Source organism: Haliotis rubra, unplaced genomic scaffold (genome assembly GCF_003918875.1).
Source record: "Haliotis rubra isolate DU_JTF1 unplaced genomic scaffold, ASM391887v1 Scf149, whole genome shotgun sequence".
Taxonomy (NCBI): domain Eukaryota; kingdom Metazoa; phylum Mollusca; class Gastropoda; order Lepetellida; family Haliotidae; genus Haliotis; species Haliotis rubra.
The window spans coordinates 822,871-967,049 of record NW_025765436.1 but is presented as its reverse complement, the minus strand read 5'-3'; the positions used below and the strand labels follow the sequence as shown (position 1 = coordinate 967,049).

Here is a 144,179-nt window from a genome sequence, read left to right as displayed (position 1 = left end):
TAGTTATATTTAGATCTGTGCGTCCTCAGACACACTACATGAAATCACTTTTACTTTTGATGTAGCTGCTTAAAGCTTAGGTACCGGTGTTAAATGGCACATATGACTGATTAATTGCCTCGACATTCATAGTTCAACAAGAATAATGTCCATTTGGAAACATGAAATAACTAAGTATAAGTGACATGCGATATCCACGTATAACGCCCGAGGAAGAAATCTGCCCAAACCATGCATGCATCAGTACTATAGAACTAGGGCTTGACTGTAAAACCTGAAGGCCTGTCCTACACCACCACAACAATCCGTGCTTGGTCAGCAGATATATGTCTTAGAGTGAGTGAGTGAGTATGATTTTACGCCGCGTTTAGCAATATTCCAGCAATATCACGGCGGGGGACACCAGAAATGGGCTTCACGCATTGTGCCCATGTGGGGATTCGAACCCGGGTCTTCGGCGTGACGAGCGGGCGCTTTAACCACCAGGCTACCCCACCGCCCCTATATGTCTTATAGATCACCATGATGCAATATATGAAACGCTTCTTTCTTCATATTCACACAGACTATTTGAGACAAGAGGAATTAATATTATGTAGATTCCCCAAAACTTGAATTGTTAAGAACCTCTTCGAGTGATTTAAAAACATTTGATTTTTCAACTTTGTATATGCCCCTTTCCCACGCGACACACGCCAGGAAACATCCCTTTTTCTTGAACAATGGGGTATTTGTTCCATACGTATAGCTGCATAGGTTCACGACAAATTGTCCAAAATGAAAGCATATGTCATCTGAAGTTTACTGAGACAAAAAAAAAGATATTTTATATGTTGGAAATCCTAATTGATAACACCGATTTTATATAAGGGTATGGTATTTATGACATCCCACTGTGGTATTAAGCATCCCACTGAGTACCATTTCTGCCCCCATCCCATCCATCCCCAACTCACCCCTTCTGTCTGAACTGTGTGCATATGAACCGGGATTTCTTCTAAAATCGGTTAAAATAGAACAATATAATTTGGCCAAGACGTGTAACCTCAGCTTGAAGGTTTTTGTTGATCTGATATCAGAGGTCAAAAAAGTCACTGATCTCCCCTCCTGAACTAGTTATAAGAGACCAATGAAGCTGACTCATCTGTTTCATAAAGAAATTCGAGTGACAGAAATGTCTACATGACAGTTTGACAAGAGGGATGACTTTGACTTTCAATACATTCTTTTAATATTAAACTCTTCCTTTATGTCGAGCAGAGACCATATACCGATATATATGTATATATCGGTATATGGTCTCTGTGTCGAGTAATACTTCGACAGGCACGGATTTTGGTGTCAGCATTTCACAACATTTGAGATACCACCGAGAAAGCTCTCTCTAAGAGCGTCATGCAGATCTCGTCCAAATGTTGTCCGAGTTAGGTTGAGACGTGAAGGAAATTTCAATATTTGCCGAATAAGTAACAAAAATAATATCGGATCCAATTCCTTACATTGAACTGTATCATAATTTCCCGCGGTTTATTGTCAGATTTGCCTTTCCGTGTGTTTGTATCGGACGCCATCGAGGGGTCAGGATACGCTGAACGTTTCGCGAACCTCTGATATCACCACTATTTGATAGTAACTCAAACAAATGTTTATACATATTGTCAGAATCGTCAGAGTGTTAATGGTTATGGAAATGTTGTGTCTTTTCTCGCCTTTTTTCAACAAGAGACTTAATCCAGGATTACTTGACACTACATTACGACGTGTGCTGCTATTTGCGACCAAAACACGAAACACGAACACGAACACTGAGAGAATACGTGGAATAACATCACCAACTAAAATGTCTTCAACAAGGACACATTTCATCAATATCCCTTCTGTGGAATCTGTTAAATCAATGTAACGTCTTATTCAAACTGCCCACACAGTATTTGTCCAACCATCTTTACCGTATATTCCATCAACTCAGTTTTTGTTTTGTTAAATATGTCAGGATAAATACGTTACACTGAGTTTATATATTGTGCAAATCTAAACATAACCTAATAAAGCTGAATTTGACAAAATAAAGAAGGCCAGTATGAATTAATAATCACGTGTTCACGCTGAAAAGCACCGAATTTACGACTGGTCGTTATAGCCCAGATGACATCAAAACATCTCAGATACCTCTTTGATTAAACAAGAGAAAAAACACACCATCAGAGGTAAAGGATATTTTAACATTTGTAGGATGTATTTTGGTCCTTTCTTCCATCATTGAAATTCATGTAACCCCTGAACATTTCACACATGCAATCAAAGGATGAAACTCCCGGCCTTGTCCGTACCCAACATCTTGACCATCAAACAATCGGTAGCCCTGCGCTGACAACTAGTTTCTTTAGTAAACAACACTGCATGGAGTATATGCTATCAAGTCTTAGCCTGTCCAGTGCAGCTGTTACCTAGCAACAATGGTGTAGAGCGCAAGCTGCAGGTCCCTACCCTCCGGTCGGCCATTTCGCTATATCACGAAGGTTATGCCGGGTTACGGAGGGAGGGAGAGCGAGGGGGCGAAACTATTTTCGGTTGACCTACATATCGCATGGGCAAGCGCCGCGGGCCATTCAGCGTTTGCGGGCTATCTGCGCCAGAACACAAAGACGTTGTTGTGCATAGCGCGAGCGTGAGTCAGGTGCACGCTGGTCAGAGGGAAGGGGTTGTAGGGAGGGGCGTGAGGGGGGATATTTTTAAATGTGGGTTTTATTCGCTGGGATGTAGTTGACCTGTCATAGGATACTTTGACAACCAGAACTAAATTTGTACGGACGAACGCTTTTCGGTATTCGCATATTTAACTGAAACTGACCCGCCTGAAATGAGGTCTGGTCAGGCCATTGTAACGGAAGGGGTGAGAGGTTGGTTGACCTATATAGTGTTATTGTTATAAACACATGGGTGCAATGTATATGCAAGGGAATGTCAAGATGCAAAATTTAACTTTATTCCTCAGAGTAAACAGTTCACTTTGTAAAGTTATCAACACATTTGAGGGACGAAAGAGTCAGAAAAATAACAGGATTTGTTTTCGATGAATCTCTCCAATGAGTGAAAAGTAAGTTTAACAAAATATCTCCGGTTTGTAAAATGTCACAAAATTACAATTTTTTATGTTCTGTGACTTCAACCTATGTCTCCTTCTCTCTTTCATTCCAATGTCCGAACCTCTATATTTTATCAATGTTAACTAGACCATAGCCAAAATATACATTTAAAAAGAAAATTTCTGTTGAAATATTGTCATGAATGTTTTGCATTTATTACCGTTCAGTGATTATATCCAAGATCAAGCTCTAATCAGATTCAGTTAGAACTCGGTAAGCACGAAGGCTATCTTACAACGTGTATTCTAGGTCACAGATGGCTAACTGCAATTTACAAAGCAACGTGTATATTTGACCTACGCACGAGGCAGCGAGCGAACACACCCATATCTTCCACATGCTGTGTGTATGTGTTAATCAATATGAGAGATAACGAATCACTGCCCTAAATACAACGTTAGTTTTGCATTTGATCACGTGTCTATGAGCTACGATCTGCGCCCGTACTTTAAAACTCTCGTATACGCGGTTCCGAATGACCAAACGTTTCTTTAAAAAACTGGTGCTGTGACACCAGATTGCCGAAAGGTCACCTCGAGACTGCATTTTGCCCTCGTGGGTCAGAGTCACGATAAACAAATGATAAGATTAAATGATGGCTGCGCTAGTGGGTATATTCTGTCGGAAGAAGTTAATACCGTATCCACACATTAATTTGCCATTTACGTCACGGTTTAAGTTTAAGAAATCCGTAGCATTGAAATTCACATATTTATGACAGTGCTAACCTGTGACTTCAGTGCACGTCTATCTAAAGGTAATATCTGTCGCAGGAAGATAGCACAATAAACGTAAAGGACAAGCATTTATAATTACTTATGTGTCAGTTAACACCTTGTCGGTGTTCAGAAAATATACCCCGGAACAAATATTTGTTTATTTCAATAAACACGAAGCAGGTGTTTTGTTTGAATGCAAGGAATTTAATTATACAAGTAGTAGTACTTATAACATAAATTGTCTTGCAAAATACCTATTTTTTGCAATGATAAAACGAAATAAATTTCTCTCAGTCTTTGTACCACAAATGTATAATTGTGCAGTTACCATGGTGTTGTACGGTGCTCTAATGATTTGATATTTCTGTACACCTGATGTATAATGGGCCAGTGGCCCCTTTACTGAATAAATCTCTCTCTCTGTCTCTCTCTGTCTCTCTCTCTCGCACAGGAGTAGTAATTTCTTCAGTTGGTAAAAATAGGTCTAAAATCGACTCACCACACTGTCAGTTAGGAGTCATTGCTAAACTTAAACATCTCCGTCGCGGCATGCTAATAAAGTATGCCTAGGAATGCAAATCCAAAAGAAAGAATGATTGTACGTACGCTTTGTTAAATTCTGAACGCGTGGCTTTACGTATTTACGACTCTGTCTCACAGTCCCCGAATCATACTATTTTTCCTACAGCCTAGCCCTTCCTGCAATGCTAAAGCCCTAAATGAAGCAAGTCTAGATTTCCTCAGGTTCAGGATCTCTGGTCTCCCTGGGGCTCCTTTTCAATTTAAATGGTTTTATTTGTTACAATCAAAATTATATATATTCAGAAACTAAGCGTTAGTCTACGTATTTACATTCGACCCGTGTTTGAGGCAAGTCTTTGAACTTAACCAAACGCGCCTTTTTATGCCGAATACTTAGTCTCCAGATCGAGTGATTTTTCCTCGTCATCGCTATTAGGCATCCTTATCCCGAATTCCTGTCGTGTAACTCGATTGTATAGTATTAGTATAATGCATTTAAAAGTCTAACTCTAAAATTCAAGTCATTGGATAGCAATGGATGACAGGATATATTTCAAAGACTGGACTCAAGAGATAAGGGAGAAAATATTTTTTTTAAATCCTTTTTTGATCCAGGAAGTCTGAGCAGGGGCTTGACGTATAAAGTATAGACACGTTATCACATCACTGCCACATAGCCTAGGGCGGTCAGACAGGCGTGGTGATGTCAAATAAGGAAATGGTTAGAGTGACAGTCCCATCCACAGTCATGAAGCAGCGCAGATGCCTTTTTCCGCATCCGCCTTTGTGGTTTCGTTGCACACCGACTGACCTGCACACTCCTTGCTGTGATTGATGTAAATAATTTCCGTAGAGGGGTTAACAGAATTACACATGTTTCGTTTATATTTTAACTGAGCAGTTTATATACGTTGATAGTGTGTGATGTTAGAGGATTTGAAATTTTTATGTGAAGAAAAGGCAATGAATTGCAAGGGTTGTAAGAGTTATGCCCCCTTAATGACCATCCGTCATTTGCAAAACCCCAAGCTTTTATCTGATAGAGCAACCATTGCACTCTCACATCGTCGTCAACTGTTTTATCCCAATGTAATTCTCAGTTCTTAAAATTAAGAAACTTGAGTTTAATCCTTGAAGGATTAAGTTAATATATTGTCAACATTACTTATTTCAAGGACAACCTGTGGGTTTAGTTGGTATAGGATTAAACACATTATCCTCACAGTGATGTATTTCATGGCATAAGACATTGTTAAACTGAAGACCTACACCTCTGACTTGATTTTCAGTTGAAAATATCTTAAGTTTGTGATTTATCCAATATTGAAATGTAAAGCTTGTTGTTTGTTTAGTGTTTAACGCCGCAATAGTTCAGCTGTATGACGGCGGACTGAAATGTAAAGGGGCGTGGTCAGTGCTTAAAGAATATTTTCTCATGACTATGTTTTCAAAATATCATTTCTTTTAAAACTTATAAAATTAAAGAAAATCTAATAGTACTTCTGATAGCTACCTTAGACATATTGTGTTTAAAAATAGGTGAACTTGCAGCATTTTAAACATGGCGGGGGTCACGTGATTCGGTTTCCACCAACTATAAACTCCATAATTGACTGAAATTTGCAATGTTAAATATTTTCCAATTGATTGGTTTCAACTTCTGTGAAATCTTATTGACCAACAACACTTAATACTCATAACCACATTTTGCGTTATTTCTGGTGTTTTGTGAAAGCTAAAAGCGGCGAACGTAAAATATTATCAATGTTTTGTTTATAAAAGTCCGTTTTCAAATATATACTCTGAAAAAAGGATACGCAAAAGTAGGAAATAGCTGAGAGAAGTTTGCTGACATATCACCCAGAATGAAAACCAAATATGAACTTCACGTCTGCATGCAATAACGCAACCACGTGGTGCGGGGCGGCCGCTATCTCCCATTCCTGAGAGCAGACTTCGTACACGTCCAGGCAGTGTAACAACACAAAGTTACAAAGATGAAATTCTTCGGCCACGCGTTCTTCCCATTACGCAACAAGCAAACTTCATTTTTCAGCATCACCTTAACCGGCAAGACTGACAGCGGACTTTTTGAGGAACCACATCCAAGTACTACCATGACCTTCATATGTCTCCGGATCCAATCCTCATCGAACATTTATGGGATTCTCTTTATGAATGTCTGTGATCACATCAGCAAGAGCTAAAGAACCCTCAACATTGAGTGGGTGAAGATTCCCAGGGCCAAAATACGTCATCTGATTGGTTCCATGCGGCGACAGGTGCTTGTAACGCCAAAAACCACCCTGGCAGCATACATTGTCCTGAAACCAACTTGGTGTGTTGACCTCGTCAGATCCCTTTCCTTTTATATAGTGCTAAGATCCCGCCGTCAGTGACAACGTATACCCTGATTCCTATATTTTGCGTTACAAGCCCCTGTGCATGTGGCGACGAGGCCAGGCAGTTCTGGACTCTCATGGGGGTTATACAAGATATTGAAAACAGATGACCTTCACCTTGACATTCAATTGTTTATGTGTGTCATGATGAACCTTGGTAATTTATGATGGTTTGTGACAGGTTTGGACAATCTATTATGAACTGTTTACTAAATATATCACACATTTAGGTAACATATGAAAACCACTTTACGTTTCTTCTTTTGCAGAGTACATTTTGCCCGATTCCCTAAATTAGTGCACCAATTAGAGCGTTCAACGATACGGGTGATCCAGTCGTCTAAGCTGCGCAATTTGCCAGAAACCTATGATAGTGGGTTGGAATCCCGGGTCGCGCGATAATGATTCCATGCTTGTCAGCATCAGTGAGTGAGTAAAGTTTTACACCGCTTTTAGCAATACTCCAGGAATATCACGGCAGAGGACACCAGAAATGGGCTTCACACATTATACCCATGTGGGGAATTGAACCCGGATCTTCAGCGTGACTAGCGAACGCTTAAACCACTAGGCTACCCTACCGCCCCTTGTCACCATCAGTGCCCCGCTCATGTATTTTATTAAGGAGGCTTGTCTCCCACATTAAGCTGAGACTGGTGAGATGTTTACAACATAAAACACAGTTCACAGCAACAAAACACAACATTATTAAAACACAAATCACTCACACACCCACTCTGTTCGCTAATGCATTTGACAAAGATGATCTTGAATGCTACCCGTTATATGTATCGCAACACCAATGTAGGCCTAGTGTTTTTGGGTTGCTTTATGGTAATATGTTAAAAATTGTCTAGAGCACGGATTACACTTATCTTTATGTTACAGCTCTTGTTACACTCACAATAGGCAATAGGAAGATGGCAATCCTAGCTGATTCCATTTAAAGTGAATGGAATTCGACCGTCGATCACTTTAAACAGAATCCAGTCGATGTCTTGCTCATGTTTCCGTGTAGTATGTTAGTTCCAGGACATTGGAGCTTTCAATAGGATGGTCCCTATTGATGGATGCTGTCACGCTAGCTAATCTAAGGCGGATATGCAGACAGGCATGCGGCGCACAACAAGCAACACATGGAAAAAACTAATTGATTCTTTCAACCACGCAGTTCGTTGTCACAAAACGTCGATAAAAGATTATTACATTTCATTTTGCGTCATTTTTTTGTATTACATCAATACCTTTTTAAAGAATAGTCTATAAAAATCACCTCTGAAATCCATTCTGGTTCCTGTGCAATTCGTATATACTGATAGGCAAAAGAAACTACACATCCTTTTTTGATGATTTGTATAAATGAACCAAACATGATATGGTTATTCGTTTGTACTCTTTTCAATATGGGTATCACACTAGTATCATAGACCTTGGTTTGCAGTGTTTTGATAACGTTCCTGATGTTTTAGTAAAATGCAAGTTCATGAATGACGATCATGATACATTGTTCCTGAATTCTTTTCATGCTGGGGCGGTGGGGTAGCCTAGTGGTTAAAGCGTTCGCTCGTCACGCCGAAGCATCGGGTTCGATTCCCTTCATGGGTACAATATATGAAGCCCATTTCTGGTGTCCCCGCCGTGATATTGCTGGAATGTTGCTAAAAGCGGCGTAAACTCACTCACTCACTTACTCTTTTCATGCAAGGGATAAATGCATTCAACGATTAACATTCATTTATGTCAAATTCTTTATTATGTGCTCCATTAAAAACAGACTCCGAAACGGGTCGTGTGATACGGCTGGTTAATTACGAATTACAGCGTTCACCCAGTAACCTCACCTGTGTACAGACGTTTAAGTAACGCATCTGCTGCGGTCAATTTTACCCTGTATGAAACCAGACGACGAGTTTTTGATGACGAGTCCACAATTGTGGGAAGTATGTGTGGCAGCTGAATGTGAAATATATGTGACGTAACGCGCGACAAATAATAGGCATATTTCTCTTTGTAAACAGTATCCTTACAAACTGATCTTAGCTCTTCCACTGACATACGTACCCATGAAGGTGAGGTGAGGTGAGGTGAGGTGAAATTAACGTCGTGCTTGAGAATATTTCGCTCATATGACGACGGGCATGCGTGTGTATGTGTATGTGCGTCTGCGTGTACTAGCCCAGACTTAAGCTGGTTTTATAGTGCTAGCCCACTGAGATACCATGCCGCAGTGAAGCATGAATACCCCACTCAGACACAGTATACTGACTCCGAGCCGACCAGTCCTTGTTGTACCCATTAATACCGAGCGCCAGGCAGGTACAAGTACCATATTTTAACAGGGATCGAACCCGCGACCTTCCACTCTACGGGCGGACGCTCTAACCACTACACCACGGAGGCGGTCACGTACCCAGGTTAGTATTGGTCTTAAGAGGTGACTAACGGGATCGGGTGGTCAGGCTAGCTGACCTGGTCGACACGTGTCATCGTATCCCATGTGCGTAGATCGATGCTCATACTGTTAATTGTCTGGTCCAGACTCGATTATTTACAGACCGCCGCCATATAGCTGGAATATTGCTGAGTGCGGCATTACACAACAAACATTGACGTACGTCTTGGTAAAAGTATAGGCGTTACGGCGGCCATCACTGCCTATGCAAGTCTAGAATATGTGGCCTGTCTGGATTGCCATAGTTTATGAAAACGAAAACACCTTGTGGAATCTATGGACGTTTTTGTAAAATATGTTCATTTCAGAAATAATATATATGTAAGTTTAAGTTTAAGACTTGCCGAAACATTGTAAACTTGCGATGGATTCATTTCACAGTATTTTTCTAGTCGACAGGTGTTCGTGTTACATATCGCTCGACGAGATTTGGTTTTAATCCGGTATCTGATTCACTACCGTATAAAACAAAAACCAACAGCACTGGTTTGATTCAACGAAATCGTCCAACTTTATGCAGATTAATATATGTTGATATAACGTTATATAAACACAGACACACAGATATATATAATGTGCATGTAACTGCATATTTAATATCAGAGCATTTATACAAAGACAAGTAATTTCAAAGAGATTTAAGAATATATCGTTACTAAAGCCTTTTCATATAACAGACAACCCTTCAGACTTGCAAAACATAGTAACACTAAGCTAAACTCGGATAGGAAACGGGTTGAATGTAATCCATTATCCAAAGAATACCAGCTTAAAGCTATATCTACCATTAACGTAACTGACATTTTTTGTCTCAAGCTATAGGAGCAAATAGTAAAATACAGTAAAATGTTTCTGAATGTCCAAGAATGAGGAAATTGTTCCGCTGAGATTGACAATATTGGCACGATGCCGTGTATTTGTAAATACAGTTAAACACTGTTGTCTCGAAGGCTGATGTGTCTCAAATTAAAATTTTGCCCCTTCGCATTCCTACTTTAGTTATCATTTTGCAGTTGTGTCGAAACTCGGATAATTCGAAGTATTTACGTAGGTTCTTCAACTTCGACACAACGGGGTTTGACTAGTATCGGAACGAAATCGGTAGTGTTGATTTTAATTTGTCTTTTCATTGCTATGTTCAAAGATTTGTTCTTTGGTATTTGACCCTGTTTGTCAGATTAGGTTGGTTATTAACGTAACTAAGGCCAAGCTTTGTGATACACAACGCCTATACGCACATACAAGACACAATGATGGTATTGTCAAGTGGCTGAAGAGAATATCAGTGCCCCATTAGCTGCAGAGATAACACATGCAGGGATAACTCGTGGTACAGCTTCATGGCTGTTGCTAGGACACCAAACACTTCCGAAGTTGTAGGTACAGGTGTCACCAAGATGGACCAGTACACAGAAAGATCTTTGCAAAAACACGATCGCAACGTTTACATGGACTTCTTGCAGTCTCTGTGTAAAGGTCGGTTCTTGGAAGAGGGCCCTGCGTGTGTCCCACCTTGACTAACGCTTAGTCTCTGAATATATGCATTTTTGATAGAACTAGCTAACTCAGTTTAAACTGAAAATGAGCCCCACTGCAAAGGAGGAACATCTAGACTTGCTTCATAAAGGGCTTTAGCATTGAGGAAAGGGATGGGCGGAAGGGAACATCATTTGGTTCAGGGACAGTGCGAGTTGTGTTTCACCCAACTATTTCCAGACTTTGATAGCACTCACCGAGGCTGGTAAGCTTGGTGGGTGTGACTCCAACCCTCTGTTCTAAAATAATTTAGGTGTGCATTTCGGTAAACTACATTTTCAATTTGGTACTAATTTACTAGATTAATACACAAGATTCAAGAATCTAAATAATCAGCAGTCAACCAAAACTGTTGTTTATACGGCCAAAGATTCACGTGTCTTGTAACGAATTCCGTTAAGAAGGATACAGTCCGAACAGACCGATTAGTTTTGCATGTGTTGCTGTTAGGCCTCACTGGAGTCAAACGTAGTACTGCGAGCTTGGTTCTATGTGATCATGTGCATTCAGAATTGCACCCTTAAACATAATGTGTACATCGTAGTCACGCTTTTCTGCATATATTGAAACGTATTGTAGGGTGAACTTCAGTTGAAAACTATTGGAGGGTGAACTTTAGTTGAAAACTATTGGAGGGCGAACGTCAGTTGAAAACTATTGGAGGGTGAACTTTAGTTGAAAACTATTGCAGGATGAACATCAGTTGAAAACTATTGGAGGGTGAACGTTAGTTTAAAACTATTGTAGGGTGAACATCAGTTGAAAACTATTGTAGGGTGAACTTTAGTTGAAAACTATTGTAGGGCGAACGTCAGTTGAAAACTATTGTAGAGTGAACTTTAGTTGAAAACTATTGGAGGGCGAACGTTAGTTGAAAATTATTGTAGGGTGAACATCAGTTGAAAACTATTGGGGTTGAACGTCAGTTGAAAACTGTTGGAGGGCGAACGTCAGTTGAAAACTATTGGAGGGTGAACGTCAGTTGAAAACTATTGGAGGTTGAACGACAGTTGAAAACTATTGGAGGGTGAACTTCAGTTGAAAACTGTTGGAGGGTGAACTTTAGTTGAAAACTATTGGAGGGTGAACTTTAGTTGAGAACTATTGGAGGGTGAACGTCAGTTTAAAACTATTGGAGGGTGAACGTCAGTTTAAAACTATTGTAGGGTGAACATCAGTTGAAAACTATTGTAGGGTGAACTTTAGTTGAAAATTATTGTAGGGTGAACATCAGTTGAAAACTATTGTAGGGTGAACTTTAGTTGAAAACTATTGTAGGGCGAACGTCAGTTAAAAACTATTGTAGGGTGAACTTTAGTTGAAAACTCTTGGAGGGCGAACGTCAGTTGAAAATTATTGGAGGGTGAACGTCAGTTGAAAACTATTGGAGGGTGAACATCAGTTGAAAACTATTGGAGGTTGAACGTCAGTTTAAAACTATTGTAGGGTGAACATCAGTTGAAAACAATTGTAGGGTGAACTTTAGTTGAAAACTATTGGAGAGCGAACGTCAGTTGAAAACTATTGGGGGTTGAACGTCAGTTGAAAACTATTGGAGGGCCAACGTCAGTTGAAAACTATTGGAGGGCGAACGTCAGTTGAAAGCTATTGGAGGGCTACCGTTCACACCATTGGAGACTTTCGTTGTGAATGCACTAGGCCAATCTCAATCTTTCATTTATCTGACTTTGTTTTAGGTAAACTGTCATCACGAAACATGCCCTGCGGTCTTGGTTCGTTCACAACGTCGTCACCGGCAATGGCAGAATATCACTTCTCTGCTTGGTTTCACGTTGTGTGCGTCATAAATATACATACAAAGTCAGCTATATACTGGGCGTGTTGACAGTATGGGATATAGGATCAGGATAATCTGTGAAGTCCGATTAGTAAGGACCGGACAGGAAGTCGGTGATAGCGGTGACTGCGCATGACAGCACATATATATGTATATATTAAAGGCACGTGACACATGGAGGGCGAGGTTATTGGTTCTCGATGATGTACTCGGAGAACTCTGAAAAATATAAATGAACATATTGAATATACATGGTGGTATGAACATACAGAACATATTTGGCTTGTGTTTCTCATGATATGAAAGAACACCAGTCACCGGTAGGTATGTTCAGTCTGTCACATTTCGAGGAGGCAGTGGTATAACTGGAATGTTGCTGAATGTTGCTGAGTGCGAGATTCGCAACTTACGAAAGGACCGACCAGCTCACGATCAACCCTAAGTACACGTTGCGCACATACTCTTATGATTCATGGGAATTCAGAAATGTTTTCATCGGTTCTATAAACAACTTTCCATAATATTATGATCTCCCACATCGAGGTCATCATTTATGCTTGTCCGATTTCATGGCGACGCTGAATGCTGCCAGTCCTAACGTTGCGAGACCAAACCAATATTTGCCAATATTGATACGCATTGATCTTGTTAACGAGTGCAGTGGGGCGTACATGTGAATGAATACAATATTAAGAGCTTAGAGCATTACTGCGCAGTAATACAGAGGCTCGAATTATACACTGGGAGGAATTAGGTGACAAACAGTTTAATAATAGCTGTGAAGTTGAAATATGGGCCTCATAAATTGGTTGAAATACCCTGGCAAGATCGGCATTTCCGTTTGTATGCATAAACAAAACGGCGAGTATTATTTCGTTGCCCCACATTAGGAAATCGTTTAATTGTGAATAAATTCTCTTTCACGGTTGTACCCTACATCAGCATGGATATTGAATATTTATAACTAATCAATTTTGGAAAACTGGCTCCTATACACGGGCCGCGGTTTACACCACAGGAAAACCCATATCTTCTGTGACGTCATATCTGGTATGTGATTGGTTGGATATAATAGCTTTATCAGTATCTTCTATGTTACCATTTAGAGGTTCTGAACATATATTGGTGATGTGGAATATAAGCGTGATTTTATAAAACAATAAAGGTTTCGAATCAGGGCCCCGATCCGGTCTAAGTAAACTTAGTCTCAGTATTAATCGTTACACTACTGTAACGAATACTACTGAGCATAAGTATACAGTGACTGGGCCGCGATCCATAAAACGTTCGAAGCGTTACGACATTCGCAAGCCTATGATAAGCTATAGAGTTACGACAGGTCGTAACGTTACGAGCGTTTTGTTGATCGGGACCATGAATTGTAATTAGTCACTAATAAGTGGGACTTGCAATGGTTTGAACACTGCGAAACAAAAATAAATCACTATTCAATGATTCCGGGGCCTAGAAACGTTCCAATTTCTAACTACTTGTCTCCGACTTATGACAGGATGAGGTGGTAATAGTTGTTATCTTGATTTGTTATCCCTACTGATGCAGTTAAACTCTTATTTTACCTGGTCACCACAGTTTGACTTGGTTTGTTATTTTACGCCGCACTCAGCAATATTCCAACTATATGGCGGCGGTCTGTAAATTATCGAGTCTGGACCATACAATCCAGTGATCTACATCATGAGCATCAATCTACGCAACTGGGATACGATGACGTGTATCAACCAAGCCAGCGAGCCTGACCACCCGATCCCGTTAGTCGCCTCTTACGACAAGCATGGGTTACTGAAAAACAATTCTAAACGGACCTTCACGGGTCGGTAGGGGTGAGGACATTGAGTACTGTCTAGGGTACGTACCTTTCAGGGAGAGGAAGCCGTCACCATCTTTGTCTGCGGTTCTGATGATGTCGTCTAATTCGGCATCCGTGAGCGGCCTCTCAGAAATGCTCTTCATTCCCTCTCGCAGCTCCCGTCGACAGATGAAGCCGTCCTTGTTTGTGTCGAAACACTGCACCACACACAGATAAAAAGTGTCAGCCAGGTATGACGAATCACGGGTCTTACATTCAGCGTCGAGCAGTTACACAGACAGACAAAACATTCAACCAGCTCCGGATGTATCGAAAACTAATTATATAATAGCCTTTACATTCAGCGTCGTCTCGAAACACCGAAACAAAACAGTCAGCCATCCCCGGTTGTATCGAACATTCAGGTCGTCTCGAAACACCGACTAACAATTCAACAATGTCCCTATTACTAGCCTGTCATTAAAGTGTGGTAGATTGTTACAGTAATATTTTCGCGAAGAATACATCTTCATAATCCGGTGTTCGAGACATCAAATAAACTTATTGATACTTTTGTTTGCATTCTTCCAACGTTCTAGTGAGTGAGTGAGTGAGTTTAATTTTACGCCGCACTCAGCAATATTCCAGCTATATGGCTGCGGTCTGTAAATAACCCTGTCTGGACCAGACAATCCAGTGATCAACAGCATGAGCATCGATCTACGCAATTGGGATACGATGACATGTGTCAACCAAGTCAGGAAGCCTGACCACCCGATCCCATATTAGTCGCCTCTTACGACAAGCATGTGCTACTGAAGATCAATTCTAACCCAGATCTTCACGGGTTCCAACGTTCTCGCATTGAGAGATGTTCGTTGGTCATAGTACATCGTCAGTGTTCTTGAAAACCTCGTGGGGATTTGGCATTTTGTAGCAGGTCTAAAGAAACGGATGTAGGTCGTAATCGGAGACTCCATGCATCCAGGGTCAGGTTTGCAGGTATCGTTATTGTGCCTCTTCGGGCGTTGCTCATGATATCAGTCACCGGTTTGTCTGGTCCAGACTAATATATTGCATGTCACATTCATATAGCCCGAATATTGTGGAAAGAGTCAAGTTTACTGTCAGGCGCGTAGCAAGCCAATTTTTTCGTGTAAGCCCGATAGGTTGCACAACTGTACATTTAGATAGTATTGAGAGCTTGCCCAACCTTTTTTAGCAATAATCATATGTAAGCCCAGGTTGTTTTTTTCCGTAATGGAAGCTACGCCCCTGACTTTCGCTTAAAGATCTTACTTTTCATAAAACTGAAAATGCAGTGCGCATGCTTCATATGGCAACACAGTAGACTATTGTTTATAACGAACACACTCGTAACGAACTGACGGATAACACGAACTGTGTTAGGCCCGGAAACTGGTTCTATATTACAGTCACAATGCTTATAACGAACTACGGTTATAACGAACTGACGGATAACACGAATTGTTTTAGGCTCGGCAACTGGTTCTATATTACAGTCACAATGCTTATAACGGACTACGGCTATAACGAACTGATGGATAACACGAACTGTTTTAGGCCCGGCAACTGGTTCTATATTACAGTCACAATGCTTAAAACGAAATACGGTTATAACGAACTGAACTACGCGTCCCCTTTGGTCCCTGATAACCGTAGTTTAATGTACTGGTTTGTGTATCGAGTATTGTTTAATCCTGATGAGTAGGTTGTCATGGATACGTTGTCAAAATAGCAAGCCGGAAAATGTCAAAGAATGGTAATGTTTCTCAACGGCACCCGAGGGCCATGTCGCAGATGAAGTCGCCCTGGCAAGACGTCGATGAGACGAGTGCAGTGTGCGGAATTTACGCTGGTCCTGTGGTTCCTGGCTAGTAAAAATTCATATAAATGATAAGTTTGCAGTGGTCCTGGTGGCCAGTGAATTTTGTATCTACGAATGTTATTTTGGATCAGTGAAATACAGACATGACCACTAATTATTGTCTACTCACCGGTCCTGTGGTCAAGGTGGAAATTTTGAAACGTTTCTTTCCCTGCGAGTGTAGTCTATTATACATGTCATCCTTATGTGGTCCATCCTCGATAATCTCCAGGGTATACGTTACGATCACTCTCCACTATATAATCTCCAGGGTATACGTTACGATCACTCTCCACCCCTAGATATAATCTCCAGGGTATACGTTACGATCACTCTCCACTATATAATCTCCAAGGTATGAGTTACGATCACTCTCCACTATATAGTGGAGAGTGATCGTAACGTATACCCTGGAGATTATCGAGGATGTATGTGGTCATACTTGTGCGAAATGAACTGAACCAACAGAAGTTACCACAGTTCTGGAAACCACCATGGACTTTGATACAGTTTACTAGGTTTTAGACAATATGACGTGGGCCAATGTCCGAAATAAAACACTGACCTTGCAACTACAGATATGATTGAATGTGGCTGCCAAGTCAAGAGCCATTGCTGTTACTCACAACTGTGAGAGCGAAACAAGACTTTCATTTAACATATGTTATATGTGGTATTACACTTTCTTAGTAAAGTACAGATTCTAGTACTTTTGTTGGGTTCAGTCCCATCCGGGATTCGAACCCACACCCTCAGAGTCAGGCACCTAATCGCCTGCACAAAAAGTCAGCCACCTAACCCGTTCAGCCACCGCGGGGATTCACCAAGACTTTCATTGTTTGATAAAGCTACCATAATTGCCTTACTTATTCTGGAGTATTTACATCAACAATCAAAAGTATATATTTGCCTATAGTTTATTATATTCATTATCATAAAATGCATTTATTCATGTTTAAAGCGAACTGGTTTAACGATGTCGCCAATAGCCTATTAACCAGAGTAACGCACCGCTGGGGTTCAGCGGAATGAGGAAACTTTGAAACTTTGGTCAACCTAAGTATGACTTAAATAAGTTAATATGTTGTAACACAGGGTTAACTGTGGTCATACCTTGGTGACCGGGGATTCACCAAAGTCGTCCAGCTTTGGAAGTCGAACGCGAATGTTGTCATGGCGATCGTTAACACAATCAGCTATCATTCTCTATGCGTTATCGATAAAGCTGTTTCCTGCATTTAGACGTCAGAACTACACACTAAACCTGATTATTATTCCAGGTCTGAATCGTTTAATATGACAATAAAATACAGAGCACGGGATGATGGAAACGATGATAAGTACTGAGGGTATATTGACCAAAGTTTGCCCCAGGTACCAAAGGTATGTACTAAACCGTTGTACTCCTCTCTCACTCTCACTCACTCTCTCTCACTCTCACTCACTCTCTCTCTCTAACTCTCTCTCTCTCTCTCTCTCTCTCTCTCTCTCTCTCACACACGTACGTTTTGTGCAGGTCGGCCAACAGAATGCAATATTTAAAATTTCTAATACACGGTGTCTCTCTCCCTCCACTCCCTCCCCTCTCTCTCTCTCTCTCTCTCACACACACACACACACACAGGTTTGTCTGGTCCAGACTAATATATTGCATGTCACATTCATATAGCCCGAATATTGTGGAAAGAGTCAAGTTTACTGTCAGGCGCGTAGCAAGCCAATTTTTCGTGTAAGCCCGATAGGTTGCACAACTGTACATTTAGATAGTATTGAGAGCTTGCCCAACCTTTTTTAGCAATAATATATGTAAGCCCAGGTTGTTTTTCCGTAATGGAAGCTACGCCCCTGACTTTCGCTAAAGATCTTACTTTTCATAAAACTGAAAATGCAGTGCGCATGCTTCATGGCAACACAGTAGACTATTGTTTATAACGAACACACTCGTAACGAACTGACGGATAACACGAACTGTGTTAGGCCCGGCAACTGGTTCTATATTACCGTCACAATGCTTATAACGAATGCGGTTATAACGAACTGACGGATAACACGAATTGTTTTAGGCTCGGCAACTGGTTCTATATTACAGTCACAATGCTTATAACGGACTACGGCTATAACGAACTGATGGATAACACGAACTGTTTTAGGCCCGGCAACTGGTTCTATATTACAGTCACAATGCTTAAAACGAAATACGGTTATAACGAACTGAACTACGCGTCCCCTTTGGTCCCTGATAACCGTAGTTTAATGTACTGGTTTGTGTATCGAGTATTGTTTAATCCTGATGAGTAGGTTGTCATGGATACGTTGTCAAAATAGCAAGCCGGAAAATGTCAAAGAATGGTAATGTTTCTCAACGGCACCCGAGGGCCATGTCGCAGATGAAGTCGCCCTGGCAAGACGTCGATGAGACGAGTGCAGTGTGCGGAATTTACGCTGGTCCTGTGGTTCCTGGCTAGTAAAAAATTCATATAAATGATAAGTTTGCAGTGGTCCTGGTGGCCAGTGAATTTTTGTATCTACGAATGTTATTTTGGATCAGTGAAATACAGACATGACCACTAATTATTGTCTACTCACCGGTCCTGTGGTCAAGGTGGAAATTTTGAAACGTTTCTTTCCCTGCGAGTGTAGTCTATTATACATGTCTTATGTGGTCCATTATGTGGTATACGTTACATCTCCACTATATAGTGGAGAGTGATCTATACTGGATATAATCTCCAGGGTATACGTTACGATCACTCTCCACCCCTGGATATAATCTCCAGGGTATACGTTACGATCACTCTCCACTATATATCTCCAGTGGAGAGATCACTCTCCACTATAGTCTGTAACATATACCCTGGAGATTATCGAGGATGTATGTGGTCATACTTGTGCGAAATGGACTGAACCAACAGAAGTTACCACAGTTCTGGAAACCACCATGGACTTTGATACAGTTTACTAGGTTTTAGACAATATGACGTGGGCCAATGTCGAAATAAAACACTGACCTTGCAACTACAGATATGATTGAATGTGGCTGCCAAGTCAAGAGCCATTGCTGTTACTCACAACGAGAGCGAAACAAGACTTTCATTTAACATATGTTATATGTGGTATTCACTTTCTTAGTAAAGTACAGATTCTAGTACTTTTGTTGGGTTCAGTCCCATCCGGGATTCGAACCCACACCCTGAGTCAGGCACCTAATCGCCTGCACAAAAGTCAGCCACCTAACCCGTTCAGCCACCGCGGGATTCACCAAGACTTTCATTGTTTGATAAAGCTACCATAATTGCCTTACTTATTCTGGAGTATTTACATCAACAATCAAAAGTATATATTTGCCTATAGTTTATTATATTCATTATCATAAAATGCATTTATTCATGTTTAAAGCGAACTGGTTTAACGATGTCGCCAATAGCCTATTAACCAGAGTAACGCACCGCTGGGGTTCAGCGGAATGAGGAAACTTTGAAACTTTGGTCAACCTAAGTATGACTTAAATAAGTTAATATGTTGTAACACAGGGTTAACTGTGGTCATACCTTGGTGACCGGGGATTCACCAAAGTCGTCCAGCTTTGGAAGTCGAACGCGAATATTGTCATGGCGATCGTTAACACAATCAGCTATCATTCTCTATGCGTTATCGATAAAGCTGTTTCCTGCATTTAGACGTCAGAACTACACACTAAACCTGATTATTATTCCAGGTCTGAATCGTTTAATATGACAATAAAATACAGAGCACGGGATGATGGAAACGATGATAAGTACTGAGGGTATATTGACCAAAGTTTGCCCCAGGTACCAAAGGTATGTACTAAACCGTTGTACTCCTCTCTCTCTCTCACTCTCTCTCTCACTCACTCTCTCTCTCTCTCTCTCTAACACTCTCTCTCTCTCTCTCTCTCTCTCTCACACACGTACGTTTTGTGCAGGTTGCAGGTCGGCCAACAGAATGCATGTTTATTTGACGCATTTAAAATTTCTAATACACGGTGTCTCTCTCTCCTCCACTCTCTCTCACACACTGGAACACTCACACACACACACACACACACACACACACACTCAAAAATTAGAAGACTACCTGCGTCACTATAACCTCGTTTCCTCATCTTATTTTCATCTTACACAGAATGTTTATCTGACGCATGTGTTAATGTGCTAATAAAATACCCTGCTCTATCGGAGCTGGAACAGGTTGTGGCAACAAATGATAGCTACTCCTGCTTTGTGAGTGTAATCAATCACATAAATTATGCGACTGCGCATTCGAATGTACTTTCAACTCCCTGGGGAGAGTCTGGCAGTAAGCATGTTTCCTATGCGTCAGTCGCCTAATGTCGTGGCTGTGACACACCAAGTCCCCATATATCTTTGTATCTGTGAATAGATCTGTCCAACCGTCGTGACGCCGTTTGCAATGGCTTTAACTCCCAGCGTTCTAAATAAGTTTTAATTTGGTAATTTACGAGAACGTAAATCAAAACCAGAATTGATCACATCGACTCTCATATCGACCCTGCATGTTTTGAAAGGCTACATTAAAACCAGGTCTCATAGACACGTAACTAAACTAACTTAAAATGGCTCTTTGACGACGTTATCCGTGCGCAGTAATGCTCACATGCTGGGAACTGTCTACTTACTTTGAAGGTCTCTCTGATCTCACACTCCCATGCTTTATTTTCTTTGTACTTCATCGCCATCATTTCTGCAAACTCTTCGAATTCAATCGACCCGCTATCTGCAATACAATTTACAATCACTCTGTTAGTCTGAAGAAAATGTAATAAATGTTGCTATATAAAAAATGTCACGAGTTCGACATAAAACAAGTTGAGTAATGAGCGAAAAGCCGCTTTGGCAAGTGTTTCAGTTATATCAGTAGCCATGCAAGGAGTGAGTGAGTATGGTCTTATGCCGCGTTTAGTAATATTCAAGCCATATGACGACGTCGAGACACCAGAAGAACATTTTACACACAAGAAACAATGGGAACAACTGAAGTGATGGAGGTCGTAGACATTCAGCGCCTTGATGAAACCCACAAGCAAAGAGATGGTCTAGACATATAGTCATTAAAATAAACTTTGAGGTAACAAACCGAAACATGAGTCTCATTAACCAATTCAGACAATGACCTACTTTTCAGCCGATCCGAATTTTCTCGTGTGAACGTGAAAAGAGACACTACAAACAACTATGGTTACACTGGATTCCACTTCCTTGTTTCACAAGAAAATTATATTTACAAATTATTTTAATTTTTGAACTTTTGAAATTTTATGTCGAGGTTTAGGCAGCATGACATTGGCGTTAACTAAGACATCACAGACTGGCCCTGTTTGTCGTACAATGATTCACAATTCATCTGGCTTACTGGTTACACCTGTTATGTGTTCTTTGCGCTTATCAAATGTATTTGTGTAGCGTACAATGTGATTGATATCATATCAAGTCCGTACCAAACCGCCAAATTCTTCTAGCGGCCGAGCCTCGTTTTGAGATTTCCACTATTTCCAGATTTCCGTTTGTCAGAGCACGCTGCACGACGTGTTTGCAAGGATTAGAAGGAGACTAGCGTTGCAATATAAATGTGCTTAGATGTATCAAATAATACTGAATAATATATATAGATCCAGTTGAATGATTTGGTCTCAATATTCTGGACTGGTTATTGGACTAAGTCGCGCAATAGGACGGAACCCAGTCACCAGGAAACGAGAATGTTGTGTAATCAATGTTTTGACTTGATAAAAATAATTAAAAAAGAGAATCCTCCAGGAAATGGATGATTGCTCTGTTAAATATATTCTTTTATGTCAGTAAGAGGAGCTAGAGTGTGGTACTGACAAACCTTGGTCACGGCGGACCGGGATTCGAACCCACCATCGTAAGTCTCAGGCTGGCATAAGCGACCCGCGTCGCATTAGACGATAGACTAATTATGCCTACGGTAATGCTCAAAACAAATTATACCACACCTCGAGATTTGGTAGATACGCTCTTGTAGAATCGTCGCATATATACAATTAACAGTTTTACTCACGAGCAAGGAAAGGAATGAAGCACAACTGAAACAATGTGTGAGTGAATGAGCTTCAATTTTAGCGATGTCCCTAATAACTCACAGCGATGACCGAACTGGATTCTCACATTGGACCTACCTTGACGTCTTAGTTAGTGAGTGAGTGAGTGAGTGAGTTGGGTTTTAGCAATATTCCACCTATATCACGGCGGGGGACACCGAAAAATGGGCTTCACACATTGTACTCATGTGGGGAATCTTACTTGGGTCTTCAGCGCGACGAGCGAACACTTTAACCACTAGGCTACCCCACCGCCCATTTGACGTCTTAATCACGACGAGTAATCGTCTTAACCTCTCGTCTTCTATCGCTTTGGTAAACTAGCAGTACCCAGGAGTACCCAAAGACTGATACACTGATAAAATGCAATACCTCAAGCCCACAAATAACAACACTTGAAATATACCCTACTGTTAAAAAACAACACCAGCATATTCGATGAAGAAAAGCAACAACAACAATGCCATGTTCCACAAATCATCGTTATCTATAGCTAAAAATAGCTATCTATAAATATGAAATAATAGACAGCAAACAAATTCTAATACGAAAGAGTATTAACTCGAATTAATGACACTCTTGTGTGCAAAGAGCTGGCAAAATGGCAACAATTTACTCAGACCGCTGACAACGTGGATTGGGAAACGGTCTCGAGTGTAAATATTTTGCACTAATGGTCAAATAATTGCTTCTATCGTGGGACAACCATTCATGACACATCCTGGGAATATTGACCAAAAAACAACAACTGTGAAAGGAAAGCTGCCCAAGGCATATCCGATGAACCGTAATTCCTTCATGAAACACCGATACACGCTTGCCCCGATTTAAGGCCTAAATGCCGTCGGGGGTAGAGGGTGGAGAGTCTGCAAGACATATACAGCACGAACGTTTACTCGATGAAATGTGGTAGTCAAACAATGCTACTTTGTTCTAGAATACTGCAGTGCGTAGTACGTACTATAGTCCTTAGTAGCAAGTATCAATGGAACCTATACCGTTTGAACATGAATAATATTGACACTGAGAAACAGGCGTGGTCAATACGTACTTGAGTGCACACACACTTGAGCCAGCCAAGGCAAGGATATTATTCGTATAGATTAGGGATTCTACGCGAATGAATACGATGTTTCACTGTTAAAGCTTGACGATCAAGCATTGGCATGTTTATTTTATTTTTTAAGGTCGTATAAGTGCAAGGAATTTTTGTTTTGTATGAATACATTATTGTGCATATTAAAATCAATATATGTTCAACATATGATCAGTTCGGTTTCACTGTTCCTACATGAGGAAGCAAGTATGGTTTTAGGCCGGTTTTAGCAGTATCAAGTTGATCTTCATGATATCTTATACGATTTATTAAGATCTGTGGGTGGAACCGAAGACATTTGAAAGTGGTATGTTTGTCATATCTGGCCTCAGTCGAAATTCTAATAGATTCTGGATCAGCTGTTGGTCATACTGGTGAGGTGTTTACTCAACTGATCTCCCCTTGTAAGAACAGAGAAAGTGAGGTGTCACACGTTTACAAACCGTCCCTGAGAGGCGTATGGTACTTTCGTCAGCTGTATCTCAGAGCAGATCATTTCTGACCAACTCATGTTATTCTGGGACAAGCCGACTTGCATTTGGTCAAACCTACCCGCTCTTGTTTCAAAGTAACATGTAACCGACCAATCAAACATCGACATACAGGTAAGGAAGAGGAGAAAAGCTAGATTAGGAAACTCACATAACGCCGAATGTGTAACCGTTACTTTTCATGGGCATTACGACATTCTTTACATCAAAAATATTTTGCGTGTCAGTCAGTTTTTCGATATTGAATTTCTCGTAAGCTCTATCATAATGAATGAACCTGGCCGCCATGTTGTTGATATTGCCTACACGGCACAGTTTGACGCTGAGGACCAGATTCGTAACATTACGTCGACGAGACAGATCCTACGACGACTTCGCACTGCGTTTATCTGTTATGCATCACAATACAAAATTACTTTATGAACCTCGAGAGAAGTAAATAATAAATACGATGTGTGCATTGCGTACGCCCAGTGAATAAAAGAACGCCATGAATACCCGAAGCGCCTTTGTTTATAAGATGCACTTGGCGCCTAATGTTTAGACGCATAATCTATCAGTTAGGATCGGTAGACAGCACCTTCAGAAACACTTATGTTCTGGGAAGAGATCTATTATGAGCTCATTATGCTTTCACGGTGAACCCAATGGTATGGAGCGCCCTCGACCGAACCCGATGGCCTGTATTCAATAAGCTGTTTGTGTTAATTCACTGAGGATACATGCATACAGTATAGTTAGTCAACTGCGAACAACGCACCTTGTGGTTAACAGTGTCTTTTGGCTGATCTATTGAATGCATGTTGTCTTTTCACTAGAAGACTGCCATTATATTTAACTGATGGCATCTCGTGGGCGGAAGGTCATAGTTATACACAGACATGCTCCGCTGACAATCTCCGAGTACATGCTGAGCCGACACATGGTGGTCAATATGCAGTCGCAGCGCAATGCAGCAGCTCGAAGACGTACTGGATTAATAGAAACTCGAAAGAAATGATGGTAGGTCGGAGGGCTACAGGGTTAATAGAAGTTCGAAAGTCTACATGACTGGTGGTATGTTGAAGACCTACAGGATTGATGGTAGGTCGAAGGTCTACAGGATTGGTAGGTGGAAGGTCTACAGGATTGATGATAGGTCAAAGGTCTACAGGACTGACAGTAGGTCGAAGGTCTACAGGATTGGTAGGTGGAAGGTCTACTGGATTGGTAGGTGAAAGGACTACTGGATTGGTAGGTGGAAGGTCTACAGGATTGGTAGATCAAAGGTCTACAGGACTGACAGTAGGTCGAGGTCTACAGGGTTGGTAGGTCTAAGGTCTACAGGACTGAAGTTAGGTCTAAGGCCTACAGGACTCACAGTAGGTCAGTGGTCTACAGGACTGACTGCAGGTCGAAGGTCTACAGGACTGACAGTAGGTCGAAGGCCTACAGGACTGACAGTAGGTCTAAGGTCTAAATGATTGATGGTAGGTGCGAGAGTGAGTGAGTTGTTTTTTACACAGCTTTCAGCAATATTACAGCAATATCACGACGGGGGACACCAGAAATGGGCTTCACACATTGTACCAATGTGGAGAAACGAACCTGGGCCTAGTAGGTCTAAGGTCTATAGGACTGACAGTAGGTTGAGGGTCTGCAGGACTAGGTTGAAAGCCTAAAAGACGAATAGGTCGAAGCCCTACAAGACTGAAATAAGCTGTGATCGATAGAACCGCGACAGCCTACAGGATGTACAGAGGGTCGGAGCCTACAGAAGTGATGGCAGGTTGAAAGCCTACAGAACGACGTCCTGGGAAAGATCATTCCATATCGTTGGAACGATTTGGCGGAGTTCCTGCAGCGCTTTTGTAAAGATTCGGATGACGTCGTAAACGTCACTCCATTTAATTCCGGACGTGTTCGATGGGTGACAAATCAGGGAATCTTGCAGGCCAGTGAAGGAAACGTGGCTCATCGGTGAAGAGAACTCCACTCTCCACTCACGTGCTCATCATCGCAAGAGTTATCTGCTCCACTTAAGACGTCGATCGATGTTCTGGCGTCAGAATTGGGCAGATTGATAATAGGTCTAAGGTCTATAGGACTGACAGTAGCTGAAAGACTAGGTTGAACGCCTAAAAGCTGAGCGTCTTACACTGTAAGGGATAACAATGAAGGCGGCCGGCCGGCACACAAAACATTTATTCATGACGACTAAACAGGACTGAAGTCAAGACGAGACTGATGAACACATGCAGCACGGACGACCCGCTAACAATACTCAGACCTGACTGGCTCACCGTCTCACGTGTGTGATGCACGGGTATCGCAATACTTAAAGGGACCAGCTTTTGTTAGACTGCACTGAGTGGAAATGATAAGCGTCTGGTGCAATGAACGTTGCCGGCCATTTTTCTCGAAAATGTCATGCTTCTTGCAAAATGCGTTTCTTTTACCATTTTAACACATTTTTTCTCTTGTTCAAACCCCAAAATCCATCCACAAGATTACCAATGAAAAGTTGACGGAGGCCTATAGAAAATCTGGATTGATGTCGTGGTCAACGACCTACGCCATCGAAGGCCGATGACACGCAATCAACCAAATGATACACAGGACCACCAGGCCGACTCTTATATACAAAAGTTCATTCAGGGCCTAAATTCTAACCTGTAATTTTTCCTCTCTTTTTATCGTGGCGTAACAGATAGCTTTATAGGTTTAAAATACAGCATGTACGAATTGTTGTTGAGATGAGATGTAATAAATAACACACAACCCTCAAATACGAAAAGACAAAGTATGCGTATGTAAAGTGTACGTACTGTCGAGGTCGGCTTTGGCTATCATGTCCCTGATTTCCTGGTCGGTGGAGCGGGTCTTGCTCTTGGCCACCACTTCCTTGAATTCCTCGTGAGAGATGCTGCCACTTTTGTCACGGTCCATCAAACGGAACGTAGTATGGAAATCTGAAAATATAAAAATGTTTAGTAAGTGCTGGGGTCTTAATCACATCACTGAAAAACGCCTGCCTAAGCAGTAACCTGAACTCAGATAAACAGTAACCTGAACTGAGTTATAAGAACCTCAACTCATTCAAACAGTTACAGGAATCTCAACAGATAAACAGTAACTAACCTTAACACAGATAAAGTAACAGTAACCTCAACACAGATAAACAGTAAAGTAAACCTCAACACAGATAAACACAGATAAACAGATTAACAGTAACCTTAACACAGATAAACAGTAACCTCAACACAGAGAAACAGTAACAGTAACCTCAACACAGATAAACAGTAACAGTAACCTCAACACAGATAAACAGTAACAGTAACCTCAACACAGATAAACAGTAACAGTAACCTCAACACAGATAAACAGTAACCTCAACACAGATGAAACAGTAACAGTAACCTCAACACAGATAAATAAACAGATAAGTAACCTCAACACAGATAAACAGTAGAGAAACAGTAACAGTAACCTCAACACAGTAACCTCAACACAGATAAACAGTAACCTCAACACAGATAAACAGTAACAGTAATAACACAGTAACAGTAACCTCAACACAGATAAACAGTAACCTCAACACAGATCAGTAACCTCAACACAGATAAACAGACCTCAACACAGATAAACAGTAACCTCAACACAGATAAACAGCAGTAGCCTCAACACTCAACACAGATAACAGTAACCTCAACACAGATAAAACAGTAAAACAGTAACTCAACACACAGATAAACAGTAACAGTCAAACCTCAACACAGATAAACAGCAACAGTAAACCTCAACACAGATAAACACAGATAACAGTAACCTCAACACAGATAAACAGTAACAGTAACCTAAACAACACAGATAAACAGTACAGTAACACTCAGTAAACACAGATAAAGATAAACAGTAACCTCAACACACAGATAAACAGATAAACAGTAACCTCTCAACACAGATAAACACAGTAACCTCAACACAGATAAACAGTACAGTAACCTCAACACAGATAAACAGTAACAGTAACCTCAACACAGATAAACAGTAACCTCAACACAGATAAAAGTAACCTCAACACAGATAAACAGTAACCTCAACACAGATAAACAGTAACAGTAACCTCAACACAGATAAACAGCAACAGTAACCTCAGTAGTCTCAGTTTCACATCAATGAAGTGTTGCCTGGGAATCATCAAAGTCCCCATGCCAACATCAGTGTCAAGAGATTCAGACGATGGAACATGTTTGCTGTCACTGAACTACAACAACTGCGGAGTAAATGCGTTAAGCAATAAAGTGACATTAAATTCAAACCATAGCCAATTAAATTAAAATATTCATCAGCTAAGACTATGATTAACAATGTGGTCGTTAAAACGAAGCACTTGCGCAGTCGACAATATTCTGCATAGCCAATTAAATTAAAATATTCATCAGCTCTTTAACCTGATCGTTAAAAGCGAAGCACTGTCGAAGATTATATTGACTTGGCAAGATATCCGCCAGTATACGGCGCAATAGTTACAGTACAGAGAAGTGGAGTCTTGTGCTACAATCAGACTGGTTCCTGATGTTCGTGGTGAGTATTGATGCCAAAGAAACAAACGTTTCAAGCAAGGTCATTCTCTTTGACTGCCATTCTCCTTGTGGATACTGAATCAGCCTTCCGTGAAAGGTCAACAAGGTGATCATGGGTTACCACACTCTATATGATTGGAACCTGAAGGATGAATCGTTCATGACCAACAAAGGTCAACAAAGTGAGAATGTGGTTGGACATTTTGTGGAATTAAACCTGGCTGTATTACACTGACATCATATATGGCTGGTTTGGATTGTAATCGTACCTAGCTGTCTTGGACTGACACCATACTTGGCTGCTTTGGGTTGACGTCGATGGCATTGCATCAACGCTCACAGACAGGGCATGTTGATCTTCAACCTACTGTCGTAAAGGGGCGGTGAGATAGCCCAACGGTTATAGCGTTCGCTCGTCACGCCGAAGGCCCGGGTTCGACTCCCCACATGGGTACATGTGTGAAGCCAATTTCTGGTGGCCCCCCGTCGTGATATTGCTGGAATATTGCTAAAAGTGGCGTAAAACCCAACTCACTCACTCACTACTGTCGTAAAACACCGCAATACACTTCTCGCAGTCATGTCATTTATATGTTTCTTGCTTCGAATCCCATTTGCGTTTCGATTATGATTCTTGGTCTGCCAACATCTATCCAGTCACGATTTAAACAATCGACAAAACAAATAACCTTTCCGTTGCTTCTATGCACTTCAATTTCCTCTTCAGAGCCGCTTGATACAAAAACGGATCTTTAATTATTGACGTACTTTTAAAAGTTCAATACATTTACTTTCAGGGACGTTTTTATTTTACAGTGTTTTTCAAAGAACTTGTCGTAGACAAGTAGCATATTGAGGCAGGATCTCAGCTGGGTTTCTAAACTGTAGCATCAGAAAGTAAACACACACGCATGTGCTCCTACTGTGCAGTATTAATGCAAGATGCTGGAGCAGAATGTTCATTCGCATAAACATTGTCATTCTGTGCAAATATTCACAGTTAACCATTAGTCGATAATGGCTGTCTGTCACATTGCGTCCTGTAGTTCGAGGTTTAATCGATAGAAGACAAGTTGATGTTTGCTCATCAAACGTTCGTGGAGACACATTACGTTTTCGTGGCGCGAGGGACTGATTTGTTGCCATAGCACACTGAAAACTCAAACACTGTGGGACAATACAACATGTTCTCAGTTAAATATAGTTTCAGCGATGCGCTGCCACGTAAAGGCTGCCTTTTTCTAATGATTTAAATATCTGATGATTCTGATCATTTATTTATTTCTATTTATTGATGAAAAACATGGAACCAATCCAACTACAACAGCTTGACGGACTTTTAGCCACGAGATACGTAACGGAAAATAGTTTATGGGTACCCAACAGTTTTGGAATTATATCTCTGTAAGACATGTTATTCTTGCTTCATGCAACGTGACTACCACAAATGTTCTCTTTGCCACGTATTTCTTGCTTGCGTTACTCTGGAAACCTGTGTTACTGCTGAAGGTAGTGAGTGAGTGAGTGAGTGAGTCTAGTTTTACGCCGCTTTTAGCAATATTCCACCAATATCACGGCGGGGGCCACCAGGAATGGGCTTCACACATTGTAGCCATGTGGGGAATCGAACCCGCATCTTCGGCGTGACGAGCGAACACTTTAACCACTAGCGAACACTACTGCATAAGGTAAACTGAAAAGTAGTTATGTGATAAAGTGTGAAATACACGTTGGAGATCAACATAGTATTTCTTTACAAAATGCAGCATGAAAACCCATGTTTTTGTGAGTTGTGATATGTAGATATGGATACGGATATTGAGATATGAAATATCCCTGTTTTATCGATATCAAAATATAGTATGACCAGAAATTATTGAGAATTTTAGGAATATGTTTAATTGGATTTCTAGTATAAACAACCTTGACCAGCTATCAAGTGCTTGGTTTCATTCAAAAGAGACAACTCCGTTAATCCCTTTTCATTAGTTTGTGAAGAGTTATCCCCCTCTGTTTACTTGCTAGCAGACGACATTTTCAGTGATCCTCAGTATGGATGATTTAGAGAAGAGGAAGTTGATTTTAGAGTATTATAACAAGGACATCAGATCGCTAAAGTGATTTCAAGTAGAAAAGGCATCCCTTTGTCCACAGTTTATCGTGTTTTGAAAAATATTGCAAATGGATATGGCATTGAGCACCAGGTAGGCGCAGGTAGGCCCAGATAATTGACTGTCGGTGACAGGAGGCGACTTGGTATTCTTGTTTCTAAAAACAAACGAAGGAGTTTAGAAAACTTAAGGCTGGATATGATTGATAGAGGAACTGGGGCTGTCTGTGAGGAGACAATTAGAACTGAGCTGCATGCAATGGGTTGGCAGAAAAGTCGAGGAATTCCGTCACCGATCATGAAACCTGAACAAAAGGAGCGAAAGTTGAACTGATGCTTACAGCATAGAAATTTTAACTGGGACAATGTGATTTTCTCAGATGAAAGTTCTGTGTGGCTGTTTCCTAATACACTGAAATTCTGGACCAATCAAACTGAAAAACATTTGTATCAGCGCCCAAAGTACAGTCCGAAACGTAACGTGTGGGGTGGCATATCTGTGTTGGAGGCAACGCCCCTCTGTGTATTTGAAGGGAATATGAACAGTGAGCGGTACACAGATATTCTCGATGGACATTTACTTCCATCTGCTCACGTGTTCTATGGAAGTTTTTGGATTTTCCAGCAAGACAACGACCCAAAACATCGTTCAAAGCATTCACAGGCCTGGTTTCGGACCCAAAATATGACATTATTAGATTGGCCAAGCTATAGCCCCGACCTAAATAGAAAATGTTTGGGGATTTATGAAGGAAAGTGTCAATAAGATAAATCTGACAAATATTGCTGAAATGAAAGAAGAGGTGGTCCGATATTGGGATAGCATTGACCACGACTTTCTAACTTCTTTGATCAGTAGTATGCCCCGCCGCATTGAAGCCTGCCTTGCTGCCCATAATGACTTGACAAAATACTAACTGTTCACCTGTAATACGTGAGTCATGAGTGAAAAAAAATAAATTACAATCTTTAAATTCTTAATAATTTCTGGTTGTACTGTCGATATAGGGTATTTATCCATGGATCTCATGAAATTTCAGATGGGATCCGAAGGGTCTTTGGAAATACAACTGTCTTTCAAACCCTCCTTCTTCAAACTCATATCTTGGGATGTTTGTACCATCCGCCCGCAGTGGTACCTCGGAATAGTGGTTTTTGTTATTTACAATTCAAAAGTAGCAATGGATCATTTCAACGAAGAAATTGTCACGACAGATTTTTAGATAAGAAATCAGTAACGATTACGAATATATCGAGTTGATAACGCGGGATGCACCCCAGTCTTTCATCTGTGACAGTTAATCCTCTGACCCTCTAAGGTTACACCATATACACCCAGTGACAAGAATAAAATGACGAAACATGTAGAGTCAGCAACGCTGGGGTTTTATCGAAAACAATTAATTGTCGCTGAAAATGCTCAAAAGACTTTTGGTCTATTAGAATTTAAACTCACTTTAGAGTTTACGAAAAATAAATTCCTAGTTTTCGCAATGCAGCTAGAAAATATCAGGCCCTCCACCATCACCCAATAACAGCAAATGGTTCGTCCCCATAACCTCGACAATGGTGTGGCGTCCATTTCTTAACCAATCAGCTTTGAGAACTGCAAACATGCTAATATCGTAAATATCACATCCCACCCTTCAGGGCTTACGGATATATGAATCACTGCCACTTACAACAATAATCTACCTAATAATAGAATACATACATTGTTACAGAGCATGGTATATAACCAAATAACAATTGGGTAATTAACTGCTGCAGTGAACATATACATTAATTGGCGGATATAGAAATAGCTTTATGTCGAAAGAATGAAGTAAATAATGTCAGGCTTTGATCCAGTAGTATTGTACAATTGTGCTCATCAACTTTAACATTTCAAGCTTATTGGTATTCAGTCATGCAAGAAGTTTGACTGACATCTCGTGGCAGCCTGTTGACAAAGGACATACACAAGACTACACACGAAATGTGCTTATTATTACGTGCAAATTCTACCATGACCTCAGTACTTGCAAAATATCCTTCTTCCGACACGCTTCATATATTTCTCGTGTGAGTAAATGCTGTGCAAACGCCGCAGTCATCTTATATTTAGCTACTTACATCTATAAATACATGATCCATGACCAGACTAAACTATGGTTAACAACTTGAGCAATGATCCATCAACCAGGGTATTCGTCAACCATCAGTATTAAATAGCTGAAAGTTTATTGAACAATATTCAAGTTATACCACGGTGTGTCGACTTGAAGTTGGAGGAAGGCCTAGAAGGAAGTAGATCTTAAACAGGTCTTCGTCAACCATCAGTATTAATAGCTGTAGTTTTTAACAATATTCCAGTTATACCACGGTGTGTCGACTTGAAGTTGGAGGAAGGCCTAGAAGGAAGCAGATCTTAAACAGGTCTTCGTCAACCATCAGTATTAATAGCTGTAGTTTATTGAACAATATTCCAGTTATACCTCGGTGTGTCGACTTGAAGTTGGAGGAAGGCCTAGAAGGAAGCAGATCTTAAAAGTGTACCACTTTGGTGAAATCCATGCTCACGACCAGACAAACATGCCAACATGAGCAATGGTCCAGGAGCACGCCATCGACAGTCACGCCATAGCGTCTGATTCCCGCACTCGTGAAGGTCCGGGTTTTAATTGGTCTTCAGCAACCCATGCTTGTAGTAAGAGGCAACTAACGGGATCGGGTGGTCAGACTTGGTTGACACATTTCATCGTATTCCATTTGCGTAAATCGATGCTCATGCTGATCACTGGATTGTCTGGCCCAAACTTGGTTATTTACAGATTGGTGCCATATAGCTGGAATATTGCTGAGTTCGGCGTTAAACAACCAACCAACCCAAGTCGCCATTCACCACCAGTAATGAGGCTCTGGGGACTCGTTTTAACTCATTTCCCCGTGGGTATATTTGGTATGTCAAAGAGGCGAAATCCTGGAAGTGTTTTGTTTTATTTTGTAATTGGATTACAAGTAAAGCACATAGCTTTCAAAATGCTAAAAGTTTAAAATTCTAATATTGATTGAGACTGTCAACTCTGCAGGCCGAGAGGGGCATACTCTGAACATGTCACTTCATATATCAAACACGTCTTCAGAGTGAATCGTGGCGTTTTAGACGACATCACCACTCAAATCCCACAGTACCGATAATCCCTTCATGACTTATCAGTTCCTTCATGATTTATCAGTTCCTTCATGATTTGTCGATTTGTCAGTTCTGTTTCAGTCTGTTTCCAGACACATTATTACCAAAGTAAGGTAATAACGAGTCTGTGTCATTGTAAATACAATGAAATTTGTAAAGTCGCTTGCGGGGCGGTGGGGTAGCCTAGTGGTAAAAGCGTTGGCTCGTCACGCCGAAGACCCGGGTTCGAATTCCCACATGGGTACAATGTGTGAAGCCCATTTCTGGTGTCCCCCGCCGTGATGTTGCTGGAATATTGCTAAAAGCGGCGTAAAGCCAAATTCTGTCAGTCAGTCAGTCAGTGTAACGTCGCTTGCACGGCATTTCCGCTTCATCGATGTGACAGCTAAATATAGATACAAGCAACATAAAACAACACAAACATTAATCGGACGGTACCTTATCACTTTGATGAAGTGTACAAACAGCCACACGGGATTCAAACCAACGTTCATGAATATGCATTTGTCGCAAGGGCACAAGTCTAAATTGCCGCGCCTGTACAACTTGGTTTCCTGTGTTGCTTTGAAAAATAACGTGTGGATTGTTTACCGTTACAAATGCAATTAATAATTAACACATTGATCTCTAATAGTCTGCTTCACAGAAACACAGTTAACGTCATCCCACAGTAGCGTTTGAAACATGCACCGCACAACCTAAACCGTTTGAAACACACACCACGGATGTAAACCGTTTGAAATCGACACCAGTGGGCCGAAAACTTCACGGGATAGAAAACATAACATCATTGTCCTTAATAATATGCACATACAATCTCATGTAAATTTATATCACCACCTGCAATGAATTCAGATGCACCTTTAACGTCGGCCTTTATCGGTACACAGTTCACATTTGATAGAAACTTTGATAAATATATGAAAATATGCGTTATTTCTAGCCAGTTTCAATTCCAAACTATTATCTGGGAATGCTAGATTTAAGCCTATGGTTATCAGTTTCATGTTTGTCAGAGTTCAACGATGCAAGCTCTTGTTTAACAGTACAGATCAAGCATGCCTTTTTCTGATCGCTAAAATTTGCGTCGTGATCGAGGGACAGTTTCATTTGATCAGTTGAGTGTGTTATGCAACTACGATGAAATCAATGGTTTTACCGTGTGGTGTTTACAAAGAACAATTGGATTCCAGAACCAACAGAAGCTGTCATGCCTGTCACGACATGAAGTGTCGTGATAGTGTTGTTGTAAGGCGTTGGGGAAACGCAGTACTCCACATGATACATACACATTAATGTAACATGAGTCTGTTAAAGAGGGTTTATAGACGTCAATATGACGTCGATTATCTGCAAATCTGCAAAATAATAGCACATCACTGCTTCACACGAAACACAAGCAATCCATCAAAAAACAACATGAAGAGTATGTCCACACCACACGAAACATGTCCACACCACACGAAACATGTCCACACCACACGAAACATGTCCACAGTACACGTAACATATGTCCACACCACACGAAACATGTCCACACAACACGACACATGTCCACAGTACACGTAACATGTATACATGTCCACACCACACGAAACATGTCCACAGTACACGAAACATGTCGCATATGTCCACAGTACACGAAACATGTCCACAGTACACGCAACATATGTCCACACCACACGAAACATGTCCACACCACACGAAACATGTCCACACCACACGAAACATGTCCACAGTACACGTAACATATGTCCACACCACACGAAACATGTCCACACCACACGAAACATGTCCACACCACACGAAACATGTCCACAGTACACGTAACATATGTCCACAGTACACGCAACATGTCTACACATGCAACATATGTCCACACCACACGAAACATGTCCACATGTCCACACCACACGAAACATGTCCACACACACACGAACATGTCCACACCACACGAAATATGTCCACACCCACGAAACGAAACATGTCCACACGTACACACGTACAACATGTCCACACCACGAAACATGTCCACACCACGCAAACATGTCCACACCACACGAAACATGTCCACAGTACACGTAACATATGTCCACGGTACGCAACATGTCCACAGTACACGTAACACATGTCCACACCACACGAAACATGTCCACACATGTCCCACACCACACGAACATGTCCACAGGTACACCACATATGTCCACACCACACGAAACATGTCCCACCACACGAAACATGTCCACACACACGAAACATATCCATGTCCACAGTACACGAAACATGTCACACACACGTAACATATGTCCACACCACACGAACACGTAATATCCACACCACACGAAACATGTCCACACCACACGAAACATGTCCACATATGTCCACACAACGCAAACATGTCCACGGTACGCGAAACATGTCCACACCACACGAAACATGTCCACACGAAATATGTCCACACCACACGAAATATGTCCACACCACACGAAACATGTCCCACGAAACATGTCCACACGAAACGTAACACATGTACACGTAACATATGTCCACCACACCACACGATGTCCACACATGTCCACACACGAAACATGTCCACACCACACGAAACATGTCCACACCACACGAAACATGTCCACAGTACACGTAACATATGTCCACAGTACACGCAACATGTCTACACATGCAACATATGTCCACACCACACGAAACATGTCCACACCACACGAAACATGTCCACACCACACGAACATGTCCACTTCACACGAAACATGTCCACACCAACGTCCACACCATTCACGAAACATGTCCACATGTCCACACGTAACATGTCCACAGTACACGTAACATATGTCCACAGTACACGCAACATGTCTACACATGCAACATATGTCCACACCACACGCAGCATATGTCCACACTACACGCAGCACATCGCCACACCACGCAAAGCACGTCCTGTCTTGCTCCGTTCACTAAACCAAAGCTTCACACAAGTTCATTGCGGCGAAGGATAATTCTCGCTCACTGGGCAGTTTTACACGTCTTTTTTCAAGACACATTATTTACATTTTGCCCAGGCATGTTTAAACTACGAGCTTCTTCCTTGGAAATATGTAAACTATTGATTGAAAACAAATAAGTAGAAGCGGAAAGTGTTCCATCATGGCTGAAGCAGGTCTACATGTCAACACTCACTCTCATGTTGGACGAACACTTCTACAGGTGGGGGTGGGGGTGGGGGGTATGTGTTTTGCCTCAGGGTCTCAAAACAAGTATCTTAATTACTAACTGAACCAATGCTGATGTTGGCAGGGACAGGAATGAGAATTTCAGCTGTTAAATTGGACATCTTTATACATTGTACTCCTGGAAAAGGCAGCACGGGTTCGTAATCTATAAACTTTAATCCGTGATATGACTCAGATCGAGTCACACAGGGTCATGTTTTCATCAATATCTGGACAAATGTGAGTGAGTGAGTGGGTGAGTGAGTTTTACGCCGATTTTAGTAATATTCCAGCAATATCACGGCGGGGACACAAGACATGGGCTTTACACATTTTACCCATGTCAGGAATCGAACCTTGGTCTTCGGCGTGACGAGCGAACGATTTAACCAATAGGCTGGTTAAACCGCCCCCTCTCGCCCCCTCTGGACAAATGGAACCTGAACTCTGATAGTGAGGTCAATATGCAAGCGATGCAGTTGACCAATGTAATTTTCAAATTGATACTAAGTAAGATGAGAAGGGCGTGAACGGAGCTTTAAACTGTAGTCAATGTAGCTATATGACGGCAAGGAAATGACACATTTGAGAACGGAAGGTCGCAGGTCTTCACCACCTTGACCACGATAGGCCAAGCATATTAATCGGACCAACACTGGGATTCAAACAAACGACAAGTGTGTCCAGACGGTTCACGGAAATAGTTTCTGTGAATACGCCATTTGGCTTTATCTACGGGTAATACGTCGATGGTCTTTTGTTGACCGTTAGTAAGTCAATGGTTTGCCTACGGTTGATACGCCGCCATCTGTTTGTCGACTGTCGTTTGATTATGGTGAATAGGTTGATGGCGGATTTTCTATGGTGAATATGTCGATGGCCGTTTGTCTGTGGTGCATACGTCGATGGTCGTTTTGTCTGTGGTGCATACGTCGATGCTCGTTTGTCTGCGGTGCATACGTCAATGGTCGTTTGTCTAAGGTGAATTCGTCGATCGTCGTTTGATTGTGATGAATACGCCGATGGTCGTTTCTCTGACCGTATGTCAACGATGAATATAGGGATGGCCATATGTCAACGGTGAATATGTCGATGACTGTATGTCCACACTGAGAACGTCGATGCTGGAATGTCTACGGTACATGCTTCCGTCCTCCGTGACAACGTCGCAACAACCATCCGCTGGTCTCATAATACGTAAGCCACTGTGAGACTGAAGCATGTGTGAAACTGATAAGCTGGCGTTCATGTGTAGCTATTCCAGGTATTTACTATCGAACCACGTGTGAATTCACATTTCCGACACTGCTGTTGCAATGTTTGCCATGGAGAACGTGAAGCCATGCACGTCATAAAAAAAGGTCACATCGCTTTTAAAATGGAAAACCATTTTCAAATGGTTTCCAATACAAACTGAAAAACTAATTAAGATTAAGAAAATTAATGTTACAGTACTTTTTGTAAATACAGGAAAATGTTTTTTGATACTGAGAAGTACCAATAGCTTGCTTACAAGAATTTGTCAGAATTTGCTGCTTCAATATATACGTCATATATACATTATTATGATTGATTGATATAAACATTAGTAAGGATGATGTAAGCTACAAGCAGGGGGACGCCTGACAACAGCACAGTACCTAGGCCCGGTTAATTCCACAATGATAGATTTGCGCTAAGATCCCATACTTTAGAATTAGCTTAAAACAGTAGCACTAAGATTGCCTTCTACAACGGGGTACTGGATGACAGGTGGAAAAAGGCTGGACATAAAGATGGATAAAACATGAGCAATGGACATAACTGCATATATGGTCTAACTGGAAACAAACTCTACTGAGCTGCCGGACAAACGGAAGTACACGTCCATGTTTGATGGTGGTTCAAGATGAAACAAGAAAGAAATGGCTATTTGATTGTGATGCATTTGATGGAACATAAAATGTACAGTATTTCAGTGACTGTTTTCAGCCTAGTAACTTTTGGATAGCTTTTGTAATCTTACGGCAGTGTATGAAATAAGGCCCCGACCGCCCGAGACGGGTTAGATTTCAGACGTACGGTCTAGATTTTCAGCTAGCCAGCCCGATGGTCTGGTAAGAAATTTAAATGTTATATACATCTGAGTCACGTCTTGGTGTCTGGTCTGGTTAAATCCATTTTGGACTGGTAACATTTTGAAGTTACCAGCCCTGATGTCTGGCTGGGGTTTTGGCTTATTTCATACACTGGTAACTTACGGTCAAATCCATTTTAAGAGTATACTTTTTCGCCCTCTAGTGTATTACAGTTTACCGTTTTGACCAATGATACTTGTTTCATATGTGCATTTATCTTCCACGATGGGTTTCTACATGCTTGTTGTTGTGTTGCTTGTGCTTTTGAAAACAATATGTACCCTCGGGTTTAACTTCGCATACAACAAATATATTATTTATCGCTCAGTGAGATACATGTTTAAACATTTAGTAAGTTAAGCAGTATTCATGTACATGACTTGACGTGACTCATACTGAGAAATAGTTGAGTATAACAATCCTTGTCTTGACGCATGACTTGTTTTTCGAGACGAATCAATCTATATTCTTTGTGTCGTATATAAAATCCATTTAAAATCATCCCGCTTCCTGGTATTGGAACGTTACAATCGAAACACAGTGAGTAATAATTCGATCGCCGCTGAAAGGGTTTCAGTTGTCAACAAATAAATTGATTGTGGGGTATACGTTTCACGACATGTATTTCTTAAATGTACGGACAAGCCCTGGTGGAGGTAGGCCAGGGTACAACACAAATGTTCTCTTTAACCACGCCCCACGGTGTACTTAACTGGTGACAAGAAGCTCTTGAAAGGCATTTGCACGAACATGAATACATGACATCATTCACCTGATGAAGAAGCAAGAATTAGCTCTGAAACGTCATGTAAAAAGTATAAAGAAGTTGGTGTCCATACACAAGTGTCCTGTATTCAAGGTGACAATGCTTATCTAATTTAGCAACTAATTCCCCACAAGACAGTGCAAGTTAAATGAACATGGACAAGAAAACAGCGTGTGTAAACTTGCATTCTAAGCTCAGCTTCGTGGGATATATATACCACACATGTGCCTGTACACTGACTTCATATTTGATTTTGTACGTACTCACATACTGAAAAGGCATACAAGCTTTTGATTACGTCATGATTAAATAAACCGAGCAATTTTATCTCATTTTGGAGGCCATTTTGCCCAGTTTTACAAAAACTGAGGAATGTTTTGAACGTGTGTCAACATAGTGAACAGTCCGACAAACAAAATGTGTCCAACACGAAACATAATATACATAACCACACATAAGAATCTCTAGAAATGAAAGCGTTTGGTCAAGTGTCTATAAAGAATTCCAAGTTTATTAAGTTTATGACTTTAAATATATGACAGCACCCACAAAAAATATGCCGTGTCATCATAAGACTCTTTAAGAACTATAACAGAGTGAGAAGTATTGACACGAGGCAGGAGACTGGTGTAAGAGCAATTGGTCAGTATGGAGAACTTACCTTCAAGAACCTTTTGGTCGATACCCAGTCTTTGCCTGAGTTCGCGCTCTCTTTTTTTGTCCTTGGATTTTTTCCCTAAAAGACTCATATTTGTTTCTAAGAGAGTACACCCTCCGCTGTTGACTGTCACAGAGTTATAAAGCTCATTGCCAGGTAAAAGCTACAATCACGTGACTATGGCCGATTCCCCAGGACGCCGTTACTATAGCGACGCTGTTCGGGAACGTCCCACGTGAAAGAGATCGATAGATGCCGAGAAAGTTTTCGTGTTTCTGTTGTTATTCTCGAGTCTAAGTACTTCCTGTACCTAACCTACTGAGGTGTCGAGCTAAGTACCCTATAGATATGCTGGCGATGACAATACTCGATCGAGGCGCTCCACGTCGCCTTCAGCACGGGAAGAACCGTCACAGGATATTGATTGATTTTTCGAAGTGATCGTGTGATCCTGGTTAACACACCGATGTAGTCGCGAAAAAAGAAACTAGCTTGCTGATTGTTGTCAAAGAGCCTTGGAATCGATCGTCACAGAAGTAACAAGTTTCCCAAGTCGTAAACATGTCATCGTGAGCAGGCGGCGATGTCACCAGCTAGCCTGCCTTTCAGAGTCTATAGGGTTCTTGAGTTGGTCATGAAGGGGGTATATCGATTCGGACTATAAGCGGTTCCGGGACAGCCTATGCTGAGGTTACTAGGGATATTATTCTGTAATGGAAACAATATAAGAAATACTCCGATAAATGTTACAAAACAGAACAAACATTTGACAAAAAATTGTATAAGACATTATAAATAATAATCTTGAAAATTAAAAATTGCTTTAAAGATTATCATTCCTATTGTCTCTGCTTTCAAGCAACGAGTCGTTCGTGTGTCTGGGTGATGGAACATATTCCACGGTAATCAAGAAACAACTCATCGTGACATCAGGTGAAGTGAGGTGGAAGCGGTCTAATGTCATGTTGAAGATTATTTCACTTATGCACCGAAATTATTTCTTGAAATCGTTTGCAATGACGACAAGCGTTTGGAGTTTGGTCCATGCTGTGCCTCACGAAGACCCTGCATCAGACCCTCATACTTTCAAGGTAACATGCTAAATCCCACGTGACATCACTCGTGTTTCAATAGGCGAGCTTTGTGTGAGTCGTATTCTTATGAACCATTCACGAAATATTCTAGGAATAGGTATTAAAGCGAGGTAGTGAGTGAGTGAGTTTAGTTTTACACCGCACTCAGCAATATTCCAGCTATATTGCGGCGGTTAGTAAATAATGGAGTCTGGACCAGACAATCCAGTGATCAACAGCATGAGCATCGATCTACGCAATTGGGAACCGACGACATGTGTCAACCAAGTCTGCGAGCCTGACCACCCGATCCCGTTAGTCGCCTCTTACGACAAGCATAGTCGCCTCTTGTGGCAAGCATGGGTTGCTGAAGACCTATTCTAACCCGGATCTTCACGGGTCACTCAATCTGTTGGTGAGCTTACATAATGTTTCTATTAAAAGTAACCCCGTGGACTTAAGATACATTAAATTACTCCGTTTTCACACCTACTGAATAAATAACGAATATTGGTTATTCTCAAACATAATAACATACTCCTCTCACTTCGCTTTGATACTGACCCGTGAAGATCCGGGTTAGAATTGGTCTTCAGCAACACATGCTTGTCGTAAGAGGCGACTAACGGGATCGGGTGGTCAGGCTCGCTGACTTGGTTGACACATGTCATCGGTTCCCAATTGCGCAGATCGATGCTCATGCTGTTGATCGCTGGATTGTCTGGTCCAGACTCGATTATTTACAGACCGCCGCCATATAGCTGGAATATTGCTGAGTGCGGCGTAAAACTCAACTCACTCGCCAACAGATTTAGTAGCACATTAAGCGCTGTTAGAGATTTTTACATTTACATAGCCCCCACCCCACCTCTGCCATTGTAAAAGTTAGAATGTACATTACAGACACTTCATGTTGGCATCGTAGGTAGTACCATTGCTCTAGGTCATTTTCCCGTTCAGTAGAGAAAATCAGGAAGTACTTTCTTCTTCGAGATGGTGCAATTCAAGTAGAAATTCTATCACATAAGCCATTCAATCTTCCACAAAGTGCTCTTGAAATTCCTGCACTTTTAATATTTAATGGTTGAGAAGTGGACATTAACACATTGGCCACGTTACTAATCAGCTGCGTAGCTGTACTGGCGTTGTTTGCTCGTTATTTCTGTTGTCTAGCTGTCTTTTGAAATTTAAATGTGTGTTCGACACTCAAAATTTAAAAAGAAAAATCATTTCTAATTTAAAAGTGTCATTTTGTCATACAATTTTTAGTACGCTCATATCAGTTATTTTTCAGCCTATTGTTTTTTAAGCCTTGGGGTTAAAATCGGCTGAAAGGTCCATTATATACTAGGCACATAAAGAAACTGTGCATACAAAAATTAAAAACCTAAATTTATCAAACCTGTGTAGACACATAAGGATTTAAACTCAGAGATTAGTGACATGTATCCAACATGCATGCACGTGCCACGTTCCGTGACGTCAGTGGGTTCGTCCTTGAGACGTGCAATACGTTGTTGCACGTGCATTCCGGGAAAGAGAAACAGACCAAATGAATGCCACACAATACTGTCACTTTGGAAAGCTCAACCCCTGCCCTTGCGATCGTTCAAAAAAACATTAAACGGCTATTGAAACGCATAGCATGCCAAGGCTCACGTCTGCACAACGTCATGAGGCCATTGGGATGGTCCGTGGGGGAATGTCTCAACGACAAGTGGCTGCACATTTCCACTGCCACCGGAACACCATTTCTGCACTGGTCAGACGCTACCAGAACACAAATGACGTCATCGATCGGCCACGTTCTGGACGTCCACGTGTAACAACGCCAAGACAGGACATATGGATAAGGGTGACCCATCTTCGCCACAGGTTTCAGACTGCAGTGATGACTGCCCGAACCATCCCAGGACTTCGCCGTATCTACCCCAACACAGTTCGACAACGTTTACGTCATCACGGGATCAGACCACGACGTCCCGCCATACGGCCTATCCTGACACAACGTCATCGACAAGCTCGCCGAATGTGGTGCCAAAGTCATGTCCGCAGACCCTTGTTTTGGTGGAGAAATGTTGAGTCCAGTTCCCATAGTGATGGACGTCAACGTGCCCATAGGCGCGTGGGAGAACGTTATGCACAGGCCTGTGTCTTGGAGAGGAATCGCTTTGGTGGTGGTTCCGTGATGATTTGGGGCGGAATAACAGCACGCCAAAGAACTCCTTTGGTGATTGTTCAGGGCAACTTAACTGGTGTGGGCTACAGGGATCAGATTCTTCGACCTGTGGCAATTCCTTTTCTGCAACGTCATGGCCCTGGGTTAACATTCCAACAGGACAATGCCCGCCCTCATACGGCAAGGGTTGCTATGGATTTCTTGCAACACCACAACGTTGACTTACTGCCTTGGCCTGCAAATTCACCGGATCTCTCCCCGTTAGAGCATGTTTGGGACGAGATGGATCGACGTCTACGCCGTCTTCCTCATCCGCCAGATAACGTCCTTGACCTTGCAACAGAAGTTGACAGAATCTGGCGTGACATCCCACAAGCCTTCCTTGCACGTTTGATAGGCTCTATGCGTCGTCGATGCACTGCTGTTCTCAATGCCGATGGTGGACATACCCGTTATTGAGCTTGTGACATGGTCGTTTGAGCCCTGTCCCGCTTGTGGACTCGTGACGTCATTGTGATTGACTTTTCAAATGAAATTCTCCCGACTTGTTATGGTCTCATGATCCCTCCATTAAAGTTTATATGTACCTTTGACATTGTTATCGTACTTATCAACTGGGATCATATTTTGACAATGCACAGTTTCTTTATGTGGCTAGTATACTTGGGGAAATTCAGAATTAAGAACATGACTTTCAAACGTGCAGTTCCGGCTAGTATATCGGAGTGTGTGAAAGAGTTAAGTTTTAAGCCGCTTTTAGCAATATTCCAGCAATATCACGGCGGGGGACACCAGAAATAGGCTTCACACATTGTACCCATGTGGGGAATCGAACCCGGGCTACCCCATCGCCCCTATTATATTACAAAGATTCTGTAACACCCGAAAGGAGCGTCGTGACAGAAACGACAACAGAATCCTGGCACATACAAAGGACGCAACCGCACCTGGGACGTTATGCCGCATCTAAGACAAGTCAGCCATCCATGCCAGGCCTTGAAGTACATTCTGACAATTCTGGAGTCAGTGATATTAGAACCAGTTTCATAGATTACATAACAAAAATATCTTCAGCAATAAAACCCTCGAACCTCAGTCTTCAGCAAAGATTTTATACATTCACCTTTATTATTCTGAAATTGAATTTGACACCGCTTGTTCACGTGGTATAGAGGACAACAATGAAACATGATGTTCACGGATACTACACCCGTGGGAATCAAACCCAGTTTACGCCTAGCAAGCAAACACTAAACAACCAGGTACCCTTCAGTCTAATAGGTATTGACATATCACCAGCTTTTGTCTTCCAGCAACAATGCGCTAATTTGTTTTTAACGGTATATCTTGTGATGAACATTAACAGCGACGCTCGTTAACTCACCGTGGAACAACACATACTGATGTTCTACACATGTTTCAATACAAAGTGTAATGGAAAGGCAACATGAAATATTTATCATGCTCATGGTCAACCTATCATCACGAGGACATCGTTTGTTGACTGTATTGCTATGTGCGTATGAAGTGGAACACTTTTTTCATCATGCATGAAGTCCTATCTTTGAGGTAGTCAGGTGTTGGCTTCAGTTCACAAGGATAGATTTAGAGCTCTTTGTATTTGGATCAAATTGGTAGTTAAATATATATCATTAATGGTAAATATCGATAAAACATACGCATGAAAGTACGGGTCTATAATGACAAATCCGCCGCACAGATGGCAGGATTAGAACGGTTCCTGATCGTTAAACGCTGGCGAAGTTTATCGGAAGTATTTTTTCCAAGGGTCGATGCATGGGCCCACGTGAGTGTAGGTCAAAAGATAGTGTGGACATTGTCCACTCCCTTGGTAAGGCCTGAGGCAGGAAAATGGTTTTCACGGGGCTTCGTTCTACTCAGAAATGTGCGTAAATAGGTTCAACTTTCAGAATGGGCGCAGAAAAACATGTAAACTAATGTACAAAAGAAAGTACACACCTGGTGTTTTGGAATTGTCTTTCCCAACAGAAAAGGGTAAATATTTGGAAAAGTCTTTTGATAGTGACTTTTAAAATATCGTAAAAATCGTGATTGTGTTGAATCGCACGTATACAGCCAACAGTATGAAACACAGTCGACCGAAATTGTTCGACGTATGCCTGAAACATGTATACCGCCAATTAAAATGCCAACATATCAGCTGAGGAGCGAGAACAAGTCTTTGGAATGTGGAAGAAAGGGCCTTCGAACAGCCATATTGACAGAACGTTCGGCTGTAGAAGGCTAGAAGCCAGACCATCATTGGACCAGGGAGACTATATAAGGAGACTATGTTGTAGAGTATCCCTGATTAGACTAATGAAAATGACCAAACATCTGATAGTCCCAGAACTGGAAGACGCAGCGCATTCTCCATCTGCGCAACCGGATGCTCACAGTGACGCTATCAGCATCAACTGCGTTGGTCACCGCATGAGCAGGAACACAGCGATGAGACGCCTGAATGCTGTGAGCATCCGGACCTGTCGAAGATGTCGGGGCGTGTCATGAACCCGTCCACATCGACTGAATCGTCTACGAAGGCTAGGAACGTCAGGCGCTGTAAACGTTGCATTAGATAAAGATATCTGTGGTGTTTAGGCAGCACGTACACAATGTTGTACTTGTAAGTCACAATCAAACACTTCTCAAAACATTTGCGACCGCGTCGTTGGTTTTTGGAAACAAATCCCAAAGCACCAGGTGTGGACTTTCTTTTGTACGTCAGCATAGGCCTATAGTGTGTTCCGAGGGGTGCACAGTAATATTCATTGTACCAAACTGTTCACAAACAAAGAACAGGTCATGTAAGTAAGGTAATTATTTCACCGTGTTTACTTTTCGTGATCTTTCAGAGAAAGTTTCGCGCCAGTTGTCATCCCCGCCTAATGGTATACATCAGTGAACAAGAAGCTTGCAATGGCATATTCAGGTAACGTGACAATCGATCGCCCGTTATTTCATAATGAATTCGTAACATAATATCAATATCTGTATTTTGAATTTGTGAATTAATCGTTGAAGGGCCACTCGGCGTAAAGAAATTGGCAGCCCCAGAAGTCTTTATTCAAGTCGTTCAAACACTACATTCTCTTTCCGCTAATTCAAATTTTATTATGCATATTAGCATAACAGTGTGTGGCTACCATTACTACCTGAAGGTAGTTTTTCATTTTGGAATGCAGTATGTGTAGTACCGAACAGGAAGTGGACATTATACATTTGCCACTTTGAAATGATTTTTTCTCGTCCGTGTTTAACGGAAACGATGTGGGCTAATTTCATATAAAGGGCTATATATAGGCAGAACAATCATTGAAAGGTTGTGGAATATTTGGGGAACAGAATTGGTTCAGTAGAACTCGTTTAGTAGAACAGTATTACAAATATATAATTAAATGCCAGTTAGAATTGAAGAATTAACGCAGGTTTTAGATATTTTTATTTTATTTTTATATAAAACTCATGAACACGGCAACGTGTGATGGGAGAGTGGGCCGTCTCTTGTAAGTGGTTGTTGACTTCATGGCATTTATCATTATGCAATGGCAACTTAATATACTTGATATTGAAGCGTCACTGAAGAATGTGGACGTGGCGATTTGTGGATCAAATCAGACTTATCTCAGAAACACACTTACAAATAAGATATGTATAAGATAAATAATAATAAAATCCCATAAAGTCAGAATAATGCTATATTTCACTTAGACTTGAAACGGATTCATTATTCAATTTATTCTTTAGTGTTTGGGAGACAGACTACATCAAAACCGACATACTTTTATATGCGCCTCATCCTCCGTTTGACCAACGGTGAGTGAGTCGGTTATAACAGTGCCTTGAACATTATTTCAGTTCTATCACGACGTGTCAGTCTATTACGGGAGGAAATCCCGATGATATGCAGGTCTAGGGCGGCTGCTACAATGTTGAAACGAGCAGGAATATTTTGCTGACAAACCTAAAATCATAATCGGGAAAAACCGGGATTCGAAACTACGATCATACGTTCCTGTCGTGCCCAAAGGACGCCACTCTGCGCAGTAAATATCTGCGCATTAGACGATGACAATGCATGGCGAGTTGTAATTACAATACACTACGTTTATAACGAACTCAAACCGACCACTAATTTCAGTTCGTGACACGCATTCGACCAAAAACTTCGTCATATCCGTTGGTTCGTTATAAACAGTTTACTGTATATATAAAAGACACAGTATCTAGAATAATCTATTTTCAGCTCATTTTTACTCATCTGGCACGGACTAGTGTCGAAGAAACATATACTTTTATTATTGTAGACTTTGAGTAGTTCAAATATGTTAGTAATGATACTGCGTCATTCGGAATTCATTCGGAACGTCTGTGGAGCAACAAAACATGCTGTTTGTTACCTGCTTGCCTGAACATGGCTGAAGAGCCGTCGTTTCTGTTTCCTCTGATATCCGGCGATTCGATACAACATCACCAATAATTGATCGAGTCAGATCGATGGGGCTTATTGTTGTAAGACATACGACACGAAAGAATATGTTCCACACAACTCCTATTATGATAGATTCCTAGGGCACGTCGAAGCGGCATTGAATCCTTGTCCGGCGAACTGTTATTGATGGCTACCCTTAAACATATCCAGTAAACAAAGCCTAACGACTATCGACACGTCACAAATACTTGTCTTTCCAAGGAGTGCTTATTCAGAAAAAAAGTAACAAAGAGAAATTTGTGCATAGTTGTGATAAATAAATGATTATGCTATTAAGCCCTGCTATTTTACGTGATTCTATAAGCGGCATCAAATGTGAAGAAAATTCGTGCAAGGATCGATGAAGAAACAGTTGTTCTTGTGTTGGGGCTTATGCATAACTGGAACTATGAGTTGAGCTGTTTCAGAGACAGGCTTTTGCAATATGTATCACAACTGGAATGGTAGTTTTCTGATTAAAAATGACCACGTTATAGCGCCACACAATACAATCCAATACGAATTGTTATCGGTATCAAACCTCGCGTTATTAACCCCTAAACCGCGAAGCGAGAATCAACACGTTTAAAATACATTGCATTTTCAAGCTTTTGACTATTACAGGTCACCTGTATTTAATTTATGAGCACTGGCTTGCCAAACCAGGGCATACGAAACGATTGAGCAAAATATAATGATAATCGAAGATCAAAACGAGGAAATGTAATACAGTGACTGCATATAAATAATATCATCAATGAAGAATGAATACATCCATCACAAAACTAAAATGAATACACGTCGTAATGTCAACTTTGTAAGCGGAAATACTAAGCCATGTAGTAATCCTTCCTTAATATATAACCGCCTCCGTGGTGTAGTGGTTAGAGCGTCCACTCGGAGAGCGGAAGGTCGCGGGTTCGATCCCCGACCGCGTCGTACCAAAAAACGTTAAAATATGGTACTTGTTGGTCCCTGCCCATTCTCTTCCCACAGAGGTTACTTGTCATATCTTCCTACGTTAACCTCTGTTCTAATACGGCCCTTTCATGGTGTGAGCGTTCAAGACTCGTGACTGGAGGCAATCAGATTTAGTTGTGCAATCAGCGACGTTGTTTCAAAAGTGATCATTCGCAAGCCCTCGGTAATTTCCGTAAACTTCGAGAAAACTAAACCTCTTCCCCTGCGCGATGCGCAAACGTTTCTTCTAGACAGAACTCAGTCATGTTATGGCGGATCAGTGGCGTCTCCATCGCCCTCGTTGACAACGGACAAGCTAGCCATTAAACGTCTTGTGTGTAACATCAACACAAGTCCCCGGCAGATGGGGGATATTTGCCGCTAGGGGATTTTACGAGAACCGGGAAATATGGCCGTATTAGAACAGAGGTTACGTAGGAAGATATGACAAGTAACCTCTGTGGGAAGAGAATGGTCCCTGCCTGGCGCTCGGCATTAATGGGTACAACAAGGACTGGTCGGCTCGGAGTCAGTATACTGTGTCTGAGTGGGGTATTCATGTTTCACTGCGGCATGGTATCTCAGTGGGCTAGCACTATAAAACCAGCTTAAGTCTGGGCTAGTACAAGCAGCCGCACATACACATACACACGCATGCACGTCGTCATATGAGCGAAATATTCTCAAGCACGACGTTAAACCCAATTTCATCTCACCTCCTTAATATATATATAGTACTAACAATTTCAACCTTTGGACACGAGACGAGTTATGGATAACATTAATGCCACAAAATGAACAGTATCAATGCAAAGGGTGTTATGACTTTTGATACTGCATTTAGCAATTTCCGTACAACTCCACGGCCGACATATAGTGACCTGTTGGGAATCGAACCCGGGCCTTTTGGGTTAGCACTATAGCAAGTAGAAGTATGTTACCTCATACTCAGAGACTAAGTTGGGTTACGTCCCCTACATAAACAGGATGTCGCCAGAGTGAGGCTTGGTTGGTCAGGATGTGCGACTAGCCCGGGTGGCTTGGATGGACAACCCCAAGAGCCAAATGTAGAAGAAGCTTGGATAAAACCGACCAAACGGGTATGGTGCTTACAAACCAAGATCCTAATCGGAGGAAGTCTGGGATTCAAACCCGTGATCAGCGGATCCTGCATGGGACCCATTCCTAACAAACCTCTTGAGATTCCATTATTCTGGTATGCTACTAGCTTTATTGTTAGGTTAGAAATTATTGCTTAGAAATGAATACATTTCTGTGTGGAAATCTATGGACCTCTCGCGTCAGGTGGACATGGGCGGATTCTTGGGGGAAATCGGATATCAGATTTCTAAAACGAGTCCGCTTCATTTATTATTATCTGAAATTACGATCTTATCAAAAGAACTCAAAACCCACCCTCGAAAGTGTTGATGCCATGAAACGTAGTATGTATTAAATATCCACAATGATATAACAGTGCAGCTCTATTACTTTGCATTTGGAATTCATCAATATTACATTCGTTTTCCGGATACGGAAATCAGATATGCGTATCACAATGCAGCCTGGTTCTTCGGGTATGCTGCGCTGACGCGACAGTGTAGTGCCAACTCAGCATACCCAGCGAACCGGCTGGGTCACAGTGTTTCGGTGACTCCTTTGATAATTTGGAGTTCTCGACGTTTGGTGGCTAATTAGAATCTTCACCTAACGGGACCTCCAGTGCAGGTGACCACATATATTCACGCAGCATTGTACCATCTCATGGACATATCAAGGAAACCATACTGAACTCAAAGTTAATATTTTATGACAGTTCCTGTAAGGCAGCACATTGGTAATTTGCAAAAATCCAGCCCTTGGCGATCGACAAATTCTCAGCAAATGGCGACGTTATTGATTCTGAACTTCACAGGAAGTTGACTGCTCTGAATTTGAAGGGCTCTTTTAAAAATCAATCTGTATGGCAAAATCGTGGATCAGGTATCGGTTTGTCATGAATAAATTCTAAAGAAACAACGCTGCCCAAACAGGCTTTTTTTCTCCCCAGCCTGTCTTATCAGCCTCCCGCTTCTTTATGCTAGCAACGATTTTCCCGTGGTTAATATGTATTGATAAAACCTACATCCTCACAAGATCGACTCTCCTCTGAAGTTTCGAAGAACATGGCTGTTTATATGGCCCCCAGCTGATAAGCTGACGTGTATCGATGCTGCATCGATCGAGTTCCCTATTGGCGTGCCATGGAGGTACGCTCATCGAAACAAGTTACCACTAATCTCAACACTTGGGCTTTCTTTAAGCATGTATTAACAGGAATCCGACCCAGCAACGATATTTACTGTTACTCCAGTTATTAATATTGGGGATTTTCTTTTCATAAATGCTTCTTACAATTTTCAGAGTATTTATATTTTTTACAGCCGTTAAGTGGTCGCAAATTGTCGTCACATTTATCAAGTAGTTTATCATCTACTACTTGGACTATAAGGTATAATCGGGTAATTGTAAAACACTACCACAGAGACGGAGGTGGATTTGACTTCCATGTGTGAGACTGGATCTTTCCGTGAGGTCCCTGGGTACAGCCGTGACAATGGTGGTAGAATAAATAACCCAGTGCAAACATTGGGTTTAAATCAATAAGTTCAAAGAATACACATACGACAGATCGATCGGACAAGAAGAAATGTAAAAGTGAAAACAGTGGTCGATGTCACCACAATCGATGACCAAATGCCAAGACTTTCATTTATTCTTATACTTTGAGTGACACCTCGTATTATCGATATTTAAAAAGTTTGTGTCTGAAATGAAAATGTTTACCTATTAGGTCTATAAAATCCTAATTCTTCATTTTCCGGAAATTTAAATGGAAGAAATTCTGGCATCTAAATCCATCCAAATTATGATGGACTCTCATGAGTTCTTTGAACGTGTTGCATTCACGGTCTGTATGTGGGAGGAGAAGGAGAATTACAGAGAACTTTCAGATATGAGTGACTTAGTGTGTGCAAAGGTGTGGCGAAATGTGGCTCAGCGCCATGTTCAAGATTATTGCACTTCAACATCATGCTTAAATACGTGAAGGTCAGGGTTAGAATTGGTCTTCAGCAACTCACGCTGGTCGTAGGAGGCGACAAACGGGATCGGGTCGTCAGGCTCTCTGACTTCATTGATGCATTTCATCGTATCCCAGTTGCGTAGATCGACGCTCGTGCTGTTTATCCCTGGATTGTCTGGTTGAGACTCGATTATTTACAGACCGCCGCCACAAGCTGGAACATTGATGAGTGTGGCGTTAAATAATAAACAAGCAAGCAAAACAAAACAGCATGCTTAAAATTGTAGTATGGATGCTTTTGCTTATGGTGGTGTTACCCTCTGAGATACCCGCGATACCAAGCCATAGTTTAACATGAATAGTCCACTGAGACACAGTACTTTGACTGCAAGCCCACCATGCCCTGCTTTAATTTATCCCTTTGTGCCACTCGTCAGGCAGACAACAAGTACCGTTTCTTAACGTCTTTTGGTGTGACGTGGCCTCGCGTTAACGCAGCTTGAAATATATGCAGGCAGTGTTGCTTCTTTAAACAGAGGATTATCGACCTCAGAACCTCTTTTAAAAGGAAAAAATATATAGGTAATATGAATATTGAAATATTGATTTTAACTTGCATACCGATGTCGCATCATCGTAAACAGCACGATCATATTGTCATATGTCACATGTGTTCATCGCTCTGAATCTAGGATCAATACACATCAATAACTAAGGTGTTATCTGTATCTACACGTAAGGTCTGGGTTTAGCAAAACACATGTGTTGTGTACGGAGTTGTGCTTTGTATCAGTTGAGTGCTAATTGCCCTTTGTATAAAATGGAGGCAAAAGGAGGAATATAAGGGATATGTAGTGGAAAATATCGGAACAACAATCCTCCTTTATGACCACAAGATGTAAGTAAGTCTGGGTCTTGGGTATAGACAACCAAGTGATCCACAACGTGAGCAACGTTCCACGCCGTCGGAGTGGGCGACGCAGTGCACCAAGTCACCGACTGTGGAGCATATAATCTATAACCCGTATATCCTGGTGACAACTACGTTCGAAAACAATATACGCCAGTTTTGAAGTGCATAACTGGCGTATATTGTTTTCGAAGGTTGAGCAAAAGCCTTCTCTTTGGGCAAAATTTAAATTACGGTTCTTCCTGAATTAATACAATTCCATAAAACTCTTGTGAGCGTCTAATCACCATGGGCAGTTGAAGTAGATCTTCGCCTCGTGACCACGAAGCTACGTCCAGTCCGAATAATGAGAGTGGACACTCACTTATTATTACCAAACAGAATTTTGTATAAGAGTAGACGGGCTCGGTAAAATACCAGTATTTGAAAGGGTTGTTTTTGTTTTTCGTACTCAGCAACATTCCATTTATACGGCTGGTAATTAATTGAGTCGTGACCAGATAATGTAGTGAACATCGACCTAAGCAATTAGCATAGGAAATTAGAATGATACAGGGCGACTCTTCTCCACGCTATTGGTGCGCATCCTAACCCTCGTGGCTTGTGTCATGTGTGGCGTGTAAAATTGTAGCTTCATAGTTAGAGCGCTGGTTCATTTTGGGATTTAGTGTCATCGTGTTAGTAGTACCGAAAGCTATGGACCCGTGAAGGTCCGGGTTAGAATGTACCTTCAGTAACCCATGCTTGTCGTAAGAGACGACCAACGGGATCGGGTGGTCAGGCTCGCTGGCTTGGTTGACACATGTCATCGGTTCCCAATTGCGCAGATCGATGCTCATGCTGTTGATCACTGGATTGTCTGGTCCAGACTCGATTATTACAGACCGCGGCGTAAAACTATACTCAGTCAGCCAGTCGAAATCTATGGAAGCATATAAGGGACGCTGTCGCGTTATCGCACTAACTAAAACGGCAAAAGTGTCAAAATTAACCAAAGCGGGACAACGCGACAATGTCCCTTTTAGGATTCCATAGAAAACAATAGTTGTTTTTTATTCAACTGCGTGAATCTAAGGACGAGATATGGCATTTGGGGCGTATGGGAACACTGCATGTATTAAGAAGGATAAACAGTTATAAAGGTGATTGTAGAGTTTTGCAGAATGGTTCTCATATCTAAACAAGAGCACATCTGTCACCACAACCTCGGGCCCGGCGTCTGCCATATGAACATGTCTGATAGTTGTCATACTGCTGTAAGACTGATATTACCAGCGGCTCACCGCAGGGACTGTTATAAAGTCTAAGCCTGGCCCCCTTTAAAAATATCAACAGGTATGCAACACATAGCGTTTACAGGTACGTGTTAACCCACGTAAAAGATGAAGCATATCACTAGCATAACACTGGTTATATTTCATGTGTGATGTGTTTACGATGATGCTCCGGCGCACTGATGACTAACATAACATCACTGCCACAGGCTAATTTGCACATCACGTGACCGGACTTTTCTCTTGTTTGTAAACAAACGCGCATAGTCATAATAAGAAGAGACTGGCCTTACGCAAGCTTTTCGGCGCGCTCTTTACAATGTTTTACAGTGTTACATATATATTCTTCCACAACTGCGACAGTAACATTTATGACAGTACATATTTAGATACAAACTGGTTGCATCGCGTGCTGTCGGCTTAGATGACAGCACGTGGAGCCGTACAACCTACGTAAACAAAGGATCGCTACGCAAATCGAAATAGTGTTACATGTTTTAGGAATTTTCTCAGTGAAACTAAGCCATTCTATCAAAGATGTTTAATTAGATGTTTAGGCTCGTCAAAGATAAAAGAGTTAAGAAATATGTACATTATATTGACTGGACGGTGCAAGATGTGACGAATCGTCACATTTTTCTGGCCTGTGGCAGAGATACTATGCTGGCTTGCCGCATGGAGCTCTGGGTAGGAGAAGTGAATGAGTTTAGTTTTACGCCGCTTTTAGCAATATTCCAGTAATATCACGGCGGGGGACACCAGAAATGGGCTTCACACATTGTGCCCGTGTCGGGAATCGAACCCGGGTCGCCGGCGTTAGGATTGTTAATAAGTGGCTCATTAACATTGTATTGCCTCAACATGTATGGATCGTGAAACAGATTTTAATAATAAATAAGCCAATCTCATATGTGAAGTTGAACTGTTATGTTCCGGTTTTGTTATACTTCGTTTCTCTGTTTTATTGTTTTAATTTTTCATATTTTTGTATCAAAATGACGTTTGGCAAATATATCGATGTTACTTTGTAGGTCATATCTTTAGGATTTTACAGTTATTTTTAGTACAATTGCCAAAATATATCGAGGATTTTAATGGGGAATTTACAACGTGAACAGTTAGAATTGCAAACTAATATTTTCCTCACGAGGAGTGGCATACTGCAGTCATTCTGGAGAATTCGATCTTAACTCTTAAACAACAGTAAAGAGCAATATAAATAAGTAACTCAGAAACAATTACTTAGTAAACAAACAAAATAAGTTGTGTGCCTACTATTATTCATCATAGTAACGCTGGGCGGGGCTTAAGTCAGCCAATGAAAAAATATGAATTCAGTGACATCGTGACAGTCATGCCGTGTCAACCAATCAGCACTGAGTTCCTATGACGTCACGCCATTGTCGCAAGCCCAGCTCATTTCCATTGCGACTCGCCAGCTGATCGGACGCCTTTACGTGGCGGGATTTTCAAAATGAGTAATCACGACATGGATCAAAACCCGGAGCCAGAACATAAGCCTAGGGTACTACATGAAACTGCCTTTCAAAGATTCACCATTGGCTCAAAGTAAGTGACAGCTGTTCTTATAAAATGTGATTAGCTTAGTAAGCCTTACAAGTATGCTTTGTCTTAGCGTTATTGAAATGCCATTGAACTTTAAAAAATGATATTATTGTGGTGCAGCGAAACAACACTATCGTACTCAGTGTTTTATGGCTGCCTATGTTGTTTCCCAGTTCAATGAATACAATGACCCAGTTCCTGGAAGCTCGCAGACAAATGGAGGCGCAAGTTTCCACTATCATGTCTGAGTTTGCCGATGGATGGACGAAGACACTGAACAAGACCGTCGGTAAGGTGGACAATGGCGAAACATGATCATTTTTTTTAGATAAATGTTCCTTTTACCTTGTGTTTGTTTTATTTTATGTACCCCATATTGCTATTTGTCTTGCTGGAGATACGTGTAGGGTAGGATCGCATATTGTTTAAATTTACCACTTCCAGACTAGTTTTTGAGAATATCTAACCTAAGGGGAAATAACTCTATGTGTGAAAGAGTAGACTACTCCCTCAGCTCTGAAGTATTCTGTCCTGAACACTTGGACCATTATCACACAGATCTTGAGTATGGAACAATGCGACACCTATGGCAGCTGATCATTGAGGAGAATCTGAAGACTGCACATATTCACGATCGTGTGAAGAATGAGCTCGGATCCTATGACGGTCCACTTGAAAAATTACGCGCGTAAGTAGAAACTCATTTGATACATATTGTTATCGAATTAGGGACAAGTGTTCTTTGTAGTACCAGCGTCCATAACAGTTATAACTAACTACAGTGAAAGTCTTTTAACAATGTTGGCCAAGGTTCAACTTGGATGTGAAGGAAATATGGAGAAACTATAAACCAGACAATCTGCAAAATAATAATTTATTGTAAAGTGTTTCAGTGTTTGCATGCTATGATTTTATTCTAAAACACTGATAGGCATATTCACATAAGTATTTCAGAGAACGACAGACATTCCTAGCCATTAGGGTTGTTATGTTTATGATGCAGATCAGTTGAATAGTTTAGTCAGTGATTCCAGACCAAACTTAGGCAGGAATTCGAATTGTTGTGCAAAAGATAATGTTCTTAAGACCCCAGGATAACACCCTTAAAGGAATTATGGGGATACACTCACAGAATACTATAGATTGTCCAAAGATTAACACGTGGACAGTTGCAATGCCTGTTTCAGTGTAGCTAAATTCATTCATCTTTTAAATTAAACTTGTTGGTAAAGAGAACATAACTGTTGCAATGGTCCATGCAATGTTAAAAGAATGTAGGGTAAGATACTTAATTGTCGTATACAACTGTGATTAACTTGATTCAATGATACTGTTATGTTTATAGCTACATGAAGTCACCAATCCATCAGAAAGCTGAGAGGATCCTCCAGTTGTACAAAGAAACTCAGGATAGGCATAAGATCATCCAGGAGAGCATCAGCACAGCCAAAAGGGTAAGCAAGTTGCCAACATATTAACTGTTTAACTGTTTCCACATAAACAAGAAATCAAGAATCATATTATTATTATAATATTTCAGAGATCAGGATCAATTGTACATGCACATGACTGTTTTACTATCATTTAGCATGTATAACTGTCGAATCTGTTTCAGGGTTTACATCACCATGTTCTTGCTGCAGGACATACAGTGAGTGACTCTTTTCAGATGTAGTTAACATCAGGATTAATCAAAGTGACTGTTTTTCTTCAGATTTATCATGAGAGGATGAGGAGACTTGAAGATGCCAAGGAAGAGATGGAGCGAAAGAAGTACCGCAGCAAGACTTCCAAAAAGTATCGCGAGCTGGACTCCAGGATACTTCGTCTTCAAGACGATGCTGACAGAGCACGCTTCCAGTACCTGCAGCGTCTGCAACAGGAGAAAGAAGAAAGACCTCTCTATCTCAAAGTGAGTTAAATGATTATAACTGTATAGGATTAATGTTTGAAAACTTTTTCTCAAGTAACATATGCATGAGTCATCATAACTGATGTACATTTGGCTCTTGGCTCCAGAAAGATGAGGACCTGCTAATATTTACAGTTAGTGCCCATTTGTATCAGTCAGCAGTCTGTACTTTGATATAGCTATAGCATGAATACACAATGCCTTCTTGAAAGGGGTCATATGTAAAATGTGTTATATTTGGTATTACATATTCTCAGCTAAGTACAGATTCTAGTACGTTGGGGGTTGAGCCTACATTGGGATTCTAACACACACTCAGAATAAGGCACCTAATCTCCAGCACACAAAGTCAGCCATTCAACTCACTCATCCACCCTAGCTTCCTGGGCAATTAGTTTAGAATAACAGATAAATTCCCTCTGCAAATCTACTTCATCGATTCATGGCAGATTGTGATAACTCAGTTTTTACCTAAACCATACATTACTAAAATTGGTACTCTGAAACAAAATGAACATAGCTGCAGTATAACAAACTTACACACTAAATGATGCACCTTCCCTGATGCCAAAGTATTATTTTTATGCTACAGAGCATGAAGAAAGTAAAGCGTGACTTTGACAGACTTGAGAAGGAAAGACTCACACATGTGAGGAACATATTCCAGGAAACTGTTAAGATTTCTGAGCTTCAAGATGACAGGTAAGCTGACTGCAGTGTACTTGCAAAGGGCAAATATGATTAAATGATAATAGTGCCAGGATATATGTTGATAAGATACCAAAACTTTCAGAGTTTTAGACCTGTGCAAGAAACACAAGTTCATCTGCTGAAGTGCACATGTCAGTTACATATTTTCCAGTTGAAACGAAAACGTCTGCTTCAAGAGTTCAGTTGGTAGTCCACAGAAATTTCTTTCCTCAAATACTTGCAACAATTTTGAACGTGAAAGGACTTGATCTTTCAAATATTTTCCATTTCACTGCTTAAAAAAGTAGGTATTTAACTAGAATTTCACTTTCTGTTCTAGGAGTAGCAGAGAGACATACACAAGTGAGCTGCGCCAGAGCCTGAACAACCTCAAACTGGAGCAGGAGATACTGAAGTATGATAAGGTGTTCCTCAAAGACTATGACATCCCAAGCTTCCAGGTACAGGCCTATCTATACATGACAATGTTTCTTGTTCATTCAGAGTGGTCTCGTTTCTCTACATGCATGAGTTGGACTCAAGGATGCTACGTATATGCTTGACAGTGCCCCTAATTACTTCATGTATATATTAATTGATTAGGTTGGATGAAGGGTATTTGTTATTACAGAATGGTGACATACATCAATAATCAATTCTACATACAAGACACTTCCTTATAGGAAACTATTATATCAAACATTTCCTTCAGTCCATCATTCACCCTTTGTGGGATAACAGATTAATCATTGAAAACAGAAATTAAGACTGGCTCATCACTGTTAGAGTGTGTGATTAATTTGTTTCAATCCATTTTAGGAGTATGTCCCTCACCAATTTGACAATGAGGAAGAAGAGCAAGAGAAGTCTGAGGAAGAGCAGGAATCTCAAATGTAAGCTGGTGTATCTGCATGGTGCAAAACGTTATAGGGATTACAAATAAAGCTAGTTACTCCAATTTAGTATGTCTATTGTCACTATTTCATGGGCGAAGGTTTCATAACTCTGTAAAAATGAATTATTATATGAAGTATTCAAAATTTAAATGGGTCCTGAAGCTAATGATATTTGCTGCAATAATATGAACCCTGGGACCCCTTAAATATTTGACATTTTAAGATTTGGGTATTGCCATGATTAAATTGCATCAAGTAATTTTACCTCAAATTTTCTCATGGCTTATTACTTCATAACAACACATCTTTTGTTATCCAGTGTAAACTTTCTCAATTACAGCATTGTGGAAGCTACAGTAGAGAGCTGTAAGTATTTGCCATTCATAAGTCTCTTTTGTGGAGGATAACTGATTGTTTGTGATCACATTAATCTGATTAAACTATATCAAAGATTCTGAAATATGTTTAACTGCAAGTCTAATACATCTGTCAGTGAAATTCTATTGGCTTTAAAGTCAGCATGATCTTTTCTTGATTGTTTTATCTGTTTTGAACCATACAATAACTGCCTAGGTAAAGAAATCATCATCTTCATCCTAATTTACAGTTAAGAACAGAGCAATGGTAGTTTAGAAAAGCAGACTTGTAAGTTATATTTTTCAAATGCTATTCTGATGGCATGAAAATACAGCACAAACCAGCTTTGAGAGTTGTAGACATTTCCCTTATGTTACAGTGACTCCCACAGATCTGCTTCCAAATCGTCCCACTCTGCCACCACTGCAGCACCAGACTGCCCCAGTAGCACAGGACCTCAAGGATGACCAGCTGTGGTGGGCACAGATCAGGCCCACAAGGAGAACAATAGATCCACTCACATCCCCTCCACCCACTACACTCAGGGATGTTGCAACTGCCTTTGTTGAGAGTGAGTAGTCAGCTTGTGTCCCTCTGATATAACCCCATGGCCAGTTGGACAAATTGGTCCCCAGCAAACTACAACATGAGGATCTGGTGATAACAGTGTGTGACCTGGACCAACTTGTCTGAAATGATCATTATGCAAATGTAGTATGGTGTGTTGTCATCCCTCAGGTGATTTTTACCTTGTCAGCTTGTTGACTGGTTTATCCTCTTTGGTCATGTGAACAGGGTGTCTCACTTCAGATCAGCATGTCCATGGTTCGAATCTCAGAAGTCTTTTGAATGCTGCACTAAGGTTATTGTTATGCCTGAACAAAAGTTGTAGCACAGAGATAACATTTTGCCTGGATTGTTTTGGTCATGCAGGCTTCTACTGTATTGTTTGATTAGCAAAAAGGACAGTTTTCATTTGGTTAATTGCTTGGTTGTACCTCACTCTTTGAAACATTTCATTGAAAACTTGAACTGCACCTGTTGAAAATCGATGGTAACATTTTCATGCTATATCCATATCTTTTATTGATATTCCAGAGAAACTGAAACGTCGCAGAAAGTCACCTGAAGCTTCCTCCAGTGAGGACGAACATGTTCCATTCTATGCCCCTGGTGGAACATCTAAGATGACAAACGTAAAAGTCAAGGTCATTCGTCACTACAATGGAAAGGGTCCAAAAGATCTGAAAGATCTCAAAATTGGTACAAATCTTTTCCTTTATTGGTCCAGTATTCTCAGGTTTAATTATTTACTACTGTTGACATCTGCACAGTATGAATTCCTAAATTTCTCGTGATCACAGTTTACCTTCCCTTGTTTTTCATGGACATTTTATAGGATAATCAAACATTGACATAAGGGAAAGGAATTTTGTTCTAGGCCCTACTCCACAAAGCAATGTTAATGCTAAGGTGATTATAACTACCATACTTTAACATAGACTTACAATTGCTGCAGTGGTAAGTTCACTTTGTGGAATGGGACACATTTCAGCTTCAACGGGTAGAGAAATAGCAACATTTAAAGTGTTCACTCACAGTTTAGATTCCCCATTATTGGTTCAAATGTCAGGATGATTCTTTGTATCCCCAACTGATATTGTTGGAACATCTTTACCTTTACAACTTTGACCTTCATTGACCATTGCAATTTGACCAAACTTCAAGCTGCAACTTCTTATGGCCATAACACCTCAGCTGTCTCATAAGCTCTGCAAACTTCTTGTCCTATGAAATTGTCATCAAGAGGGTGCTGAACATTTGCATTTTTATTCAGGTCAGACGATCAAGCAGAAGACAACAGCCAATGAACATGGCATGGCCTATGGCTGGAGACGATCTTCACGCACCGGGCGTAAGAAGTATGGCATGTTCCCTGTGGAATGCACTGAGCTGAAGCCAAAGACAAAGTCAACACTCGCCAACCGCCTCTTTAACATTACTTTCAGAAAGTGAATAAGTCTTAAGAAAGAAACCTTAACTGTTGGATGTTTTTTTTCATGTATAGATTCAGACTAAGGCATAACCATATTAATTTTTTTTTATTGCAAATATAAATTGATACTTAAATTATTTTATAACACTTACACAGTAAACTGAAGTATTTTCTATAATATTAATCTGGATAAGAAGAGAGGATTTCATTAATATTTTGTGAACTTATATTTCAGAAATTATATTTACATACAGCAGTGTATTGGATTATTGAGCAATATTTGTATACTTTGATGTTTCGATACTTTATGTCTCTATATCAGTGTTTATTGTTTGATGTAACACTATTTAATGTATTTATTCTACCTGTTTGAGAAAATCTGGCCAGTCCCCTACTATTATGTTAAATATGTTTTTGATATAGATATGAGTATGCTTTTCTATTGTCATTGGATCATATTCAGATTGAGAGTGTGAAGTTGTATGTAAGACCTTATTCAACAATAAGTATTGAGATTACATTGGTTCCCTGGCTATTTACATGAGTAACGAGATTACATTGGTACCCTGGCTATTTACATGAGTAATGAGATTACATTGGTACCCTGGCTATTTACATGAGTAATGAGATTACATTGGTTCCCTGGCTATTTACATGAGTAACGAGATTACATAGGTACCCTGGCTATTTACATGAGTAATGAGATTACATTGGTACCCTGGCTATTTACATGAGTAACGAGATTACATTGGTTCCCTGGCTATTTACATGAGTAACGAGATTACATTGGTACCATGGCTATTTACATGAGTAACGAGATTACATTGGTACCCTGGCTATTTACATGAGTAATGAGATTACAATGGTGACCTGTCTTTTTAAATGAGTAACGAGATTACATTGGTACCAGGCTATTCGTACAAGTATTGAGATTACATTAGTTCTCTGGGTATTGACATGAGTAATGAGATTACAATGGTGACCTGTCTTTTTACATGACTAACAAGGTTACATTGTTACCATGGCTATTCTAATAAGTGTTGAGATTCATTGGTACCCTGGCTATTTCCATGAGTAACAAGATTACATTATAACACTGGCTATCCGTATAAGTAATGAGATTACAATGGTGACCTGTCTTTTTACATGACTAACAAGGTTACATTGTTACCATGGCTATTCTAATAAGTGTTGAGATTACATTGGTACCCTGGCTATTTCCATGAGTAACAAGATTACATTATAACACTGGCTATCCATATAAGTAATGAGATTACAATGGTGACCTGTCTTTTTACATGACTAACAAGGTTACATTGTTACCATGGCTATTCTAATAAGTGTTGAGATTACATTGTTATTTCCATGGATTACATTATAACACTGGCTATATATAAGTAATGAGATTACAATGGTGACCTGTCTTTTTACATGACTAACAAGGTTACATTGTTACCATGGCTATTCTAATAAGTGTTGAGATTACATTGGTACCCTGGCTATTTCCATGAGTAACAAGATTACATTATAACACTGGCTATCCATATAAGTAATGAGATTACAATGGTGACCTGTCTTTTTACATGACTAACAAGGTTACATTGTTACCATGGCTATTCTAATAAGTGTTGAGATTACATTGGTACCCTGGCTATTTCCATGAGTAACACGATTACATTGTCTATTGGTATTGAGATTACATTAGTTCTCTGTGTATTTCCATGAGTAATGAGATTGCAGTGGTGACCTGGCTTTTGACATGAGCAGCATGATTACATTGCTACCCTAGCTATTCGTATAAGTAATGAAATTACTTTGTTACCCTCGCTGTTCGTATAAGTATTGAGATTACATTAGTTCTCAGGGTATTTACATGAGTACCGAGATTACATTGTTACACTGGCTAATTGTATAAGTATTGAGATTAAATTAGTTCTCTGGGTATTTACATGAGAAAAGAGATTGCAATGGTGACCTGGCTATTAACTTGAGTAACGAGGTTGCATAGGTGACCTGGCTATTAACTTGATTGACTAGGTTTCAAAGGTGACCTGGCTATTAACTTGAGTAACGAGGTTACATAGGTGACCTGGCTATTAACTTGATTAACTAGGTTTCAAAGGTGACCTGGCTATTAACTTGAGTAACGAGGTTACATAGGTGACCTGGCTATTAAATTGATTAACTAGGTTTCAAAGGTGACCTGGCTATTAACTTGATTAACTAGGTTACATAGGTGACCTGCTATTAACTTGAGGGCCCATGAAGATCTGGGTTTGAATTGGTCTTCAGTAACCCATGCTTGTAGTAAGAGGCGACTAACCGGATTGGGTGGTCAGGCTCACTGACTTCGTTGGCACATGTCATCGGTTCCCAACTGCGCAGATTGATGCTCATACTGTTTATCACTGGGTTATCTGGTCCAGACACACGCCACCATATAGCTGGAATATTTCTGAATACGGGCTTCAAACCAGAAACCAACCAATTCAACTTGAGTGATGAGGTTACATAGGTGACCTGGCTATTAACTTGAGTAACAAGGTTAAATAGTTGACCTGCCAGCTGGATATTAACTTGAGTAGCAAGGTTACATAGGTGACCTGGTTATTAATTTAAGTGATGAGGTTTCATAGGTAATCTGGGGTGGTTGATTAGCCTAGTGGTTAAAGCGTTCGCTCGTCTCGCCGAAGGCCCGGGGTTCGATTCCCCACATGGGTACAATGTGTGAAGCCCATTTCTGGTGTTCCCCTGCCATGATATTGCTGAAATATTGCTAAAAGCGGTGTAAAACCAAACTCACTCACTCACTCATAGGTAATCTGGCAATTAACTTGACTAACGAGTTTACAAAGGTGACCTGGCTATTAACTTGAGTGATGAGGTTTCATAGGTGACCTGGCAATAACTTGAGTAACAAGATTTCAAAGGTGATGAGGTTTCAAAGATGACCTGGCTATTAGCTTGAGTAACGAGGTTACATAGGTGATCAGGCTATTATCTTGAGTGATAAGGTTTCATAGGTGACCTGGATATTAACTTGAGTGATGAGGAGGTGACCAGGCTATTCATGAGGGTGACCTGGCTATTAACTTGAGATGAGGTTTCATAGCTGACCTGGCTATTAACTTGAGTACTGAGGTTTTATAGATGACCTGGCTATTAACTTGAGTGATGATGTTTCATGGGTGACCAGCTGGCTATTAACTTGAGTAATGAGGTTTCACAGTTGACTTGCAGGCTATTAACTTGAGTGATGAGGTTTCATAGATGAGCTATTAACTTGAGTGATGATGACCAGCTGGCTATTTTCATAGGATGACCTGGCTATTAACTTGAGTGATGAGGTTTCATGGGTGACCAGCTGGCTATTAACTTGAGTAATGAGGTTTCACAGTTGACCTGCAGGCTATTAACTTGAGTGATGAGGTTTCATAGGTGACCTGGCTATTAACTTGAGTGATGAGGTTTCACAGTTGACCTGCAGGCTATTAACTTGAGTGATGAGGTTTCATGGGTGACCTGGCTATTAACTTGAGTGATGAGGTTTCACAGTTGACCTGCAGGCTATTAACTTGAGTGATGAGGTTTCATGGGTGACCTGGAGTGATGAGGTTTCATGGGTGACCTGGCTATTAACTTGAGTGATGAGGTTTCAAAGTTGACCTCAGGCTATTAACTTGAGATGATGAGGTTTCATAACTTGAGTGACCAGCTGGCTATTAACTTGAGTGATGAGGTTTCACAGTTGACCTGCAGGCTATTAACTTGAGTGATGAGGTTTCATGGGTGACCTGGCTATTAACTTGAATGATGAGGTTTCAAAGTTGACCTGCAGGCTATTAACTTGAGTGATGAGGTTTCATGAGTGACCTGGCTATTAACTTGAGTGATGAGGTTTCATGGGTGACCTGGCTATTAACTTAGTGATTTGGTTGCCGTAGCTATTTACACTAGTAATGATGTAAGTTAGAATGACTCAGCTATTAACACAAATACTAAGGTTACAGAGGTGGCCTTGTAATGACATTACAAAGATTACAAAGGTACCATGGCAATATACATGAGTAATGCCATGACTTAATTGACCTTGCAATATATATGAGGGACAGTATAATAAGCCTCTTATGTTGCAATGAATTTATACTCTAATGTGTACAAGTCAGTTGTTTTGGATAATTTCCTCCTTTGAACATGTAAATTTCTGCAATTTTAGTATTACACAGCAGTTTTGATTTTTTTTAAAGTAATTATTTCTGTACTATTTGTATGCTACTCTCTCCAACATGTGCCTGTCACAGAGACCCTTCTTTTATGTGATATATATATTGACAACTACTCAGTTACAAACACCTACAAGCCATAAGTTTTTGGTTTTGTTCTGCCACATAATTTGATATTTCTCCACAAGTCTTATTCAAGCTTTGCAAGTTTCATGATACCCTTTTTAAGATAACTCTCGCTACTCCAAGATTATTGTTACAGCAAGATTAATGGGTTTTTTTGTGAACTGTATACATCGCAACTTTTATAGTTTGTTGATTTCATTATCTGATACTGTAGTGCTGACAAAGTAAGAAAATGGTTTTGTTTGCCTTTCATGCCATGTTCTCTTCTGCCTGTCTGGTTGGAGAATTGTATGAATGTCTCTGAGTGTTGCGATGACCTACTGATTAGTAAGGAGATTGGTGTTAAAGAGATAGTGTGCTCTTTATTTGACCATACTATGAATAGAGTCTTAGTTATAACACAAATAGCAGTAATTGCATAACTTAAGTGGGGCTGAAAGTTACTGTAATTAATGCTTTTTAGTAGTCATAGAAACAAAACAAGTATTTAAATAATGATATAATAATAATAATAATAATAACAATCTGTAAAATAATAATAATAAGTTTTAATATTAAATATGAATTATACAGTAAGATTAAGGGAAAACTAAGTATAATAATAATATAGTTATATAATTATATGAATAATACATTAATATAATGAACATAACATAACTTCTCTTTTCTTTACTCTTCTTGGCTGTGAAGTTTCACAATTTGTCTTATTGCTTTGGGCAAGCCAGCATTGCTGTTAGACCTTTTTTCTCTTGTCTTTCTTTGAACTGCCCCTGAGCAAGTGAAATGTTGGTAAGAGTTTTGTCGCAGACCTGGTTCTTTGCTACATACTACACTTCTTAGTGAATAATCTTCTTAGATTTCACAATTTTCATGATGTTGTAACATTGCATTGTGAATTGCCCCAACTAGTGTGGCAATATATGTTTTTCTTACCCCCATATTGTTGGTTGTAAGGGTAAATTATTTTAGAGCAGTGATATGAACAGAAAGGTGTCAGAACTTTCATACTTCTAGGACAGTAATGCCTGATTGTCTGGTGGAAGATTGAAAAAATGACTATAGATAAACAACAAAATGTAGGCAGTGTGTTAATGTGTATGCTTTGTATGTGAGAAATGTCAACACTGTTGATTTTGTGGAAAAGCACTTCATTGAATGAAGTGTTATCCTGGCACAACACATAATGAGATAGTGTCGGATCTTGCTGTCTGTATAGGCCCCTTTAAATCTACCAGGTGTTTGACATATCTTGTGTATCTGCCACATGTGTGGAGGACAGCCTCCACCCTTCTCATTGTGCCACCAGCCAGCCTGTGGATACGTTCCAGAGGCAATTGCTGCCACTCCTCATGCAATGCTGCCTCCAGTTCACCCACATTTGGCACAGGAGGGACCCTTGCCTGCAAATGACAACCAATAATGGGTTTCAGATCAGGGGCCCATTGCAGGCCAAGAGAGAGTCTCAATAGCATATTCCTGCAGGAGCTCTCCCGCAGCATGGGAACGATGTGGTCTAGTGCTGTCGTCTCTAAATATGGGATGGTTACCACTGGGTGGTTATCAAAATGAAGCACAACAACCTGATCAAGAATGTCTGTGATGTAGTGCTGCCCACTGAGATGTCAACTTCCAGTCATGGTTGACACATCCCCACACCATAACTGAGCCACCACAAAAGGGAACAGTAGGCTGAATGTTCCTTGGCACATAGGCAGTGTCTAAGTGTACCTCCAAACTCTCAGACAACTATCTGTAGCATGAAGCAGAAACCTGCTTTTGTCTGACCAAAGGATCCACATGAGGCACAACAACCTGATCAAGAATGTCTGTGATGTAGTGCTGCCCACTGAGATGTCAACTTCCAGTCATGGTTGACACATCCCCACACCATAACTGAGCCACCACAAAAGGGAACAGTAGGCTGAATGTTCCTTGGCACATAGGCAGTGTCTAAGTGTACCTCCAAACTCTCAGACAACTATCTGTAGCATGAAGCAGAAACCTGCTTTTGTCTGACCAAAGGATCCACATGAGGCACAACAACCTGATCAAGAATGTCTGTGATGTAGCGCTGCCCACTGAGATGTCAACTCCTAGGCAGTGTTAGTGTGCCACCAAACTCTCAGACAACTATCTGTAGCATGAAGCAGAAACCTGCTTTTGTCTGACCAAAGGATCCACATTACGCACAACAACCTGATCAAGAATGTTGTGATGTAGCGCCGCCCACTGAGATGTCAACTCCTAGGCAGTATTAGTGTGCCACCAAACTCTCAGACAACTATCTGTAGCATGAAGCAGAAACCTGCTTTTGTCTGACCAAAGGATCCACATGAGGCACAACAACCTGATCAAGAATGTCTGTGATGTAGTGCTGCCCACTGAGATGTCAACTCCTAGGCAGTGTCTAAGTGTGCCACCAAACTCTCAGGCAAATATCTGTAGCATGAAGCAGAAACCTGCTTTTGTCTGACCAAAGGATCCACATGAGGCACAACAACCTGATCAAGAATGTCTGTGATGTAGCGCTGCCCACTGAGATGTCAACTCCCAGGCAGTGTTAGTGTGCCACCAAACTCTCAGACAACTGTCTGTAGCATGAAGCAGAAACCTGCTTTTGTCTGACCAAAGGATCCACATGAGGCACAACAACCTGATCAAGAATGTCTGTGATGTAGCTGCCCACTGAGATGTCAACTCCTAGGCAGTGTTAGTGTGCCACCAAACTCTCAGACAACTGTCTGTAGCATGAAGCAGAAACCTGCTTTTGTCTGACCAAAGGATCCACATGAGGCACAACAACCTGATCAAGAATGTCTGTGATGTAGTGCTGCCCATTGAGATGTCAACTCCTAGGCAGTGTTAGTGTGCCACCAAACTCTCAGGCAAATATCTGTAGCATGAAGCAGAAACCTGCTTTGTCTGACCAAAGGATCCACATGAGGCACAACAACCTGATCAAGAATGTCTGTGATGTAGCGCTGCCCACTGAGATGTCAACTCCTAGGCAGTGTTAGTGTGCCACCAAACTCTCAGACAACTATCTGTAGCATGAAGCAGAAACCTGCTTTTGTCTGACCAAAGGATCCACATGAGGCACAACAACCTGATCAAGAATGTCTGTGATGTAGCGCTGCCCACTGAGATGTCAACTCCTAGGCAGTGTTAGTGTGCCACCAAACTCTCAGACAACTATCTGTAGCATGAAGCAGAAACCTGCTTTTGTCTGACCAAAGGATCCACATGAGGCACAACAACCTGATCAAGAATGTCTGTGATGTAGCGCTGCCCACTGAGATGTCAACTCCTAGGCAGTATTAGTGTGCCACCAAACTCTCAGACAACTATCAGTAGCATGAAGCAGAAACCTGCTTTTGTCTGACCAAAGGATCCACATGAGGCACAACAACCTGATCAAGAATGTCTGTGATGTAGCGCTGCCCACTGAGATGTCAACTCCTAGGCAGTATTAGTGTGCCACCAAACTCTCAGACAACTATCAGTAGCATGAAGCAGAAACCTGCTTTTGTCTGACCAAAGGATCCACATGAGGCACAACAACCTGATCAAGAATGTCTGTGATGTAGCTGCCCACTGAGATGTCAACTCCTAGGCAGTGTTAGTGTGCCACCAAACTCTCAGACAACTGTCTGTAGCATGAAGCAGAAACCTGCTTTTGTCTGACCAAAGGATCCACATGAGGCACAACAACCTGATCAAGAATGTCTGTGATGTAGCGCTGCCCACTGAGATGTCAACTCCTAGGCAGTGTCTAAGTGTACCTCCAAACTCTCAGACAACTATCTGTAGCATGAAGCAGAAACCTGCTTTTGTCTGACCAAAGGATCCACATGAGGCACAACAACCTGATCAAGAATGTCTGTGATGTAGCGCTGCCCACTGAGATGTCAACTCCTAGGCAGTGTTAGTGTGCCACCAAACTCTCAGACAACTATCTGTAGCATGAAGCAGAAACCTGCTTTTGTCTGACCAAAGGATCCACATGAGGCACAACAACCTGATCAAGAATGTCTGTGATGTAGCGCTGCCCACTGAGATGTCAACTCCTAGGCAGTGTTAGTGTGCCACCAAACTCTCAGACAACTATCTGTAGCATGAAGCAGAAACCTGCTTTTGTCTGACCAAAGGATCCACATGAGGCACAACAACCTGATCAAGAATGTCTGTGATGTAGCGCTGCCCACTGAGATGTCAACTCCTAGGCAGTGTTAGTGTGCCACCAAACTCTCAGACAACTATCTGTAGCATGAAGCAGAAACCTGCTTTTGTCTGACCAAAGGATCCACATGAGGCACAACAACCTGATCAAGAATGTCTGTGATGTAGCGCTGCCCACTGAGATGTCAACTCCTAGGCAGTGTTAGTGTGCCACCAAACTCTCAGACAACTATCTGTAGCATGAAGCAGAAACCTGCTTTTGTGTGACCAACAGATCCGTCTCCAGGTCTGAAGGTTCCAGCACCATTGAGCTAAACACTGCACACATGACCTTGATAATATTGATGTTCATGAGTCAGAGTTGGATGCCTGATGATCCTTTGGGACCTCAAACCATGAGGCTTTAGATGGTTGACAAATGTCTGTTGGGCACCAAGATTTGCTGCAAATAAGTGCTTGTGTTATAGGATTCATGCCTCACATAACGGGCCAGATTGCCATGGTGTTGGTCGATCCTTGATGGCACCACTTTGCTTGTGTTTCCAGATAAGCCTATTAATGACAGTGTTGCAGTAACCAAGCTGACGCCACTATTTGCCATCTCAGTCCCAATAAAATCTATTTGCCATCTCATGTATGGAAAACAATGGCATGTTCACAAGTTTTATACCAATAAATGGCCAGGCAGAAGTGTTGCTTTTCATGAAACCTCATATGTGTTGCTACACAACGGCCTCATTGATATACCATAATCATCGATAACTACATCACAGCGATGAAATATATTAGAGGGTGCTTAATATATATAGAAGTTCCATGTGTATAGAAGAGACTTGTTGGACCTTAATCGTACTGGTTAAGTAAATCATATGCTGGTAATGCCTCATGGTTTATTGTGTGATAGAAGTTCTCACCACATGATTGATGTTTAGCCAGTTATGTAATTTGTAGTGATCAGAATCACAACTGCTACATTCTGGCCAGTGAACAGTATCATCCAGTTCAGGCCAGGTCAGTTAGTTGGGTTAGTTAACCAATCTTGCAATTCTGATATTGTTTTTGTAAATGTACCATAGGTAAAATACATTCTGAAGGTTTCTATAACTTGAAAGGTGGCCAGTGAACAGTATCATCCAATTCAGGTCAGGTCAATTAGTTGAGTTAGTTAACCAATCTTGCAATTCTGTGGCCAGTGAACAGTATCATCCAATTCAGGTCAGGTCAGTTAGTTGAGTTAGTTAACCCATCTTGCAATTCTGTGGCCAGTGAACAGTATCATCCAATTCAGGTCAGGTCAATTAGTTGAGTTAGTTAACCCATCTTGCAATTCTGATATTGTTTTTGTAAATGTACCATAGGTAAAATACATTCTTAAGGTTTCAATGACTTGAAAGTAGCCAGTGAACAATAGCATCCAATTCAGGTCAGGTCGGTTCATTGAGTAAGTTAACCCATCTTGCAATTCTGTGGCCAGTGAACAGTATCATCTGATTCAGGCCAGGTCAATTAGTTGAGTTAGTAAACCCATCTTGCAATTCTGTGGCCAGTGAACAGTATCATCTGATTCAGGCCAGGTCAATTAGTTGAGTTAGTTAACCCATCTTGCAATTCTGTGGCCAGTGAACAGTATCATGCAATTCTGATTCAGGCCAGGTCAATTTAGTTGAGTTAGTTAACCAATCTTGCAATTCTGTGGCCAGTGAACAGTATCATCCAATTCAGGTCAGGTCAGTTAGTTGAGTTAGTTAACCCATCTTGCAATTCTGTGGCCAGTGAACAGTATCATCCAGTTCAGGTCAGGTCAATTAGTTAGTCAGTTAACCCATCTTGCAATTCTGTGGCCAGTGAACAGTATCATCCAATTCAGGTCAGGTCAATTAGTTGAGTTAGTTAACCCATCTTGCAATTCTGTGGCCAGTGAACAGTATCATCCAATTCAGGTCAGGTCAATTAGTTGAGTTAGTTAACCCATCTTGCAATTCTGTGGCCAGTGAACAGTATCATCCAATTCAGGTCAGGTCAATTAGTTGAGTAAGTTAACCAATCTTGCAATTCTGTGGCCAGTGAACAGTATCATCCAATTCAGGTCAGATCAGGTCAGTTCAATGAGTAAGTTAACCCATCTAGCTTGCAATTCTGATATTGTTTTTGTAAATGTACCATATGTAAAATACATTCTGAAGGTTTCTGTAACTTGAAAAGTGGCCACTGAATAGTATCATCCAAGTGAGAGCAGAGTTTTCTGTACCCATACAGCAGCAAATGGTATAATCCAAAGTCATCTTGTCAGTTCATTGAGTAAATGGACCTGTTTTGAAATGCTACATGTGGATCTATGTTTGATATTTGTCTAAAATGAATTGATGGGTTACTGTAAATTGAGGAAATGGCCTGTGAATAGTATCAGTGAAAGTCAGGTCATCTTGTCGATTGAAAGAAAACATTTACCCATTTTGAAATTCTACATTCAGCTATACATGTGTCATTATTGTAATTTTAAAAGTTTTTGTAACTTGAAAAGTGGACATCCAAAGTCTGTTCAGGTCAGTCCATTGAGTAAGTTCACCCATCAATTCTACATTTGGGTACATATTTATCACTTTTTAAAAATAAGGCAAGTACATAGTCTCATCCAAAGTCAGGTCATCTCGTCAATTCATTCAGTTAATTGACCCAATTTGCTATTCTTAAGTTTCTGAATATGTTGGTATACTGTTGTCAAAAGTGAAAGACATACCAAAGGTTTCTGTGGCCTGAACAAAAGGCCAGTGAACAGTCTGATTCAAAGTCAGGTCATCTTGTCAATTCATTCAGTTAACTGAAGTAATTTGCTATTCTGAATTTTTAAAATAAAGTGGTCATTGTTGTTAAAAGTGAAAGACATACTAAAGGTTTCTGTAGTTGTTAAAAAAAAAGCCAGTGAACAGTCTGATTCAAAGACAGGTCATCTTGTCAATTCATTCAGTTAACTGACGTAATTTGCTATTCTGAATTTTTAAAATAACTTGGTCATTGTTGTTAAAAGTGAAAGACATACTAAAGGTTTCTGTAGCCTGAAAAAAAGCCAGTGAACAGTCTGATTCAAAGTCAGGTCATCTTGTCAATTCATTCAGTTAACTGACGTAATTTGCTATTCTGAATTTTTAAAATAAAGTGGTCATTGTTGTTAAAAGTGAAAGACATACTAAAGGTTTCTGTAGTCTGAAAAAAGCCAGTGAACAGTCTGATTCAAAGTCAGGTCATCTTGTCAATTCATTCAGTTAACTGACGTAATTTGCTATTCTGAATTTTTAAAATAACTTGGTCATTGTTGTTAAAAGTGAAAGACATACTAAAGGTTTCTGTAGTCTGAAAAAAGCCAGTGAACAGTCTGATTCAAAGTCAGGTCATCTTGTCAATTCATTCAGTTAACTGACGTAATTTGCTATTCTGAATTTTTAAAATAAAGTGGTCATTGTTGTTAAAAGTGAAAGACAAACTAAAGGTTTCTAGTAGCCAGTGAACAGTCTGAAAAAGCCAGTGAACTGTCTGATTCGAAAACAGGTCATCTTGTCAATTCATTCAGTTAACTGGCGTAATTTACTTTTCTGCCTTTTAAAATAAAGTGGTCACTGTTGTTAAAAGTGAAAGACATACTAAAGGTTTCTGTAGCCTGAAAAAAAGCCAGTGAACAGTCTGATGCAAAGTCAGGTCATCTTGTCAATTCATTCAGTTAACTGACGTAATTTGCTATTCTGAATTTTTAAAATAAAGTGGTCACTGTTGTTAAAAGTGAAAGACATACTAAAGGTTTCTGTAGCCTGAAAAAAATAGGCCAGAGAACAGTCTGATTCAAAGTCAGGTCATGGCCATTGTAATATTCTACATTTCAGTATTTACATGTCATAGTTTAATGAAACATCAGGTATTGTAAAGATTACTCTAACATTTATAAGACCAGTAAATGGAATTGTCCAAGTCACCTATTCGCAGTGCCTATTTGGCTGTGGGAATCACTTCGCTCATGTTCATGTGCTTCTCTAGACTACATCTCTAAGGTAATGTGTTTCCCATACCACAGTGTATCAATCTGTTTCCCATACCACAGTGTATCAATCTGTTTCCCATTCCACAGTGCATCACGATATATGTTTACCTTGTAGCTGGGGTGTAGGCACCAAGGGGGCTGGCCAATCTCAACATAATCAGTGCAATATACTGTGTAATATGCTATGTGATGTATTCCTATGTTGCCAAAGTATCACCCAGACAACACTGAACCTATTGGCCAGTGTAGGTGGATGAAACATGTGATATGAGTGCTGCTGCACCCCTTGTTATGTTATCCTTGTTATCCCAGTAATAAAATACTGGTCATTTATAACTGAATGTGTTTGTTGTTGTGTCATTGGGTATAAGTTACATGCAAGTAGTGATAAGGCCAGACCAATTTTATTTTTTGTTTTACAGATCCACCGGATAATTTTCCCCACTCAAAAAATAAAATCCTAATGTGAATGTGATATAAGTGAAATACTCTTGAAATTAGTGTGAAACCTGAACTCACTCAATTTATTTTTAGTTGATAAAAACAAACCAAAAGAGTTAACATGGAAACTCATGTGGGTTTTTGCTTTGGTGATATTTTTTTTCCCTCCTGCCTCTAGGTTTTTTGAGGACAGAAATCCGTAAAACAAGAAATATAATTGGTCTGTCCTAACAATGGGGAAGCCATAAATGACAAGCATGAAAGTATTGGATGCAACATGGCATACCCTGTATACATTCTGGATGAGTCCCTACTGGGCATCTTCACAACTCTTTGAGCCAATGAGGCATTATGATACTTGTGTTTCAGGTACCATACATAGTCTAAAACGGTACTGGGCAGTGATAAGGAACCTGTTTATTAAATGTTTTTTAGTACGCACGTGGTCAACGTATGGGTAGTTGCATACTAATCTTGTACGTCACACGAGTGTCCTATCGCGTTGACCTGTGTCGTAACGACTTGACCTGAGATTCTAACGATTTGATTAGATAACCGATGACCTCTCAATTAGGTCACATTCTGACGTAACTATTTTTTTCATTCATAACAAACACGTGAATTCATTCATTCTAAAACTTAAATGCATTGTGGGAATGTAAACATCGCGAACGTTGCCGTGTCGCTGTTTAATTCAATTGTGAGTCGAACTGAGACATTATATCCGTCGAAAAACGTAAACGCAATGTTTCCATCAGTGATGTTAGCCGAATGAAGCAACTGGAAACCAAGAAACGAGGTGCAACGGAGTAGTTTACTGTAGGAGGCTGTACGAGGCGATGACAACTGACATGCATCGTGACGTCGGTTACCATGGCACGTCATTAGTGTGACGTCAAATATTGTACTACAGTACAAAACTCTTCCGCAACCTCTTTATGAAACCGGTTTCGGTTTGAAACCAAAAACATAACAAAAATACGCTATTTTGTCAATTTAAATGCATGTAAGACGTGGGTAATAAATAAAATACCACACTCGGTCTCATTACATACGAATTATACGAAACTCGTGACCTTCCTATGTTATCTGACCTCGCTTTCGCTCGGTCAGATACCATAGGAAGGACACTCGTTTCGTATAATTCGTATGTAATGAGACCTCGTGTAGTATTCTCTATTGATGACGTGGGGAACCTGGGACAGAATAGGACCCTTCAATATACAAAATGAGTTACAATAGGAATTGGGGATGTACAAGGTGTGGATGGGCCTCTGAGGATGGGGCATTGGCAGACAAGTCTTCTTTTGAGCCTTTAATTCGATGTTTGAGGTGAGGTGAAATGGGGTTTAACGTCTCACTTGAGAATATTTCCCTCATATGACGACGTTTGTGTATGTGTGGCTGCTTGTACTAGCCCAGACTTAAGCTGGTTTATAGTGCTAAATCACTGAGATACCATACCTCAGTTAAGCATAAATGCCCCACTCAGACACATTATACTGACTCCGAGCCAACCAGTCCTTGTATCCATTAATGCCGAGCGCCAGACAGGGACCAACAAGTACCATATTTTAACGTGTTTTGGTTTGACGCGGCCGAGGATCGAACCCACGACCTTCCGCTCTTTGGGCGGACGCTCTAACCACTCCATCATGGAGGCGGTTGGAGAGATACAGAGAAGTATCAGTGAGGACTGTCATGGGTTCGAATCCACACTTCACCTTGTTTATTATTTCTGCATTGTCAGCACAATGTCACTGATATAGAGTTGCAGTATAGTTGTAAATATTAGTATGTACCTGAACAAAATTATTTTCCCTTCCACTCAACCCTTTCTGTAATGCAAAAGTTCTAAATGAAGCAGTAATGGATTTTCTTCAGGTTCTGAATCACCCACCTCAATGGGACTCCTTTTCAATTTAAATGGAGGTGGGTTTGTTTTGCTTCTTGTTTCTAACAAAACTATATATTTTCAGACTAAGCGTTAGTCTATGGTAAATGTCAATGACATCACTTCCGACTATTTAACGTGAAGCTGCCAGGGCGTGATGCAAGTAAAATTGGGTCCCAATTCAATGTACATATCTAGAGTTGCTCCTTCTTGACTGACTGACTGAGTTTGGTTTTACGCCGCTTTTAGCAATATTCCAGCAACATCACGGCGGGGACACCAGAAATGGGCTTCACACATTGTACCCATGTGGGGATTCGAACCCGGGTCTTCGGCGTGACGAGCCAACGCTTTAACCACTAGGTTACCCCACCGCCCGCTCCTTCTTGAGCTTGCCGGAGACATGATCTTTGGTTGGAATCACTGTTCGACCTGATGGTGTTGTCGTGGCTTTGTCAAACATGGTAACTGTCTGAGTCCTGTATCACCTCTGGCTTTCCTCCCATATTAGTCAGGCACGCCGTAATATACCGGTAAGGCCACATAAAAATATTTTTTTGTTTCTCATTACCGGCCAACCCTAAAATTTGGCCCGATCCGAAATTTAAAAAAAATTGCACTGGTAAATTTGCGTGTATAAAGCTGGCAGACTTCCGAAATAAGTCTCAGCTTCCGGCATCCCAAGTTTTCCACTAACATTGTGTAGACAATCAGAAAAAACATTAAAAAATAAAAATAAAATCCGCCATACCTACCCATTTTTTCAAAGTGATGAGAAACAAGAAATTTATTTTATGTGGCGTAACTGGAAAAGTGTTCAAAACAGCTTTGAACCTAACTTACTCACAATTCCAGAAATATTGTTAAAAGCGGCATTGTATCTATCTCCTTCGGTTCCCAGAGGATTGTTGCTATAACAAAATGATTTGTATGCTTAAACATAAAAACATTGCCCACTGCAAACAATATATTGTGATATATTTCTATAAACCAATATGTGTAGAAGTTTATGGTTACAAGTATCCCCGTGTTGAGACTAAGGCAATACGGGTAGATCGGGTCCCAGGTCCTCCACTTCATACAGAGACACGGAGCCGCTGCCCGCCCCCAACACGTAGAACATTGTTCTGTTGGTCGGACTCTGGCTGGCTGAGATAAACCTGAAACGTACAAGTGACAGGCATTGCTTCTTTAAACAGAAACAGGTCACTTAACACAGTCGCTGGGGGCTGAGATGTAATCGAAGCGTTCGTAAATCATTTAAGTTTGGCGTATATACGCAAACGGCCCTCAACCTTGCAGAACTCACTGATGACGTTACTCAACCATCCCTATCAATCGGCCAACCTCGCCCCTTTCCGTAACTCAAAAAGACTCGGCTGTAAATGCAGGAAATGGTGATTATTTGTCATTTGACAGTTAACAGGTCCTCGCTAAAATATCCACACTGATGAACATTGTTTGTAGGTTACCGTTTGGTTTAATTTCATCTTACGTGTACTTGGAAACCGTTTTTAAGTTTTGTTCCTTAAAATATTCAACCAATAATTATATCCAACATCTTTTTGAAAATGTAGTTCCAACGTCTTTACTGTAACGGACGACCCAAGCAGACCAATGTCTTAAAAAGTAGTTCCTGATGATCAATTGCCAGCGAGGATGTGCTGATCCCGACGTCAATGTCACTGATGACATTGCTGTAACTACCAGATGGCACTGATGACGTCGCTATATTTACTGTGTCACAGATGACGTCTCTCTAACATTCGACGTCACTGATGTTGCTGTACCTACCCAATGTTTCTGATGTAATCGCCATGTATCAACTCTATGTCAAACATGACGTCTCTCTACCATGCGACGTCTCTGATGTTGCTGTACTTTCTCAATATTTCTGATGTAATCGCCATGTATCAACTCTATGTCAAACATGACGTCTCTCTACCATGCGACGTCTCTGATGTTGCTGTACTTTCTCAATATTTCTGATGTAATCGCTCTATATTATATTTATGTCAACCATGACTTCGCTTTATGTCACTGATGGCGTCTCTTTACCATGCGACGTCACTGACGTCACTGCACCTACCCGATGTCAGAGATGGACATATCTCCGACGCTGTCGTCATCATACAGTTGAGACCACAGCGAGTCTGTTTTGCCACGCCTGTACACGTCCTGGAAGTCGACAGAGGCCTTAGAGTTGAGGGTGGCGTTGTAGAGGTAGATAATGCCGGTTGTTTCACTGCCGACAACGATGAGGTTCTCGTTATTGTCTCTGATCACGTCCATTGCATTCGGTTTGGGGCCCTGTAGTGTCGGGTAATATTGCAGAGGAGATGATAAATATATATACAAGCCACAATACCCTTCATAACCATAACAATATGTGTATTAGAAGCCAACTGATAACAGTAACTTAAACATTTTCTGAATGAATTCTCAAAGGAGGACTACTCAAACCAGTGGTCGATAATGTGAGCAGAAACTACACTCCAAATAAGTTGCGACGATTTAGATAAATACACAATGTCTTTTAGAAATTGGTCAAAATTATTAAATGTCTTATTTGGGATTGCACGTCTCAGTAAAGAACTTCTTATAGTGCTGTATTGAGTCCCATTTGGGATTCGAACCGACACCCTCAGAGTCAGGCATCTAATCACCAGCACTCTAACCCACTCAGCCACCGAGGCAAATGGTTGGCAAGATCACGCATTTTGTGTACCTCGCTCCCAATACCGACAGTTTTCAATAGACAATGCATTTCAGAGATAGAAGCGACGAAACTCTTAACCCATACATAAGATTGCACATACATCCATTGTACAATTGTGACTATATCTTAAGTACTTGTATATATTTGTTTCAGCAGTATTACAGCTGCACGATATTGTTTGTAAACAAATCGTATCTGGACCAGAGAGAGGTCAAATCATCACACCTTCCTGGTAGAGTACAAATTGTAGTATCTAGGGGTGAGTCCCACACTATTGACCAAGAAAGTATAATCCCAAATATGATATGTTGTAGCAGACCGTTGGTCGACACTGTTAGATGTAGACTCAAACAAGGATCACACAGTGAAGCCATTGAGACCACCCAATACCCGGTTTAGTCACTCCTTACGACAAACATCTGCTTGTCTGTTACCGAACGTTTACAACTGAGAATGGAATGTCGACGTCGATTGCTCACCATGTCGTCGGAGACGCTGTCCTTTAGGGTTTCAGGGGAGTATACCGTAGGCTGGACACCTTCGGTGTTGAAAACGTTGTAGTAGGAGTCCCTGGCACGACGTTCCAGCTCGTCCCCGCTGTCGTATAGCATCGCCATGGAGGAAGCGTCCCATATGGAGAAGCCACGCCCTCCGTACGTGTACACATCCTCTATCTTACTGGTGAACGGGTTCAACCCGTCGATCCGGCTCACGTACAGACGCCCTGCAAACGGTTTGTTTGTGGTTGAACTCTATGTGATATCAATACCAGCTTAGAGCCAAAGCGCCTTTGAGAGGTTTACGGATATTGGCGCGATACAAGTATTTGTATATATGTATGTATGCTTGTACTAGTCAGGGTCAATGTCGGGTTTATAGTGAAGGCCCACTAACATACCATACGGCAGCTCACCAAGGACAACCAACATCAACACAGTATACAGATTTTGAGCCGACCAGTGAATGCCATGCCTTTAATGACGTACGCCAGGCAGGGCAACAACAAGTGCCACCCTTCACATCTGTTGTTATACAACGCGGCCAGGGGACCCGCTCCCCGAGGTATTGTCTGCCTTCAAACCAATGGCCAGTGGGTATTATAAGTCGTTCACTGGTCACGAGGGGGCCACAGGTTGATGTACCCTCTATGTTTGTTTATGTTCCCTGAGATCAAAGGGGTACATCAACCCATGGGCCCCGAGGCACCAGTGAACAACGTATGTATCTTACCGAACACCTCAATGTCAATTTTGAACTGTTTGAAGCACGGGTGTTGGGTCAACAGCCTAAACACTACTGACACGAAGTACCAAACGAATTCCCACAGTTCGGCATTTCCAGCGGGCAACATAGAAGATGTTACTCGCTTGTTTGGGGATGTATGTTTTTTTGGATTGGGAGGGGGTGGGGGGTGGTGGGGTACCAGCTCGGCCAATAGGAAAACGACATTTATGTATGAGGTAAGATAAACGTTATATATGCATCTATTTTCTGTCAAATGAAGTTTGATTTTAAGGCATCAGTAGGATTAATCTGAGTGTAGTTGATATCAATAACCTTGGGTTGATGCGAACTGCTGATCATTTCCAACACTTTCGCTGCAATTACTACATTAGTTTATAAAGCCAGGGTGGGCACTGCTGTTCAGTAGCTGCTGCATTCAGACAACATATCCCGAAGGTCATCCTTACCGAGTTTGCTGTCGTCGTTGAGGTCGGCAAGGAATGAAGCGTTAGTGATGGCGCTCGTGTCGTATCCTTTCTCTGTAGAGAAATATCTGAGAATATTATCAACGTCATGAAATCAGCTAACATTCAACTCTTGTTACACCTTGACATGAACGTCCATCGGCACATCTCTAGCAACAGTTAATGCATTTATCACAATTTCAAAGATTACTTACTACCATGAACCAGTTTGTCCAAACGGTTTTTCCAGAATTCAAGATAACAGCTCAGTCATAGCTAAAGATAAACAGCTCTTGACAACCCGTTATCTCCATGTATCATAAACAGTTATATAAACTAAACAGTCCAGGGCCCCGTTCCTCAAAGCGATCGTAGCGCTACGACAGTCGTAAATCTATGTTAAAGTATGGGAGTTACGATCACCTTAGCGCTACGATCGCTTTGAGGAACGGGGCCCAGGTTTAATGCAAAAATAAATCTGACGAGGGTGGTTCTCTTAAACAGTCTTTGTCGAATTAAGGGTTCCATGCCAAACATAGTTTTCTGGACTAGTTGGGCAGAGCAATTGGTTTTCTCATTTTACAACAGAGAATCTGCAAAATATCCCCAAAGGGTCTACAAAATAAATATTTAAAACTTTTTTTTTTTCATATTTGGTGTTATTTTATATTAACGGACATAAAGTAGTGTAACTTACTGCCTTCTATATGACCCGTTATGCTAAAGACAAATTTAACTCAGCGATTGTTTAAATATTGGTCACCATTACCCACGTCCACCCAGCTGATGACGTAACTCCTGCAAGGGTATCAAGTAGGAATCTGATGTAGGCCTACTGTAAATCTCCATGATACCCAATTAGATGGCCTGAATGCCGTTTCGGACTCCCGCTAAGAACGGAGACACCCAGCAACCCGTGTTTGTCATAATAGACTGCTAAAGTCTGTATATAGACTTGAATGATTGCATGACATCGTATCCCAGTTGCGTAACTCAAACGTAAGTCACTAGTCCAGATGACTTACGATAACTGACCACCCTTGCCCTCTCTCCTTCACTCCACTTGAAGCTGTGGGAAGCCGTGGTATAGGAAGACATGGTACCCTCGTCCACCACAAACAGGTAGGTCCTTCGGTTGTACACAAGGCTCTTGATGACGTCGGGCTGACGGAGGCCTCGCAAAGGGTACTTCAGCATGTGGATTCCTGGCACAGGAATTTTTAACATGATTTTACAGTATTTTACCAATGTCACAGGGTGAATGACCCATGTATCGGAGGTAGTAAACATTTCTTACGTTAGAAACACAAACATTGTGCTGACAAATCTAGGATAAAAAAGGTCAGTGGGAATCTGCAATTGGGACCCAGGGTTATAATGGAGGTACTTCTGCACAACCAAGTGTGGCAGATCGACGATGTGACCATCAGCTCTTTATCTGTTTAGTTTCAAATGCAAGTTTAAAGACTTTTACCCCTGGTATTGACAGATCAGGGATCATATTCGGGGTAACCTAGCATGAATACTGCAACTCTGGGATCCTGACACCGCGAAGGGACGCAACACTTGAACGTCTGTCTACGAAAATGAGTGCGCCTTTGTTCCATACAATCGTACCTCCATCCCTGTCACTCGCATCTACCCCTATGTCACCGTAGTCTTTGTGGGGCATGGAAAACAGAACAGGCACAGTCGCATCTCTCAGGTTGATCTGGGCGATAAGGCTGTTCTCCTGGGGATAAAGTTAACGCTGTCAGCTTTAAAGCATCACTCAATAGACACTTGAGTATGACATTGCAGATCACCAAGTCTTAACACAGATTCTTCAGGTTGGTGGGAAGGGTAACCTAGGGAGTAATATGTATTGATTTAATGCAAATGGAATACTGGAACTTGCCCTACGCCCTCCGGGTAAGACGACACACCGTCAGCCAAGTTTCTGACACCGAGCACCCGATTCCTCTAATAGTGAGTGAGTTTAGTTTTACACCGCTTTGGTAATACCGGTATTGGCAAGCTACCGGGGTCTCCACTGTGTTTACTGGGTCAATCATCGTGGGCCAGCTCTACACACTCGGTGGAGATTCCGCGTTACGAGGCCTACGAACACACTGCCTGACCAGATGATTTGGAGATTGATTGGTTATCTGACTGATTGAGTGAGTATAGTTTTACGCGGCTTTTAGCAATATTCCAGCGACATCAGGGGACATCAGAAATGGGCTTCACGCATTCGGGGGAATCGAACACGGGTCTTCGGACTAGGACAAGCGAACGGTTTAACCACCAGGCTACTCCACCGCCCCTGACCCCTCTAATAACAGAATACTGATGACCGACTGTGATCCTTGCTGGCGCTTGTTCAGCTTCGTGACGGCGTCACCTATTGAGAGGACAAAGCCAGAGGTAACGCAGGTATACCACGTTGGTGAACCCTGAATGTTCGCGCATGGTACAGGCAAACCAAGGAACATAATCTGGGCGATTCTGGGATTCAAACACCAAGTCAGCGCAAGGCAGGCATCTATGCTGAGTGGACCTTGTGTCCCAGAGATACTCACCTGGAACGTGACAAAGGCAGTTGAGGTAGTAGGGACTGTCACGTACTCTGGCTCTAACGACTGTGCGACTGTGCTGTGGGCGGACAGGATCGTCGATGGGATGGACTTCGCCACACTCCGAATCTCATGTCTGAAAGCAATTTACGTTGTTGAAACACAGGAAACATTTTGAACTTTAGCCGAACTCATTAACATTGGATGTCAGTGCTTGCTAACGCAAGTCATCGGGAGAGCATACAGATCTGATTTTAATTATCAATCAACGACAAGTTGGCCGTAATGCATCGTTGGAAAACCTGAAATACTATTTATAGTATTGCGTCCATGGATGGCATATTAATAATCTAGACATGGAGGACGTTTTTCTGTTCAAAGCAGGAATTTTGCGCATATTTTGGTGATGACGTTGTACCTGTCGTTGAACTTGTTGAAGTCGACGAATCTCTCCGAGGGGTTGCCTGTTGACGACTTGGTGATGATAGTGAGCGTGCCCTCGGGGTCGAGGTACCTCCCAGCGTAGTCTACCCCTGACGTCCCCTCGTTCACTACAACCAGGCTCTTGCAGTCAGGCGCGAACTTCAGGTTATCCGGAAATTCCCCACTGTCCGGGAGAGTGTGCATGATGAGTTTCACATGACATTTCTAGTACTCATTCGATAGGACAATTAATACATGTTTTACCACACGTTGCCCTGGCACTGTTTCACTGATTGTCGTTCCTGAATGTATCAGTTCCATGGCATCTAATGTCGATGTGTTTATAGAGGAGTAGACACGTATTAGTGACTTAGGGCAAGCTGAAACATTGTCACTTCATTATTAGGGTAAAAACCTTGAAACTACACAGAATGAATTCATACAACGTTAGATAACGTTGGTTTTGATTGAATTGGATAAGAAGTGCCTTGACTGTCAAGAGACATGTCTTCTCCCCCTTTAAACGGAACAAATTGACCTAAACTAGTGCCTAATCCATAAACAACATTAACGCTTAATCTAACAATTTCCAAGATTTTCAGTATGGGTTTGAAGCAATGTACCGGTAACTTTGCCGTCAAAGTCCATCTTATCAGAGCCTCGTTTATAGGTCTTGAAAAAGAACACGTGACCCGGAAATACGGGTACTTCGGAGGACACAGCAACAACCACCTCGCCGTCGCAGACCTCCACGTCTCGCGGTACGCCATCAGCAGTGCTGAATTCGTGGGTGAAGAGACGCTTTGGCATCAGTGGATTTGAGACATCCACCACGTGGAGAAGTCGAGATCCATCGCCTGAAACAAACATATGTCTTTCAGTTACTATATTCCCTCGGTCAAACGACAGAAGGCAGATTAAGCTTTGGACCCCGATTACACGCCGGGTAGTTTTTATGCTCGGAATTCTCACCATTACTATGCTTGCGTTTAATCAAGGAAATAGAGTATACCATGCCGTGTTAGCTTTTGATGGGAGGTAAGAATGTTGACGTTTAAACTGTGGTGAAGTGCACAAATGCGTGGAAACAGGCGCTTTTTAAATAGCCGGGTCGGTGGGGTAGCCTAGTGGTTAAAGCGTTCGCTCGTCACGCCGAAGACCCGGGTTCGATTCCCCACATGGGTACATAGTGTGCGGCCCATTTCTGGTGTCCCCGTCGTGATATTGCGGGAATATTGCTAAAAGCGGCGTAAAACTAAACTCACATATAAATAGCCATTATTATTGATATGGTCGAGGTATATGATGTAGACAGACCTATCCAAATTAAGGAGTGATGGTGGGGGTAGAGTGGATTTTAGTGGTGTCTGTGAAACTTCTTAGCAAGCCTGGGTCATTTCAAGGTGTTGACAGTGGAATGAGCACATTCACGGCTCGCGAACGTAATGGCAGGAATATAACATGGTGCGTCGTTGAACCATAAATATATGTAATGATGAAACGATGGAAGAAAAGTCAAATTGCATTAGTTCCTATGATGAAAGAAGAAAATTATTGTCTTATGGATGACCGTACCTACGACGTAGATGAGTTGGTCGTCGGGGTCGTACGCCGCCTCCTCTGCCGAACCCGACAGGATCTTGTATGTGTCTGTTGGGGCGACGTTGTTAGGAAGCTTCAGGTAACCTAGGGGACGGATGACGTACCTGCCGCAGCATACCCCAAGGAGGGACAGCAGGGCAACAACAACGTGGAGTCTAGGTAACATTGATTCTGCAAGGTAATCAAGAAACATGTCGGTAACACGCGAGCAGCTTCAAAGATCCATCCAATAGCAGTCTGATACCGGTGGGCCCAGATTTGAATGGGATTGGTTCATCTGAACATGAACCAACGTGTATGTGTTTGTCCTTCTCGATGTCCCAACTCTTGTCAGCAATGTTATATAGTATTGGGGCATGGTATTCCCGAGACAGTTTATACATGTACGCATTATAAGATGGAAGCCATGTTGGTCTGGATCTGTGTCTTCCATTGATGACTTTCATTGAAAACAATATCGGGGTACAAGGATGCACTTGTCAACACGGACACTTTGTTTGTAATTTATAAGTGACAATCAAAACACTTTTTAATACATTTACATCGTGTTTGGGAAAATAATTCCAAAACACTAGGTGTGTAGTTTCTTTTGTACGTCAGTGTATATAGAGTGATACATCTGCGAGTGAATATATACAGTAAATAAAAGCATTGGAAGGCATTTTATTGACTAACGAAGCAGTTCTTAATTTATGCTGTCTTTTAACGTCAGTCTGACCCAAGTCTTTAATGAAGTTCACGAAATGCTGTCTTATGTGAAATTTAATATCTTGCTATAACCCAGCCAATTTTTAAGTATTTATAGCACGCTACTTTTACCGCTACAATATAACCAAGAAAACTTCGTCTTTCTATCGGAACGTGAATGTATATGACCTTCTCAGGTCACGAGATTAGATGTTATATGACAAAAAAAAGATAAATATTCTTCATAGTATCCGCTATATATTCTCATGCTGATAACCACAGTCATAGAAACAGATAGTACTTGATTGTAACATCGCCTGCATATTTTCGGATACACATATTACTTGATAACTACATTTACAATATACATATACTATACTGTTAAAATAACCAATTATTTGTCGCACGTGTCCCAAAGTTTGATACAAGGGAAGAAACATTTCCAATCATGTTGCCCTTGACTCTTTGTCTTTGAGACTGCTATATATAACTTTCTGGGGGAAAAACACTCTACAATGTTGTATTTATAAATGCTGGGTGAAATAAACTTCGAAAAAGAAGTCTGTCGAACAGGAACATGTAATGATCAAGCCTTATCTCGGGATGAAAATCTTGGTCACCTCAAGGCAAACTTACCTAACATTCGATACGTGTGGAATACGTGTTCATGTGATTAAAGTCCAATTTCTCGAGAGCTCACTTTGATCCGATCACATAGGATTTCCTAGGTTCAGACTCAGGTTCGACACCACCCCACCCACACCCACACCCCACACCCAATTTCTTCTGCGTTTAGATTTCTGAGTTAACCGTTTTTCTGTTTGGAAATCGAAAAGTAACAGCCAGTACGCAAACTTTGCTGATAAAAGTTCAAAGTTCAGAAAACGTTCGAAGAGTATCAGATCGACTTCATGGCGTTATCTTCATTTAGCAGTCTTGATAAAACTGTTTTGAGAAGCTATACTTTTCAAACATACTACCGTTTAGCACTTTTATTTTATTTATATTTTAACGAATTACGTTTTATTAAATTCATTTCTGGAGTCCCACATGACAATGAAGTTGTCCTTTAAGCATACACAGTGTTCATTCCTGTTTAAGAATTACCGATATTTGTTCATCAGCACCAGTCGAGACGTGACTTTTCATTTTTAAACCCACATGGGACAAGTCTGACAAGATCCTAAACATAGGACTTTACAACAAAGACGAAAATAGTCCAAATCAAAAATTGTTAATTGTAAATATCAAGTCAATAATTAAACTCTATGAAAACGTCTATCTAACATTTGAAAAACAACAACTTCAATTTGAGAAAAGGTACACATATATTAACTATTCGCACTGAGCTGCTCATGCCCAGTGGTCTTACCTGTGCGGCAGTCTACAGCAAAATGGTCGTACAGTACAGGCAGAGATGAGTAGTGATTTGCATGGCACCGTTAATCTGATAATGCAATCGCAATTCCAGACTTGAGAAACCTCTGTCGTATTATCATAATATGTACTTCTTTCAAATAAATAGAAAATCTTCCAAATATATTTCCAGTAATATAGGTTAAACCCATATGAGGTGTTATTCGTGCTGCAAGAATTTAGAATATTCCGAAATTTCTGGAATATGTCTTTGTAAAAGGTGACTGTTTCTAGTCTATTTTGATTTCGCACTGACCTGATCTGGAACCGTCTTCAAACTAAGGTCAATCTTGATAAATTCACTCATGAAAGAAGCAGAGTTATCTGGATTGACATAGGCGGATCCAGTGTGTGTGTGTGTGTGCGTGCGTGCGTGCGTGAGGGCGTGCGTGCAAGGCAACCAGTCCCCCCAAATTGATACCTCCGACAGAGTTATTTAGGAGATACAATCTTTGATTCTAAAAGGACACATGATCTGACAAAACCTCCATAAAAGATCTGTAAGTTAACAATAACCGAACATTTTACATCAATCTAATGTCTTTACAACCCAGATTCTGAAATCGACTCTTACAGAACAAATATATACACTGGGTAACAGTGCCTTTTGGGTGCAGATGTTGCAGTTGGGTGCAGATAACTGCATTTTTGCATTCAAGATTCCACCTTTATGTCTGGTTTGGAGATTTGCTTTGAGCACTTGTTACATTACAATCGATTAAAAGTTTCAATGCTGACTGGCCCATTAGGACATTGAAAGAACTGTGCTGTTGTCAATGACTTTCAGCTTACCTGATATTGGGTCCATGTTCATGCATCTTTGTAGGCTTGTTCCTTAATGAGACCAATGTCAGATTAATGTTATCAGTTTCATTACATCATTGACCCAACAAGAAACAGCTCCTGAACAGGATTGCTCCATAGCTCCAAGAGATTTCATGGGCTTGCTCAGGATTGGATGGTCAGGCTTGCTGACTGGGTTTACACTTATGCAAACCTGTTAACTCACGTGTTTTTGCCATGAGTCTCACAGAAACAAAAACAAAAATAAAAACCCCACCCCCACCCCAAAAAAAAACCTACACAAAAAACAGCACTTTGCCCTGGACCCAACGGGGATCTGTTGTCCCTGGGGCTTGGCTTTTAATGTTTCTCACTTCTTTTCTTGGACATATCTTGGGTTGAAGCTATACCTATGCTAACTGTGTAGATCCACGTTGATAATTGATCGCTGGATTTGCTTGGCCAAAATTATTGACAGATCACTGCCAAAAAATGGAATATTGCTGAGTGCGGTGTAAAACAACAACCCAACAAAAATGGTTTGCACCAGTAGGTGCCAACAGTGACACACCATTGGTTACCAGTAGAGCTGTGACGATATAAGACATATCGTAGTATCGATAATCGTGATACTTTATCTGACAATAAATATATCAATACGTTTTTTCGTATTGTGATATGTATCGTTGACCTTAAAATTGTTAATTTTCATTAGATATTGACAGTTATGTCAAAATGTCTTGCTATTAAAAAAAGATTTATTAAAAAAAAATAACTAAAGAAAGCATAGCGTGATATGCATCGAATGGAATCGTATCGTTCCAAGATATCGCGATACATATCGTATCGTGAAATTTCTGTATCGTCACACCTCTAGTTACCAGTTATCACTGTTATGAGGGAGCATTGTTTTAGGTCATTCACCAGGGTTAACATACAGAGAATGGGACCAGTATAAATAAGAAAGAAATCAAATTGGTCCACAATATACCATTGCCTTGACCAGTAACAACAAACAAAGCCTTGAAAACTATGCTCATTTATTTCAGTAACTATATCAAGTATGATTAGATGATATATACTTAGAAAAACTATCAAACAATACATATACTCTCTATCTATCATTTAATATAATACAATTTCTTTACACCACAGTAGTTTTGTTACAAGCTTTTTGATTGGCTGCTTGTCTCTGACCATCTAGCCAAACTAGTGTCAAAAGACCTGAGTTATTGCAAAGCATAAACAGAATAATCATGAACAAGGAATAATCAACATATACATACTATTATGTCTTACAATTTTCAAATCAATCATATTTATAAATAACTATATGAAGGACACAATAATTAGATTTTCATCCCTTCTGTCAGGTCAAAAACGAAATTCATTTCAGGAGAGTAGTGAATGGCTGCCTTGTTAGAATGAACTGAACATTTGTAGACACACAAGCAACAAATCCTTATAATCAACATACCAGTGAAAAAAGGAGCCTTTTGAGCATTAGATATCACCATCAACATGTGTACAGTGAAAAGGTGTTTTTTAAAGGATAGTACCATTCCCAGTTTAATTTTCCGGGTTAAACAGCTTACTCACTCACAGAGCTCCGCCTACATACCAAGAATCATTTTTGCTGAATATCGGATTGAAAATCGTGTATTTACAGTGTCATAGCAAATATATGTACATGAACAATTAGGCTAAAAATATATTCTTGGTTCCCCTGTAGCCACTCACACCAGGAAGACACAGCTCAACTGCTCCAAGACAAAATAATAATAATATGACATTCTGCAGGTTACATTTTCAAAGCTTCATGCTCACATATTCCTCTTATAAGCTAGAAATGCTACATAGTTTTCAACATCAGCGTAAAAAAACTATCAATTTCACTAAAATACTCTTCAAAGTACTGTGTGTAGGATACTCAGGAATCTCTCAGTGTAGCATACTGTATTTAAAATATCTCCAGGAATAAGAGAAATGTCTCGCTGTTTGTAGATTCTATCATTTTGTAGTGAAATGCTCTGGAACTGCAGCCAGTTAAAACACAGAAAAAAGAAAACTAAACTAAAACACTCTTAGAATCTTCTAACCCCTGGGAACTCAATCCTGTCAATACATTGAATGCCGATCCTTGCTTCCAGGAACCATAACCAATGTCTTCATACAGTCCACAGAACACAGGGTAAACTCGGGGTCTAAAGGATGAACAGTGTGGGCACAGTTTAAAACTGATGTCCACCTTCATCCATACATGATAACGTCATCGTGACTCTCCATTAAGGTTCGCATGTGGATTTGAACCATCACACATGATAATGAAATTCCAATCCCATTTGTGTGTGAGCATTGTTTGACTTCTTACTAGCAGCATGCACCCATAGCAGGGACACCAAGAATGGTATCAGTGTTGCTCAAAGGATTTTAAGTGGACATTTTCATCATTGCACTAACAATGAATGACTGCAAACAGTACAAGGAATGCAATATCCTAGCCCCTCCATATCATCGCCCTAGGGATTAAAAGAAGATAAGATACTGTTCTAACCCAGTGGATTAAATTTAGAAATAAACTTTAAGTGATCACACCTCGTGGATGTTTCAAAACACCTGGAACGCGAGTGTTAGCTTTGTTAGAAATGTGAAGTTAGAAGACACATGGGTCCACTCAAATGTATTTCAGAATGTTTGGTTGGTGTTAGCCATTAGTGTTTAACTGTACTTTCGGTAAAACCTTTTCTGTGTTTGCATATTTTCCTATCTTAGCCAGGGACTTAGATTTGGAAGAAGTATTTGGTCCTGAGGTGATAAACCCTGTTGTTGGCCTGACCTTGGATACCTTAATTCAGAGTATCATGGTGGCACTACAAAATTGGCACTGAATTTCAGTCTAGCAATCCCTCTTAGCTAGCAATTACACATCAGACTGAGTCTTCCTTATAAACAGTTAGTTAATATGAGCTTAAAAATTGAGAATTCCTTAAAATATTTCAATAAAGACTCTTCAAAGGTTACAGTAAGTGTGGCAAAATGTTGAGGGTAACATAGTATGACTGAGATATTATAAAAATAGCCGTGGTATTCGTTGGCTGGTTTGACAAAATACAAAGTATTTACACAGCATGCATAACACAGAACCTGGTCATGTGGAGCAGACGCGCAGTTCTGTCTGTTGGACTCATCTCTTGTACAAACAGCAAATATCTAACAAATATCTAACAAATATCAAATAAATATTAATCAATAATCAAATTGCTTGTTTGACAGCTCGTCAAACTAGGCTAATAACTTGTTAAATTAAAAGTCTGATATGAAAATGATAAAACATTGTTACAGTGACAATCATTCTGAAGAAACTGCTCCTTTCATCAGTAATTGCATAATGGACCATAAACGCAATAAGAGAATATTGATTTAAAAGTGAACACTCAACTTAATAATTGTTGAACCATGATATCATGAATATTACATGAAGAATCCAAAAAAGTTTTGTTCTACTCATATTTCATTTCTTTGATAAGCATGAACATTTGAAAAAGCATTGTAAACCAAATATTAAAATATCGATCTCATCAAAATATGAGCATTAGTTCTCACAGCTGCTAACCAAAAACCTGAGACATTCCCATTAGAGGATATGTCAGAACAATCTTTCATCTGACCAATCAGAGCCTTGCATGAAAAAGGATTGGGAATTGAGGATGTGAGTTTAGGTGCACGCCGCTTTTAGCAATATTCCAGCAATATCACGGCGGGGCACACCAGAAATGGGTTTCACACATTGTACCCATATGGGGAATCTAACCCGGGTCTTCAGAGTGACGAGCCAAGGCTTTAACCACTAGGCTGGCGCCACCACCCCTGATTGGGAATTGACTGGGAATGTGTTCCCCAATTATACAATCACAAACCATTAACACAGGGTATTCTGAGCAACCATTGTGGTCTGTGCATCTATTTCTGTCAAAATCATGGGACTTCTACTTGTCATCTCATCCATGTTGTAGTTTGTCAGTTATGATTTTATGGATAACACTGTCTTGTTTATTGCACAGTGCAATGTCTTGGTGGAATTCCTTACCCTGTCATATTACCTTGATAACAGATTAACAAAAAATGTTGCTCTATGCAATAAACAAGAAGCTGATATCCATAAAATTTTAAACTTCATTATTGACAACTTCTAACATGGGAGTAAAACAATTAGTGTCGTAAAGTGGACAAAGCTTGTGAAGAACCATTCTGATGTAACCTGTAGAGGAATGACCTAAGATCTTTGTGTAGCAGTAGTGAGAACAAAGATCTTATTTTAATGAGATTGAAAATATCTAAAACTGTAGCAACTCTAAAATTGTTAGACATTCCCTCTCTGGTTGTCTTATGACACACCCTGAAATGGCATTAGGCTGACAGGAAGTGTTAGTTTCTCATGCAGGCAGTCACGGTTCTATTCCTAAGAGCACATCTATTCCTAAGAGCACAATGTACGACAGTTTACTCATCACCGTCTTTAAACTTCGAACTGGAAAATACCACTGACTCAAACCCACCTCAGTATAAACATAGTCAGTGGTTCCTGAGCTTCAACAGCTGATGATTACTCAAACACAGACACTTACAACTTTACTTGCACATGTGAAATCTAGGTTCTAGGCACAGAACAATCACACAGAACAATAACTAGGGTCTGTGAGCCGCATTTAGAAGCTGTGGTATCGTTGAAGATGGGCTTGCTAACGGATATCAACTTCCTTAGTCTTTGAATGCAGCATTCTCTGTACAGATATAACTTGCGGGACATATATTAGCTCCTGTACAGAAATGCTACACAAAAGAAAGAAGGAATAATGGAGACGAAATCCATGTCAACCCAGTCTTCTGTTATCAAACAATGTTCTTAATGCCAGGAACAAAGTCAATCCAACAGAATGCGGAACTAGAATTAACTATGATTTGATACTCTCCTCAATATGTAACTACAGTTTAGGAAACATGTATGGTATATGCCATATTGTCTTATAACATCCTATGCACTCCACGTTTGATAGGCCTATAGATATCTTTCCATGATTCCCAAATCAGATTCTTATCACATCTCAAGTGTATATTTAAATAGAATGACATAACTTGTTATCACTATCAAGAATTGAGTTGCATATTTGTTTTTAACATGTTTTACATCAAGCATCCATGTTTAAGTCTGATAAAAGCATGAGTAGCATGACAGTGATTCAAATGTTCAAATATACCAAAGGTAGATAACTCTACCGGGAACATCATCACAGTGCATACTTATGAAGACATAAGATAGATTCCCACAGATGACAGAATGTGGCATGAGATGACCGCCACAAACACTGTCAGGTATAACACAGGAGTCCACCCTTACAAGGGATGGGATAAAACCTTATCAAGATATCAATTCATCTGGTGGGATGACAGAATGAAGTGTCATGATAAGTTGTACGAGGAATGGCATTTCACAGAGCACCAAGATGACAACAGCTCATGGTGGGTGGCTTGTGGTCCGTGTCACATGACTTCCGGTCTCTGTCAGCAGCATGTTGCTTTCTTCTCAGACTTGCCTTGTGAATTAGGTCCATCGAGAGAGATCTTCTCTCGATCTTTGTCATCATCTCCTAACCTCATTTCTTGATCTTTCTTCAAAATCTGAAGCCAGCACATGAAATCAGTAAGTACAGGACAAATGCAATAAACTATCTTACGCAATTACTATTTGGTTTACCAAGTCAGCAATTACATTTCTGTGATGGTGTGATTACATAAGTTTATTTCATTGAAGACACCTCGCTAGGGTAGTAAGCAACAAAAGTTATAATTCCATTATACCGGAGAGCCAGCAACTTTTGGAATTGGTGCTTATAGAGCAAAATCTATTCTGCAGAAAGGAACAATTACAAGGGAAAAACTTCTTAAATTATGCCATATTGCTGAATGCGGCATAAAACTAAACTCACTCTTAAATTATGCTAACAAAATACAATAGAAAGGAGCCCACTCAATATATTTTCTGAAACTGTAATAATCTAGACTTGCCAAATATTATAGACTTGCAAGGGCTGCACTGGATATATTTGTTTCAGGGCCTGTTTGTTTGACAGACAATGGTGCTAAATACTTTTAACTTATTCTAAATACATACAAATCTCTGAAGAAATGTCAAACACATAAAGTCATGTTTGTAAAATTTCATCATTCTGAGCATTTTGTTGCAGCTTAAACACAAAACTCTGCTAGTATCTAGAGCTCATCTATGATCTGCAGATAATGGCCCTTGGTTACTTGGCACCTGTGCTCACTTCAAGTCGTAGTCTTCAAACACGACGCTAGCATATTGTGAAATACTGTCCAAATCAGATCTAAGCCCACCTTGCCCATGAACTAAAACAAGCATCCAGTATTGTACTACTTACTTTAGTTACTAAAAACCTAGCTGCCTCATCAATGTTGATATTTTCTTTCGCTGACGTTTCATACCAGCCGATAAAACCCTTTTCTGTACAGAAGTCATCCATCTGAGACGCGTTGTTGACTAGCCCCTCCTTTGCCTGGTCACACTACAACATCACAAACAACATCATAATCATCATCATCATCATCATCATCACCATCATCATCTAGCCCTTCCTTTACACTACATCATCATCATCATCATCATCATCATCATCATCATCTAGCCCCCACCTTCACACTACAACACAAACATCATTATCATCATCTATCCACTTCTTCACATAACATCATAAACACTGTTGTCATTAATCATCATCATCATCATCAATGTCATCATAATCATTTTCATCATCACTATCATTATCATCTAGCCACTCCTTTGCCTGGTCATGCTATAGCATAACAAACATCACCATCAATTATCAACGTCATCTTCATCTTTCAGAGGAGTAAGATTATGTTACAGTACATGAGTCTGAGCAAGACTTACTTTGTTAGCTAGCAACACACAAGGTACTGGAGATCCATCTGGCAGCTGGACTTTACTGTCAAGGTCATTCTTCCACTTGGTGACTGCCTCGAATGTGGACGTCCGCGTCACATCGAACACTACAAAGGCTCCAACTGCTTCCTTGTAATACACCCTGGTCATGTTGCCGAACCGCTCCTGGCCTGTCATACACAACATGGCATGGAGATATAGCAGTCAAAATGTATCAGTCTACAATTGAACAAAGGAAGATTAACACACCACTGTGAAACTGATGTGACAGGGCACCAAGGACAGCAGTCCTGTCACAACTACTTGTGGACACCCAAAATAGCTGTTCTAGTCCAGTATGGGGATGTGAAACTACGGTTAGCTGTTGTAGACAAGTCAGTAGGGTGTACCCAGGTTAGCTGTTCAATTTAGAGGGGGTATTCAGGTGATCTAGTCAAGTCAGGATGGGGTACAAAGGTTAGGAGTTCTAACCAAGTCAAAGGGGGTATTCAGGTGAACTAGTCAAGTATGGAGGTACCAAAGTTAGAGGGGGTATCTAGGGTACCAGTCCCGACAAAGATGCAAGTGTGGAGGGGCATTTGAGACTCATTCCCAGGACTAACCTTCAGTGAAAGCCCCGCACTGGAAACACATCAGTCTAAAGCTTAGTCTCTGAATATATATCATTTTGATAGAAACAAATAATTCCAATTAAATTAAAAAATAGCCCCAGTGAGATGGGACATTAAAAAACCTGAGGACATCTAGATTTGCTTCATTTAGGGCTGGAGAGGAAGGAAAATAATGACTCACATACCTGCAATATCCCATAACTGCAGCCGGATCAGCGTATCTGCATCCCAGTTCAACACTTTCAATGCAAAGTCTACACCAATCTGAACGAACGTTAAGGCAATATCACTGAAATAATAACAGCAGTAACCATGGTAACTTCTCATGGTGGCATATAGAAGTTGGTATGATGAACAAGGGGGAGTAGTACTATGTGACGTTTTGATGTCAATGCTAACACCATCATCAAACAGGTGATGCTTTTTTGACGTCAGCATCTACACCACAATGCCGCATATATTGTAATAAAAAGTGAGTGAGTGTGTTTTTACGCCTCTTGTTGCAATCTTCCAGCAATATCCAGAAATGGGCTTCACACATTATACCCATGTGGGGAATCGAACCTGGGTCTTCGATGAGTGAACGGTTTAACCACTGGGCTACCCCGCCATCCCCTTGTAATAAACAAGTCGTAAAACCATGACAGTAACCCCCTTGCTATTAACCGTAGTGTGTCATTTTTCACAATAGTCATTTTCAACTGAATCCATCTCCCTGGTTTCCAGTTCCTTGTCATACCAACATCCAATCTAATCACCATGTGCTAATTATAACGACATTATCATCAACATCTCAAACAGCACAACAACAGTCAAGTGGTATTCATGTGCAGTTCCGTGTGCAGTTCCTGTCTCTTACTAGTGGAAGGAAAGTATCATGTACTCAATTTAATGACAAATCATTCGCTGGCATCATATAACAAGGCCAGTACACCATATTTTCCTGTATTTTATATACATTTTACATCTAATATATATTTCCAGTATGTTAATCCAACAAAATTTGAACTAAAGTCTTTATAATCATATAAAAACAGGACAGATGTTAAAATAGGAAAAGGGAAACAACCAGTCACGCCTGTTGAGTATATGATGAGTATGTTTACTGACCTGTAGAACATGATTACATGGCTACAAACTGTACCACACTGTTCTAGATTTATACACAAGAGGTTTACAGAAAAATATATTAATGTACTCAACCTAATGGTCATGCATGGTTGCAATATCTTTACATTACTGTACAAAGGTTCTTTTTTGTGCTGATGTCAGCAGGGTTTGAAAAATGGGATTCATGGTGACTCACAGTTTTTATTTTTTGGAGTCATTGTCAATATTTGGGAGTCAAGAAAATTATATTGTAAGATTTTTTCATGTACATCAAAAAGCAAGAGTTTTGCAAAGATTTTGTTGTTTTGTGTTATATTCTCTTTTATATGATGAGTAAATAAACAGTATAAATTTCACTGTTCAATTCAATAATAACAAACCCCAGTGTATACTGTATACCAGCAGGTTCACCCAGAGAGTTCACCATCAATATACATGACATAAATTGCAATTGTTTTCTATGGTGATGTCACAGGTCTCAGCCAACATAAAGCCAGTGTATGGACTGCTCCTTATGGTTTTAATTTGCTGTTCTTCCATAACATGGAAGATCGATCCTCCATTTCCTCAGTGACATGAGCATTTCTGTAAAAGTTAGTGCAGTGTTCTACACCATTGATAACTTGTAGATTCATCAAATCTATAAACATATCAGCAGGGATATTTTTTAAGCCGTGACATAAACAGTAAGCATTTGTTTAATGTGACCATCAGTCTGGTCACAATGGTGAACTTCGTCTGCCTTTTGACACTGTGATGACAGATGCGCTGAAATGCTGTTGCATTTTGTTATCCATTTTACTGTGTCAGTGTGATCTATAGAATCTTGATGTCTCGTTCAGGTCAACTTCTGACAAGGAAATGTAAATGGGTTCAGTTTATTTTTTCCCCGAATGCACGTATCACATGTCATGATTTTATTGACACTGTGGTATCTTAGCCAGGTTTTCAGCGATAGCCAATCGTCACGAAATACGCTTTGATTGATTTTGATGTTTTGCAGTTGGTTTTAGTGCTCGGTATATTTGCATCATCATTAGAAACATCAGAAAATTTGTTTCTTAGCAGGACTGGCCATGCTTAAATGACCAAAACATAGTCTAAATATATTGAATGACATACTCAGCTGCTATTGCCTATCTAAGTATCGTGAGTGACGTTCTCAAATGCTATTGGCTGGTATCTTTACCACATTACAGCATAGCTCTATTTTCAGCCACTTGGTGTTCCCCGTACTTTCTGTTAATAACACAATCGTTTTCAACGCAGTTTGCATGAAAACGAAAATTATCATTGTTTGCTTATCAAACATGTTTTTTTAATCGATTTTATTGAACTGAATTCTGAGGGTCACTCATAAAACTTGCGTCAAGCTTGACTCGTATGATAATATTTTAAGAGTCTTTTAGAAAATTGTTGCGTCAAATACGCAGGAATCACGCATCAAGTAATACCCTGTGTCAGCTATTCCAGCTACATCACGTCAGCCTTTTCAGAACTGAATGTGGCAATTCAACTCTATCAGGGGCCAATGGATGTCCTTCATTGCTCTCATCCAGTACTGATATCAGCTAGGTTACACACCATGCATGGGATGCCAGGATCTGTTCTAACGATCTATCTAAGGTAAAACCAAGAACCCCGACCACCTTAGCTGACATTTTGGAATGAAATTCCTATTCTGTAGGAAAGTGGGATTTTCCTAAAATGCATACATTCATGTCTATTTAACACTGCATTCAATGCAACAATGTGAAACTAAGCACGGAAGCCTCTTGTAATTGGTCAGTGAAGCACAAGTCACCTCCATAAACCCATACCATCACTTTACAACATCAGCTGTTAAATTCTGTATCCAACTCAGGAATTGTCACCGACATTTCCTGTAGATGTGGGCTGAACGGGAAGCACATCTACTGATCTAGATAAATCCCCACAGAATGTCCATGTTTGTCATCTACTGAAGGATACTGTAGCTCTGTAGTGTTGTGAGAAGAACTGATGAACATATCGTTTGATGATGCTGGTCTTGCCAGTGCCCAGCTCTCCGATCACCAGGATCTTGTACAGGTGTTCCTTCTTTTCTCCTCCTCCAGCCTGCAACAAATATCGGCCATTACCATGGTTACTGATAACACAATCTTGCTATCTGGTTTTACAAAAAGCATTATACACTTTAGTAACTATTATTATACATAAAATATCCTTTAATGTCATCTACAGATAATGCAATAAAGGGGGAAAGTTATGGATGTCAACTTCTATTTCATGTGTTTCACCTGATGAAGGAGTAAGAGACGATACTCCAAACATATTGTGGTTTAAAATAAAGACAGGGACATAAATTTCCCCCTATATTATCAGACATGGTTTAGTTTTGCTCTCTACTGCATGATATCTGACAACTTCTTGTTCATAATGTTAAAAAGTGCCCCTTTGGTAGTTTTCTAAGAGGTCAGGGCATATTTTATGGCAAATATGGCAGTTAATTTAGGTCAGTACAACTGTTAAACTGAAACAAAGTTTGCACATTGTGAGAGTTGGATTTCACATGATGCAAAAATGTGGAGTATTCATCTCAAATACACAGTGTCATATCTTGATGAACCTCCACATGAAATCTGATGTTACAGATGTTATCATTCAGGATCAAATATCCAGTAAATGCTGCTATGGCTCTACATACTACGTATTCCTAATAGGGGCCCTAATTACGTCGAATATGGTTTCAACCATAATAATGATACATTTGAGGTGTTGAGGTGTCAACTTATGGCTCTGCATACTATGTATTCCTAATAGGGGCCCTAATTACGTCGAATATGGTTTCAACCATAATAATGATACATTTGAGGTTTTGAGGTGTCAACTTATGGCTCTGCATACTACGTATTCCTAATAGGGGCCCTAATTACGTCGAATATGGTTTCAACCATAATAATGATACATTTGAGGTATTGAGGTGTCAACTTATGGCTCTGCATACTATGTATTCCTAATAGAGGCTAATTACGCGTCGAATATGGTTTCAACCATAATAATGATACATTTGAGGTATTGAGGTGTCAACTTATGGCTCTGCATACCACGTATTCCTAATAGGGCGAATATGGTTTCAACCATAATTACATTTGAGGTGTTGAGGTGTCAATATGGTATTCAACCATACCATAATGATACATTTGAGGTATTGAGGTGTCAACTTATGGCTCTGCATACTACGTATTCCTAATAGGGGAGCTAATTACGTTGAATATGGTTTCAACCATAATAAAGATACATTTGAGGTGTTGAGGTGTCAACTTATGGCTCTGCATACTACGTATTCTAATAGAAATGGTTTCAACCATAATAATGATACATTTGAGGTGTTGAGGTGTCAACTTATGGCTCTGCATACTACGTATTCCTAATAGGGGCGCTAATTACGTCGAATATGGTTTCAACCATAATAAAGATACATTTGAGGTGTTGAGGTGTCAACTTATGGCTCTGCATACTACGTATTCCTAATAGGGGCCCTAATTACGTCGAATATGGTTTCAACCATAAATAAAGATACATTTGAGGTGTTGGTTACCATCATCACCCCCGTAACACCATTTCATCATCAATACTATCATCAACACTGCCATATCGACATCAATTGTCATCATCAATATTACCATCTCAACACCCGTATCAACATTACCATCATCATCGACAACAGCATCAACATTATTGACACAATCAATGACACCATCCCTCCCAACATCAAAATTACCATCATCATCGACACAATCATCAACAGCAGCACCAGAAGCAGCAACATAGCAACAGTGCCATCTACATGGACACAATCATTAACACCATCATCACCACCAACATCAACACCAAAAGTACCACCATCATCAACACATCAACATCACCAGAAGCATCAACATAGCAACAGTGCCATCTACATGGACACAATCATTAACACCATCATCACCACCAACATCAACACCAAAAGTACCATCATATTGGACATGATCATCAACATTACAACCATCACCACACCAACAACGCAGTAGATCAGTGACAGAAATGAAATATTCTTAAGAGTGCCATAGGGCACCAGACAGAAAATTTAAGTGTGCCTTTGTGACAAAAAACGTGTCCATACTTTAATGATCCGATCAAACTTGATTAAAACATCAATATGTCATTTCAATTTATTGTTGATAAATCACTTACGTAAACCTGTAAACTTAAGAGCTGGATTTTGTGACTACTATCATGATTGCAAGAATAGTTCAGCTTCATTTGTCCTGGACCCATGAACTAATTCACAAACTATGTTATCATCCAAGACAAGACTTCCTATTCTGCGGACTGTCATTCAAAATGGCCACGCCCACTTTAAGATGTGAGATTGTGTGTACCCCCAATAAATAGTTTGATGATGTGTTAAATTGGCCAAATATATTGTATTTTCCATTGAAAGAATCATGGTGGGTATTATTTGTACAATTCTAGGTGTGCCACCAGGGCACTGCAAACATATTTCACCCATGCCATTTCAATATTTACTGTGCCATGGCATGCAAGTTAAACACTGAATTTCTATCACTGTAGATATTTCAATTATCTTTCAGGGTGCGTAAGTGAAGACATGACTTCCACTGATATTACATTACAACACATCACCTGACTGGACACAATGTCCTCAAAGGCGTAATATCAAATAGCATTTATCCTGACTTCATTATGTCACCATGACATAGCTGGAATATCTGTGCCCACTGGATGAAACAACAATACATATTCACTCTAATCAAACATGAGCTTTAATACTATTAAAATCATCTATTAAAACAGATTGGAGTATGACACTAAAAGACTTCAACTTACCATGACTACTCTGAGATCCTAACTAAAACTAGTGTAAGGGTACAGTTTTTGTGCGTGTGTACACATGTTAAATGTTAATCTGTCCAACAGATAATCCCAGCTGATAAGCTACCCTAAATATCCTCAATATCACTGTGACTTTAATCTGTCCCCATTGCCAGTACAATACCTATTGTTATTAGCCTGTTACCTCAGCTCATAACTTTAACAACAACAACCAGACAATATATCTAGTTATGATTCATCAAGGTATGATACAGTCATCGTATCACCATTTCAACTGTCGTATCACACCTCTATTCTGTCACGATATACACCCTGGTCCCATTTGACATCACGGCTTCATTTCTTATTTGACACAAATTTCATCCCTCTTATTACTAACTTCGCAAAGGATTTTTCTTTTTCACTGGGCCTAAAATTGAATGAAAATGTTTCGAATGAATATGGTTCAAATTCAGAATGAAAACAAAGCTCTGGAGGAGAGGAGGTCAAGGATAACTGTCATAACATTAACAGAATGGAGATATAGTACCCTAAAGTCACATGATGGGACTCGCGTATGTACGATACAGTATCTCACATGGTTAGTATGATGCCCGTATTGTGTCGCTACTCTTAAATTTAGTGCATACATCATGTTCAGCGTTCAGATTTTTCACTTCATGTTGGATAAATTTCAACAGGAACCATGAACTCTGGGCATGTTGACTAAGTTAAAAAACATGTTGTTATGCCTCATGAGCTTGTCATACTTGTATTTCCTTCTCATGGTAAGTATTGTAATTTGACCTGACTAGAGTGATGCTCTCACATGAGGTTTATGGCCTAAACCCTTCTGATTACTGCACAATCATCACTGTCTCAACTCACTCGGCTTCACATGATTGCCTTGCATTTACACCAAGATTTGAAACTGAAGGGATATTGGTTTTGAGGGGGGTTGGGGGTAGTTCTGTGGCATTGGAATCTAGGGACTCTCAACACCCTTAACCCTTAAATCTGGGACATGACAGCACCACTGACTGATAATGAGTAATTTTGAACACTGTTATTATATTTAGCATTAAAGGGTGAATACATGATGTTCGTGGGAGATGGACTTTAATGTTGTGTCAGTGCAGGAGGACCCCTCCCACCTCTTTGCAATACATCTGTTAATGTTATATGAACTCCAGACAGTGTACATATTTGTAGTATTAATAAGTAACTACTACAAATTTTACAGAATTCCTGAGCCCTTTCTTGTTCATTCTAAATGAGCCTTTGCTTTGAATATCTCTACTCTAAACATCAAAATAGCATTAACTGTTTCCAAAACACTGCAGTCAGCTGACTGGGTATCCCTGTCCTATGTATAAGTTAGTTATTTTGGCTTGTAGTCTAACATTTCCATTTCTACTCCATCAGATTAATAAAAATCGCACTGGCCATGCAAACAACTATAATGGAATACTATACTACATATAAGATCTCTCATTGTAACCAGGCAATGCTCACTGTACCTACTAAATTCCCATTGTACCCACCCAATCCTCCTAATTGGACGTACCCATCCAATCCTCCTAATTGGACGTACCCATCCAATCCTCCTAATTGGACTTACCCACCCAATCCTCCTAATTGTACCCATCCAATCCTCCTAATTGGACTCACCCACCCAATCCTCCTAATTGGACGTACCCATCCAATCCTCCTAATTGGACGTACCCATCCAATCCTCCTAATTGGACGTACCCATCCAATCCTCCTAATTGTACCCATCAAATCCTCTTCTTTGTACCCACCCAATCCTCCTAATCGTACCCATCCAATCCTCATCTTACCCATCCAATCCTCATCTTACCCATCCAATCCTCATCGTACCCACCCAATCCTCATCGTACCCATCCAATCCTCATCGTACCCACCCAATCCTCATCTTACCCATCCAATCCTCATTGTACCCATCCAATCCTCATCGTACCCACCCAATCCTTATCGTACCCACCCAATCCTCATTGAACCCACCCAATCCTTATTGTCATGAGCCATGATAACAAGCATAAGGTATTAGTGGCCCGTGGTATTCCAACATCTAATCAAAACAGGTTCAATTTCCACATCACAATCTATTGTTTTGGTTTCATGATTTGTTTTGGATGATAGTACAATCAGATGATATTCATGATATATATACTTGGCACTGTCGGTGAAACACACCAAGAGTCCCCGTACCAGGTACCTCACCACATTTGATCTATACCAAAATTCTCTTTTTCATACCACCAATATTTTTAATATCAATCACAATATTTATTTAATTTTCAATATCAAGGTAATCAAATGTGATACCACATTGTAACCACACAGATGGAGACAAAGATTCTATTCATCTGGACACCACAATATCACAGATATACACTATAGGGAACACAGCTGACTGTCATATTTGCACACGTCTGATGAAAACAATAAATATTTACATTAAATAACACTGTATAGTGATACACAGAGGCATGTGGAACATCTGTGCTCGCAACTCGGTTGTTTATTGAATCAGTGCTGACCTGTAATGGAAGAGCCATGCTCACTGGATCCCTCTATCACAGGATCCCTCTATCACTGGATCACTGGACTGGATCCTGGATCCCTCTATCTGGACTGATCCCTCTATCAAGATCCGTCATTTCCAAATTCAAACACAATGTGCGAAGCTCATTTCTGGTGTCACCTGCTGTCATATTGTTGGAATATTGCTAAAAGCGGTGTAAAACTAAAATTCACTCACTCACTACAAATTCAAAATTCATACAAATTTGATCATGTGACCCTTAAGCCCCTTCCAACACCCCCATCAAGCCCATGTTAAATCTGATCAACTGGCTGTTGAGCTGTGTTATGTCAAGTAGAACCATGCTGAGTTAGGGTTATCTTGCCTCATATGAACAGGTCTTGATAACATGGTAAACATGTTACAGCTTTTCATCACATTGCTCTTGACAAAAATGTTCAGTTGACCAAATTCTTTTTAAAATATTTTCTGGAATACAAAGATTATTTCCCACTTTTTATTAACAAAATTTTGCAATGAAAAATATAATCTATTACACTATTTATGCTGTTGCAATTTTACCATGTTTACGAATATAGCAATTAATTCTGGATATTATGGTCCTAAATCGATACTATTGGTACGTTCACTTAACCCATGAAGATCCGGGTTAGAATTGATCTGCAGCAACCCATGCTTGTCGTAAGAGGCGACTTACTGGATCGGGTGGTCAGGCTCGCTGATAAATTGGTTGACACATGTCATCATATCCTAATTGCGCAGATCGATGCTCATGCTGTTGATCACTAGATTGTTTGGTCCAAACTCGATTATATACAGACCACCGCCATATTGCTGAGTGCGGCATTAAACAACAAACCAACCAACCGTTTCCATATCTGTAGACATGTAGAAATATTTGTACTTATCCATGGAATAAGGTCACACAGTATGATACAATATCTGATAGTCATTGAATAAATAGTTAAAGGTCACATGCAACCAAAAAATCAAACATAATTAAAACACAATTATCACTTCTTCATGACATATAATATGCATTGCTGATTATGAAAATACAAATAAACAAAATTATAAGCGTATAATCGCAAATCAAAAGTGCAATATTTTGTACTTGGGTTTACCTCCCTCGAAACGAAGCAGCCGGGATACCGAACCCAGTCAGAGCGGGTGGGTGTGCACTCAAGTGTAACGGCTGGTTCATTTGCAGATGCCGCCTTCACGGGTCATTGTGTGTGTATATATAGAGATGTTGGGTTTTGTAAATACATGCTCATTTTTTGTGTATAACGTTTTGCAATCAACAGACATCATAACATGTCATGTGTTCAAGTATCACACCTGCCTGTCTGTGTAATTACATAATGTGACAGAGACCGAACTCGGGCCATAAATCAATGCAGTTTGTTTATGGTGTATAGCCTGATAGGTGTTAAGTTCAAATTGCATGTGGTCAGTGATCGCAGTTGTGTATTGAATATTGTCATTAGCAGACAGGCAGGCAGACACACAAGTGTCACTAAAACAAGACATTGAGTTTTGTCTGTGACAGCGACATATCTATATCACAGTTAGAAATTGTGTCAACGCTAAAAGATGACATTGCTTTTAGTATCGAACTGAGAAAGTGACTCGGTAAGAAGAACGTGTGGTGAAATAGGCAAATGAAATTATATAAACAGTTTATTTACTGTCATAACATATAAAAAGCTCGCGCCTGTGAGATATCAACAAAACATTATGAAAATAGCTCACACCAAAGCCTTCACCGAGTATTCACCAGACAGCCCGCTTCCAAGTTGCGAGAACCTATTTAACTGCGCACATGCTATGAGCGCAGCCCAGCTGTTGAAACCCGTATTACCCTGAAAAGTCTGGGGAAAATTAGTGAAACGTTTGAACTCCGATTTCGCGCGGTTTTTTTCATCGCGTTATTTTTCAACTTTATAAGTTGAATTTGCATTTTTGACGCTTTGTTTCGGTAAGTCCATACCGAAAGGTATCAGAATCTGCAAAGTTGTGTTTTACGTTGCATGTGACCTTTAACTTTAATCCAAATGTCTATGAAACTGCTTTCTCTGGGGAGATAGGCATTACAAGATGGTCAGGTCAACACTACTTAGTACTTTTCTCCTGTGCTATTGTCAAGCATATTACAACCTATCACAGAGGCATGAAGGTTAGGTTAGGATCTGGAACAGGCAAACCTTTGAGTGGCATACAGACTGATCCCATCAAAATCCTATCCAATCACATGAGAGCACATAGAATAAATAAGTAGCTAGTTATGTCGCTGACAACATGGTCCAAGGCACCAAGACTGGCATTCCCACATGGAACCATCTCAGGAATGAACCTTGGTCCATGGCATGACGAACTAACACTTGACCCTCTGGGCTACCCAACTGCCCCTGGCTTTTCAATCCACAGTACTATAACAGTGTCACCTTCTGACTCAATTTGAATGTTTTATGCAGAACAGGCCATAAATAGACTAATAGCTTTGAACATATATCAGCCTAAAGATGCTTATCTGCTGAGGCTGAATGACATCAAAGACACAATATGCTACATATGATCATTTACCAATGTAACATTTTTCTTATCTGCAACACTTTACAAGTGTTGACAGCTTTCACTTCTTCCATAACCATGATATCAAAGGAAAGTGAAGGCTGATTTGTATTACAGAGGCTCTTTATAATTTAAGTATAATGCCAGTGTTGACACCATAACCACTGTACTGTGTCCTTGGCCATGTTACAGCCTGCCAAGCAGGTTATTTATTCAAGAAATACACCTGCATAAACTGACATACAAAGAAGTGTATTATAAACCATACACAGGCTTCATATTTACATTTTCTATCTGATTCCCGCTATCACCCTAATCACAACCAAACAACACCAAAAACCTCTACAAACACAACGGCATAAAACAAATACAATGGAAAGATTCTATCTTTAGTCCATTAAACAGCCATCCTCCCAAACCCTCCCAATCCTGCGAGAGGGATACCAAGTGTGGTATTTCATAATGTCTCTTCGTGTAACATACTGAATAGTTCAGCTTCACAATAATAAAACGCTCCCTCAACCATACAATGTAATTGCAGCTCCATATTTTGACCTTGTATGTTGGCTTCAGAGATTTATTATAGACAGAAGTTGTACTGTGGAAACATTGTCGACATAGCAGCCACCTCCATATAGAGGTGTACATTTTCTAGATTCAGTAGGCAGCTGGATAAAGAATTGTAGCATTTCCAGTTGGCAGTTGGATAAAGAATTGTAGCATTACCAGACTCTTATTTGTTATTGGTGATAATAAATACATTTCAGAAAGTGAGTGAGTGTGAGTGAGTGAGTGAGAGTGAGTGAGTGAGTGAGTGAGTGAGTGAATGAGTGAGGTGAAATTGGATTTAACGTCGTGCTTGAGAATATTTCGCTCATATGACGACGTGCATGCGTGTGTGTGTGTATGTGCGGCTGCTTGTACTAGCCCAGACTTAAGCTGGTTTATAGTGCTAGCCCACTGAGATACCATGCCGCAGTGAAGCATGGATACCCCACTCAGACACATTATACTGAGTCCGAGCCGACCAGTCCTTGTTGTACCCATTAATGCCGAGCACCAGACAGGGACCAACAAGTACCATATTTTAACGTCTTTTGGTATGACGCGGTCGGGGATCGAACCTGCGACCTTCCGCTCTCTGGGCGGATGCTCTAACCACTACACCACAGAGGCGGTCGAGGAGGAGTGAGTGAGTGAGTGAGTGAGTGAGTGAGTGAGTGAGTGAGTGAGTGAGTGAGTGAGTGAGTGAGTGAGGTGTGTGAGTGAGTGTGAGTGAGAGTGAGTGAGTGAGAGTATGTGTGTGTGTGTGTGTGTGTGTCCTGTTTTATGCTGCGCTCAGCAACATTCTCCTTAGATGACATTGTAAATATTTGAGTCAGGACCTGACAATCCAGTGATTGATATTATGAGTAATGATTCAAGACATCAATCATGACACACAATCAATCAAATCACAGAGTCTGCCCACCAGATCCATTTAGTCAACTTTATGACCATCGGCTGTCACTAGCGAGCTTGACTTGAAACCACACTGTTGTTTCAATTCATGATTAACCTGTACAGCCTCCATGGGTTTCATGTCTTCCATAATCTAAGTATAACCCATGATGGAACCACAGCACACAGATCAATCACAGCTGTCATCACACTGTGTAAGTCTGACCCCACACAACTGCTATCTGTGTTCAGGGTTGTTTAATGCCACAGTCAGCAGTATTTAAGCTTAATTAATGTGAAAAGTCGTGTTTGGACCATATCATCAAGTGATTGATCAGGGATTAAAACAGCTTAATTTGCAAAAAACCAGCTAAATATGACCAAACTTGGCAGCATGACTAAAATTATAAGATTACTACTCACCATGATTCATTTAAATGGCAAATGCTATAAATTTACCAATTAAAATGATTCAAAACCTATTTTTGCAATCCAATTGTTTATCAGTGGCACTTTCAATCTCACAGTTTAACATGGGTGTGGTTATTATGAGTGCCAGTGAGTATAACAGGAAATCCCTTTTTGGATGGTAACATAGTTTGTGGCTTAGCTTATGGGTCCAGGACAAATGAAACAGAACTAATTGTGGAGTCAGGATTGTGTTCTGGAAATTCAGCTCTCAGGTTAACAGGTTTACATGATGTTTACTGATTAATTATACTACAAATTGAAATGACATAATGGTTGTGATGTTTTAAGTTTGATTGGATCATCAAAAGGATTGGGCATGCTTATTTTCACAAAGGCACACTTTAAGTATCTGTATAGACTTGTGCCCTATGGCACCCTTCGAAAACACACACATCATATCCCAAGTACTTAGATTGATGCTCATGCTGTTGATCACTGGATTGTAGGTCCAGACTCAATTATTTACAGACCGATGCCATATAGCTGGAATATTGCTGACTGCGGCGTAAAACAACAAACAAACAAACCTTAGAAAAAATTGCATTTCTATCCCTGCTTTAGTAAAAGTAAGTACAGGCTCATTGCTGAAGCAGGAAAATACATAAAGCAGAAAAGGCCACGTACACCTGAGAAGGCAGGTGACATTCACTACAGTTACTGATTGCTGTGCCTTGTTGACCAGCGTAGATGATAAGGCCCATGTATGGTCAACATCGTGTTGTGATAGACCAGAGGTCAGGCACACTGATAATAGAGGAAAGCAGGTCACAAAAGAAAAATCAAATGACACATTATAATTGGTAGTAGTACATGGTTATATTTACATCCCAACCCCAATTTTAGTTTATTGAATTGGATATAACTAGAGTCTCTTGGACCAGGAAGATGGAAAGGTAAAAAATGTGAAAATTGAAACCAGTTAACAAAAGAAGCAACTGCAAGGTCAGGAAAGGTCACGTACAGAAGATTAAAACCTGATTGAGTTCATTAAAAAGGGTATTCATGGAAGGTAACTTGGACAAAAGCTCTGTCTGGTCAAAGGGATACAAAAGCAGGTTGTTCCCATCCCCATTTTCATGGCAAGGTCAGAGATGTGCTCACTGAAGGTTGGCAAGGGAGTTAAGCGGGATATGACCTCAGCCTACCTGGCGCCAGGTTTTCATTTCAGTGCCCTGGTACCATGGCTCTGTCTCCTTCTCTAGGGACCATAAGTACAATGATCGCAATAAGTCTACACCACTCAGCCAGCTCCTCTCCCTCTCCTCCTACAGTCATAAGTAACCAGTGTTACCTGGGTGCCTTGCATATGTTTGCATATGTCCCGCGATCTATATATAATAGCAAGTTCAGGTTCACAAGTCATTAATTGTTTCATTCCCTATCAATCTACTGTAAAAGAAACACTCAAATAGTCATACAATCAATTATTCGACGTTACTGTATGATACATATTATTTCAAGAATGACATGAGAAATTCTGAATGGCGATAACTGTTACAGTTAGTTGTGAGAAAACATCTATTTATACTTCCATGATTCACTTCCGCCGCGTTATATCAAAACATGATCGGCGGCAGTGAACGGGCTGGACACATCGGTGAATAGCTCATCAAGTACCATAATTAATTCTGTTTCATTAATTTAACGAACAGCGGAGTAATTTTGTAAATACCGCTAAAATATGGCGATAACTGTTCGCTAGCCAGTAGAGAACATAACACTGATTATAACTGAGCATGTGGTATTCTGGCCCAATTGTCTTGCCATGGCTAGCATTCTGTCAAATGTAAGTAACATCTAGTCCGAAGATGCTTTGGCCAGTCTGCACATTGCACTGTGGTTGAGCTTCTTGGCCTAACAGACTGTCTGCACACTAGAAGTGGTTCATGTACTGGGCTGACAGTCATCACGATATCGGTCTACTCAGTGGAGATGGTGAGTTACATGGCGTTACAGTCATTACATTATCCGTCTGCTCAATGGAGGTTGAGCTGTTTTACAGTTATCATGACTGGAGATGGGTTTACATGTCATCATGATGTCTCATGATGTCTGTTCAGTGGAGATGGGTGAGTTACATGGCCTTATAGTCATTACATTCTCCGTCTGCTCAATGGAGGTTGAGCTACTGGGTTTTACAGTTTTGATGTCAGTCTGATCATGATGTCTGTCTGTTCAGTGGAGATGGGTGAGTTACATGGCCTTATAGTCATTACATTCTCCGTCTGCTCACTGGAGGTTGAGCTACTGGGTTTTACAGCTATCATGATGTCTGTCTGTTCAGTGGAGGAGGTTGAGTTACTGGTCCCCATCTGTTTGTGGTGAGTTAGTGGTCCCCATCTGTTTGTGGTAATTCAGTACAATTCAGCAAAAAGCTTGCCTTCTATTTGAATTTTAGAAATTTTCAACACCTGCCTGATGATAAACAATGAATAGACATATAACCTTCAATACACAAGCACAAGCAGATCCACTGACATATGTTACAATAATATTCTGACTGCCTCACACTTCTATGATGAACTTCCATAGACTTGACATGGCAATATAGCATCCATGGACACTGGAACTATGCAGTGGTTCTGAAAGCAGCTGACAATAATGAGGTTTGTCACAGCTGGTTTATTCAACTCCAACAACTTATTTCTACAGCTCCTGCAATATTCCAGGACTGATGGTCAAACAAACATCCCCAACATCATAACCTTTAGGCTCTCAGCAGGCACAACAATACACAAGCATGGGAAAACACCTTCACTACTAGATTGCTTCTCACAGTTCCGCTTGCTCATATTTACTAAAATATTGAAAACTGTCCGAAACAATCTGAACTGTTTTCGTTCCATTTTTTTATGAAACACATAAGAAAAAAACTGTACCCAGTCACATTCAGTAGATTTCCAGCCTCCATTGCTACCATGCTGATAACCCATCTTCCATGCAGCTTCTTGACAAATCTCTTATTCTCAATCACTGCTGAATTCCACAGTCATAATTTACACAAAATGTCAAAGTCTTAATGTGCTAAAAAGGACAAAAACCTTTCAATCAGTGTAAGTGCATTAGATGAACTACTTGCTAGATAAAGGAAACCGCACTTCAATGTGACAGAGTTGTTTTTCAAACTTAGACTGACTCCTCCCACCAACTTCTAAATGACCCTCAGTGAAGTTGCATTAGCTGCAGTCTACCCATGACGGTAATCTGTCCTGACTGATGGGAACCATGGCTGACAGGTTTACACCTGAGTGACTTTCTGAGATCCCATATCTGCTACACAATCTCATCAACAGACAACATGGTCACATATATGTTTCAGGAAATTGTCTCCCCAAACCAAAATATTTCCCACTTTTTACAGCTCTACTATTCAAATGATTTATTCTACTCGTTCCTAATCTGAATCTGTCCAACATGAGTAAGTCATCACCATACCCAGCTTCAGGACGGTGAGCCATTATAATTATTCAGGATGATTCCATTTAACATTGGTAATGATTAAAACCAAATACTCCTGGGCCCCGTTTTACAAAACTCTCGTAGCTCTACGACTATCGTAAGTCAACAGTTACAGCACAAGAGGTACGAATCGAATGCTACGAGAAACGTTATGAGATCTTAGGCTTACGAGAGTTTTGTGAAACGGGGCCCTGATCATGTTTAACTGTTGACCATCTGGGGCCCTGGAGTAGAAGATCTGCATGTATTGACTTATATACATAGTCCACGACAAAATAGGATGAAATATTTGATTCAGTCTACTTGACAGGGCCTAAAGAAACATGTCACATTTAAGGTTGATACTAAGGTGTCGTATATGACCGTAGATAAGCCAAATTTTGAGGACCAAAAAAAGCAGTCTGTAGACCAGGGTTGGCTTAGCTACAGGTTACACTTTTGCCAAACTTTTTTTCTGGTGGTAAGAAAATGACACTGTACATATACTTCCCGCAATGATTCTTAGACACAAATAACTTCCATTACTTTAGAAACACATGTAGCTCCTGACAATAAAGTGGAAGACAACTAAGGTTCTAGTTCAGCTCATCACAGAATGTCTGTCAAAACATTGCTTGTGTTATACATACTAACAAGACCAAACTATATTGGGACATTGTATATGAACTCTCCATCCTATCAACACAAGAACACCGATCAGTGAAGTTCCTATCCCTGGAATCAGAATAGCTGACACCATCTGCATCACTCTCGCTGGCTCATTAAAAGTTACCAAGGTTACACAAGAATGTTTCAAAAACTGCCATTAATATAAAATATTAACATCAATAAATAAGTTCAGACATTTCATTATTTTAACAAAAGTTCACTGTTATATGGTCAGTGGTTTTATTGAGTATCATCCATACAGTCAAAATGACTTTAGATAGTGAAACATTTGTGTTGTTCATTACAAGAGATGCACAGGAATGATTAGTCAACATAAGCAATAGGTAAGCATGATGCTGTGATTCAGTGATAGCATTCCAGAAAAGGTGACAGTGAGTGAGTGAGCGGGTGAGATTAGTTTTACGCCACACTCAGCAATATTTTAGCTATATGGAGGCGGTCTGTAAATAATTGAGTCTGGACTAGACAATCCAGTGATCAACAGCATGAGCATCGATCTATGGGACCCGATGACATGTGTCAACCACGTCAGCGAGCCTGACCACCCGATCCTGCTAGTCGCCTCTTACGACAAGCATGGGTTACTGAAGGCACATTCTAACCCAGATCTTCATGGGTGAAAAGGTGACAGAATTAGGTTTAATGCCACCTGGAACAGTATTCCAGTTACATTGCACTGTGTCTGCTTGACCCAGAACATCAAACTGACACAGGTCCCAGACATTTACTGCTTCTACACTATACTTCCCGCATGGGTATGTTCTGACAAGCCTGGAAACATAAACAGTCAAATGGAATTGGAACCAATGCAGAGTGAATTTTGGCACCTTAGACAACTGCACCATCCATCTGTGTTTCAATGTGTAATCACTACACACATAAAACCTTGCTCAATTTGCATGCAGGGTGGTGGGGTAGCCTAGTGGTTAAAGTGTTCGCTTGTCATGCCAAAGACACGGGTTTGATTCCCAACATAGGAACATTGTGTGAGGCCCATTTCTGCCGTGATATTGCTGGAACATTACCAAAAGCGGCATAAAACTCAATTCACTCACTCAATTTGTATGCACTGTACCTACAAAAGTATGTAACAAAAGTATTGGCTGGTGATCTTATAAGTTCATGGTTATGACATGGGTACTTAGCTAACTAAATACTAAATAAGACTAAATAACTAAAAGAGAACCCACAATACGTAATCAATAATCTACAGGAAGCAACGGAATCTAAACAAGATTTGTTAGTAGGAAATAATTCATAGAAAATTAAATAGGGTTATAACAAACAGAAAGTCTGTAAATAAAAAGATGTTTAGAGGAGAGAATAAAGAGATAAGAGATAACGGAGAGCTATTTCAACCAGCACAATATACCCTATACATGCCATGCTAGCAATAAATGTGTTCTAAAAGCACAGCATAACCTGTAAATAACTGCCATGCTGCTATAAGCCAGTGTCTGTACTTGTACAGCAACAGAATAAAATATGCAGGCCTTGCCCTCACCCTGCTCTTTCCAGAAATTAGTTGTTTTATGGTCTGAATACCCAGATGATCTATGGAAGAGGAACTCGCCTTGTCCATCCTATACCGAAGTCCAGCATCCGACTCATCGGGCCGATACTCCACACTCTCCGTTGTCAGAGTTGAGCTCATCCTCCTGCTCTACACTAATCATAGAGCACACAAAATGAACATCCACCTCAAGCATATGCTGCACACACAAACATCACTATGACCATCAAAGCAGGCATGCCACACCAGCCCAGAGTCCCAACCTCGGAGTTCCAGTAGTCTAAATGAAGGGTGATCTCTGTACAGCTGTCACCTACACCAACCATGAAGCACAGGAGATTGGTTAGGATCACTCAACCAAAAAACACCCTGGGCATCAACAGTCACAGCATCAAATTAAATACAAAGGCTCGGAGAACAAACGACTAATTGGACATTCGTCTGTGCTACACTCGTGAATGTGAAAATGGCCACATCATTAAAAACACCTCATTCTGCAGTCATCAAAATTACGAACACTGAAACTGCACTGTCAGTGGGAACAATTACCTTATATAATCTTATCTGACAATGGCTTTCCATCTACAGTAACGCCTTGACCAACCATCATCTGTCTCGACGGGTTGATGTTATGTAAGGGTGAACAATACTGAAAGATGTAGTCACATGGTTGTGCATTGGAACATGACGACTCGGTGATGATACAGCCAGACATGTACCTTCAGGTAGTCATCAAGTGTTGTGGTATTTTTATCTTAAAATTAACATTAACATAACCCTGATTTATATAATCCCACAAAACCATTGTCATTGAGGGCAACTGGGAAGGGCTGAAGCTGAGCACTTGGACTAAAGCTCTGAATATATATCATTTTTATAGAAACAAATAATTCCATTTAAATTAAAAAAGAACCCTAGTGAGATGCCAGATTTTGAATCTGAAGAAAACCTAGACTTGCTTCATTTAGGGCTTTTGCAGTAAGGGCTATAGAAGGAAGTGAAGATGAAGTGGATCAGTGAGGCAGACTACAGACTTCAACATTTCAAACCAAAGATGCACCGAATCACTACACCCACCTGATAAATACAACGTGTGACACGACTGGTTTTGATTTTCACAAACCTGAGGAAAGCCAAACAAACGAGGTATTTTAGCATTACACTTAAAATGTTCAATGTAATTGTGTAAAAATAAACATTAGCCATGCTGAATTGTATCTTTTTGAAGGATTTGCCAATAGTGACATACAAGTCACTCTACAAATCCAGTACATGAGATAGACCTATAACATCATGAATCATTCAAAATTAAAATGGGAATTTGTCCTGAAATGTCTGTGGACATTGGGTCATAGTCATAGGCGGATCTAGAGGGGGGTGCAGTGGTGCACACACACACACACACACACCCCTTTTGTCCTGAAAGTTTATTAAATGACCATTGAAACTCTCGTGAAAATGAAATGTGCATCCCCACTTTCTCCAAAAGCTGTATCCGCCTGATAGTTCATACTTCTACTCTGTCTGTCTCAAAGTCCCTGAACCACATATCTTCCCTTCCACCCATCCCTCCCTGCAATCCTAAAGCCCTAAATGATGCATTGTGAGTCCAGATTTCCCCAGGTTCTCCGATCTCCTGATCTCCCAACTCACTAGGGCTCCTTTTCAATTTAAATGGGTTTATTTGTTATCATGTGACTAAGTATTTCTCATTAGCATGTATCATACTGATGTAGGAGCTCAGGCTTGACACACATGACCCACATGTGACTGACTGTATTACATACCATCAGCATGATCACGGTTAAGTCAGTTTAGTTTGATAGCAGCTTCTTGATAGGTAGTCACTATGTTATCTGAGGTTTGTCACTTGAACATTCATAGACTGACACAGTCTCTGCATATAATATAATATTGATAGAAACAAATATGTCCTTTTACACTGAAAAGGTGCCCCGATGAGCCAGGACATTGGAGTCTGAGGAAACTCAAGACTTGCTTCACTTAGGGCTTTTGCAAAAAGGGCTGGAAGGAGGTGAAAATGAAGTGGATCAGGGACTGTGAGTCAGACTTCAGACTTCAACAGTTCATACCACAGATACACTGAATCACTACACCCACCTGATAAATACAACGTGTGACACGACTGGTTTTGATTTTTCAGTTTAGTTATCTGTTACTTACATTAATATTATTAGGGGATTTCTTTACCCTCTCACGGGATGAGATTATAAGGATTTATGAGGATGAATTGCCCACCCAGTTTGCAGAATGTCTAAGGGGAACTTTTCATCATGGTACTGTGTACAGACAACCTGGATACTAGAGCTGTGATGATATATCGTAGTATCGATAATCGTGATACTTTTTCTGACAATAAATATATCGATACTTTTTTCCGCATCGTGATATGTATCGTTGACCTTAAAATTGTGAATTTTCACCAGAAATTGACGGTTATGTCAAAATTTACACTCTTTCTTGTTATCAAAATACACTTTTTTTAAAGAAAATAACTAATGAATGCATATCGTGATATGCATCGTATCTAATCGTATCGTTCCATGATATCACAATACGTATCGTATCGTGAAATTTCTGCATCGTCACACCTCTACTGGATACAGAATGTCCTTGGGGCACATGATATCATGGTACTGTGTCCACACACCCAGATACAGAATGTCCTTGGGGCACATGCTATCATGGTATGGTGTCCACACAACCCAGATACAGAATGTCCTTGGGGGCACATGATATCATGTTACTGTGACCACACAACCCAGATACAGAATGTTCTTGGGGCATATGCTATCATGGTACGGTGTCCACAAAGCCGGATACAGAATGTCCAGGGGCACATGATATCATGGTACTGTGTCCACACAACCCAGGCACATAATGTCCAAGGGGCACATGATATCATGGTACTGCATCCACACAACGTCCTTGGGGCACATGATATCATGGTACGGTGTCCACACAACCCAGATACAGCATGCCCTTGGGGCACATGATATCATGGTACGGTGTCCACACAACCCAGATACAGCATGCCCTTGGGGCACATGATATCATGGTACTGTGTCAACCCGGATACAGAAAGTCCAGATGGCATATGATATCATGGTCCTAACACCCATGGTGGACATCAAGAAGGACAACATTTCGAACACCTGGATGGATGCAAGCAGTATGTTTAAGAAAGTTGTGATGCAGCAACAGACTGCTTCATCTTAAACTCATGTTCTGAATCTTTATATTGCCAAGTTGTCTTCAGTACAACATTACAATGTTGGAAGTCTGTATGCTCTCTCAATGTGAAATATCTGTGCATATTTTGAGATGAATGCCTATTTGCTGATGCCTCCCTGGTGTTTCAATGGCTTCGGAAGAAGTGAGTGAGTTTAGTTTTACACCACTTTTAGCAATATTCCAGCAATATCACGTCGGAGAACACCAGAAATGGGCTTCACACATTGTACCCATGTGGGTAATCGAACCCAGGCCTTCGGTGTGACAAGCGAATGCTTTAACCACTAGGCTACCCCACTGGCCGACCTCAAAAGGAACTACCAGGAGCAGATATTCCATCAGGGGTAGAGCAGACGTAGTAATAAGCGGCACAGCTGATGACTTACAACAGCCCTGTCAGCAGGTTATTACATGTGGCAGTTAGACACTGCAGTTGACTGACTACATCAGGTTTTCGCCCAATCAATGAGGCCAAGCAGTCTCCAGAACACAATCTAGTGTTATCATAGCAGATGTCCTTTGGAAACATGACAGATGCCAGCATGATGTAATGCCATCATCATGTCGACAAGTGTTGTAGCAAAGATGATGAGCAACAGAACAGCATAACAATATTACACACCATATACACAATGACCACAAAATTACAGTAAATCATGAGTAAGTGAGTGTGATGTTATGCCACTTTTACTGTTTTAGCAATTTTCCATCAATATCATGGCTGGGAACACCAGAAATGGGCTTCACACATTGAACCAATGTGGGTAATCGAACCCGAGTCTTCGGCATAACAAGTGGATGCTTTAACCACTAGGCTACCCCATCGCCCCTGTAAATTCAGAGAAAGATTAAGCCTTGAAATTGTAATATCAGGCAGTCAGAAAATATCAAATAACCAATGAGATATGAAACCGACTTCAGGTACCAAAGTAGCTCTTAATGTGCATGCCATGGGACAGTAAATATTGAAATGGCACGGATGAAATATTTTCAATGTGCCCTGGTGGCACAACTAAAATTATAAAAATAATACTCACCATGATTCGCTTAACAGAAAATGTGATAATTTGAGCAACTCAAATTATTCAAAACCTATTTTTGCACCCCATCAAACTGTTCATCAGTGGCACTCTCAATCCCACAATTTAACATGGGTTTGGGGCCATTTTGAATGCCAGTCCGCATAACAGGAAACCTTGTTTTGGATGATAACATAGTTAGTGGCTAAGTTTATGGGTCCGGGACAAATGAAACAGAACTATTCTTGGAGTCAGTATAGTCTTCAGGAAATCAAGCTCTCAAGTTCATAGGTTTACATGATGTTTACTGATTTATTAAACAATAAATTGAAAAGACATGATTGTCGTGATGTTTTGAGTTTGATTAAATCATCAAAAAGTATGGGCACACTTATTTTCACAAAGGCACATCTAAATTATGTATCTGGTGCCCTATGGCACCCTCCAAAACAATTGCATTTGTATCCCTTCAAGACCTACTTCATAAGGACGATGGGTCTCACCAACCATTGAATCAAGACACTTCTTGAGGGAAATACAGGTTTTGTAGGACCGATTCTTACACAGAAACAGAGAGTTCTGCACAGGCTTCATCAACAACTAAAACAGCCAGAGCCTTGAACACCTATGCTGACACATGTTGAGCAATGTTTTGCCCATTAAAGGGTATCTCCCAACCAAACTTTTAACTGAGTCTTACGATTCTTCAACCCTTCTTTTTTAATCTATTGGCTCATACAGTAATATCAGCTGATTCCTGTCTCTTCCTAATAAGCTGTGCAGGGTTCTTCAGCATCTACGACAGCCAGAGTTTTGAAGTATATGTTGTTATGTGTTGAACAATGTCACCTGCCACAGGGGCATGATAACCATGATATCATGCACTTAACAAGGTAACCAAATCTGACCACCAGATTGTGATTCATGTATAGGTTTGGCACCTCATCTATCTTAATTTATCAGGATGAGGTTTGGTTTGGTTGTTGTTTCACGCCACACTCAGCAATATTCCAGTTATATGGCAGCAGCCTGTAAATAATTGAGTCTGGACCAGACAATCCAGTGATCAACAACACGATTTCAGGATGAGGATTAAATGTCATGTGGCTGGTGTTCTAGAACCTGCTTACCATCGTCAACTGCTTGTACAAAAAGAATGTATTTAATATTCTCAGACTTCCCAGACACTCAAATCTAATAGGATGATCTAAGATTATAAACCACAATAATATGCCTCTGCATCATCACATAATACAGAACTAGTGCTGGTTATCACTCACAATATGAAGATCAATAATCGGAGCTCAGTAATCAGTCAATAATTGATGGTAATCTTAAACCCCAGCACAAACCTCATGTAGAAAATAACGGGACACAATCAAAATGAAACAGGCTCTGCTTACTACTATGATCAAGATGACCAAGGACACTTCCTGTGGAGACAAGCATGCAAGTATGTTGTTTACATTAGTTTACTTACAAGTCGGGAAACTGCATCCATTGTTTATGTCTTGATTTACCAAACATAATGATGTGAGTGAGTGAGTGTGGTTTTACGCGCAGCTTGTAGCAATATTCCATATATAATATCACAGCAGGGGACACCAGAAATGGGCTTCACACATTATACCCATGAAGGAACACTAAAAATAACCACTGGGCTACCCAACTGACTCAATATAACCGTAAGAAACATACTTTCTGAGTTAATTTGATGTTTCATTTCTTATGAATATCGGTTAGTCTCCCGAGCACATCGATTATCACTGCTGCGAAACCGATTATCCGATCAATTGCTCTGGCACTATCCCTTACTGTGCTAAAATTATTGTATTTGTGATTAAGGATTACCATCTACATCCTTTAACAACTATTATGTCGAATATTGAAAAGGTTTTGCCACCTTTATTCACTGTTCTTTTTTAAATGAATAACTTCACAATTTCTTTCACATAGTAACAAGCAAACAATGACAAAAGGGTTAAACCATAAACATGTCTAAACAGTGCAACTCAATTAACACAATTCATGCAGTCACTGAAACTTTTCTCATGATGTCATGACATGGTTTTGAATCATACAAAATAGTTTATTGGCTATACACAGATTGAAACAGTCGATATGCCATATGAAGTCTTTGCATGGTGAAGGATTAAGATTCAGCACCACTTTAGAAGGTATTTCAGAGACCATAATAGGTTACACCATATGTGTGAGTGAATGAGGAATGAACATGATGAAAGGTCAGGTTAATGCAGGTTATTATAAACATGTACCCCTTGGTATGGCACCTACAGAACCTGCAGATGTTGGCATGGGTAGGTGTTAACATAATCATGAACTGTTCCAATGGCTAGCTTCAGCTGTTGTTAGCTAACAATCTGGGACTGTTCCAACTATTAGCAGGAGACAGAAAAACAATAATAGTCGAGATTGAACACTGTTGCTATATTTATTAACACAAATTGACATAGTTCACAGCAGTTTCTAAAAAGTTTCCAGTTTTGCAACAATGCTAGCAAGAGTTGAACATTGTTGAAATGGAAGAGAGCAACCCATTGAATAAACAGTTTCAGTGGCAGTAGGTAGTTCAGTGTTAAAGTGTTTGCACATTACACTTGTAGGTAGTCAGTGTTTGATTCCCTACATGAGTACAATAAGTGAAGCTCATGCATATCTGGTGTCCCCTGTCACAATCAATTATTCAGTACTTCTTGCATTTTACGAGACATTTTCCTGGTTACATTATGTGATCTTTAAGTCATGTAAACAAAGGTGTTAGATGAAAAGGTAAAAGTCGGGATAGAGGATATCTACTTAGAAATGTAGCAGTAGTATAACGTGTGTAGATTTGTTGACAAAAACTCCTACTTAGATTAATATGGAACCTTGGTGATAATTGTGAATGGTACATGATATTCACTTACATACACAAATATATATATACAGATAACATACACAAAGATAACCATCTAAAACTCTTCAGTGTGAGATCTGCACTGTCACTGTCAGTTGTAATCTATGCATAAAGGAAGTCTTGTAAATTGATTACCATTTATCTACAACACCATTTCAAATCGATTCTAATTAACAGATTAAATGTCCTGGCACTAAGGAAGCACAAACCAATTTAGCAGGTGAACTGTTATACGTTTGCATATTCACGAGCAGCACACAAGCAGTTACATGGTGAGTCTAACGGCACTCACCGCACTTTCACGTAAAGTATCCAGGCCAAGCTTACACAAGCGGTACACTGCTGCCAATTTGCGCTGTTTGATAATCTATTTCATCGTTTCATGTCACAAACAAAATAACACATCTAAGATTTTCAAGGAATAAATTTGAATTTTTTTGGTGAACACGATGAATTGCTGACATGGGGTGTTAGCGTCAGGGGGCCATACACATGATACTGCTGTACCGAGACGGGGGCCTAGGTCACAGGTGACATGACGGTAAACTTAATTATTAAAACTTATCAACCCACTCAGGGGGTACTACGTAAGTAATAAATGATTCAGTCATCGAAATAGATAAGAACCGAGCCCTACATTGATAGATACAACACCACGCACAAGAAATTTCACTCACCATTGCGATATTTTCGAACACCTTTTGACTATCACATGACACAAGGGTAATCTGTAAATATTGCCGTAGACAAATGGCTTGTCGTAAATGTACGACGATGTATATTTATCTCAGTGAATGTGTAGATTTACCGAGATAGTAAAACATGATTGCTTATTATCAATATCGCAGCCACGTTTGTCGTTTATTCCAATTTACAAACAATGAGGATGTCGTAAAATATTAAACTGGGTTCTGTCTACAAATGTTATTATTTGCGCACATATACCTTGCGTGTTGTGATCACATGTTGGTGAATAACAAGTCTGAAGTTAGTCGGTGTGTTTGTTTCTGGGGAACTGTAAATAATCCATACTCTATTCTGAGTCGATATTTTGATATAGAATAGGCAATATTCAGTTTGATACACTTCCGTGTTTATACTTGATTCAGCTATGTATTGTATAGCCTCAAGGAAGATAAATTATTTTGCATGTCTTCCGTGCGTCCCTTCAATTCCGTGGTATTTAGGAGGAAATACTATTATCTACACAGTAACAAAGATACGCAATTTAGTCCCACAGTCCCGATGCAGGATCAAGTCCTGACTTGGTTTTCCAAAGATATTTCAGGTTATGTGAGGCGATTCACTGTGCAGAGTTGCGTCCCTTGGGTAAGCCAGGAATCGGTTATGATCGGTTTGAATTATGTTTCAAGCATATCCGTGCTCATGGGTTTCACCAAAGTGGTATTAACGTCAGTGATCTGCATCACTTTGGGCTTTCCTCAAACACTTAAACACTGTGATTACATTTACTAAGATGCTGGTTACGGTACGTGTTAAATCCAACTCATTCATGGTATATCTATACTATCAAAAGTTTAGACTCACTAGTGTAAATGTAGCCACGTACTTCAGTCAACTGTTCTAAACTAGATTTTGCAAAATATTCCATACTGTTTAAAGGTACTGTTTACTCATGTACTGATTTATTGTAAAACAAATTCGTAACGTTGAAAAGATTATTGTCATGAGTTCAATAAATGATAAAAATCAGTGATAATTGGCGAATTCTTAACAAAAGTTTACACCAAAACGCAGCTGTTAACATGCACAATATTTGCACATGATTTTCAGCATTTTGATGCATGATCCTTGTGCAATTCATCTGCATAAGGTTTGCAGTTGGTTCCCCCAAGTTGAGAACTTCATCTTCAGTGTAACCATACGCACATACATAACATATAGTGAGTCTAAACCCTTGATGGGTAGTATACATGTACATAAGGTGGACGGTGGGGTAGCCTAATGGTTAAAGCGTCCGCTCGACATGCTGAAGACCCTGGTTCGATTCCCCACATGGGTGCAATGTGTGAAGCCCATTTCTGGTGTCCCCCGCCGTGATATTGCTGGAATATTGCTAAAAGCGGCGTAAAACTATACTCACTCACTCACATAAGGTAGTGGGTGTAATGTAATTATTTTCTGAATCCGTCGACATATATGACTGTACATGGCTGAATGCTGTTATTAAGTTTCCCTTTTGATTTAAATGGAATCAGTATTTCCCTGTAACAAAGCGCCATCGCAAGGTCGACTGTAATCATTAATTGTTCGCGACTGCCTAAATGTGCTAGTCCAGCCTAATACAGACTTCAGTAAACTGTCCTCGGTACGTTCGACCCCTCTTGACAATTATTCAATAATATTCTGAATCCATGACACAGGTGATGGTTTACACTCACAAATCACATTCAAGGCACGGAGTCTGATGTCATATGCCACAAAGATATGTGTAAACTGGCGCCAAATAGTGGAGTACGCCAAGGTTGCGTGCATAGTCGTGTTCTGTTTATATTTCATACATACGATCCGAGATCCGATCGAAATCCGAGGGGAGTATTTGTCGTGGTGAGATATATTAAAAAAAATGTTACTATTATTTTCAAAGAAGGAAATGTTAAGGGGACGATGTACTGGGTGGGGATTTGCAGAACATTAGAAACTCCATAACTATTCCCTTTGACAGACCCAGGGCATTTAGTGTCCTGTAGGCATTAGCGCTTGCATGAAGTTGTCTGTAAATTACTCACCTAAGTCGTGACGGATTGGCGATCCATGTGTTCACAACCACACTGATTGGTACGCTAGTTATGTAGTCAGATTTATTAGGTAACCTGTCCCCGGGGATCGAGGAAATATATCTAGCTGACAGGGTTTTTCTACTTATGGAGTACCAGTTAAGTATAATTAAAGTTTGAGTGTGCCGGGTATAAAGGTAAGTATATATTAGAGTCTGTTCCAGTCTTCAAAAGAACCCTGTTTATTAACGTATGTTCATTAAAGTAAATGATTGCCTAAACGTAATATTTTCTCAGACGTTACAAATAAATTTTATTGATTCACTCAGCAGAAATTCATTCTCGATGTAACAAAACAAGTACGGGTATGTGTGTTCAGCAAGTATTCATCTGCTGACATTGTAGAGGAAAACCGGTTTCAGACTTACGTAATTACCTCTGAGTGGTGCAGGCGACTTTTGTCCTAAAACCGCCATTGTTGTCTGAAGACCATTAATCACACACACAAAGTACAAAGAAAGGCTCACAGATTATTTATTTCTGCCCATTGATGGAATTTCGATTACACAACACCTCTCAACTATACTGTGGCTTCGATCATGTATGGAGGTAGCCTGGTTCTCGGGGTCTGCTGTACTGAGCGTCGAGGCGTAGCGCAGCAGACTCCGGGAACCAGGCTGGTATGGAGGCGATTCAGGGTTGGACTAGGAAGGACATTAAAACCAAGGATTATAACTGTCTCATGCGTAACGGGCACTAGCCTACTCTTAACTCACATTCATGTGAGGTCACCCCCACTTGTGTTCGCTGTACGTGGTGCTGTGTATATACATAGGCCAAAGATATATATCTCTCATTTCTACAAGGATTTTAACTATATTTTTACGTTATCATCTAATACTTTCTTATCAAAATTAGGTTTAATGTGTTTTAAAGTGTTTCAGCGTCGCATAAACCAGTTATGACTTTATTTATTATATTTGATCGATTTAAGTATCTATATTACTGTATTGTTATCTTACCTTTATGGAATTATGTATATTTTACAGTTTTGCAACGTGTCTCTTCGGCCTATTGAGGCCCTGCATAATCCATTTTATCTTTGTATATTCACTATGTGTGTATACCTTGTAAATTTATGCGTGACACCTAAATAAATAAACAATTCATTCATTCACATCTTTAAATTCTTTCAGAGCGACATTTCGGTACAAATGCGGCTGAATCACATCAATACGCCCAGCCTGTCTTTATTGGTGCAACAGTTTATAAACTTCCACTTAAAAGATATCCTGGCACAGTCAAAATATCAACAAACCAACGCTTTAACCCATATGCTACGCCTCCGTGTTTCCTGAACTGTCACCATTACATAGAAAATCAAAGCGGTGAACAGAAACATGCATGGGCATCGTATATACTATATACAGACAAGAACCGGGTGCTGAAGACCACTAGTAGCCCGGATCTTCACGAGTTGGAAATAGTCATATTAATATACACCACTACTGTTTATATACTGTCAATGTTAGTATAAAGAGTGCGAAAGTGTGACTGAGATATTAAATTTCGAATCTGTTTTTCTGTTCAGCGGAACCTGGTGTTTAGATTGAATATTGTCATAGTGTGACAGGCTCCTTTTGTTAGCACAATTGTACTTTGTGATTCATTTGCATTGTATATTAGTTTTACAATATGACAATATTTGTATACCCCGTCTGTCTTCCAAGTCAATCCTCCCGTGACCAGTCAATCCTTGGCATACACATAATTAATTGTCATCTGGCTTAACCATCATTTAGACTCTCTGCGCCTGGTAACTGAATATGATTATGATAAGTATGTCTGTTTGTCGCACTCTACAGCGACGTACATTAATGCGTGCGCCTCCGCTGCGTGTATTAGTCCGCTATCCCACCGAGCTGCCGTATGCAGCTTAACTTGGGTACCCTACTCTCAGACCAGACAGAGTACCGAACAATCCGTGTTTTATCCCAATAATGCCGAACGCCAGGCAGGGTGACATCAAGTACTGTCTGTGCAGCTCACGCTGGAGCGTATCTGACCCATGAAGATCCGGGTTAGAATTGGTCTTCAGCAAACTATGCTTGTCGTAAAAGGTGACTGACAGGATCGAGTGGTCAGGCTCGCTGACTTGGTTGACACATGTCATCGTATCCAAGTTGTGAAGATCGATGCTCATGCTGTTGATCACTAGACTTCATTTACAGACCGCCGCCATATAGCTGGAATATTGCTGAGTGCGGCATTAAACAACACACAAACAAACATACATACAAACAAACAAACAAAAGCAGCGGACCAAATCACCAGCCACCCGCTCTTTGGCTTGGGCACCACGGAGTTAAAAAAAGAAAGAAAACAGTTTAACCGTTTGTTATCTTATCATACAAACAGTCAGAAAACGTTTTAGGACAAAACCTCGAAACAAGCAATGAGAAGAACATGGGATAAAAAAAATATCCATCTGCAACTTTTGTAGCCACACATCTCTTGAATACATGAGGGCGGTGGGGTAGCCTAGTGGTTAAAGCGTTCGCTCGTCACGCCGAAGACCCGGGTTCGATTTCCCACATGGGCACAATGTGTGATGTCTCCCGCCGTGATATTGTTGGAATACTAGTATTGCAAAAACTGCGTAAAACTAAACTCAGTCATTCACTTGAATTCATGTCACGTTTTTATGTCGAACTTCTTTTTATTCTTTACACGATGTTTAAGGGCTTATTCTTGCTCCTTTATCTTGAAAAATGCATTCGTGTTCGTCCATCTTCTAAATACCTTTCAAGAACTTCACACATCTCTTGATTGAAACAAAAATTATGCAACAGACTGAACAGAGTTAGGGGAACAAGGCGGTACACAAGCATCGTGTTGATCCATATATGACTCACGCTTCCGGGGTGAAATGAGCCACGGAAGTATAATAGTTACTGAAAGTGGTATTTTGAATACATCCTCGTACTTGCCTCGAGATAATGACATCATTAATGACACAATCATGCTCACTTCAAAGCAACAAACCCCAAATTATTAACAAATGCGAAATATAAAAGAAATACGACAACAAACCATTATTCAAGAAAGACATGAGCCATTTAGAATCGGGACACTAGTGAGTTATCTGAAATGAGGAAATAAGGTGTTGTGGTTTAAGTGAGTAAGCGAGTGAGTCCAGTTTCTGCATTCAGCAATATTCCAGTTATATGGCTGCAGTCTATAAATAATCGAATCTAGGCCAGACAGTTCAGTGGTCAACAGCATGAGCATCGGTCTAACCAATTGGGATGCGATGACATGTGTCAACCAAGTCAGCGAGCCTGCTCACTCGATCCCGTTAGTCGCCTCTTATGAGGGTTGCTGAAGACCAATTCTAACCCGGATCTTCAAGGGTCTTGTGATTTAAGAGAAGTACTGAATGTCTATGTTGCAAAGCATACATATTATGCCTGCATTTGGTTTAAAACTAAGCGAGTGGGTGGATATTACGCCACTTTGGCAATATTCCAGAAATATCACGGCGGAAAATGGGCTTAACACGTTGTATCTGTGTGTGGGAATCGAACCTGGGCCTTCAACATGACGAGCGAATGCTTTAACCTCTAGGCTACCCAACACACCCCTTACAATTGATATTATCAGGCGACATCATGCAATCCACTCCCCAGGATTTGTGTTATGACAATAAGGGATGTAGGGATACAAAAATAATCGAAAGAAACGCTTGCTACAACTATTCTTCCCAAAAAACCATCACAAACAACACACAAGCATGAACAGAACGCTAATATTCATGCTTATATTTTATGCATATAACCTAAATGGCATATCTGGACTACTTATGAACTGCATCAAGTGAAGGTGGTCTGTTTACTGGGTGTGTGGTTGAATGTATCACATAGTGTAGCCTGTAGAAAGTAGGATATGTCTGGTACAGTGGTCTGTTTACTGAGGGGACAGTGGGATATGTCTGATACAGTGGTCTGTTTAGTGAGGGGACAGTAGGATATGTCTGGTCAGAGACCATATAATATATATGGTCTCTGGTCTGGTACAGTGGTCTGTTTACTGAGGGGATATGTCTGGTACAGTGGTCTGTTTACTGAGGGATATGTCTGGTACAGTGGTCTGTTTACTGAGGAGACAGTGGGATATGTCTGGGACAGTGGTCTGTTTACTGATGGGATATGTCTAGTACAATGGTCTGTTTACTGAGGGGATATGTCTGGTACAGTGGTCTGTTTACTGAGGGGATATGTCTAGTACAGTGGTCTGTTTACTGAGGGGATATGTCTTGTACAGGGTCTGTTTACTGAGGGGATATGTCTGGTACTGTGGTCTGTTTACTGAGGGGATATGTCTGGTACCGTGGTCTGTTTACTGATGGGATATGTCTGGTACAGTGGTCTGTTTACTGAGGGGATATGTCTGGGACAGTGGTCTGTTTACTGAGGGGATATGTCTGGGACAGTGGTCTGTTTACTGAGGGGATATGTCTGGTACAGTGGTCTGTTTACTGAGGGGATATGTCTGGTACAGTGGTCTGTTTACTGAGGGGATATGTCTGGGACAGTGGTCTGTTTACTGATGGGATATGTCTGGTACAGTGGTCTGTTTACTGAGGGGATATGTCTGGGACAGTGGTCTGTTTACTGAGGGGATATGTCTGGTACAGTGGTCTGTTTACTGAGGGGACAGTGGGATATGTCTGATACAGTGGTCTGTTTACTGAGGGGACAGTAGGATATGTCTGGTCAGAGACCATATAATATATATGGTCTCTGGTCTGGTACAGTGGTCTGTTTACTGATGGGATATGTCTGATACAGTGGTCTGTTTTCTGAGGGGACAGTAGGATATGTCTGGTCAGAGACCATATAATATATATGGTCTCTGGTCTGGTACAGTGGTCTGTTTACTGAGGGGATATGTCTGGTACAGTGGTCTGTTTACTGCGGGGATATGTCTGGTACCGTGGTCTGTTTACTGAGGAGACAGTGGGAAATGTCTGTGACAGTGGTCTGTTTACTGAGGGGATATGGCTGGTACAGTGGTCTGTTTACTGAGGAGACAGTGGGATATGTCTGGGACAGTGGTCTGTTTACTGAGGGGATATGGCTGGTACAGTGGTCTGTTTACTGAGGGGATATGGCTGGTACAGTGGTCTGTTTACTGAGGGGATATGTCTGGGACAGATCTATGACGAACTTATGTAGTGATACACTTTCAGATACATTTACAGTAAAGAACATGAAGTGCCAAATTCCCAAATGTGCCCATCCTTTGCAAACTGCAATGTCAGCATATATATATATATGTGATTGACAAACAATGAAAACTGCATGTGATTCAATGATGGCCAGCTGCTGCTGCACTCTCTTTATGTATAGGAAACAAATTACAGACGTATGTGCAGTCAACCATGACAGGTGCTTGTCCACTAGTCACACAATAAAACAATAGAACATGCTATGTCACCACATGTATGTGCCATTGCTATGGAATGATTAGCTAGAGGGCTTGGAATATTGCTCAAAGCGGACTTGAACATAATATGGTTCAAACTTTAATCATTCTATTTCAAATTAGGACAGCTGGTCCGATGTTGCAAATATATTTTCATGAATAACATTTTGAATTCTTATTAATTATTAAAGTTATAAATGTATGTACTGAACTTGACATGAACACTGATATCTCAATTTTTCATAATGTCTCTTCTCCATTTTCTCCACCTGTCACATGGTTGCTCAGAGCAACCCAGACAGCCTCCGTGGTGTAGTGGTTAGAGCGTCCGCCCGGAGAGCGGAAGGTCGGGGGTTCGATCCCCGACCGCGTCATACCAAAAGACGTTAAAATATGGTACTTGTTGGTCCCTGCCTCGCGTTTGGCATTAATGGGTACAAGAAGGACTGGTCGGCTCGGAGTCAGTATAATGTGTCTGAGTGGGGTATTCATGTTTCACTGCGGCATGGTATCGCTAGCACTATAAAACCAGCTTAAGTCTGGGCTAGTACAAGCAGCAGCACATACACATACACATGCATGCACGTTGTCATATGAGCGAAATATTCTCAAGCACGACGTTAAACCCAATTTCACCTCACCTCTGTGACCCCAGAGCAGCCCTGACTGTGGTGATCCCTGATATACTGAAAGTGAATTGGAGGTTTTCAAAGATGGTGACCAAACTGAAAATCAGATCAAACTCTTCAGATTTTGTTGGTGAAAACATGCATGTGTAGCAGGGCATGGAGTCATTCCACAGACAATTTCTTTACCTCGTCAGCTGACGTGGTAAAAATCTTTGGTCATGTTGACAAGGCGTGGATCGGAAGGTCCATAGTTCAAATCCCAGTAATTGTGACTCAGAAATGTAATGGCTGCTACACATGCAAACTTTCAGTCTCATATATACTATTCACACTTTGCTAAGGATCACAAACATTCACAACTTTACTTAAACGTAGATTAATTATTTTAAATTGTATCCATTTAAAACTGGATAAATAATGATATGGTAACACATCTTTAGGAAAACAGCCACTTCAAGCTAACCGTATGCACTTGATACATGAGTAACCATAAAAATGGTTTTTATGGCACCAATCAACCAGTTTGAAAATCATGGAATGAGTCCATGACAAGTACACAACACCTGTCAGTAGCAGGTATGGGATCCACAAGATGCAGTGACATACTGGAACCTAGGATCAATGCTTACAATAGGCTTAGATATTTAAACTAAATTTGACCCCACATTATAGTTTTCTGTTGAATCAATGATTTGATCCTTAGCAAAGTGTGAATAGTATAGTATTGGCCATATCTGATGATAGATGTTTACAGACAATGACAGATCACAAACCAAACACATCACAACTTCATGAATTTACAGCCAGGTAGGCCAAAAAAGATGAAAACATTTTTCACTTCTAACTTTATTTCTATTTAACAAGTTGACATTTAAATGTAAAGACACTAAACTACTACTCAGTAGCATTTGCCGTAAAGCAATAATGTCAATCAGGTTTGGGCACATCCTCGATAATCTCCATGATATACGTTACGATCACTCTCCACTATACCCTGGATACATCCACGGTTTGGCCCCATAATTATATTACCTCCCTTTGCTGGCTCTGCATTCTCACAGCAGCCAGTCAGATAAGCCGACGTTACATCCGAGCTTGACAGTGTCAACAAAGATAGCGGTCGCAGTCGCGAATGTTTGTTCGCAGTACCACTCAGCATTTGGGGATATAATACAGACAAATTGACAGATCAGAAACTTTCAAAAAATATATAAAAGAACTCCTTCTACATCTTTCAGAGTACCTCTGCATCAATTGTGTTACCAAGTTTAAACGGTTAGATAATTTAAGAAGCGAAAGTGAGTTGTGATTGGGTCGCTCAACTTCCCAGCGTAGACACCTGACTGGATAAAAAGCTAGCCAAGGGAGGTAATAAAATCATTGGGCCAAGACGCGGATGCATCCAGGGTATACTGTGGAGAGTGATCGTAACGTATACCCTGGAGATTATCGAGGATGGTTTTGGCACAGATTTAATGACATGTTTGTTCTCTGCATGAATGGCATTCATTAAAGCTCCTGCCTGTATGATGTGTTACAACAAGTGTCTTATGATGTCAATACAAATATAATATCTCTAACTTAAAAAGCAACATTCGTAAACTGTGGAGCGAGTGAGTGAGTTTAGTTTTACGCCACTTTTAGCAATATTCCAGCAATATCATGACTGGGTACACCAGAAATGGGCTTCACACTGTACCCATGTGGGGAATCGAACCCGGGTTTTCAACATGACGAGCTAACACTTCAACCACTAGACTGACCCACCGCCTGGTAAACTATTGAGAAATAACACACAGCAGTACAAGTTCTGATGATGATGGCAGGAAAATGTGGATGTTGTGACAAACAATGCTGAAAACTCAAAAACACACGGTGATCTGCAATGTTCCTATATATATTTTACAGCATATTCTTGAAGGAAAAGATGAACACCAGGTATTTCATCAACAAACTCAACACTGTTTAGCTTACATGGGTTTATGGCTGTAATCCACCAGCTGTGATCTCAAAGCTTTGTGTTTACTGCATCCCTTGAAGCTTGACATAACATTTAGTTTTTTCTTCACACTTCAATCAGTGTGCTTACAAATGGACTTTTATTACTAATATTCTGTTAAATGCCTCATGAAATTCTGGCATCTATTATGACTAAAAAATAAGTAAATCAGGACAAGTCAAAACCATTTATAGAAAACAAGAATAAGTCATCAATATCCACCGCAATGGCAAAATACTCTTCATGAATATGTCTACGAGTTATGATTATGTCAAATGTTTTGGTGTGTATATAAAAAAAATTGAAGGAGAGTATTGAAAGGTTTTGAAAGTTCTGCTTCAGAAAGGAGCACTACCACCAGTTTCAATCTAAGTCAAACTTGTTGCCATGGAAACGCCAAAAATATTTAATTCAGAATACCAAAACTACCAAAAGGCACCAGTACACCACCAGATGTATGTATGTGCCAAGTTTGGTGAAGAAACACTGAACGGTACCAAAAGGCACCAGTACACCACTAGACCAATCTATGTGCCATATTTGGTGAAGAAAAACGGTTTTAGAGTTCTGCTCTGGAAAAGAGCACTACCACCAATTTCAGTCTAAGTTAAACTTGTTGCCATGGAAACGCCAAAAAATACTTAATTCAGAAAACCAAAAGGCACCAGTACACCACAAGACCAATCTAGGCGCCAAGTTTGGTCAAGAAATAGTGAGCGGTTTTAGAGTTCAGCCGTGGAAAAGAGCATTACCACCAATTTCAATCTAAGTCAAATTTGTTGCCATGGAAACACCAGAAATATTTTATTCAGAATTCCAAAACTACCAAAAGGCACAAGTACACCACTAGACCAATCTATGTGCCACGTTTGGTGAAGAAATAGTGAACGGTTTTAGAGTTCTGCTACGGAAAAGAGCACAACCACCAATTTCAATCTAAGTCAAACTTGTTGCCATGGAAACGCCAAAAATATTTAATTCAGAATACCAAAACTACCAAAAGGCACCAGTACACCACCAGATGTATGTATGTGCCAAGTTTGGTGAAGTAACACTGAACAGTTTTAGAGTTCTGCTCCAGAAAAGAGCACTACCACCAATTTCAGTCTACGTCAAACTTGTTGCCATGGAAACGCCAAAATATTTGATTCAGAATACCAAATCTACCAAAAGGCACCAGTACACCACCAGATCTATCCATGTGCGAAGTTTGGTGAAGAAATAGTGAACGGTTTTAGAGTTCTGCTCCAGAAAAGACAAACGCATGCACGCACAGACAGAGTCCATTTTAATATCCCCCACAACATGTTTTGCAGGGGATAACAAAGAATTAAATATATTTTTACCAAATACCAAAGATGCCATAACATGCAAAGTCTCTATTTCTTCTCCTATTATTCAGCTGAAATGATCTTGTAAAATTTCCTTCATTTGTGAAAATGACAGACTTGGCACACTTGAAACAACTTACGAGTGGTCCTTGATGCAGGAAGGTATATGGAAGAGGTACCGGACTGTCTGCCTGTGAACTCTGAAGCAGGACAACATGGAAGAGGTACCAGACTGTCTGCCTGTGAACTCTGAAGCAGGACACAACATGGAAGAGGTACCGGACTGTCTGCCTGTGAACTCTGAAGCAGGACACAACATGGAAGAGGTACCGGACTGTCTGCCTGTGAACTCTGAAGCAGGACACAACATGGAAGAGGTACCGGACCGTCTGCCTGTGAACTCTGAAGCAGGACACAACATGGAAGAGGTACCGGACTGTCTGCCTGTGAACTCTGAAGCAGGACAGTATATGGAAGAGGTACCGGACTGTCTGCCTGTGAACTCTGAAGCAGGACAGTATATGGAAGAGGTACCGGACTGTCTGCCCATGATCTCTGAACTCTGAAGCAGGAGGTACTTGACAGTTTGAGAGTTCTTTCTGAAGCAGGACAGTATATGGAAGAGGTATGGGACTGTCTTGACACCTGCCGATCTTGAGTATTGTGCTAGTGTGCGGGACAGTAAATGGAAGACGTCAGGGCAGATATTTACACATTGGCAGAGTATATCTTCTCTAATGCTAAAAAATGAGTATCATACGGAGGCTTTTTGCTATTACGTGCTACCTTAGAGATAAAGACCAGTCCCAGAAACAAACATACCCAATACAGTCCATTCCAGTCTAGAACATGTGGCAAGTCTAGATTACCACAGTTTCAGGATGAAAAGAGAGGGCTTCTGTGTCTGGGCTCCTTCTTATTATGATCAAATGATAAATTAGGAATTGTATTTTTCTGTAAAATATGTCAATTTCACAGATTACCGGTAGATATTAGTCTAGGATCTGGAAGACTCCAAACTCTAAATAACAATTTGTTCAACTGAATATAACCATTCAGTGCTTCAGTGCTATTTAATACAATGTTAGGGTAATATGACTGATGTGTCATTTGAACCATACTTAAAACAACGAAGCTATGGTGTCAGATGGGTCCCGTGTATCATAACAGAATGATGATAACGAGGATGATTATTAGGGGTGGAACGGTACACGCTCTTACCACTGTACGGTATTGATTATTAGGGGTGGAACGGTAAACTTTTACCACAGTACGGTATTGATTATTAGGGGTGGAACGGTACACTCTTACCACAGTACGGTATTGATTATTAGGGGTGGAACGGTACACTCTTACCACAGTACGGTACTGATTATTAGGGGTTGAACGGTACACTCTTACCACAGTACGGTATTGATTATTAGGGGTGGAACGGTACACTCTTACCACAGTACGGTATTGATTATTAGGGGTGGAACGGTACACTCTTACCACAGTACGGTATTGATTATTAGGGGTGGAACGGTACACTCTTACCACAGTACGGTATTGATTATTAGGGGTTGAACGGTACACTCTTACCACAGTACGGTATTGATTATTAGGGGTGGAACTGTACACTCTTACCACAGTACGGTATTGATTATTAGGGGTGGAACGGTACACTCTTACCACAGCGGTATTGATTATTAGAGGTGGAGCGGTACGGTATTGATTATTAGGGGTGGAACGGTACACTCTTACCACAGTACGGTATTGATTATTAGGGGGGGTGGTAGGGGGAACGGTACACTCTTACCACAGTACGGTATTGATTATTAGTGGGTGGAACGGTACACTCTTACCACAGTACACTCTTACCACAGCGGCATTAGAGATTACTTATTTATTATTAGGGGTGGAACGGTACACTCTTACCACAGTACGGTACTGATTATTAGGGGTGGAACTGTACACTCTTACCACAGTACGGTATTGATTATTAGGGGTGGAACGGTACACTCTTACCACAGTACGGTACTGATTATCAGCTTTTCATTTTATACACACTACTTTACATACATACAATGAAACACCAGGTTAATGTGTTTGCTAAAAATATACATCCATGATTGTGATTTAAGCTGAAAATATTCTATTAATAAAACATAATTGTGACATTATCAGTCTTGCTGACCACCACATAAATATTTTATATGAAATTAGTAAAACTGGAGAATAAATTCTTTCTTAACATCATAAAATAAGGAAAGACCAATATTCTTGTTTTATATATTCATTGCTGATGGGAAAAGAAACAAATCATCTGAAAGATCTCCTTGACACTAACAACACAGATACAAATGAAAACAGTTTCAAAATAACAGAAACACAGAATTTAATAAAACTCTAATTTTTCCATAATCTCCAATAGAAGAATAAAACAAATTAGTCTGGGAGGTCAAAGCCTCAAGTAGGATTTGTTCTCGTAGGATACTAGTTTCAGCAGATTCAGCAGTTTGGAATTATGTTTTTAACATTTGTAACAAATATTCGTAACACTCACAATCTCAATGTACATTATACACATTTTCAATCCATTTCTATACGCCAGTATGTAGGGGAAAACAATTAACAAACAAATGAGTGTTCCAATACAACCTTGATGAATGAGATATATGAATGAGGTCAATTAAAGTTCATTTATTGCTTTCATTTATTGAAACTAAATTTGGGGAAAAAGTGTTTAATATTAAACTGTCAGTTTCTTGAGCCAACGAATAACCACAGGATTAGGAGAATGCTCAACCAATGAGACACCATGTCTACGATGAGCTCCACATTCTTCATTACTCATGAAAATAAATCCACATCCTCATCCTCTCCCACCGTATTTTGTTGAATATAGGATAAAATATCGTCACTACTTAAACCTGATTTATCTTGTGTTTTTTCATCAGATTCAGGCTTGCTCTCTGTCTTTGGTTTGACACCTGGTTTGGGTTTGAGACCTGGTTTGGGTTTAAGACCAGGCTTAGGTTTGAGACCTGGCTTGGGTTTAACTGTGTCAGCTTCTCCTGTTGTCTCTTCTTGTTTCTTCTTTGACTTCTTGGTGATCTCCGTTTTCATTAAGTGTTGAAGATCCTCATCAATTCTGAAAAAAGGGTACTATGTTGATTAACATTTACTGCTTAAAAACATGAACACTCTGAAAGGAAACACATGCCATGAACTGCATGAAGAAACACTGCATATTTCAGTATTCAGTATTTGCATATTTCAGTATTCAGTTCATTCAGTGTAAACCATACATGAACATAATGAGTGAGTGAGCGATTTCGGTTCATTGCTTCTTTGAACAGTATTTCTTATATATTTCAGTGTCAATTAAACGTAGGAGAAATGGTACTATCAAACCTTGAAACACAATCAGTGTGAACCTGAATGGGAAACCATGATCTTTTAAGATGGACCAAAAATCAGAATGTTTCAAGTATAAATGTCATCGTCATTTTGGGAGGGTTTTGATGCGCAAATGGGGTCAGTGGAGTGATGAACCAAAGTACTGAAAATAATGACACTCTCATAATCCCTGTAAAATCATCCAGGTTAGAACTGATCTTCAACAACCCATACTTGTATTAAGGAGTGACTTACGGGATAATTCAGTTGCAATAATTAAACTGTGATCACAAGTTCACTAGCACCCCATATGTCCATAAACTAACACTTTACTTTCTATTGAGTTGCTTACTGAAATAGTGAGGGATCTGTTTCATCTGTGCTAGCAGGTACAGTGACAGGTTTATCAACAACAGCATCAGGGAGGAACAGTGAGGCATCTTCTTCTGTTATCCCTCCACCAAAGTCTTGTGCTTCAAACAGCTGAGTTGATGCTACAACACCACAATCCCAGAATGGATTCTTGTTATACATAACCACATGTCTAATACTTTTGGCAATTTATGAAGTGTATATGGGGCAAAAAAAATTCTTGTAAGTTTACATTTTTGGCCAATACAAACATTAGGATTTAATTTTTGAGCGGGTAAATTCATTTATATTTTATTTTCTTATTCTTGAAAAAATATGACCGTCGGAGTTGTAAAACAAGAAATAAAATTAGTCTGGCCTCAGCACTAAAAATACAATGGTAATAATACCATGCAGTTTTATTCATGTTATGTAGAAGGCAGGTCATGATAAAGGGAAGAATGGTGATAAGTGAAAATGATCACATTTTGAAATGTCCATGGGAGATAACTCTGACAATGAAAACCAAACCCATCAGAATGGAACAATAAAATGGGCAAACAGAATGAAATAATAAAATAATGAAATGAAAACAGAATGAAATAATAAAATAATGAAATGAGCATAAGGAGGTCCAATGACACCCCCGATACAAATACTTTTAGTTAAGTGTACCACGACCAACTCTGATCATAACTGTGTCTCTGTATATAATTTGGTGTGTTGGTTAACACCCACTAATCAATATTTCAGCTATATGATGGCAGCTTGTAAATAACAGCGTCTGGACCAGACAATCCAGTGCATGATGTTGGGAGAAACTCAAATTATTTTCTTGCACATCAAGCCTGGCCACTGTAGCTAGACCGTGAAAGGCTTGATCCAACTACTCAGCCCAGCAAGTGTATGACCTACTGTCTTCTCCTCCATCAGCTGTGTCCAAATCAGCAAACAGCTCGGCTCCCTCCTGCTTATCTTCATCATCAAACAAACTTGCTTCAGCCCTGCAAAACCAAATACCCAAATATGTGAACATTTGGCATCAAAATTCAAAACAATCACAAGTATGACTTATTATGAGGTTGTACATCATATCTGAAGTATAGAGGTGGTGAGCAATTTTGGTTTTACACTGCTCTTAGCAATAGTCCATCAATCTCACAATGAGCCTGAAATAGGCCTCACATGTAGGAGCCATTTGGTGAATTACTGAGAACCTGAGTCTTTGGTGTGACAAGCAAATAATGAGTGTGTGTGAGTCAGTTTACTGTTGGCCCCATAGCTACCCTTGATCCTCTACGTTGTCATCTTTCGTTTCTGTCTTCTCACTGCTGTCTTCAGCACCACCATCACTGATATCCCCTTTCCTAAAAGTCCCTGCTTTCATTGCGCCCACACCTGAAATCAGTCATACACACCACATGAATCTACCTGCATGCCAGGTAACACATACACCTAACCAAATGCCAGGTAACACATACACCTATCTAAATCACAGGTAACACACACACCTATCTAAATCACAGCTAACACATAAACCTATCCAAATCACAGGTAACACATAAACCTATCCAAATGCCAGGTAACACATAAACCTATCCAAATCACAGGTAACACACACACCTATCTAAATCACAGCTAACACATAAACCTATCCAAATCACAGGCAACATATATAGTATGACCAGAAAATATTGAGAATATTAGGAATATGTTTAATTGGATTTCTAGTATAAACAACCTTAACCAGCTATCAAGTGCTTGGTTTCATTCAAGAGAGACAACTCCGTTAATCCTTTTTCATTAGTTTGTGAAGAGTTATGCCCCTTTGTTTACTTGCTAGCAGACGACATTTTCAGTGATGGATGGATGATTTAGAGAAGAGGAAGTTGATTTTAGAGTATTATAACAAGGACAACAGATCAGCTAACATGATTTCAAGTAGAACAGGCATCCCTTTGTCCACTGTTTATCGTGTTTTGAAAAATATTGCAAATGGATATGGCATTGAGCACCAGGGAGGCGCAGGTAGGCCCAGAAAATTGACTGTCGGTGACAGGAGGCGGCTTGGTATTCTTGTTTCTAAAAACAAACGAAGGAGTTTAGAAAACTGAAGGCTGGATATGATTGATAGAGGAACTGTGGCTGTCTGTAAGGAGACAATTAGAACTGAGCTGCATGCAATGGGTTGGCAGAAAAGTCAAGGAATTCCATCACCGATCATGAAACCTGAACAAAAGGAGCGAAGGTTGAACTGGTGCTTACAGCATAGAAATTTTAACTGGGACAATGTGATTTTCTCAGATGAAAGTTCTGTGTGGCTGTTTCCTAATACACTGAAATTCTGGACCAAACAAACTAATAAACCTTTGTATCAGCGCCCAAAGTACAGTCCGAAATTTAACATGTGGGGTGGCATTTCTGTGTTAGGGGCAACACCCCTCTGTGTATTTGAAGGGAATATGAACAGTGACCGGTACACAGATATTCTCGAGGGACATTTACTTCCATCACGTGTTCTATGGAAATTTTTGGATTTTCCAGCAGGACAACGACCCAAAACATCGTTCAAAGCATTCACAGGCCTGGTTTCGGACCCAAAATATGACATTATTAGATTGGCCAAGCTATAGCCCTGACCTAAATCCAATAGAAAATGTTTGGGGACTTATGAAGGAAAGTGTCAATAAGAAAATCTGACTAATATTGCTGAAATGAAAGAAGAGGTGGTCCGATATTGGGACAGCATGGACCACGACTTTCTAACTTCTTTGATCAGTAGTATGCCCCGCCGCATTGAAGCCTGCATTGCTGCCCATGGTGACTTGACAAAATACTAACTGTTCACCTGCCTTTGAATCTGGAGTTATTTTCTGCTAATATTCACATTTAATACGTGAGTAATGAGTGAATTATTTTTAAAAATTACAATCTTTAAATTCTCAATAATTTCTGGTTGTACTGTACACATTTCTATTACAGGTTGCGAATATCTTGACAACATTACAAATTGTATCCTCAAGCAAAGGTATGAAACTGTTTCAGTTTGGAATGTTTAGATCATGTTTTGGGTATGCTGTGTCAACACAATTACTGTTTTCATTACAATTTCTTGCAATGGTATGTCATGTTTGATATTTTGATAAAAAGTTGACAAAGATAAAAGACAGGTCTGGTTTCTGTTGGCAATATCTTTTAAAAGTTAATCATAATTGAATTTCCTTCTAATATTTCAGTGACAATCCTGTGATCAGGTTATTATGTTAATTATGACATAGGTATTTCTTTGTTGTGTGAATTCTGAAAAATATGTTAATGCTATTTTTATAACATCAAAAATATGTTTCTAAATTTTGAAGATATTGTGAACCCCCCAAAAAACAATTTAATTTCACATGAAAGCCTGTATTTGTGGTGACATGGTTACCTAGGAACTCCAGTACAACTGAGGATGTGGCAACCTTTGGAACTGTTGCCAGGAATTTGAGGAAGTGCTCCAGATCGGCACGACGACTTCGGGCAGTAGCATCATTCATAAGGAGAACCTTCTTGGGCAGGGGAGGGAAGACAGTGCCAGAAAACTTCTCATTCAGTTTGTTGAACAAGTCCTCAAAGTCAGTAAACTTTCTTTCAACCTAAAAATATAAATAATATGCATGTAAGTATGCATGGCTTATTTAAAATTAACATAATAATTAAAAATGTAATCTCTTCCTGAGGGTTTAATATATTACAAATTAATTATAAGCAGAAATTTCCCTCTAACTTTGAATGTGAAAACGAGACATTATCTGCACACATTATAAAACATTCTAACATTATTTCTGTATGATTTTTGCAGTAGTCATAGGGTAGTAGTCTAGTGGTCATTCAACTGAAAACAGCAAATTGTAATGTGTGCATTTTCAGAAGCCTTCTTGGATGAAAATGTATAAATATGAATCTCAAATTTCCAAGTTATGTAGTGATAGTTACAACCAACAAGAACCAATGTTACAGCTTTGTAGAGTTGACTTCGACTTCACTGATGACAGGACCAATACAGTGCTTCCCAAAAATACTTCAGCACTTATTCTTTCATTACTGCAATGAATGCAAAGTTGAAATATCTCCTAAATTGATCAATTAAACCTTTAACAACAATTCCAAAATCTGAAATAAATTATTAGTTTTTCCCAATTAATTTGCCTGCCATTAGTGCCAAGGGCACATAGTTTGAAATTCTACATAAATGCATGTGAATCATTCTTAAATAAAAGTCAAGCACCCTTATAGTCAGTATGTCCCAGCAATAAGCTGTTTGATCTGGCCTAATGTATAAAATGACACTTGACCCATATTGCATTACACCTTTTCCAAATTTAAAATTCACATGGGTGATAACATCCATATTTTGTCAATCTGTGTTAAAAATAACAAATCTCTTCCCTTGCCTATTCCTCTGTGTTCAGACCAATGTGTACACAATTACCTACCATAAACTGCACAGTGTCTGATTCCTTGTGCTTGGGGGATTTGAAGAAAGTTAGATTGGAAACTGCAACAACTTGATAAATATATGTTGATGACAATAAACCAGAGATATGCTTGAATGTGGGCACGGTCAGATCAATCCCTGTGTCTTTGTTCTTCACCTCCCTACAACAAAAAATTGATTCACAGCATAATTAACTGTACTTTGAAAGTAGAAACGTGGGGGGGTTGATGAGGAAAACACATAGTAGTTCCCACAAAACTTCAGGTTAACCCATACTACATCATGATTATGATGATGGGTTAATCACATACCAGACAAGTCATTATGCTGATAAGTTCATCACACCAGACAAGATGACAGACCAGCTATATTGCACAGATATTGTTCACACAATGACAGAAAAAAATGCACATTGACTTCTTGACTACATGTATGTGGTACAGATGAAGATGACTGACTGAGTTTGGTTTTATACCACTTTTAGCAATATTCAAGCAACATCACGGCTAGGGGCACCAGAAAAGGGCTTTACACATTGTACCCATGTGGGGATTCGAACCCGGGTCTTTGGCGTGACGAGCCAACGCTTTAACCACTAGGCTACCCCACCGCCCCTACAGATGAAGTCCCTCAGATTAACTATACATACCTATTGAGATCCATCACAATTCACTACTTCCATCATACACCTTGGGTTTCTTTGCTATCAATTTTCGTTTGGATTAGACTTTTTACATCAAAAACAAAAAAACAAACAGATTTACGATACGTCTGATCTAAGAATATGTGTCTACGTGGGGTTGTAGTCAAATGGTAATGGTGATGATAATCGTCATTTATCATATTATCCTAGCAGGCGCTTTTGGTAATATCAACACAAAACCGTCCAAGTCTTATTTGATCGTACGATTCTAAATTCAACCTTCAACTCATTAAGTATTTTAATAAATACATTTGCTGACTACAGGGTGACTGCTACTGCTAGTGAGGCCAGCGAGTTAAAATTGATCATAGTGTTCAGCAGAAGTCAGCACCGCAGCTTTGCTACCTGACAGTGACTGTTGCAGTCGGCATGATTGGGTCCTACTCGTCTTGGAAACTCCAAATAGCTACATCCGCTTCTAGGCCTTGTTTTCCACCTTTATTAGATACTTATGCTAACACGCCCACATTTCAGGACTACCGCCATTTTGAACATCATGTGACCCGTAAGCTCCACACAGTGGTGTATATAGTAACTATGCCAGAAGTTTCATTCGGGTTAGGTTAAATGTGTGTTAGTTTGTTAAAAGGATCCCGGCCTATATACAAGAGAGTATTCTACATATATGTATGTATAACATACTGTTACACACAGGAAGTTACACGTTCTTTAAACAGCTCATTCCGTTTGGCTAGTGCATGTTTAATTAAAAGTGAAAGATTTAATATATGAGATTCGTCCTTAGTCATTACAATATATACGAAAGTTTACAATTACAAGCTTACAAGCTTACATCCCTGTCAAATAATCTTTAATGTATTTCTTCCGAAGGTCACTATAAAATCGACAGACAAACGCAAAGTGAAATTTCTATTTCTATATGGCATAACTGACAGATTTCTTTTCCATTTTTCAATGGAAAGTTTTCTT

The 144,179-nt window shown here is 40.3% G+C and overlaps 5 protein-coding genes and 1 long non-coding RNA gene across 11 annotated transcripts; 2 read left to right on the top strand and 4 right to left on the bottom strand.

Moving 5' to 3' along the window:
• Positions 1-11,804: 11,804 nt before the first annotated feature.
• LOC124270002 lies at positions 11,805-12,374 on the top strand. The gene is made up of 2 exons (XR_006896648.1): positions 11,805-12,195; positions 12,252-12,374. It is a non-coding gene; the product is annotated as an uncharacterized LOC124270002 (long non-coding RNA).
• Positions 12,375-12,424: 50 nt separating this feature from the next.
• Positions 12,425-40,957, bottom strand: LOC124270001 (calmodulin-1-like). The gene is made up of 5 exons (XM_046705026.1): positions 40,579-40,957; positions 26,765-26,908; positions 20,928-21,025; positions 14,450-14,600; positions 12,425-12,794 (listed from the first exon to the last, which is right to left on the bottom strand). The coding sequence occupies exons 1-5, from the start codon at positions 40,664-40,666 to the stop codon at positions 12,763-12,765; spliced, it is 513 nt and encodes a 170-aa protein (XP_046560982.1). The 5' UTR covers positions 40,667-40,957; the 3' UTR covers positions 12,425-12,762.
• Positions 40,958-56,016: 15,059 nt separating this feature from the next.
• LOC124269973 (inner centromere protein A-like) lies at positions 56,017-61,964 on the top strand. Its single transcript, XM_046704971.1, has 12 exons — positions 56,017-56,096; positions 56,267-56,382; positions 56,652-56,781; positions 57,439-57,547; positions 57,808-58,005; positions 58,598-58,707; positions 59,036-59,156; positions 59,515-59,588; positions 59,932-59,957; positions 60,328-60,519; positions 61,047-61,211; positions 61,786-61,964. The coding sequence occupies exons 1-12, from the start codon at positions 56,017-56,019 to the stop codon at positions 61,962-61,964; spliced, it is 1,500 nt and encodes a 499-aa protein (XP_046560927.1).
• Positions 61,965-77,795: 15,831 nt separating this feature from the next.
• LOC124269972 lies at positions 77,796-87,901 on the bottom strand. The gene is made up of 12 exons (XM_046704970.1): positions 87,881-87,901; positions 85,795-85,992; positions 84,843-85,076; positions 84,494-84,599; positions 84,215-84,403; positions 83,803-83,932; positions 82,859-82,973; positions 82,267-82,446; positions 81,245-81,316; positions 80,033-80,277; positions 78,924-79,144; positions 77,796-77,994 (listed from the first exon to the last, which is right to left on the bottom strand). Exons 2-12 carry the CDS (start codon positions 85,985-85,987, stop codon positions 77,871-77,873), a joined length of 1,809 nt encoding a protein of 602 aa, XP_046560926.1. The 5' UTR covers positions 85,988-85,992; positions 87,881-87,901; the 3' UTR covers positions 77,796-77,870.
• A 1,829-nt stretch (positions 87,902-89,730) lies between these two features.
• LOC124270000 (ras-related protein Rab-32-like) lies at positions 89,731-122,919 on the bottom strand. 6 transcript variants are annotated; one of them, XM_046705022.1, is made up of 7 exons: positions 122,831-122,848; positions 110,467-110,586; positions 99,382-99,507; positions 96,486-96,564; positions 95,678-95,859; positions 95,148-95,291; positions 89,731-94,383 (listed from the first exon to the last, which is right to left on the bottom strand). In XM_046705022.1, the coding sequence occupies exons 1-7, from the start codon at positions 122,831-122,833 to the stop codon at positions 94,267-94,269; spliced, it is 771 nt and encodes a 256-aa protein (XP_046560978.1). In that variant the 5' UTR covers positions 122,834-122,848; the 3' UTR covers positions 89,731-94,266. The 6 variants fall into 6 exon arrangements, with proteins under 6 accessions (XP_046560978.1, XP_046560975.1, XP_046560977.1 ...); XM_046705019.1 differs by lacking the exons at positions 110,467-110,586; positions 122,831-122,848 and adding exons at positions 114,954-115,117; positions 115,512-115,610; XM_046705021.1 differs by lacking the exons at positions 110,467-110,586; positions 122,831-122,848 and adding exons at positions 114,954-115,275; positions 115,512-115,588.
• Positions 122,920-136,697: 13,778 nt separating this feature from the next.
• Positions 136,698-143,740, bottom strand: LOC124269992 (HCLS1-binding protein 3-like). Its single transcript, XM_046705004.1, has 7 exons — positions 143,595-143,740; positions 142,545-142,707; positions 141,497-141,704; positions 139,356-139,467; positions 138,985-139,073; positions 138,071-138,212; positions 136,698-137,470 (listed from the first exon to the last, which is right to left on the bottom strand). The coding sequence occupies exons 1-7, from the start codon at positions 143,618-143,620 to the stop codon at positions 137,170-137,172; spliced, it is 1,041 nt and encodes a 346-aa protein (XP_046560960.1). The 5' UTR covers positions 143,621-143,740; the 3' UTR covers positions 136,698-137,169.
• Positions 143,741-144,179: the final 439 nt, after the last annotated feature.

Excerpts from the sequence above, each read along its gene's own strand:
- LOC124270001 (XM_046705026.1), bottom strand. The coding sequence starts at position 40,666 with ATGAGTCTTTTAGGGAAAAAATCCAAGGACAAAAAAAGAGAGCGCGAA. Across the intron at positions 14,601-20,927 it reads AGATCAGAGAGACCTTCAAA|TGTTTCGACACAAACAAGGA; the intron begins GTAAGTAGACAG and ends TGTGTGGTGCAG. Across the intron at positions 12,795-14,449 it reads CGGCTTCCTCTCCCTGAAAG|AGTTCTCCGAGTACATCATC; the intron begins GTACGTACCCTA and ends TATATTTTTCAG.
- LOC124269973 (XM_046704971.1), top strand. The coding sequence starts at position 56,017 with ATGGATCAAAACCCGGAGCCAGAACATAAGCCTAGGGTACTACATGAA. Across the intron at positions 57,548-57,807 it reads GCATCAGCACAGCCAAAAGG|ATTTATCATGAGAGGATGAG; the intron begins GTAAGCAAGTTG and ends GTTTTTCTTCAG. Across the intron at positions 59,157-59,514 it reads ATGACATCCCAAGCTTCCAG|GAGTATGTCCCTCACCAATT; the intron begins GTACAGGCCTAT and ends AATCCATTTTAG.
- LOC124269972 (XM_046704970.1), bottom strand. The coding sequence starts at position 85,987 with ATGTTACCTAGACTCCACGTTGTTGTTGCCCTGCTGTCCCTCCTTGGG. Across the intron at positions 82,974-83,802 it reads CTGCCTTTGTCACGTTCCAG|GAGAACAGCCTTATCGCCCA; the intron begins GTGAGTATCTCT and ends CTTTATCCCCAG. Across the intron at positions 80,278-81,244 it reads CAACGACGACAGCAAACTCG|GGCGTCTGTACGTGAGCCGG; the intron begins GTAAGGATGACC and ends AACCGTTTGCAG.
- LOC124270000 (XM_046705019.1), bottom strand. The coding sequence starts at position 115,103 with ATGAGCTCAACTCTGACAACGGAGAGTGTGGAGTATCGGCCCGATGAG. Across the intron at positions 95,860-96,485 it reads GCAGTTATGGGATATTGCAG|GCCAGGAGCGGTTCGGCAAC; the intron begins GTATGTGAGTCA and ends TGTGTATGACAG. Across the intron at positions 95,292-95,677 it reads GTGTGTTGCTAGCTAACAAA|TGTGACCAGGCAAAGGAGGG; the intron begins GTAAGTCTTGCT and ends GTGATGTTGTAG.
- LOC124269992 (XM_046705004.1), bottom strand. The coding sequence starts at position 143,620 with ATGCCGACTGCAACAGTCACTGTCAG. Across the intron at positions 142,708-143,594 it reads ACTGCAACAGTCACTGTCAG|GGAGGTGAAGAACAAAGACA; the intron begins GTAGCAAAGCTG and ends TTTTTGTTGTAG. Across the intron at positions 138,213-138,984 it reads AGCTGATGGAGGAGAAGACA|CATCAACTCAGCTGTTTGAA; the intron begins GTAGGTCATACA and ends GTGGTGTTGTAG.